General features: G+C 36.4%; 1 protein-coding gene across 3 annotated transcripts; it reads left to right on the forward strand.

Annotated features, from left to right (window-relative positions):
- Positions 1-7,098: 7,098 nt before the first annotated feature.
- Positions 7,099-116,413, forward strand: LOC306879444 (neuronal growth regulator 1-like). 3 transcript variants are annotated; one of them, XM_079432395.1, is made up of 9 exons: positions 7,204-7,507; positions 27,030-27,268; positions 37,391-37,516; positions 44,119-44,250; positions 71,096-71,216; positions 76,809-76,957; positions 87,844-87,885; positions 90,246-90,287; positions 114,522-116,413. In XM_079432395.1, the coding sequence occupies exons 1-9, from the start codon at positions 7,338-7,340 to the stop codon at positions 114,620-114,622; spliced, it is 1,122 nt and encodes a 373-aa protein (XP_079288521.1). In that variant the 5' UTR covers positions 7,204-7,337; the 3' UTR covers positions 114,623-116,413. The 3 variants fall into 3 exon arrangements, with proteins under 3 accessions (XP_079288519.1, XP_079288520.1, XP_079288521.1); XM_079432393.1 differs by lacking the exon at positions 90,246-90,287 and having other exon boundaries at positions 7,099-7,507; XM_079432394.1 differs by lacking the exons at positions 87,844-87,885; positions 90,246-90,287 and having other exon boundaries at positions 7,099-7,507.
- Positions 116,414-144,179: the final 27,766 nt, after the last annotated feature.

A 144,179-nucleotide genomic window follows, 5' to 3' on the forward strand; every position in this document is an offset into this window, starting at 1 on the left:
TCCACAGCACTATCTGCAGGGGAAACTCAGTCTCTCTGATCACTGGCTTTAAATGAGATGTAAAATTAACTTCCAGTCTGGCATATGAAGGTCAGACTCTTGAAGTGGATCTTTCAGCGAAACACTGTCTATTTTCATTGGAAAAAATCCCCTGGGTATGTGCTGTAATTTAGAAAAGGGAACTGACAGTGTAGTTTTCGGTATTTTTCACAATACATATTGTAGCTTTTATTGTATTAAAAAACGTTGAGCTACAGATAGGCTAATTCATCAAAAAATAATAAATAAATAAAATACTAATGATAAAAAAATAACATTCTCTCTTTTTACTTTTAAAAATGAAAAGTCTTCCAAGTTTTTACTTTGCAGGCACTATGTTCCAGTGTATTTTGAAAGTTTTTTATGTTAAAATCAAAGAACTGCAAGGACTCCAACTGTGACCAACTGTGTTTGTACTGGTGGGCAATATCCTGTTGGCATCCACTGTCACTCTCTTTGATGATGCCAATTGAGCATAACGCAGGATAACATTTTCTTTTTCATTTTGGCAGAACAATAACTGTCAGTGTGGTGGATCTTTTGCATGCATAAGTAAATTCATCCCGTGATCTTCCTCCTGTAGACCATCTCTGTTTACAGAAATGAAACCTTTTGATGAACATATTAGCGTTCTGAATACATCTTTAAACTACTCTCATTATGCATTAATTACATCTTGCTTGCCGTGACTCCAGCTACTAATCAAAATTGAAAATGTCATCCAAATGCCACCTTGATAATCAAAAATAGTAATATCATTCTTGTTTATCTCAGCAGTATTTGTGCATTATTTACTCAAGACAGAATCCTTATAAGTCTCTGAAACTAATATAATTTGACTTCAGCTTCAATCTTTCTTCACTTGGACTTTTACATTTGAAAATTTGATTATGACTCTTTTTATTTGCCAAACAGCATAGCTACAACAAATAATGTCTGAAATGTATTTCTCCAACCACATCAACCAGTCAAAATGCAATGTTTAAGAGAAGGTTATCTCTAATGACCCCATTTGTCACTGTTTGATACATCTTAAAGGTCATTCTTGGATCTTGAGATTAATTGAAGATATAAATCAAATACTTCAAAACTAGCTGGTCTTGATGTCCACCATGAAAATAATTATACTTTTTGTTAAGATAATAATAAAATAATAAAATCCTGTCACTATGATCACATTAGAAATATAGTAACACTTTATAATAAGGTTCATTTTGTAAACACCTGTATTAGTTTAGATGAACAATAACAAATACTTCTAACGCCTTTATTAATATTAGTTAATATTAATTTCATAACATAGTTAACAAATGTTAGTTAATGCATCTAATGTGACCTTGTTGTAAAGTGTTACCAGATTGCGCTCCTGCAATGATTCAGCGTTTTGAATGAATCGGTTGAAATGAAATGTTCATATATCACAATTCTGACTTTTTTCCGCTGAATTTTGAGTTTACATCTCACACTCTTCTCTTTTTTATGAATTCTGAGCTTTTGTTTCTGCCACAGAAAAAAAGAAAAGAAAAAAAAGGTAACTTTTTATTTCACATTTCTGACTTTCATTCTCACAAAGTTTAGATCTTGCAGTTCTCGCAGTTATACTGTAGGCCAATCTCACAATTTGTTTTCTCAGAATTGCAGGAAATCATAATCAGAAGAAACATGATTCCCTGTCTTGTTGGCCTGTATCATCACTTTGGGAACATTGTTCAAACAATCAAATTCAAGGACGATTACAGTATTAGCTGAATAGTTGCACTGTACACGGATGCCCTCTGACTGCATAACATCACTTTTATTGTTGAGTGCACTGCTCTTCTAGTTGCTCTGCCCATACCAGTAAAGTTACTGCAGGGTGCACAAATCATTCCTGGACTGCTCATGTCAAGCATGTAACCGATGTCATGCAAGTGTGAGGAAAAATATATTCTGTGATTTAAGCCTCCAGCCAGGCTTACGTTTCAAGCTAGTTCATGAAGAGATGAAACTTTCCCCCGACTAACGCTATACTTTATTCTTTTTAACTTTGAATCATTGGCATTCTTTTAGGGATACAGCTTGCTTAATACTCTGTGGTATAAAATAATAAGGACTAAGGAATCTAAACGTGTTTCTCTCTTATGAAGGTTTTGGCAAGACAGCACAAAACAAAAGATCCTGCCACTGTGGTAGAATCCTGAGCGTCATTTTTCTTGTCTATTTTTTCAGGAGCTGCATTGTGCAAAAGTGTGAAAGCTCCCATTTCCCTCACATCTTCAAAGAACTGTGTTGAGGATGGGGAGTAATAATAATCACAGCTTTCATGCATGAGCAGGTAGACTCAGTTCTGTGTGCTTGAGAGAATTTCAAAAGTCATTTCAGTTATTAAGGGAATGGTTTTGCTGTATTGTTTTGTCTTAGGTTACTTTCGTATGGGTGAATGGACTCCTTTGATCAAGCCTTAAACTTGTTCCCTCAACAGGGAAGACTGCGAGCAATTGTAATACTGGGGTAATTGTGACACACTAAATTTCTTCAATCACAAGATAAGCCAGAGTGAAGACACTTTGTTGGTAAAGTTCTCTCTCTGTCTGAGAAAAAGGAGTGATTCATTGATTTTGAGGTATGATTTCATTATCATTTTATATTATATTATTCTATATTATTGTTATTTATACATATAAATTGAGTATTTTTAATATGGCTAACATTTTAATGCAGTTGAATTCAAAATATTCTTTTTAATTTCTCAGTTGTTGGTTATAAGTTAACACCAATCACAGTTGCAAATACTATTGTATCATTATTTGTCACATAAAAGTCACAGAATCAAAAAACTCAAAAATATAATGAAGATTATTTCATCCAAGTCATTAAGTAATTAAAAACAAAATTAGTCCCTAAAAGGGACTCTATAGAAATATTAATAAAGGTGACAATTATTCAGAATATGAATAATATTAAAGCATTGATTTAATTTTGAGTTGCTGTTATTTTAGATACAGCGGATTAATATCATGTATGTTTCATATTTTCATGATGTAATAACCTCATTATAACGCTAGTTATTTTGGCACATATAAATATTTTTATGCTAAAAGATGGTAAGCATGTTGAGTTATGATGGAAAGTGAAAAAATTATAATTGGCACCAGTCACTCACAGCAGCTGACAAAACATAATTATGACTACGTTTAGATTCTTTTTAACCTGTGAATTAGATTTTTTCTGTCCCCATTATTCTCAATAACTCCTAAACCAATATCTCATTGTCAATTGTTCTCAATATAGTTGTTACTTTCAAAAAAAAAAAAAAAATTGTTTAATATGCATGTATTCTTATCCTATTCACACAGGCATGGTGCTAGAATTACCTAGTAATGAGTGTTTGGCTTTTGGCAGTGTAAATGATTAGCACAGACCAACTATGCCAGTCCAATTTAGATACAGATTGGAATGAAGGGACTTTGGTTGCCATTAACGCTAATGACATTCAGGCAATTATATCCAAACCATGTCTTTCCCAATTAAAACGAAAATACTCAACAGGAGCAGGTTCAAAATGCTTTTATCAGAGCCATTTTACAAATGGCCCAACCATGTCAGTGAGTCAACAGTAAATATATTCCTTATTAGACAAATTCATTAGTTTCAGCATGCACAATCTATAAAACTAAAGCCAATGTGTATGAAGCCGGTCTAGGTGCAGACATGTAACTTAGATCCTCATCTAAAAAAACTTTGTTTCCACCGACACTAAATGTTGTGCAATTGTACAGTACGCTGAATGTATTATTTAGAATAAAGAAGGCAATACCACAGACTGCAGAGAGAAATGTAACAAAGAAAATAGATCTTTTGAAAGGAAACAAACTGTACAGAATACCCAGCAAGATGACGGGAAAGGAAATCAAAGGAATGGTCATCATGAGGAGAAAATGAAAACATTCACTGAGCACATGAAGACTACAAGCACAATAAAGAAAAACCTATATCCCTTATCAAAGCACGTCTGTACACCTTGTGGATTCTTCAACCTCACTATCAAAGAGAGGTGAATGTGAGCAGCAAACAAGTAGTTGCTGCTGTGGAAAGTGCAGTGTTTCAGATGGCGCCAAATAAAAAAAGGAAAAACTTGCGATGAGTGTGAGAAATTCCCCTAGCTTATTAGTGAAAATGCTGATCTGGTCCTCACTTTATGTTTTCAACTATACTAGCTATATTGTAATCTACCGTGACTCCTAAAAGCATACTGCTTTTCGTCTTAAAGAGGCTATAGAGTGAACACACTAACGATTATAGCCTTGTGCAGTGAGGAGAACAAATAAAAATGTAGGTTACTTTAATGAAAGATTTCGGTGTAGCCTATAGCTGCTATTGTGGGATGTGTCAACCATTATTTTAGCTGTGAATGATTTTTCCTTCAAGCACTTCCTTTGTTCTAAAGCAATGGCTTTCAACTGGTGTGCCGCAAGACTGTAATGATTGGGTCATGGACATCAGAGGAAAATCATTTTCAGTGCAGATAATAAAATGGAAGTATCTAATTGTGTATAGTATTGATCGCAAAAATAAATTGGCTTACCAACATTTAAAAGGTAGAAAATACTTCCCATATCTTTTGTTGTTAACGTCATGGCCTGTCATAAATCGGTTTACCAACATATAAAAGGCAGTAAATAATTTAGTTGTTGACATCCACGTTATGACGCAGACCTACTATGAATTCATTAATTAGTATTAGTGCTATTAATCGCGATTAATCACATCCAAAATAAAAGTTTTTGTTTTCATAATATATGTATGTGTACTGTGTTTATTTCTTATGTATATATAAATACACACACATACAGTGTATATTGTATATATATATTATTATATATTGTATATAAAATATATTGTAAAAATTGTAAATATTTATATTATTATATTTGATATTATATATAAATATAGCATATTTTTCTTAAATATAAACATGCAAGTGTTTGTATTTATATATACACAATAAATATACACAGTACACATACATATATTATGTAAACAAACACTTTTATTTTGGATGCGATTAATCGCAATTAATCTTTTGACATCACTGATTAGTATATATGTTTTTAGTGTGTTTTGTACAGGGAATTATTGGCTAGTTAATAATAGAGCTTCACTATTATTTAATCTTCGCTATTATTTAGCTTTGCTTATTTAAATTTTGACATGAATGAAAATGAGGCTGGGGATAAAAGTACAGTGTATTCAATGGATTCTACTGTTGTTTAATAACATACTGATTGTTCAACTGACAAAACATTTTTCCAAAACAACAACCTCTATTATACAGTGTGTGTAAAACAATAAAACAGTCTATCCCTCACAGCCTTAAATTCAATATGGCGCCTAACCTGACCATTGGTATGGCTTGCTTATTACATGGCTTGCTGGAATACTTGATTCTTATTGGTCAATTGACACTTTGCAGGGAGTTTGATTGACAGCCGATCTGACCAATCATAATGCAGAATCTGCCATTTTTGTCCAACAAACAAACCAGATGGGAGAGTAGAGTATTGTCGGTGGACTTGAACTTGAAAAATAGTGTGTATTGAGATCTTTCTTCAGTTGAAACAAGATACCTTCTGATGTTCATTCATGTTTATTTTGTGCTTTAATTACTAGTAAAGAGGAAGAGATAATGTGCCACTGAAGCTGAGGTGCTACAGTGATCTGTCACGACACATTAAAGAGTCCATATAATGGTATTTATTGTTTGAATTTCTTAAAAAAATTACAAAATGTAAAAGTTGATACTTTGTTTCAAAGTAACCTGCTCTGTCTTGTCTGTTGGCGTGTTGTCAGTTTTCCCTTTGCTCTGCGATGTATTTTTCATTAACATGATGGCTTATTGGACAGCAACAGTATCGAAGGAGGGCAGGATGGTTTTTGCGAAGGGTCAATTGTAAATTTCAGCACTCATTCAGGACACTGAGACCAAAACTTTTTATTATGCATAGTCGTAAGCAATTATAGAAATATGTTAAACATACTCTCATGGCAATTTTTACCTATTTTATGATTTGGATGAATTGGTGTATGATCTAATTTGTAAAAATGAATCGGTAAACTGATTCATGTCAAAATTGTAAAGTAATTAAAATTAAGATCAATATTTCATGTCCACAACATTGTATGTATTTGTTTGATGAGTCACATATTAAGCCTTATATGTGACCCTGGACTACAAAACCAGTCATAAATCACATTTGTAGCAATAGCCAACAATGTATGGGTCAAAATGATCAATTTTTCTTTTTTGCCAAAAATCATTAGTATATTAAGTAAAGATCGTGTTCCATGAAGATATTTTGTAAATTTCCAACCGTAAATATATCAAAACTTAATTTTTGATTAGTAATATGCATTACTAAAGACTTCATTTGGACAACTTTAAAGGCGATTTTCTCAGTATTTAGATTTTATTTTTGCACCCTCAGATTCCAGATTTCCAAATAGTTGTATCTCAGCCAAATATTGTCCTATTCTAACAAACCATACATCAATGGGAAGCTTATTTATTCAATTTTCAGATGTATAAATCTCAATTTAAAAAAAAAGAAAAAAAGAATGAGTGGTTTTTGTGGTCCAGGGTCACAAATGTTTATTTTTAAGGACATTTTTTGTTTACTTTGATATGATAAACAACACACACTTGGTCTGAGAAAACTATGAAATCTTTAAAGCTACGGAGTCTAAAAATGGATGAGAACATCCAACAGTAACTTCTCAGAACAAATAGCAGCCCACTGCAGGGCTGCATGGGCCACCGATGACACAAACGAGACCTGACCTGTGTCATTTTACATCTTGCCCTTTTCATCGACTCGTTTTTGGAGACGCCGCACGCAATAGGCTAAAACAAAACAAAGTGCGTGTTTGCAGGAGGACGTCTCGAGGTTGCAGGGCGTTAAACCCCGGGTGGTCAAAACTCACTCATTTAAATAGTATTGCCGTATCAAGAATAACCACCCGCTTAACTGCCTCCATCACGAGCTACAGGGAACAGGTTGCCTGGGAAACGGCTGCATGGCAACAGGATCAGAGCCGGGGGGTTGTCTGCTGCTAGCTCTGCTCCCGTTTCCCATTTCCTCACTAGATGGTGTGCAAGCCACTGGAGAGTCGACTTCCTCCCGCGGTCAGGTTCCGATCAAAACAAATCTGGGAAACTACACGGAACGCCGTTTCTCGGGGTTTTCGCGGAGGATTATTGTATTTTCATCCAGATATTTTTATTTTTGATAACGACGTGGATCGTGATCCATTCGGCGGTGATGGACATAATGATTGCAGTGCAGGATGCGTGCGTCTCCGGTCAGTGGCTCACCGCTATAATTCTTAGTCTTTGCTGCTTTTTACCGTCGTGTTTGCCCGCTGGACAAACTGTGGACTATGCGTCCAGCGAGAGTGTGGTCAGCAGACAGGGAGACACCGCGCTGCTCAGGTAGGAGACTCAAGTCGCTGTAGAAGTGTTCAAACTTAACTTGGCTGGCACCTGCCTCAGTCTCTATGCTCTGCTCTCAGTTTTGTAAACAACACTCGGCAGATCCCCCAGTGCCGCTCCGTCACTTTTATTTGGGTCATAAACCCTGCTGATTCCCATATAGACCAGAACAGTTTGGGACCGTGATGATTTTTTGGTTGATGAACTGGCTCAGTTATATATTTTTAAAGTCTAGGGTCCAGAGTGTCTCTATGAGGGCTTGCATAAGGAGCTGGGGAAGGGGGTAGACTTTTGTAAACCCCGCCAAGCGGAACACTTTGCACAATTACAATGAAGTCATTCATGATTCCCACCGTCCGAAAGAGCCCCACATATGTTTGCGTCTTGGGAAAAAAAAACAATTATAGAGATAGAAAAGTTGCACACGATTGTTATGTGCGAGATTAAAGGGGGATTTCAGTCACGTCAAGATATGAGTAGTTTATGATGAACATGTAGCAAAATTCCAACCACTTCGCGTTTATTGAAAGCTTTTTTTCATGGGTGTGTCTGACGGTAACTGATGCAACTGTCTGATGCTAAGTTTAAATTTTTTTATTTTTTATTTCACAAGTCCGTTCTTGCCGTTTGCTGATGTATGTTGTACGCTAATTTAATTTTTTAATTTTTTATTTTTTTTATATAATATCAGATATTGAGTGAATTCAGCCCTGGGCAGCCTATGTATTTATCTTCTTAAGAATTGATCCAAACGTCGTTTATATATTGTCTTCCGTGAAATCTAACTTTCAGAATCATTTGAAACATTATATGAAATTTTGTATTTACGTTAGAATACATGCTTGACTCCTTGCAAATTTAGCTTGTCCCCCTTTTCATTTCTAAATATACACACAGGACCACTGTGATGGGAAGTTCGACTCATTTCATGGAGTCGGTTCTTTCGAACAGTTCGTTTCAATGAACCTGTTCAAAACCACATTTAGCAATTCTTTTGCGTAAGTGCGTCATCACGTAGTCCGATACACTCTGGCGTTGCACGTTGCACGCTCGAAAAGTTTTATTTTTTTAAGTAATATATGTTGCTCTTTATTATAGTTTTTCGATTTTGTTAGATGCTTATTGTAGTGTCACGAGTACAGTGCAGTATGCTGTAGCTAAAATAAGTGATTTAGAATCTAAATCATATTTGTGTTTTATTAATTTCAATTAGGATACATCTCTCCGCATGTTTTAAAATAAAATATTGTTTATGAAAACAAACTCTCAGCTGACTCCTTGGGTGTCAGCTTGTTACAAATCGGACATGACAGAGTCGGTTCTCTGTTTAAAGAGTCGGTGACTCGAGAAATGCTTAGACTGATTCAGTCCGATTCGTGAACAAGGCCAGTTTATTGAATCAGTCAGCCGATTCATTGAAAAGATCAGACTCAAAATAACCATTCGTTCAGGAATCAGTTTGCAGTTTATAAACTCTTTGTTTTTTGTAATTCTAATCTACTCAGTGTATAAAATATATTTTGCTTAAGTAAGGTTTTCATGTTATCTGTTTGTTTAGAGTTTTGGGGAAAATGATGGACCATCACCCTTTGTTCACCCCTTGACAGTCAATTGCTACCATTGGTTATGTTTAGCGGGCTATTCAAACATCAGTTTTACACCTTGCTGAGACCCCCCCCCCCCCCAGAAAATCTTGATTGTTATCTTAGTTTTTTCTTATACTCGCTTTGACTAAAATACACCCTGTAATGTTTCTTGTATTGTTGTTGCATTTTCAGAAGTGAAGGCACTTATGGCAAGTAATTTCAATGTGACAACATTATTGTATCTCAGAATTGGGTAAAAAAATTGTAATGGGAGGCCATTGTGTACTGTGAATAGGGCTGTCATGACTGTACCAGATGACCAGAGAATGTCGTTTGGTGGTCTGTGAATGCTTGTGCTTTATGTCCCTCACCCACGTCAGTGTTACATGGAGACGTGAGTGGGAACCTGCTCCCTTTCTCCTCAGGCCACACCTCTTACTGTCAGTGCTGAGTAATCGGAAGGATGTTACTGTGAGATTTTCTCCTCTGTTTTATCTCTTCTGTTGTATTATTAACTTCAACACCAACACTTTAACTATAATGTTGTGCTCTCTGAAATATTTAATGGATGTGTTCGAATTATTGATGTTTTGCTTATCCAGTTATTACAGAGGGATTGTATCAGTTGTGTCAGTGTGTATATGTGGATATATTGATGAAATATATACAATCAGCTTCTCTTGAAGTTTGCTTTATTTGTGGAATCATGCTGTTTTCAACACAACATGATCACAAATTTAAACATGTACACTGTAGGTATTGAAGAGAATATTTAGGATTTAAAATGTTAATGACTTCTTAGAGTGTATCTAATCTGTCTTTATCCTTGGCATTTTTGGTCTCTTGAGCTGAAGAGCATAAATTATGACTATAAATTACGAGCATATTATTATGGTTCTTGACTTTGTGCCAGTAAACCCACGTTTAATATTTGCAATTTGGCTGCAATATATCAACATACTGTATACTACAGATATGATGCCAGTGGTACAGCTTAACATTATAATGTTCACATTATCATGTTTTTCTTAAATTTTGTTCAAGAATAACTCACGATCAGAGATTATCAGTTTCAGCTTCAATATTTAGTGTGCCACCGAGGAGTCTAGATTGTGTGTGGCATTCCACACTGCTCTTGTAAATATAGAGAGAGCCCTGGATATTAAAGGTGATACAGAAAGCTATAGAAAGCCAGGCAGGAAGTTAACATTATCTGACATTCACCAGCCATGAATACCAATATATATATATATATATATATATTGTGCCGGGTGGTAACCAATTATGTCTGGATTACATGATCAGATTACAGAAAAAATACTTGTAGTTAGATTTAAAAAAGTTACTTTTTTATTTATAACATGATATTATACACACAATGGCAGTAACTATTTGTAGTTTAGCGATTATACCTAATTTTTCGTTTTTATCTTTTTAGTTTTCCTTTATAAAAAGCCTATAAATTATATAAATTCAGAAAGTCTTGTAGTGACGTGTAGTTTTTTTATTTATTTTTTTTATTTAATTAATTATAAGCTTTTCATGAACTTACGAACATAAAGAATAGAATACAGCTATACTCTTTTTCTTTTCCAGTTCTTTTCTGTGGCAGTATAATTGTATCATTACAATATTGTAATGGAATATTCCTAAAGAAGCCCCCTTTCCCAGTTGTGGGGGAGGTCACGAGTCTCAGGATAAAATATGCAGAAAAAAATAATCATTGCCACCAGATAATGGTTATCTTCAAAGCAATTATACCTGAAGCACTTCTGAAAAAACAGTAGTGCCTTTCAAGTAGATTTAACCTCCCTTCTCCTCAACCTGTCACTGATTTTCATGGCTTTTGATGAAGCAGGCTCACTAGATACCAGATAAGCTTCTTTGTCCCTCAGGTGCTAGACACCCACTCTACTCTCAAACTGGAGAGCACACAGGCCTGCACCATTCACCTTAACAGTAATCCTATCATCAGTCCTCACCATATTCAGTGTTAATACTGAAGACTCGTTTGTCATCGGCTCAGTACTATATGGTATTGAGTTTCATTTGAGTACAATAAAGTCCTCACTGAGATCATTAGAAACATTTGAACCATTTGTTAATATTTGGCTTAAATGTTTCCAGTATTCTCTCTGCAGCATTAAAAGGAAACCGTGTCTCAATTCATTTGTGCAGTGCATTGCCATGGCTGCAGGTTTTTAAATGGAGTCATGTAAGCAAGCCTTAAATTAGTCCCTGTCATTTGCATAATGAATCAATGTGTGCGGATTGCACGTGGCTGTAAATGTTAAGTAGAGCCGAGTAATTGGAGGGACTGCATTGGTAATTATTAGTGAATGGAATACAAAGCAGAGAATCAGATCAATAGCATTTAGGCTTTCTTTCCCCCTCTGAGAGCTTAATGTGACGTATCACTATGTTGGCCAACAAAGAAATCAAAAATTGCTTGATGTAAAGGCAATGTTGATTGCAGTTTCCCTTGTAGAATGGAAAAAAGTAATATTCTGGATGATTGGGCTCTTTTATGAGGATTATTTATTTAACATAGTTTCCTATTTCAGCTACCAAATTGTGTAATGATATGTTTATTTTGATTTTGTTCTGTTATTGGAACCATATAATTCTCAGATGTAACAACTAGCTTGTTAGTCCAGTGCAATTTTCCAAGAATTAATTGCGTTTATTTGGCTTTGCTTACTTCCCGTTTATTCATGGTAAGCTTTTCTTCAACGTGTGTTTCCTTCAAACTAAACCCATAACTATATAGGCCTAGTTTTTAGCACCATGCTTTTAACAATTGATTCTATAAAGCTCCTTGGAGTTCCTGTAGAGTTCAAATGTCTTAAACAGTTTAAAAGGTCAGGCATTCAAATATTTTAAATATCTGATTGTGTGCTGCTAGGCTTCTGCTAAGACATTTGGCAAGGCTTCACACTGAGTCACTGGTAGTTTTCAGATTTTTGAATGGCCATTGACCACATTTGGGTTACATAACAGACCCAGATTTCCGGCTGGATGGTGGTTGCAGTTTTACTTTGTTAGTGTCTGTGAAAAACACAGGGCAGTATCATGTTGACAACACTAGATCTTCCAGAAGCTATTTTTAAATCTGAACGGAGAATATATATGTATAGAATATATAGCATAATTTGCATAGTTTGTCTTTTTGATTTATGACAACTTATAACAAAATGATGTTCATCCAGCAAACTAGATTGAGGTAGAGAAACTTATTTTGTAGATTAAGCACAAATCTTTGTGCACAAATTGATTGCTCAAAAAATTCTTCTTACTTAAGAGTTAAGAGTTCTTACTTAACATGCAAATTTGATTAAAAAAAGAGATATTACTTTGTTCATTAAATTGATATTATCCAGTCTTATGCAAAGCATGCTGGGAACTAGAAATCCACAGCCCGATTTTCAAAATTAGACAATTTCATTTACTGCAACCTAATAATATTACACTCAATATTAAGTTGTCGTAATGATCAACATTATAATGTCAATACAACTAAGCAACTTAAAATGTCTAATTAAATCAATAAATTCAAAATTTTAACTTAGCTGTGGTGTAATAGGTCCCCTGGACTTTCTTTTTAGAGTGTGGATCTTCTCAGATGAAAACATAATTAGCACGTGATTCAGACTAATCAAACAAGCAAAAGTAGCTCATGTTATGCCCCATTTATGGCTGCAGTGTGATTTTTGTCCTTCGGGACTCATTATGTACAAAAACATCTATTTCCCGATTTCAGGCAAAGTTCTACCTAACTAGACTTTAAATGAACTGTCACCCGCAAGCTTGATCAAAACATTAAAATGGAAAACTGATGAGAAATAAACTTGTCTGGAAAATTGCACGCCTGGCAGGTTTATTTAACAGCCTCTACCATATGAGTGACACCTTACCAGCACAACAGTTCTGGACATTCATAAATTGAACCAATTCTGGGCAGTTATCAGTGGCTAATTTAGTGGACCACAGTCTCAGAGAAGGAATTTGCAAGGTTGTCCAATTAGCGGTGAAAAGTGTTGGGTTGTGAGTGCATGTCAGCAGGGAAGAGAGGGCCAGTGGAGGCGTGTCATCAATCATCTCAACAGCTTTGCCTCTGCATTCTTGGCAGACTGGAGGCACTACTCAGACTGGGAATGCCACACCATCATCACAGACTGTCAGCTGCGAAGATGCCCGCCATTTCTTCCTTCATGCTTCGCATATCTCGCTTTGTTTTCACGTTGCTTAATAGGTCGCGTAATGTCGCATTTTCCATTTGTCAGAACCAGAGAGGATTGGCGTTATGACACAATATTGGCCGATAGGAAGTGAGCTTATTTATGAAATGAAAGCAGTTGCCTCTTGAGAGATGGCAGCACCTGGTTTCCTTCAAGAACATGAGACTTTTAATTGCAACTGTCAAAACCCAACCAGCATGAACAATGGCATTTAATTTGTACCAGCTCACTACTTTTAACTTTTAGATCACCCAACTTTTCTTACCTGATGCTTTAAAGAAATTTGGTAGTTCTGAAAACAGCCTGAGACTCTTTAAAAGGCCATTAATGAAATTGTGGTAAAAGCAGAGTACTCGAACTGCAATTATGTAAGTGCTATGCTGAGCTGAGAATATGTTTTAGTCAAAGGAACAAACCCCACAATGCTTGCCATTGTTCACACATTGTGGATAGTGCAAAAGGCTTGTATTATTGTGGCATTTGGATAGCACTCGTGCGCTACACAAATTTATCAGATAATAGGATGGTTCACCCAAAAATGAAAATTCTGTTATCGTTTACTCATCCTCATGTCGTTCCAAACTGTAAACCTTTAGCCCCGTTTCCACCGCAGGAACTTCCCAGGAGCTAGGGACTTTGGGCCGGTACTCGGTGCGTTTCCAACGCAGGAACCAGGATCTAAATAATAGGTGTGAAGCGGCGCTTCAAGTCGAACACACCTAAAGTTCTGGGTAAAAATTTGCCCCTCAGAAAGTCCTTGCTCACAAGGTAGTACTTTTTTAAAGGTCCAGAACTTTCGGGGGCGGGACTTGGGCGCTGAGCATGCTGATTGGTTGAGTTCACGCAGCATTGTATTTCAACCAGGGTTTCCGTTGTCCGGTAATTGCCGGACATTGGCCGGAAAAAAAATGAAATGTCCGACTAAATTAAATCTCTCCGTTCAAATTGTCAGATTAAAATGGCCTAATAATCCCGCCCCACTAACACAATCTGAATTTGAGAATAAGCCTAAAATGTATAAAGCAAAAATACACCGACCTTTGGCTATGTTATAAAGGAACAGGCTCTACCGTTTGAAAGTTATTAAACAACATCGCATGCCGCATCGAGATAAAAACATCTCAACTTTTCAGAATGCCGCAAGCGCACCGCAGGTCATGTGACAAGAACCAACCAATCACCTTCCTCACCTTTTCCGTTACTTTGAAACCTCAGCAGCGTTTTTGAAGTATGGGGTGCACCCAAACACTGCGGCGTTTTTTACTTTTCTTAGTAAATAAATCTTGTAACAGAGTTACAGTAAGTGTTTTTCGGTGTTGGAAATCCATTGCTGAAATGTCCTTGTTGTAACGGAGAGCGCAGCTGATGGTTGTTTAGCAACGACAGACGCCTCCGGAGCGCAACCGCCCGAGCGCTTTGGAAAAAAAGAGAAAACGGCGCGCCTAGCGTTTTCCACGCGTTTTTAGGCGCGATATGTGAATGGCCCCTGAGACGTCTATTTATAATAAGCGCAGCATTCTTTTGTAGGCCTATAATTCTAATATCGTTCTCACCTATATTATATTATCTTATGCTCTTCAATAATATGCAGAACCAGCGATCAGAAGGATTATTTGCCATTTTACAAGCATTGAGTCTGCGGACACCGCTCCTCTTATCGATGCCATAAGCCTGCGACGTGATGCCCTCGCTGTCATGACAGAGCTCCGTGGCTATGGAGGATTGCATTTCTCCACAGCCTGCGAAGTCCTCGTATGTGATTTCAACTAAATGTATCCAGAGTGGACCAAGCTCGCCAAGATAGCCTGTGTAATCCCTGTCTCGAGTGTTCCTGCAGAGAGGGGGTTCTCGCTGCAGAATCGGATCAAGACGAAGCAGCGAAGTCGCCTTGCGGAGAACAAGGTTACGCGCCTTATGCGCATTGCAAGTTGTGGAGAGACTCTGGGAAGTTTTGATTTTAAGTCGGCAGCTGCACAATTCAGCACTGCAAAACAGCGTAAAAAGTAGCCTAAAATGACAGTGTTATAGGCCTAGTCATTTGTTTGTTCCAGTTAATTTGACAAGGAGTCATTTCACGGTGGCCAATTTAAATGTTACCAGTTAAATGAGACATATTGAGAGTGTATAATTAAGTTCGCTTGAGTAAAAACAATAGGCTACTATTCAGATATTTTATGTGGGGAAGGGGGATTGGTTTGTTAAACTATGAATGTGAAACCATAGTAAAAACAATGGACGTTCATGTTTTTTTCCGTCTATTTGAAAGTTAGGCTAATAAACGTTGCATTCTATACGGCCTGATTATGTAATTTTTTAAGTTACATAGCCTGCCTCCAGTTTTCCTCAACTTGACTAATTAAGAGGCGATATTTGACCGGCACATCACCAAAATGTCCGGAAAATAAAACCTCTGCCGGTCACTTTGACCGGCACCATTTTTTTCTAGCGGAAACTCTGATTTCAACCACAGTTTATTCGCATAATTTTCAAAATATTACTGTTATTGTGTGAGGAAATGTAGTTTTAAAAGTATTTCAAGCCAGAATGTGGTTGCTTAAAACTCAAATCTGCATTATAAATACATTCTTATTGTAAATACAGTGAGGAAAATTGTAGCAGCCAAGGCGAGCTGACTGATGTTATCAAGTACGCTGCTTTTTGCAGAATTACCGAACTTGCATCGTCCCGTCCGCGGGAGTTCACACTCCCGAGTCGAACTCGCAAAGTCCGAAATTTGCATACTTTTTATTTGCAATGCGTGCTGCAGACCAACGTCACCAGACTATTTGCCTATTCTTCATGGTACTTTAGGCTAGATGGAAACGCAGACAGCAACAGGTCTGGGGGGGGGGGGTTCTGGGACAAATTGTTGCAGGTAATTTCGGTGGAAACGTGGCTTTTCTTTCGTCTTCTGTGGAACTCAGAGGAAGGTAATATTTCAGTTGTTTTTGTCCAAACAATGGAAGTCAGTTGGGTCCAAAAAACATTTGACCCCATTGACTTGCATTGTATGTAAAAGAACATTCAGACACTTTTCAAAACATCTATTTTTGTGTGTTATGCAGAAGAAAAATAGTCATACAGGTTTGGCTTATCATGAGGGTGAGTAAATAATGACCGATTTTTATTTTTGGGCGAACTGTCCCTTGTTATTTAAATGCCTACCAAGGTGTTTGAACTAGTGTTAGATAGCAGAGGGTATCTAGTGCATGTCCATAGGGTGTGTTGCCATGGTTACCATGGCCGGGTGTCATTTTCTGTTTCGGGATCACAAGCACTATGAAGAAACCAGTGAGAGTCTCTAATATACATCACGTTGCTTGCTGTTTTTTAAAGACGTCTTAGCATGGACCTATTTTTAACGGATCTTCCATTGATTCAGCCTCCCTTCTCTGCAGCATTTCAATTTTCCCCTATTGCAGCATCACAGCACCTATCATAGTCCCTTTAAAGAAAATGGTCCCCCCTGTTGACTCTCATCTAGTATTGAAATGCTCTGCAATTGTTTCTCTATTTGACTGTCAGCATGGTGGAATATTTTCCACTCTTCTTTGGCACTATGCTGTTACAGCGTAGCCGGATTGTTGCTGAAATCCTTTTGTATGTGAACACATTTATGTTTTAATCACACTGATTACATTTTAGTGTTGCTAATCGCTTTGATCTGTAGCTGTATCTGATTAAAGCATTCTCACATGCACTAGTTACTCCATGAATGTACGTGTGCTTTCAAATCTCAGTTATGAATCAAAGACCTTTGTGGGATGGACGTTAAGCTGGGCGTAATCTCTGCCAAATGGTCTCACAGAAAGCTTACCCAAGGAGGTTCAGTCCCTGCCAAAAACGCAAAGAATGAGAGGGAAGAATGCTCATTAGATTTCCTTATTCATCCAGTCAAATTAAGGGGTCTAAAATGCACGTCTTCATGTTACACGTCTTCCTCTTGCTATAAACGACAACCTGGTACATATCTTCTGTTTGTAGTTTATGTCATGATCCATCAGCGAGGCTGATTTTTTCTGACAGTTAGCACCTTCAATACTTGCATGAAAACCACAAAGAACGAGTTTCCTTCACTTGCTGCGTTTTCTTTTGAAGCGCTGAGATGATATCTCTTAGCGCAAAGAAAGCATCAGCTGAATGATCGAGTTTTTCTATAGCCTAGTTCTTCCACTACATTAGGTGGCAAAGGGTGTGCTGGCTTGCAAGAAATATGTCACTTAAGGAAGGCAGTGAGCAGAATTAGGTCATGCAAAATATGGCAGGGTCCCAGTGGGCCCTCACACATATAATTTATCCAGTATTTGTTGTAGGAATTAGAATTAAAGTTGTGAGACACTTGCCGGTCTCTGTTGTTTTATTCACATACCGTTCGTTTAGTACAGTGCTGAAAGCTTCTTGTTCACATATGCTGTTTGTCATGTTCAATTCAATTCAGTAATATTTGTATGTCGCTTGTCATAATTCAAATCATTCCAAAGCAGCTTTACAAGGAATTCAAATCATCCTGGATGGAACCACTTGTGTATAATTATTGTAATGATAGCTTTTATAATAGCTTTTTGGGGTATAATTATAAGGCCTAATAGAGTGGCGTCACTGTATTTAGCTGCATATATGGAACAAACGGATGCATCTCTACCACTTTCACAGTGGTGACACTCTGACAGTTTTAACCCAGTATCAGAGAGATTGTCACAAAAGATTACAGAAAAGCTGCACCTTCTAAAAGCTGAAAATACTGCCTTGAACACACTTGAAACCTGACGTTAGACTGGAGCTACAAGAAAATGGCAAAAAAAGGACATAGGCTACACATATATTTAAATAATGGCGCTAGGCGCTTGTATTATCTCTGTATTTTTAATCCTTTGAGTGTACATAACATTATTATTTGCTCTGGAATGGCTTTACCCTCTAGTAAATCACACTTATATGCGAAAAAAATTGTGCAATGTGATTAAATAATGTTTATCTTTAGGCTAATAAAATGTTAGATTTCAGTCGCCACTGATTTATTGGCTAATAATTAGTTTAGCACATACATATTTTCGCTGCTTGTTGTGCCCTACGACTGCTTTACAGTAGAACATTCTGACAGAGTGTTAGACAGGAAAGAAGCTCATTAATGAGGGTTTGAAAAGAGCTGTGGAATATTTAAATAAAGTGAAAGTACATCACATTAGACTGTAGTCGCAGACAGTTGTATTTTCATCTTTACAGGTACATGCTTTTTTAGGGTGTCAAATAAAGGTGCAAATACCAGTAAATTATTGACTGCCTCAAACCTTAGTAAATCACCTTGTGTTATTTATTTAAATACTCTGCTCCTATAAATGTTGCGTCTGAACAGAAAACTCCTACAAATACATATGCAATAAGGTTAAAAATAACTGTGTCCACGCCTTTTCATCGCTCATGTATCACTGCTTTTAGTATTAGCATTAGACAAGCCTGGCGAGTAAACAAAAATATAGGTTAAGACAATTTTATTGCCAATTTGTGGCTGGGGAATTGCTTAAAATGACCAAATAGATTTTGCTGCCAAATAAATTCAAAATGTTTAGGAGCAAGTGAACACAAGGAATAATTATGATTATTTCATATGCACCAATAGTAATTAATTATTATAAATTTTTTTTTTTTCTAAATGATTATGCTAACACATCATTGAATTTCAGTCTTGCAGTAATGCAGGTTAAAAGTGCGTTTAAATCATTGCAATATTCACAACTGGTTGGATGGGTTAACAGTACTATGCAGCATGTCCCCGTCATATAGGCCTGTGTCTTAATATAATTTAAAAAATATTTTTATATATAAAAAGTTTATTAAGAAATAATTTCTCATTTCATTTGTCTAGCTGCAGTGGATTTAATCAATTCTTTTTTATGAAGTTATTTCCATCCTTTTATGCATCCTGTTAATTGTCTTTAATTTTCTGTTAATCAAGAGACACAGTAGTTAATTTAGTTTAAGTGGCTGAACTATTTATGAAAGTCTGGGATGCAATTTTAAAGAAATACTCCATTAAATTGTCACACAAGCCAATCTTCTGTTTTTTTTTTTGCAACACTTTAGTATAGTGTTAAAATAACTCTTCTCAATTGTTAAAAATAACAATTCTCACTAACTAGTTTTCTTATGAGCATGCCTATTATAAACATATTGGTTGTTTATTAGTTTTTAGCTTAACTTAACAACTACCTTACTAATTATTAATAAGCAGCAAATTAAGAGTTAATTGAGGCAAAAGTCATAGTTAATGGTTTGTTAATAGTGTCAAATAAAGTGTGACCTTTTAAAAAAAAAGAGTTTAAAAAGTACTGCAAAATAATGACCTGCATTATTTTATATTTGCAACAAATTTAGCACAAATATATAAAGTACTCCACCCTAATTATTAGAGCGAATAGAATCTCACCATGAAATTAACACTAATAGGAATTATACATTTGTCTGTCATAAAACAGGCAAATAGCAACAATCATGATTTATTGAGAAATTGTGACATATAATTGATGACTGATGATGAATAATTTTGCTTTTCGATTTTATATTTAATGAAAATATGTCTCACCATGATGCTCTGCTTCCTGACTTACATATAAAATGAATAAAACACAGAATAAACAATTAGCATCAAGTCCAAGTTAAGACCTATTCAGAACAGTCACGTTGACAGGAAAGTATAGTTATTATACTACAAAAGCCTTAGGTGAGTGGAATCCGAATATGATGGAAATCCAAATGAAAACTTTAAATTTGTCCTTTGAGAGGTAACACTGTAATAACCATAACTATTAGCTGTCTGATGGTTTGGACTGGAGCACAGATGGCTAGGGGAGGCTGAGATCCCTAGTGAATTTTTTGATGTATTTTTGCCGGTTTCGAATGGGTAATTTTGACACAGGAGATACAGTGTTCATTTGAAATAGCAGATGTTGAGATAATATTGTGCATGCATGTGAGAGTATGTGTATGTGTGTGTGAGAGCTAGAGGTAAATCGTAGTTAGCTGCAACATTTTGCTTCATTTATTAAAACTTAAGAAAAAAAAAAACCCACTGTCCTTTAGAAATCACGACCTATGTGCACTAAAGCAGCATTTTAATAGCTTCAGTCATCTTTATTAGTTTTGGCCATTGTTTGGCATTTGGCAGCCAATAGCTTTAGTTTCCATGTCCACGTACATCCAGATGTAATTATCATAATTTCTCATTGCTAAAGGCGCTTATGGGAATGTCGCCAGTTGGTTTTCAACACATTAGAGACAATATTATAGCTTGGCTTTTACATTTAATCTGGTGTTGAGAACTTGTGGCACATTGTGAGACAAGATTTGTTGGCTGGGATCGACTTAATCTTATTTTAATCCTTGGACTTGACAAAAGAATAGCTTTCTTTGGCACACGTAAAATGAACAGCGGGGTCAACGTCAGACAGGCACATATGTCTTATGAAAGAAAAAACAAGAGATAAAAAAAATAGTGGGGAAAAAAATGCTCCTTTGGGGTTTGAGGAGGATGCTGCAATCCCAGTGACATTCTGTCTCTGATCTCTCTGATGTTCAGTTTAAATGTCTTTTGTAAAATGATTCACTCTAGTAATGCAATTTTCATGTGGAAGTATTTTGCTGACGTTGAAGTCAACATGAAATCAAAATTGACCCTATTTACTTGTTCCTGCTCTTATTTTGAGCGATTCATCTTTGCATGCTATTGTCTTTCTAATCTTTAATCAAAATGTAATAACTTGCTCCATCTCTGAAACGACTTCTCATTTTGCCTGACATTGTGCTGATCAGTGAGGGAAAAAAGCCAAACATGTTTCAAATACTGTCTGCTGCTTGCTGCAGCCACTGTATGAAACTAGCGTAGCGAACAGAGAGAAGTTTGGAAGGTGCATTTTCAGCTGTTTCCTTTCCAAAACCTTGTTCCCTATTCCCATTCCCAAACTACCCTGGTTGTGTGCCTGCTGGCTTGAATTGTTCCGCTTTGAAGGAAGAATATCTGTGAGGTTGCGGTTCCGTTTGAGGCATTTCACTCCTGAATGCTTCCCCAATTTGATCATAAAATGGGGTTTGCAGGCATTTTTTCCAAGCATTAAAAGGTTTTAGTAATAAAAGCAAAAACAAATATAGATAAATACTGCTTTTTACTGATACATTCCTATTGTGTGTTGTATATGTGCTATCACTCTAGGTTTTGGTCGGTAAGATGTTGTAATATTAAAAAAAAAAAAAAAGTTTTAAGCATTTATGTAAATATTGTGAAATATCATTACAATTTAAAATAACTGTTTTCTATTTTAATATATTCAAATGTAATTTATTCCTGTGATGGCAAAGCTGAATTAACAGCAGATTTGGTCCTCAAGGAACATTTCCTATTATCAATGTTTTTGTGGAAACGGTTAGCCTATACATTTTTCACAGGATTCTTTGATTAAAGAAAGTTCAAAAGATTTATTTGAAATAGAAACATTGTAAATGTCTTTGCTGTGAAATTTGATTAGTTGAATGCATGCTTGGTGAATAAAAGTATTAATTTCTGTCAAAAAAACAAAGCAAAAAAAAAAACATTTCAACAGGAAAAAACCCTCAAAGCTTAATAATGATAAAACGGAGATGATGATCGTTGCCCCTGATAATATTACACCTAAGATTAAGCAGGTTATGGGGGGGGGGGTTAGCATCGTCTGACTGCAGTGACATAAGAAACCTGGGTGCCATCCTTGACAGAGCTATATGTTTTAACAGTCATGTAAAGTCTGTAGTTCGCTCATGTTTTTTCCATCTCAGGAACATTGCTCAGATTAGATCTTTGGTCTCAAAAAAAGATTATTGCAATGTTCTGTTTACTTGTTTGAACAAATCGTCTTTGGAGCGACTACAAGTTGAACAGAATGCAGCTTCAAGACTAGTTCCAGCAAGAGGTCCCACATTACACCTGTTCTTAAGGACCTACATTGGCTGCCTATTGCTTTTAGAGTGCAGTTTAAAATTTTTGTAATTACTTATGGTCAGGCACCTTCCTATATTCAGGATCTATTATATGCACATTCTCCTGGTCGGTCTTTAAGGTCTTCTGACCTGGACCTTCTAACTATTCCTAGAACACATCTTAAGACAAAAGGTGATCGTGCTTTCTGTGCTGTGGCTCCAAGGCTCTGGAACTCTCTCCCTTTAACACTGAGAACAATGGGCTCTGTAGAATCTTTTAAAAGACACCCAAAGACGCACCTCTTTGGACAAGCTTTTTATTAACGGTACAGTTTGTTTGTTATTAAATTTCTGAGATATTTTGTCTCAAATTGGTTTTGTTTTTATATTTTTATTTTATATTTGATTGTATGTTCGATTTGTTTTACTGATAGTGTTTTAAAGCACTTTGTGACTCCTTGTCTGTGAAAGGTGCTATATAAATACATTTTACTTACTTTTTATAAAAAATAAATACAAAAATGAAAATCTTTCTCAAATAAACACAGTGTATGTTCAGAATTGTTTAAACTTTAAGTGGAATCCATCCCAAAGGCCCTGCCAGAAAACATACCTTTAGAGAATCATTCAGCTGGAAGGAGTGATCAGAAGAACAAAAGAAATCTGGGTCAATCCGAAATGAAAAGAAAATCCAGTTTAGATTACAGAAAACACCCAGTACATCTGTAGAACAACAACTGTAATTGGTGGAGCTCAGCGTGTTTTAAGGATATAGTACAGATTCGGTGTGTTTAACTTATCTTTGGCACGGTTCTTTAGATGCCTCAAATCCAAAAACTTGCAGTTCAAGCCAAAACAAAACAAAGGCCTCGTGAATCTGCTTTGCAGAAATCATGTTTTGAATCAGAAAATACCAGATGAAGACCTAATCAATGTTCCACAAAGTGGAAAGCCTCGATGGATTCTGAAGAGATCATGAGATGAAAAATCCCACCATGAGTGTGAAGAGATTTGCCCTCATGAGCTTCACAGAGCAGTGCTTTGAAGGGATGAATAAAGATGATTAAGGGAAATTTCGGGGAAAGAGAAAGAACAAACATGACTTGATTACGGTCTCTTCTCTCTGCTGTTTTGAGACTTTGAGAGCAGATGCTTATTTAAAATGGTAACAATGCGCATTGGCCTGAAAATACATATTTGGATGTAAAATACATAGGGCTGCAGTGGGGACAGCGGGGTAAGATGTGTCAGTAAGCAAGCTGACGTTTCTACTATATACCGCTGCCTGCGATATGAAAGATGCTCATGAGAAACGTGATATTTTAATAAAAATCTGTTTTTTTCATGATAAATATCTACTTTGCATGTCAAAGTACTTTTTTGCATGGTAGGAAAGATGTCAAAACAAATATATGTCTAAAAATATATATCATACATATTACAAATGTAAAACCAGGCTAAAAATTTGCCGTGAATTAGAAAGTATTAAGTCAGGTTGTTACTGCTATATAAATAACAGTAAAATAAATAGTCCACCCAAAAATGAAAATTGTCATCGTTTGCTCTCTCTCTCTCAAGTTGTTCTAAACCTATGAGTTACTTTCTTCTGCTGAACACAAAATGCTATATTTTGAAGATATTTTGAGGTAAACGAACAGTTGATGGTCCTCATTGACTTCCTTACTATGGAGAAGAAATGGAAGTCAAAGGTACCATCAAGTGTTTTGTAGAAAGTCATGGGTCTAGCTAGCCACTAGTGAATGATCTCTGAAAACACACTTAGTGAATGATCTCTGCACACACACACTCACACACAAGTCCTTCAGTCCAAGGGTTCAAAGACTAGCACATGCTAGTAGGCACATAAAATCAGCTTTGAACATTTCCACCTGTTCCTTCCAGGCGGTACAAAGGAAATATAGCACACATGGAGGTCCATACTCTTTCTTACACAGTAGCCTACACCTCAGTAGGAAGCACTTATGCCTTTGTGGGGAGTTATTGTGAGGTATGTCCGAGTATATCTCTGTGGTGCTTTGACACCAGCCATCCTGCTGTTTCAGGGGTTAGAAATGGTGATGAAACCTTCAGTGTCAGTGATGTAGAGCAGTCTGCCTGAGGAGCTTTTACAGGAAAATAAAAAGAGTTTAGCTTGTAGCACATAATTTAGAATTGATCAGTTTGTATTACGTAATTTATTAGTGGTCTATTGAGTTTTTGCCTTTATAAATGTTAATATCATTTAACTGTGTAGTGCTAGTAGCACTTTGGAAAATATTTGTTCTATTTGTAATCAATAATTTCTTTCTTTGCTCAAAACTCTGATTTTATAACATTAATTAGGCTAGATTATAAATCTTAGTGTTGCAAGGTATGCTTTTAAAGAGATAATCCATTCTAAACTAAAAATTGTCATAATTTACTCACCCTCAAGTAATTCCAAACCTACATATGTGACTGTCAGTCATGGTTACCAATGACTTCTATTGTATGCACACAAAAAAAAAAGAAGAAAAAATACATTTCTCCAAATGTCTTTATTTTTAATGTTCCATAGAGAAAAAAAACTTTAGTTTGGGGACCAATTCTCATTATTAACTACAACTTTTGCCTCAACTCCTAATTTGCACAAGGAATATGGAAATGACATGAGATGTTTAAAAGCATTAAACATTTCAAAAGAATAACTTTGGGTTTTATAAGACAGAGTTGAGCATTAACATTTGCAAAATCCTTAGTTCTGCAGTTGTAGTTGTGCATGTTTGGTTGAACACTTAATCTGAAGTCATGGTTATATATCTGTGCTATTTAGCACAAGTATTTATTTATTTAGATAATTATTTATTTAAGTGTAAAAACTGTTGCACCGTCTCATATCTCTTGTGCCATTAATGTTAATGTGAAGAATATATCATCTCTATTGCTGTTCATTTTGTATGTATGTGAATGTAGGCCTACATAAGTTATACTCTATTATCTGTCATTGAAATTCAGGGATGTGGCATGCATAAAATGGACAAATTATGACATATCACTAATATTTCAGATAGTTTGTCATACATTTCAGATTGAATATACTAATGGTACTAATAATAACAATAATGAATGTTTTAATAGTTTCTTTTATTGGGTTTACAAAGATGTACATGGCATGCAATTTGACATTATGAAATGTTTTTAATTTAAAAGGTTGTATTCTAGAAGCATCAATACATTTTTAATAAGGTCTGCTCTAAATCACATTCCCAAGTGGGCTTTTCTCATGCATAATGGTAACTCAACTGTATCGTTTTAAAACTTGTCTCATCATTCTGTGTACACTTTTTAACAAGCCCTTGTGAAACAAAGTTAAATCCTGTTTCACAACATCGTTTTTTTTTTTGGTTGCTGTTGAGTGGCATGAGAACATATCCTGCACATTTCCAAAAGATCCAGTCAACTTTGAGACAGTGAGATGAGACCTGCAGTGTACTGACGGATATGTTGACTCCCATTTCACCTCTAACCTCAAGAGTATCCGGTGTGAATAACTCACAGAAGACGCTCACACCGCTGCTGACAAACACCAAGATGCCAAATAGAAGTCTTTTGTTTATCGGTCAGAACTGTCAATTTGAACATGTCATGTTTAAATGAATTCATTTGCACCAAAATACTGTGGAGTTTAATTGGGCTGCATAACTTTTGACGTCAACAACACAAGAAATGGAAAGCATTTTCTCCTTTCTCCTTAAGCGTTTTCTTGAAATGTTGATAAGCCTGTTTAATTTGCTGTCCTAAATGCATGATTATACAGTTAGTTGCATTTTATTATTTGCATTTAACCTTGTTTTTTCTGTGCTGTGGACCTACGGCCCATTTTTGGGTCACGACCCACCAGCTGGGAACCACTGCTTTAAATATTAAATAGTTATTTTTTTGTTGTTGTTGCTTTTTTGCATACCAGGGACTGATGTAGTTTGTATGATTTGCAAGTCGTGTTTATTAAACATTTTAGTATAACTTTCCTCAATATCTAACATAAAAAGATCTGAACCATTTTTGCTTTGTTTCTTTCTTTCTATTTGCTTCCACTAGTCAGTTTGGAGTGTTATACGTAGAAAGATGAGTTGTTTCTTAATTTTTTGCAGTCTGTAAATCATATTCTTGGTGTATATGTACTTGACCTGTATATATCTGAAATTACATACCGTTGTCCCAGTTTTATCCCTTGAACTCATCTTTGATAATCGAAATGACATAAACATTTTGCCCATGAAAAACTTTTTTCATGCCTGAAAATTGCTTGAATAAAACTCTACATCCTCACCTCATTTAGTATACGTGGAATCATGAATATGCAAATTAATCTCTGCTGAAACTGCAAGTTATGCAGTGTCATCTACAAATCGATGTATCAGAATGGTAATGCATTTTATGTATTTCTCTATACAATGTCAGCTAACAATGTGTCCCTAATGGTACAAAAAACATCTCGAACAGCTAATGATATGAAAAGCCCCACCTTGCAAATTGACAGGATTGGTGGCATGTTTATGATTGTAATAACATCCTGTATCAAACCACATTTTTGAGAATGTCTTTGGTACACTGGAGTTTTAGCGAAAAAATGCTCAGCAATGATGTTGACTGATGAATTTGGACATGGTTTGTCTCGAAGCATTTTAAAAACACCAGATAGACATGTAAACAATGCTAAAAGCTTGATTTTCACCACAGGGTGTCTTTAATTATCTGCTTTCTTTCTGTTTTCAGATGCTACCTGTTGGATGGGATCTCAAAAGGAGCATGGTTGAATCGTTCCAGTATCATTTACGCAGGGAATGACAAGTGGTCAGGGGATCCTCGCGTGTCCATCGTATCAAATGTGGGGGATAAACATGAATACAGCTTACAGATACAGAAAGTGGATGTAACGGACGAGGGCTTGTACACCTGCTCGATACAAAGTGAACGTAATCTACGCCCAAAACTCATTCAGTTAATTGTAAAAGGTGAGTGTTTCATCAACAACTGCTTATTTCATCACGATTTGCCATGTTTTTTTATTGATTATAAACTAATTTAGCATTATATTTGCACCTAGTTTGGTTTTTAGTTTTGAAGAGGGACTTGAAGCTCTGAAGTATTGCATTTGTCCTCTTTGCTGATAATATTTATTAATACTGGTGATATGAATTTGTGTTTACATTCATATTCATAACACTATATTTTGACTTCAAAAGGCCCAACCGCTCTGTCAAAATATCAAAAATGTTTTGAATCTTTAGGCCGCTGCATGCAATTTTACACCATTGCTAAAAGCTTAGATCACTTTTTCCATGTTTGCAATCATACTGAAAATATGGATTGAATGTGTTACTAATGACTATGAAATCATCAAACGTTAGTAAAAACCTTTTTAATGTTTCATTATGTAAATAGGGATTCTAACTCTACATGTGTGTGTCCCCCTTTTAAGGAATTAGAGTAAAGTCTGTGAATTAGCCTATAGGCTATAGATAGAAGTTGGAGTGCAGGATCGAGAGAGAGATTTGATGTTATGTAACATAATGATTAAAATGTACATTTTTATGGAGTTGGATTGTTCCTTTCATATGTTTTGTTGAATTTTCTTCTTCACGGTGGGCAAATAAGTCAAAAGTAACTGTAAACTGCAAAAATTAGAGTGTCTTCAGAGGAGTGACTCATTTGTGGTCTAAATTTATGGAGGAAATTTATTATTATTTTTTTTCCATCCTGCTCAGCAGCATAATTACTGATAATGTCCATGTGGAATAACATTTTACATCATAGTAGTTCATGCAAATGGCCACTCTGCAAGCCTCATTTTTTATTGTGTTAAATGGGCATTGGTTAATATGGTATATTATTTTTTTTTAGTGAGGAAAACATTAATTCTGTTGTTAGCGTTGCATATTATCTTTGGCCGTCTATTCTAATCAATACTTTTTAACTCCCTGACTGAATGGTCATTATGAGAAGAATTCCACCAATGCTGTTCTTTGAACAAACCTACAATTGCCAGCTACAAATATTGGCATAAAGATGTACATGTCTGCCTGATAATACCCTCTTCTCAGTGAATATGCATAACCTTGAGGTCTGCTCTCAGAACTTGTGTACATAAGCTTTATGTGTATGAAAAAAATAATCAGATTTCGCTATAAACAGTCAATTAAAATAAATAACAGCAAAGGTCAGGTATGCTATTTGTGTCTTGTTTTTGTGGAGACGTTTTTTTTTTTTTTTTTAATAAAAACTAGTTAGAGTTCTGCAATTTAGCTAGGAAAATAAATGTGTTTGTATGTATGTGTTCACATATATGTGTGTATGTACTGTGTAGTTTCCAAATATATTGTTTTTATGTATTCTTCACGGATAACAGAATGTACTTTTATGCATTTATATATTACAATGTATATTTACATATGGAATATGCTTTTACATATGTGATCATGGACCACAAAACCAGTCTTAAGTGTCAAAATTCAAAATTGAAAAGCTGAATAAATGAGCTTTCCATTGATGTATGGTTTGTTAGGATCGGACAATATTTGGCCGAGATACAACTATTTGAAAATCTGGAATCTGAGGGTGCAAAAAAATCTAAATATTGAGAAAATCGCTTTTAAAGTTGTCCAAATGAAGTTCTTAGCAATGCATATTACTAATCAAAAATGAAGTTTAGATATATTTACAGTAAGGAATGGAACATGGTCTTTACTTAATATCCTAATGATTTTTGGCATAAAAGAAAAATCGATAATTTTGACCCACACAATGCATTTTTGGCTATTGCTACAAATATACCCCAGCGACTTAAGACTGGTATTGTGGTCCAGGGTCACATATTACTAATTATTTATTGACGTTTTTATGACTTCATATCTATTTTACTAGCTATTCAATTTAGCCACCTATTAACTTGATAATAGCTCTGCACAATCTGGGCATTCTCTCAAGCAGTTTCATGAGTTGCCACTTGGGATGCTTTTTAAATTATATTGAAGGAGTTCCCATGTATCCCAGTTCCCTTGTTGGCTGCTTTTCCTTTACCATCTGTTCCAACTCTTTTAAAATTATTAGCTCATTTAAATTGGTTGCAATTTTAGTTTTATAGAGAAATTCATATTTAGGCACTATATCTGTTTGCTGCAAAACTGATGATTTTAATGAATATTTCATAGCTGTTATGTAGATATTTGGTCGCTGGCTTCATCAAACATCCTAGTCATTACAAGATATTTTAAGGATGTATATTTATCCAAATTCTCTGGTGGGCTCGTATTGTGTTTCTTTTATAGGTTGACACCTCAGTAGAAGGTGCTGACTCTCAGCAGTGGCAAAATTGCTATTTTTTATCCGCATAAATCCACTGTCTGTAATTAACTAGAGAAAGATCACTGCAAGCACCCTAACCCTCCTTGAGATAAAGCCGACTAATACAGGCCAATCATATCTGAAGAAGTGTAGTTTTAGAGGCCGTAACCTGTAGCCCATCGCTGAGTCTCTTCTATGTAATTATAATCAACAAAATGAATGTCCTCCTTTTTCACTCTCTTAGCCGAAGGCTGTTTCATGATCATGATGGATCTTTTGTCCTTAATAGAATCCATTACTTGCATGTATCTCTACATGATCTGGGGTAATTAATAAGCACTGGTAAGAAAATATACACGCACTGTTGGGGTAATGACAACAACTAAAGAGACAGAACAAAAGCGACAGGAAACACATGATGAACAGCGGTCTTGTAATAGGAATCGGTGAGTGGTAAACTTAATCTCCTGCAGAATTGTATCAAAAATGAAATTGCTAGATTGACTCTTACAGTGGCACAAATCCTGGAACACCAAATCGTATGTAATACGATTAAAACGTCTTGTTTGTCCTTTGTGAAATTTGAACAGACTGTACTTGTGGTCTCTTCGAGCTCTCTTGATGCATCCTGCACATTTTCGTGGACGAAACAGTCTTGCTAGGTCATTCTTTCTAGCCGACGGGTCAATACTGGGCATCATCAGAGAATGAGTGTGCTTGTTTGTTTTGTAGGGATCGAATGAGGATAGCCCACACACATTTTTTGGAGAATAATCACCTATCTTCTCCACCACTTAAATCTTAGCCTTGTTTACCAGACAGTACCATTTGTCATAGTCCACAGTGAGTCACCATTAAATAGAGCAGTTTGAGACCATCATATTATTATTTTATAGATGTGCTCAGTTAGTGAATGACAGATCAAATGTATTGCTATTCTGCACATAGCAATACATACATCTAACTTAGCTAAATATCAGGAGTGATGGCCTGTTTGTCATCAGCAACCACCATTTTGTTTATTGTGAAAGATGAACCAAAAAAATAAGGCAGCATGGCACTGCGTGCGTTCCAGTATTGCGGTAACAATGAAACGGAGCACAAAAAGACTTTTCTGTTGTGGCGTGTTTTGAAGAGAATGACTTCTGTGGAAGAAACATTGATTATCATGGTATATAGTGAGATATAGCTCTACATTTCAAGGATTTCTTTAACGTTGAACTTCTAGGTCTTTTGAAGTCACAGTAGCTTTTTTGATGAACACACTGAAATCTTAAGTCATTTTTCACAGGATATCACCTCTCCTTGACTCGCTCTCAAATGCTGCTATGCTAGTAACTCATGCTAATGCTGTCTGCTGTTGTTGGGAGTATAAAATAAAATGTTCTTGAAATTACTGAATTATCATTTTGCTACTAGCCTTGTATTTTATTTTATGTTTTCTGATATACTTCTGTACTGTTGTCCTTCTTTCCTTCTATATAAATTTAAAATTAAATTAGAAACATTTTATTACAATGCAACAAATGTATTTACTGTCACTTTTGGGCAATTAAATCAATATGTAGTAATTTTATTTAATTAATAGGAAATCTTAATTAATAATAATATTGATTATAGTGTGTTAGGGTCATATATACAGTATATAATATTCAATTAATCAAAAGTGACAGTCAACATTAATATACTGTACATGTACATATACATACACATACATGTACATATATATATATATATATATATAATATACACACACACACATGCATATGTATATATCAAGCAAAAACAACTGGTATCACTAGTTAAAGTTCTCCAATCCAGCCTGCTGACGTTTTTTTTTTTGGAACATCATTAAGCTAGGTTAAGATGTTTTGAACTTCATCTAAAATGTCATGAAATATTAAGCCTCATTTTAGATTCTGTACCAGTGAGTCTGCACCTCACAGCAACTCTGCAAAGTCTTTAATGTGAAAGTTGATCCTTTCATGAATGCCCAATATTCCTCTCACTGATATCTCTGTTCATACTGTAAGCACTCCTGCTTATAGATTGAACTAATACAGTCAGTGTGCTGGAGAACAAAGCAACGCGTCTACAGCAGAATGTTTCTTGTGTACCTTTTATATTGTATTAATATCTGAAATAAGAGATGTATACATGACGGAACCGATATTCACAAAGAGCACCAGAATGTTATAAATGGTATTCCTTTTAATCATGCACAGATTCAACGTGCTACAGTTTCAATTAACTCTTCAAATGGACACGTTGTACCAAGAGAGCTCATGTACTGGGTCGTGCACATTCTCACTGTCTCACGTTCCGTGGCAATACCAACTGAAGAAATCCCAGTGGGTAGAGCAGCCTGTCAGGGTTTGTGTTTTGTTTCTGTCTATGACACCTAATTAGGGATCTAAGTTGGTTGGTTTTAGCAGCCTTCAGGTTGTATGGGGAATTGGGAACCACTATGAATGAATCTGGAATCTGGCAGTTTTGCAAGTGTAGCATATTTCCACTTCCAGCCACGAGTATATTTAAAATGCATGTGCATATTTGTATCCCAGTTTAGTCACTGGATCAAAATATTCAGTATTCCCTTGTAACGGTGTGCATGGATGAATCATAAGGAGTATTCCCAGCATGTACTCTGTTTAAAAACCTGTTAAGCTGTCTATTAAAGAAATAATTCACCCAAAAATTAAAATTTGCGGAAAATGTACTCTCCCTCAGGCCATACTAGATGAATATGTTTCATCACTGGAAAAGATTTGGAGAAATTGAACATGGCATCACTTGCTCAGCAATGGATCCTCTGCAGTGAATGGGTGCCATCAGAATGAAAGTTTGAACAGCTGATATTATGTTAAACATAATACACTTCAAACTGTTACTTTGGCTAAATTATAAGTCCTCTATCTATATGTTGTTGGATTTTGATATATGAAGACAACATGGGATGGTCTTTTTCACAAATATTGAGATATTTTTATCAGCTGTTTGGACTCATTCTGATGGCATCCATTCACTGCAGAGGATCCACTGGTGAGCAAGTGATGCAATAATAATCTGCTCCAAATCTTTTATGATGACAAATTTGGGTAAACTAATTCTTTAGGGCATCATATTAACTGATTTGAAACACATTACCAACACAAGGCTAATTTGGTATTAGCATGTTGCTAGGCTAACAAAATAATACTCTAATAAGCATAAAAATGTATACACTAGCACACACAAATATTGAGTATAATTGCCATTTTTTAATTAGACTTGATTCTTTTTTATCAATGTTTTCAGTATTGCATAAATTATATTTTAAATTATATACATCATCTTACAACACCTTCTTTTATTAAAGAATACATGTGATGTATTTTTATTTCATTTTCTTTGGTTTAGAAAAAAGAATGCTTCTTAGAAGGCAGCTGTCAGTCCTCTGTTGTGTGTGTCTTGTGTTTCCACATGTGCCCTGTGTTTCTATGCCCATATTTGGTTTGTTTCCTGTCCTCGTTATGTCATTAGTAGTTTATTCGTTTCCAGGTGTGTTTGAGTTAATTAGCCTAGTTTTTAAGTCCTGTCTGTGTAATGCCATTTCGTCTGGTCTACTCGTTACTCCCCGGTGTTTGATGTCTGCCTTGCCTTGTCCTGCCCTGTCTCCAGTAAAGTATGTTATTTGAGTTACGACGCGTTCCTTGTTCCTCCCTCGTGGGTACACCGTGACAGCAGCATAATCATGCTTCCTACCTTTTCAAACAGCCGTAGCATTGGGTTTGTGCTTGTGATTTCTTCAAGTGCTGCCTATGTTGGCAGCTTGCTAGCGTTTGGAACAGAGCCGCATTGTAACTCACAAGGGTTGTTCAGGACACACAAGAGTTTATTATTATATTCAAAGTTGTTACTTACCTTCAGTGTCTTTCGGCTCAATTCAATGAATATAATGTCTATCCTAACAGCTTCTTAACTGGTATATGGTATAAGTAATTCATAACAGGATTATCAGACTGAAGGCTTTTCACAAAAGTGCAGTAGATTTGCATCATCGGTATGATACCAGCAGCTGTTTACAACTAGCTACATAATGCTGTATCTCTTGAGAAGGCAAAAGAAATGGAAACTTTTTTTTTTTTTTTAACTCCCTTTGGTTTTACTACCATAAAGAAAAACGCACGAACAGCACTTATGTTTATGATTTGTAAGACAAATGAAAAATGTGAGTTGCTAAAATGCAATTTTCTGTGGAGAATAGTAGCAATTAGAAATACATTATTGTATAATAAACATTTATACGTCATCAACATTGGTTCTCTTCCACAAATTAGACCCAACTGCATTCAAACCAACTGCGTATTGTGCAACTTGTGCACACCAAAGTTCACACAAAAAAAGACCAAACGAACTAAAAGCTCTAGTGTGAAAACTCATAAACTATGCTGATTTCAACGGTAATATAGTAATGTTTTACTCTGTCATTTAAAGATAAGTCAGCAGTTCTTGTGGAAAGGAGAGGGAAAATTAATTTACAGTGGTCTCTGTGTATTTTTGGCATGGCATGCAAGAGATATTAAAGGTTAATGAAGGGCTCAGCTGTGCAATAGTGCATATTTTATTGTACTGCCTATTCCACTGGTAATTTACTATGCAGAGGCCTCATATATAAAATCAGAATTCACCTCATTTATGCTATAAATATTTAGATGATGCTGTAACATACAAGTCCATTTATTGAACATCAGCCTTAACTTTTTTTGTTTTGTTTTTTTCATTCCTTTTCAGCCGGAAGACAACAAATAGATAAGACTGCATCTGATTTCTTTGCCTGTCTCTGCTCAGCTCTGTACTAGTCGGCATTATGACAGGAGCCCACTTTTCCCTCAACTCTGTAATTGGAATGTGGGCTGGTAGTAGGTGTGAAGCAATGGGGTCTTGGAATTGGGTGGCAGCAGTCAGCCCTGGAGAACCTGTCAGAATTTATAGAAAGGCAAGCCATGTACTCCACTTTATTCAGAGGAAACTCTGCATTTTAATAGCTGTAAGCGTTTCAGTAATTCAAGGTGGCATCATTAGAGGCTTATTTATTCACTCTGGGGCTGAGAGGCTGATAATGCCTCCACCGTCAGCTGTGGCAGCTCCATCTCAGCGCCTCCCGCCGAGGAGAGAAGGGAGAATTAGAGTGGAATGGGCAAACATGACAATCGTGCAGCAGTTAATGAATTAAATGGAAAACAAAGCATCAGGTTGTCTTGAATAGGGCCTTGGGGTAGGGCTTTAGCATTGTCTTGTTTTTCTCTTGTCATCATTACCCTACCAATTGAACAGGCTGAGTGGAAATAAACAGGTTAAAAATAACTATGGCCAAAAGCGTTGAGGTTGACGCTCAGAAAGGATTCACAGAAGTCAAATCGCGGTCAGACTTTGAACTTGAGATTAAATAACGCGTGTTTTCATTATGAACTTAGTGATAGTTAAAAGAGCATACCGGGATAGTTTGTTGAACTCTGCATCTGTTTATGCTGCCGTTTTCAGTGGAGTGTCAATGCATACTGGTCCTTTTGGCTTTTCAGCTACTTGAAAATACAGAGAGGGTTTCATTTCATCTGATAATATACTCTGTATTCACAGGTGGTACACACAAGACCAGTAATGAAAGTCAAAACTGTCTTGGGCTGTAATGAGAGATATTCCTTCAATGCACCAAATCCTCTGGACTTTTTTTCCTGCCAATTTATAAGCTCAAAAAGCTCAATTGTTTCGAGACAATTTTACCATTATTGCATTGTAGAAGTAAAGAAGTGTCTGGAAAAAAAAAAACAGCAATAAAAGACTTCAAATCTCAAGGTGAGCATTTACTGAGAAAGTTCTAGAATATATGGCATGATGATGAAACTGATGTTTCTTCGAACATGTTCAGTTTAAAGATCTGCAGAGGCCCCACATCTCATTTAAAAGGCCGGTACTCCTCAGGCGTTGATTAATAGGGTCTTGATCCTGTTGAAGGCAGATATGATCAGTCGACGAATGCAACATTTTCCATTTGTGCTATCAGTGATTGTGGACATTTGTCAACAGTGGGAGGAAGTTCAAGTAAACCTGCAGTGGAGAGCATGACAGTCAGAGCAGCGCTTTCAAACAATGAAAGGGTTCATTAGAATTTCAACTCAACCATTTAGTGCCAGCAGATTACAAAAACCAAGATAAGAAAGACCTAAACTGGAGATCAAATAGTGTAGGAGTAAATAACGTTGCTGTTTCATTGCAAGGTGACAAATGGCTGAATGTTTGGTGTCCTTTTACTCGGAAAGAAGAAATAGCCCAATTTCTTTGAAGACTTGAATGCCCTCTTCAGCATGCTTTAAAGGATTTAATTTTAATTCAGTCAGTGTCTTGTTTTCTTCTAACTGATTTTCCCCAGATGAGTATTGCTTATTCTATAATAGCGATCATTCATGATAATATATATTGTGTCTGGTTATGCATGGATGCAGTAGGGAGTCTGCCTGTTAGGAGAACTATTAATTGACATTTAAATAAAATAAAAGTTAATTACAACTCCATTAACTGTTTGAGAAGAACATACATAAATAGCTCTTGAGAAAGTTTGGTCATTATACATGAATCTTCAGTATTGCATGGTGTTTGTTTAGAATATTATATTGGGAGGAGGGAGTCAAAGAATCAGAACCGGTCTAGTTAAATACAATCCACTTCAAACAACCTAGCACAGAATCACAGCCGGACCTCAAAAAATGAACAAAGGGAATAGCTGATTTTGCAGACTCCTGACAATTTATTGCCTTTTTATGTAGGAAAGCAAAACCAGGAGGTCAGACATTTATTCATAAACCCCTTGACAACTGACATGGTGGTTTTGAGAAAGAGTGGAGGCTCTGTGTGATGAAAGGTGGGATAAAGATAGATTTACATCTCTTTTTCGTTTGTAGTTGAGTGTGAGGTGCACCATCACACATAATATCATGTGACAGTGTCTAGTTACCCTCTATATATCTATCAGAAAACCATCACTGTAGTTTTATCACCAAAATGTTTACAAAAATGAATTGAAGCGTTCTAAATCAGACTAGAAAATGTTTGTGAATACCAATTAATTTCTTCTTTCTTATATTTTTTTAGAGGTCCAAACAGGAAATGCTGGGAATCATATTATTTTGTCAGCATTAGTATGTTATGGAAAATGCCCTTATGATGTAGTTATAGTTTTTGGTTATACTTCATGAAACATTTTATATCACCACGCTCCTTGGTTTATGGACTATGCATATCATTTATTAAATCATATTACACTTAGACTTTATAATTTGTGAACTAATCCTAGAATTTTCATCCTGTCAGAATGAAACCAGTGAAAAAAGATTTTCATGTAAATTGCTGTAATTCCTTAATAAAATGACTGATTTTCATGAGATTTGGTACGCATGCTTAGAACGTCATTCTAAAGACAAATTACAGATGTTTGTGGGGTTCAGTCCTGCTGTAACGACGAAAATGATTTTACCTTGGGAAGATCTGAAACTATATGGCTGCTTTTAGCCAATTAGCAATAATTAGACAATGTGAACAATGCCCAACAAAAGAAAACACTTTTTCTTTCAAAATATGAGTGACAGACCTGTGACCTTATTGGGATAATGTGGTATTGCGTTGGGACCCCAATAATTGCTGCTTGCAGCTACATACTTTGTGAACTGCATGTTCACATACTTGACTTTCTAGATCCAGGCTTTTGGCATTGAGCTCATTTGTAGCTTGTGTATCTAACTGTTTGTTTTGTTCCACAGTTCCTCCCAAAATCTATGACATTTCATCGGACATTACGGTAAACGAAGGCAGCAATGTTTCACTCATCTGCTCAGCCAGTGGGAAACCAGAGCCCAAAATCTCTTGGAGACACATCTCCCCATCAGGTGAGTTCAAATCAGTTACAATACGTCACAATAAGTGAGACAGAATTTGACATTGACTTTAAAACACAGCAGGAATGTCTGTCCAAGTTCAGTGTGCTCAGAAGATTATAATGATTAAACTAAGATGTTTCTTTTTTAAACCTTCTATAATGAATTGAGTTTAGGAAAAGACTTTTAATCAATTATCGCTTCAATTTGCTGTTGTTCTCAAAAAGACTTCTTAGTTTAAGTTATCACTCTGCTGCAGGGAAAATAACATGTGAGGATACATCAACCTCATTTTTACCTTTCATAGTTTATATTCAGCTGTTAAAGCAAAAAATTTGACACATTTTCAAAGCGAATTGAAAATTCAGTGCACAGCAGTATTTTCGAGTGCTTGTGAATTTTTATTGAAGTCAGCTGCACTTATCTTTGGACTGCCATATTTATTTCATTCTCCAGTGTATTTTGTGATCGAGTTGCTTTTTGAGATTCTCATCAAAAGACTTTGAAGTGTCATGAAACCACTACTTACCAAAGGTAGGATACTTCAAATTATACAACGATAAGTGCATCAGTAATTAAAAAAAAAAAAAAAAAAGTCCTCAGACAACTGTCCTGCAAATGGTGAACTTTCACTTTTGGTCAGCATATTCAGTCTGGCCCAGATGTGACTAAAAGCCATTTGTCTGAACTATTCTTCTTCAGGCTAATTAACTTCTGTGTGGGCAGAGAGGATGACAATGAGTAAGAGCCAGTGACAATAGAACATTTTTTAAGATACTGCTGCTTCTGCCACTGAAGTTTGTGATGCACTGAAAAGATTCATTTACAGTATTTAAATAGTCGCTGTGATATTGTCAAGGACTCACGTGATGACAGAGAGCAAAGTCAAAACGGCACAAAAAATGTGTTAAACTTTTGAATGATTTGTATGAGGCTACAATATTTTTTCCTTTTGGACGAGTCAATATGTTCAGACTGAATACATTATTGCGCACCATCACGTATAACAGTATTTGGTGCACATATGGCAGCACTGTGTCAATTGTCAGAGCTATAATCACAGCAGCTCCTGGGCTGTGATTTCCAGTAGTTCTTGAATGACCCTGCAGGAGGCTGAACCTGCAGCCTAGCACCACTAGATTTAATTGCCGAAACTCTCTAAGTGTAGTTGAATGTTTCTTGTGTGTGTGTGTGTGTGTGTGTGTGTGTGTGTGTAATCAGACCTTTGACTTCTGTGCCTCTCACTATTGCTTAGATAGAATATAGACTTTCCATCAATACAAATGGAGTAATTAATCTTAAAGACCATTTAAAGACATTATGCATTGAAGAACTCTCAAAGACCTCTGACTTGTAATGATGAACAGATTTCAATCTGACTCAAAGGTTCGGCCCCCAAGAAGCATTTGTTATAAATGGTAGTTGACTGAGCTGCTTGATTGCATTAGTATGCTCAAAAGGATAGTTCACCACCAAAACCAATATTTCGCAATATTTGAATATTTCGTAAAATGCACTTCATTTCTCTAGCAAATAACAAGCTGTAGACACTGATGAATTTCTTGAGGTAAGTGAAATGCTATGTGCAATTTTGTTTACAAGCTGTTTCAATGATGTCTTTCCATGGTTGAAACACTAATTGAGCGATTACGCGAAGGGTGAGATGTTCATTCATGTATATTAAAACTAATAATAAAGAGGAAAAGGTGATCACGCTCACTCATGCTCCATCCTGCCGTTAGAAAGGAGGCGTTAGTATGCGGCGTTATGTCGCGCCACATCAAAGAGCATCGAAATGGAATTTATTGTCTGATTTTCCTGAAAAAAATTTAACGATTTCTTCGGTAAACATGTGTACTTAACCGAACCGACAGACCCCTACCAAAAAGTTTCGGTACGAATGTGTACCGTTACACCTCTAAACATGGAATAAAAAGCCAAAATTAAATTTGTTCATCATATAAAGCAATCATATGTCTTCACAAGACTTCAGAAAAAGTACTGGCAGCTCATTATGCATTAATTTTACAGACATTTCCGTTAACCCTAAAACACAAGTTGAAGCAATGAAGTGCAAAATAAAAAAAACAGGTAAAACACCTGTAAAAATAAATAGGTAAAATTCCTTCAAATAAATACAGTACATTGTGCCCTATTTTTGCTGATTTTTTAGAGTCTTAGATTAAGCACTCGATTCTTATGCATTTATTTTACAATGCCTTTATAACCTCTTTATATCATTTTTTACGATTTGATTACCTGGACTTTCCATGAACAGACAGAAACCGCTCAGATTACATTAAAAATAGCAAAAATTGTGTTTGGAAGATTAACTAAAGTTTTGTGGGTTTGGAAGAATATAAGGGTGAGTAAATGATTACAGAATTTTCCTTTTTGGGAAAACTATCCCAATGTTTACATACAGATTTTAGTGTACAACATACAATATGGATGTACTGACATAATCTGAATTGAAAATGTATTTACATATGCACAACTTTAGAAACAAGAATTTTTAAAGTGTGAATATATATTTGTAAAGTCACATTTTACTATGATACACAGTACTGAATGCTTCAGATTGCTTAAATGCATCAAGTAAACGTGATGCTGTTGAGCATATTTAATGTCATTGATTAAATACAATAAAGTCAACCTATCAATTCCATTAATTCAATAATTAATGATACACTACTATAGCTGATCATGAGAAAGGTGCTTGTTTTAGACACTGTCAATAATGTGCGCTTCAGTTTCTAACACACACTTGCGCTAGAACCACACATTGGACTGACTCGCGAGTATACAGCACACTCTCTCACCGCTGTAGATTTTAAATGAGAACTAAAGAACTCTAAATGAGCAATTCCTTGTCTAAGCTTTAAATCACACTCTTTTAATACTTTCAGTGCTCAGGGCATTTAAAATTGCTTTACAGTCATGATTTAAAATGCTGTAGACTGGATGAAGATAGATCCTAAAGCGAGCCCTATATAGAGATGTATTGAGGCTACAGGGCGGCCTCACACTCTCTGTACAGCCTGGTCCAGCACGCTTGATCCCAAACATGCTTTCATAAGCTTTTTCCATTGTGATTTAAGGCTTCGGGATATAAGGAACTCTGACCTTTCAAATAGCTGACTTTAACACTTCAGATTTGATTTTTTTTTCTCTTATGATAAGGCTAAAGTGAAACGTTCAATTGTCCTTTGTCAATCCTTTGTTCATGCCTCTGCCTCCCAAAATTGTCTTTACTCTGGTTTATTGTTTCCTGAACAATAGCTCCGTACTCGGCACTGACAGTCTGTCTAAACATCGCCAAATGGTTTCAATACAATGACCATCTCTTAAAGAGTGCTCGGCCAGATATTCAGCAATTGTTTTGGGGCACTTTGGGACAATGAGGAGGCTATCAGGGTTAAGGTGAGGTACGGGGAATGGAAAAGTGGAGGCGGCTCAGGTGCGTGTGCGAGATCGAGCAAGTATGTGTGGCGGTTGAATGATGGTTGATGGTTCATTGCTGACAACTCAATGAATACCTGGGGGAAGCCTCTCATAATGCAACATTTGGGTTGCCGCAGTATTCTCTCACGGGTTAACGGACGCGATGTACAGAGAACTGCCACCTTAGCCCATAATGTATTCTTCACCAGCGCTCATCATATCAGCTGCAGGCAGACCTCAAGGAAATGTACCTTGTGCTCTTCACACAATGTGGGGAAAGTGCTTACTGTGACTGCACTTAACACAGAGCAATGTGGAATCCTAGATTAACCTTGCTGTGATTTGGCTAATTTGGTTGGAGTGACATTTCCCAGAGGCTACGACAAGTCTCTCTTGAGCTTTCAAATAACTCTTAACACGCACAATTCGGGAGGCAGTTGAGATTGCGGGTGATAAGGGGCAAGTTTACATTTGAATATATTTCTAGCATGTAATCGGTGTCCATTAAGCCTTTAAAATGGCCGGTTTGTGTTTTTTTGGTTTATTGAAAACAAGTTGGTTGATATAACAAAGGTTGATTTTTACAAAGGGATCCATTCTTTATTAAATGTCACTAAACCTTAGTAATTTCCTCTTTTGGTGTAATCAGTTAGATAAATGATGGCTCATTGTGAAGTCTCTGTTAGGAAAAAGAAAATAAATGACTGAAGTAAGGGAGTTATGGAGTGAGTTAATCACTGATAAAGATCCCTCGGGTTTTTAGCTGGAGGAAGAAATATGGTAAATTGTAGTCAATGTTTGTTAATTTTGTAAGTTTGCCTTTTACCTGGGAACAGTTGTTTTGTTAATGTGACGACTGTCATTGCTGTGAATTAAAACAGTTTGCCCTGAAAAAGTATTCATAATTAAGTGTGTGGTTTTCATTTCATTACGTACAAAAGATCAAACAAAGTGATAACTGTAAATAAATATCTTTACACAGAAACAACACTTTTCTTGGCTGTTTTTGCAATATTGTTTGACTAACTGGACTCAAGGTCATTTTTGAAGATGGTTGAAGTCATATTTCTCACAGGTGTTTTAGCACCTTTTTAAAATGATGTATTAAAAAAAAAAAAATTTGAAAAATATTTTGCTTAAAGTATGCACATGCCATTTTTTTAAATAAATGCCACTTGGTTTGGCATTCTGCAATCAAATGCAATTATTTTACAGTGTTATACATTTTTAAATAGTGGCTTAAATTTCCAAATACATTTTGCCGCTGTATATCAGAACAGTATTTTATCTGTTTTACAGTATTGTTTTATATACTATTAAAATGTTTATTCATATTATGCATTATTTTTAGATTTTATTTTTCATTGTAGTTTTAGTCATTTTATGTGCTTTTACCAATTTTACTTTTATATATTTTTGTATTTGGCTTTATTTTTATTTTAGTTGAAGTAAAATATAGCAATTCAGCTTTAACTTATTTTCATTCTGTTCAACTGTTCTGATTTATTTTTATTTTTTTTACTTAATCTGATTTTCAAATTAAAAAATGAAAATCAGATTTATTTTTAGATTTATTTAAATGAACAGAAACTAGTTTTAGTTAACAATAACAACAATTCAGTTTAGTTAACTACATTTTACATACCAAGTACTAAGAAAAGCATGCAATATACTGTTTAATATACTATAATATACATATATATATATATAATATACTATATACTTAAATCTTATATCTGTGCTTTGTCAAAGGCCGTTATGTCATGCTAAATACCATGTAGTTTTAATGATGAAAAAAAAAACACTCTTTATGTTATGGGTGAATAATCTCATACTATGATGTTAACTTCTTTTGCTCTGATGTCCTACTCTCCTTTTCATCTGTGTATAGCCAAATATGGGTTGTTTTGCATGAATATGTTTGATACAATTTATCCTATTTTACAGTCTTTGCCTCTATTCATTTATAAAGCATTGGGAGCCAAATAGCACCTTGTCAGCTCAGATACACATCTTAGTTAGTTCCTTGATAACCCCAAAGAAAACTATTTTGTTCAATTGTTCAGTTTGTTACCTGCTATACAGATGTAATTGTTTTCATGCAAAACACAAATATTTATGCAAATTACGAAAGGATGGAATAATTTGGATTTGGGGCTCTTGTGTTGTAGCAGCTAGTCAGAATGATATTTGTGCAAGGAACAGATCAAAATGTCAGATTATGAGAGAAGTAGTGATTAGTGAAAGAATCAATCTTTTAAGTCAGATACTTTCAGTAAATCAGTTGATCCAGTTTACAAAAACGATCTGAATGATTCTTTCTTTACTCAGATTGATCTGGTTCTCAAGATTAACTGACTCAGTAATCTGATCTCAGATGTTAACAGCTGACTGGACAGCGATATCATTTAATAAAAATATAAATATCCATCTGTTTGTCATACAAAGCTCCCATATGGCTTCAGAAGAGTTGCAATAAAACACTACAATCCCTATTCATTGTAATGCATAAGGGTGAGTAAATGATGTTTTTAGGGGAACTTGAAGCTCTATGATGCTTTACAAAAGACTTGGTAAAAACACACCCCTCCTAAAGCCTCTCCATCCTCCTTTTTTTGCCATGCTTTTTTATTCTGTGGAGGTTTTGCTGAGTCAGAGGCTTCTCATCCGTATGCCAGTGCAGGATTTACCTCTCTGTACCATGAGAAAGATTCACCTCACTGTAAAGTGGGATATAAATAGGTTTCACTGAGGAATATTACAATAAGGTTGGATCCTGGTCTGGGGAACCTGGGGAGGTTTTTAGTCCAATAGAAGCGTGGCGGCCCCACGCTGTGCTATGTTGCCTCTCATTACTCAAGGACCTCAAGTCATATTTGTCATATTGGCACAGTTCTGATTTCCTCACAGTATTTGACTCCAATAATATTCCTCCCTGTGTGAATCAGGCTCACAGGGGAGATGCTTCCCACTGGATGTCTAGCCAACAAAGCAATTATGTGCCTTAATAAAGCTTTTTTTCAGTTTTCTGGGTGCACTTGGGCATATTTTACTGGCTGTTGAGAGTCAATGGTGTTTGTACCTTTTTAAGCATTTAACCATTAATTAATACATGCCTGCAAAAGAACATTTCTGAAGGATTGTGCTTGTTTATTTTCTTGCATTCACAGCTAGGAAGTACGAAAGCGGGGAGTATTTAAATATCACAGGCATCACTCGGGATCAAGCAGGGGACTATGAGTGCGGCGCCGAAAATGACATCGCTTCTCCCGACACCAAGACCGTGAGAGTAACAGTCAACTGTGAGTACCATATACTACTTCTTTTGTTTCTGTTTGTTTACTGTCAGACAGTGTAGAATCACATGCACAATGACATTGAGTCTTTTTTCCCTCTTACTGGAGATACCAGCTCTGTTCCATAACCTAGTGAGGCTGTCAACTGTCTACTGCATCCTAACTGAAATGGGACTTTGTAAGTGACCGATTTGGAAAGCTCTACATAGGCAGCAACTCCATGCATCATATAAATAGCAGTCCTCTTGGAAAGCACACAGAAAACTTAGCTAATGGCTAAGCTAATGGCACAGTACATGTGTTCAAATAATCGATACTGACTGAACTAGAAAGACTTTGTAATTATATATTATATCATTCAAATGAATAATGTAATGCTATATATTATCATATAGTCACACTATAGTTTAGTGACCAATTCACACTACTAACTAACAGTTAATTATGACTTTGGCTTCAACAAACTCCTAATTTGCTGCTTATTAAGTTTGCGTATGGGGTAAGATTAAGGGATCTAAAATATGGTAATGCAGAATAAGGCATTAATATGTGCTAATAAACAGCCAATATGCTAGCTAATTAGCCAATAAATTAATAGTGAGAATCTATCCTTAAAATAAAGTGCTACCATTGTATTTACATTAATATAAATATAGTAATTATAGTTAACTAAAACTGAAACTAAAACCATAAAAAATGTGTTACTTTTTTTAGCTAGTTGACAACATTTATCATTTTTATTTAGTTTAACTTGATGTACTAAAATAACTAAAACTGAAATAAAATGAATAAAGACTATATGGACATATAAATAATAAAGACTACTCAAAATACTCCAAAAATTACTAAAAAGAAACACAACAAAATTACTAATTTTATTAATAAAACCTTTTATAGTATCTTAAGTACTTATCAAGGATAAGTATATAATTATGTATAATTATATTTTATATATAATTATGTAACATATTACAATTTATAATCCAGATTTTCATCCATTTTGAACAGTTTCAGTTCATCGCAGTACATTCTGGAATTGTTGTCTTCACAAAGAATACATGCAGTGCTGCTTTCGAATTTGGCTTTCGTAGGCTGCTCACTAGAATTTGAAACAGAATTACAGTCTTCCTTCTGTATCTCTAAGGTAAGCTGGGGTGGAAATTAGAATAGAATTCATGGTACTGGAGATTCTTAATATTTAACGAGAGAATTCCCTTTTTTGTCTGGGATGGGATGATTAATTTTCAGTGAGGAATGGTCTCAGTGTTATACGGAGTCTTCTATTATGCAGGTAATGAGTCTCTCAAAGTGTGAAAAGACAGTAATGAGCACTCCAAGCATTAATGAATTATACTGACTTTACCCATCATGCTCATAGTGAGGATCTGCTTGCTACCAAATACAAGGGGAAGGACACTTGACAGTTTCTCTTCCTCCTCTTTTCTCTTTTAAGTCATTTTGTCTCATCTGCGGTCACAGGGATCATTAATCTCTTTGTCTCCGTATACCATATGCTGAATCACGGCACAGCGAGAGCACATAAATCAGATAGGCTGACACTCACACCAGAATAAATGTGGCGTTCAGACCATCAAAAGCCAGCTCCCTTTACTATCATGCAAACACAGACTAATGGGCAGATAACCACTTGGAAATGTCATGATTTGAGCGGGAATGGCTGGATGACAAGGATGAAGTCATAAGTCATATCACATCTCCTCCCCGTCGATTGTATTGACACTCTCTAATGAGTGAAGCTGAGAAGATAGAGGAATGGCTCGGTGCTGAGTCTGCTGGGCCGCAATTCTGCAGCTTAATGACCATTTTCAATGAGCAATCCATTTATTTTATAGCCACTACTTTTGCTCTGTTCTGCATATGTTTGAGTTTATCGGCTTGGATGGAGGCAAGGGGTCAGGGTTTGTTTGGTTAGCATGGCCCAGTTAGCTCATGCGGGTAGATGCCATATCTACACCATCTGGGGGCATCTTTCTCCAATGGCAGGCATTCAGATCCAAGGCTACATTTATTTGATGAAATATAATTTGATGAATACATAAAAACAGCAATATTGTGAAGTACTATTATTATCTATTTTAATATGTTCTAAAATGTAATTTATTCCTGTAATGACAAAGCTAAATTTTACTCCAGTCTTCAGTGTCACATGATCCTTCAGAAATCACCTAATTTGATGATTGGCTGTTTGGTTATTATCAGTTATTATTGGTGCTCAATTATTAATTATGATGGTTATTATCAATGTTGAACACCGTTTGTGCTGCTTAATATTTTTGTGGAAACCATGGTGAATTTTTTCAGGATTTTATAATAAATGAACAGCATTTATTTGAAATGAAAAATAAAATCTTTTGTAACAGTATAAATGTCTTTTCTGTCACTTTTGATCAATTTAATGCATCCTTGCTGAATAAAAGTACTAATATATATATGCTTTATATATATATATATATATATATATATATATATGACTTATTTTACAGCATAAGTCATAACTGACTTTCTTGGAAAAAAATTAAAATTATTCTTCTAACCAAAAGTCTAATATACGTATATACAGTCGTGGTCAGAATTGGTAAATATGATCAAAGAAGGCTCTGAAAATAAACCTGCATTAGTAATCCTTTTGATCTTTTATTTTTTAAAAATCACAAAAATCTAACCTTTCATTGAACTAAAACAATTGAAAATGGGGGAAAATGTCATGAAATAAATGTTTCTCTCAAATACATGTTGGACACAATTATTGGTACCCCTAGAAATTCTTAAGAGTAAAATATCTCTAAAGTATATTCCCATTCATATTTACAATTTTGAGCACTCCAGGGTGATTATGAACATGACATTATCCAGCCATGACTTCCTGTTTCAAAGAAATATAAATAGGAGGGAAAACAAAGTCCAAATTCCCTTAATCATCCATCACAATGAGAAAAGCCAAAGAATATATTTCTGATGTTCAGCAAAAGATAATTGAGCTTCACAAATTAGTGCGGTGGCTTTAAGAAAAGAGCTAGATCAGTTAAAATTCCCACTTCCACCATCAGGGCAATAATTAAGAATTTCCAATCATCAGAAAATGTTATGAATCTGCCTGGAAGAGGACGTGTGTCTATATCGTCCTAATGCACCTAATGCACGGTGAGGAGGAGAATTTGAGTGACCAAAGACTCTTCAAGGACCACAGCTGGAGAATTGTAGAGAAAGGTTGAGTTTCAGGGTCAGAAAAAAAATGGTCAAACAGCCCCTACATCACCATATGTTGTTCGGGAGGGTTTCAAGAAAAATTCTCCTCACTCATCTAAAAACAATCTCCAGTTGTCAGACACGACTAGAACTTCAAATGGGACTGGCTTCTATGGTCAGATGAAACTTAAAAATTAGCTTTTTAGCAGCAAACACTCAAGATGGGTTTGGTGCACACAGGAATAAAAAAGTACCCCATGTGTACAATGAAATATACTGCTGTGTTTTTAATGTTGTGGGCCTATATTTCTGCTGGAGGTCCTGGACATCGTGTTTAGACGGATGGCATCATGGATTCTATCAAATACCAATGGAAAAAAATGTCAACAAGTGACTGACTCTGTTAGAAATCTTATAATGGGCCATGTTTGGATCTTCCAACCATACAATAATCCAAACACAAACCTAAAAAACAACACAAAAATGGGTCACTGGGCACAAAACCAAGCTTCTGCTATGGCCATTCCAGTCCTCTGACATGAACCCTATAGAAAATGAGTGAAGTGAACTGAAGAGAAGAAGCACCTTCATGGAGCTGTGAATCTTAATGTCAGGTGTTCTCTAACCTCATCAGGCATTATAGGAGAAAATTTAGAGCTGTTAAACTGGCAAATGGAGGTTTCATAAAGTATTTAATAAAAGGGTGCCATTAATTGTGGCCAATGTGTATTAGAGAGAAACATTTATTTCATAATGATATTTCCTCCCATTTTAAATTCTTATTATCCAATGAAAGGTTAGATTTTTGTTAATTTTAATAAAATATCAAAAGGATTAACAATGCAGATTAATTTTCACAGCCTTCTTTGATCATATATACCAAGGATGCCAATAATTCTGACCACGACTGTGTTATTTTATTTAATTTTTTTTTTTGGGACTGTGTTTTGTGGTGCCATCAGCCAATCAGCATTGTCGTGACATTTTTCCTGCGGCTCTGAAGTGATTAGTCACATGGCATTTATACTAGAGGATGGCTTTCTCCTGGTATTATAGACCACCCTAGAACCAGGAGGTGGAGGTTCCGGTTGATTCACAGTGATTTACAGTGACAGCTAATGGAAGCAATAATAGCAGATCCTGTTCCCTTTGCAACATTCTGTTTCAGAGCAGGAAAAGGGATAGACATAATCCCAATGTATCAATCAAAGCACTTTTACCCACTACAGCTGGTTGAAAAATTAGCTGGAATGGAGGTGCCCATGCTGGATTTAGAAGAGAAGTGTTATCTCACCATTATGTCCCAAAATAAAAGTGAGAAGGACGCGAGAGGACTACTCTGCCAGTGCCCATTGCCTTGTGCAAAGAAATCCTCGATGTGAAATGTGCAGAGCTAATAGGATTTTATTCAACCACTCAACAGTCCAAAAAAAAAAAAAAATCTCTGCATCATAGTGTAGTAATATATGCTGCACTGTATTTCAGGATATTACCAGTGTAATGTGATAGATATGGTTTCAATTTATTTTTCAAGTTATTATTCTGAGTTTGGGATGCTAATTAATTTCAAACAAGCTAGTTGCAAATAAAGTCTTACATGAAATCTTGTAAGAAATCATGTAAAATGTAACTATTTCTGATGTGACATCCTTGACACTTTCTTTGTATGTGTCGTTTTATTAGCCTTACACGAATGCAGATAGTGTGACTCGACTCTGACATTTCAAGGGTAATCAGCGTAATTAAATACACGCTAAAATAATCCGGTTTGAAAATAATTACTGCTTTTAGGTATGTGTGGAACTGACCTTCAGGTTAATTGCAGATTATGACCACTAATTGAAACTGAAAATAAGCTAATTTATTTGATGAAAACTAATTCTGCGCATGTGTTTTAATGCATTTAGCGCATGTATAAGTCATAACTTTATTAAGGCACAAGGAATTGCGCCAGTTACTGCAATCCTTTTTGCAGTGGTATCTATCTCAGAAATAAATTGTAGAAAATTGTGAATGGGCCTTATTTTGCTTTTCAGGGATTTACACCATAATGATTTCTAAATGAAGACCTACAGGTCAATGCCAGAATTTTGTAGGTATTATAACTGTAGACTTGCAGTAAATAATAGCCTAACGGACCCATGTGTGACAAACACCTTGAATCATTTACTGTTATTGTTGCTACTCGTTCCCTAGTGAGTGCTAAGATAGTCTTCTGTCAGCATTCTGTGAAAGTCATGTAGATCACTCAGCTAACTGAAATAGTTTTAACACTTTAAATGCTCATTATCTCCTTCAGTTTATAACCTTCATATGTAACTTCCATTCTTGGAAAAAAAAACATGTTGTTATTGTTCCGGTTGGTGTGCAGCAATTGTATCTTTGGGTAAGCATGCTAATTCCTATAACATGCTGAAATTTGGCCTCTCGTAAACATTAGCCAGACCTGGTACTCAATTCCAGCCAAATCAAATATTTACAAAAAATAAAATGAAAAAAGCATTTGGCACACCAGGGTTGTGTTGAATTGAGAATCCCTTTTAAATTCCAGAATTAGAACTGAATTAATTAGGTGAGGAACTGGGATTGTTACTTGTATATTTTTAAGGTATATTTATATATATTCATAATGTAATTGTTTATATATAAAATATTTAAAAAATGTAAATGTCTCCATGCGTGGCTTTTTAAACAGTGCATTTTAACAGAAAATGTACTTGTTATTTTCTGCCAGGACATTATTCGTTAATTCTACAACACACAATGTAGTGCAAAATGTAAAATACAGAAGAAGAAAAAAGATACAAAAAAGTATATTATTTATTAATACAGTGCATATATATATATATATATATATATATATATATATATATATGTATATATATATATATGTGACGAGTCGGCTGCCTCCCCCCTTATTATCATCACCACCCCGTCCCGTATTCACCGCCCTTCACCAGGCTCCCGACGGGAGTGGGTGTGTGAGAGAGGAGGGGCGCTAAAACAGCCAGGGCTGGCGGCGCACACCTGATCTGAATAGAGCCTCATCACCGTTTAAATGCCGAGCGCCTCTCCTCGAGAGACCGGTCTCTTCCCCGTGCATGCACGCTGGTGTCCTCGTGGGTCCAGGAAGGGAGCGTCGAGAATGGGTCGAGTTCCGCACCCGCGTGACGGCTGACGGGCCAGGATGCTGGGCCGTATTATCCCCCTGGAAGCGCCGCGGGCCGAAGAAGGACGAAGCCGCTAGAAGAAGCCACTGCCCCTCGCGCCCCGGTCCCGAGAGGGAAGCGTGTGGCCGCCGGACTCCACCCCTTACCTGGACCCTTCCTTCCAGAACACTGCCCTCCTTCACAAACCCCGCAGCACGATGAGGACACCAGACCCCCCTGTTTATTTTTGGACACTTTTACCCCCTTTGGACACTTTATTTTATTATTCTGTTTAATAAAAGCCTCTCCGAGGCCTGACGCCACACCCACTGTGTCTGTCGTTTGCTCCTCCTGCCACTATATATAGTATATATATATATATATATATATATATATATATATGTATATATGTATATATATACACACACATACACACACACATACTGTATGTATTTATATGTTTCAACTCATAAATTGAAAAGTAATTTAATTTTGCTCAATTCTGCATACAATTAAACAATTTACTATGGCTTTGCTTCTGCAACAGATCTTGCATTTTAAATCTGCACTGTTCTGATGTGAAATTAGTTGTCATAAAGCTCAATTTATCCTGTCTGTTATGACTATATGCCACAGCGTTCTTATTTTCCTGTTGAAATTCGCACCAGATGTTTAGTTTTAAGTTCCACATTCATACAGGCGTTGCCTCTAAAGACATCAAGGAAAAGAAATATATAAATAAGACAGATTAGGTGGTGTCACGTAGTAATTGGTAGAGCTTCGGAGAGGCAATGTAATGCCTTTGCTTCATATGTCATTTTGTCAAGACACATTTTGAGCTAATATGTCCTGGAACAACCACTTTGTTCTGCAAATTACATAGAAAGACATAGGCTGTTTACATTCAGATTTCACCTTCCTTTAAACCTCCCAGTGGTTTTTAAAGGAATTAGTAGTCAGGGAGGGATTGGTGTTATTGTGTTGCATAAGAGGTTGATTTAAGCTCTATAGCTGCATGAATGATTAGTAAAATACTAATTTTTAATGGATGTTCTGGATCTGGAATCTTGAGCTGGATAAGGTCATGTATTTTTATGCATACATTTGTTTTGTACATTTTAAACATGATGCTATGCATTAAACATTCTCTGTGTGTGTGTGTGTGTGTGTGTGTGTGTATATATATATATATATATATATATATATATATATATATATATATATATATATATATATATATATATATATATATATATATATATATAGTATCTCACAGAAGTGAGTACACCCCTCACATTTTTGTAAATATTTTATTATATCTTTTCATGTGACAACACTGAAGAAATGACACTTTGCTACAATGTAAAGTAGTGAGTGTACAGCTTGTATAACAGTGTAAATTTGCTGTCCCCTCAAAATAACTCAACACAGCCATTAATGTCTAAACCGCTGGCCACTACAGTGAGTACACCTCTAAGTGAAAATCTCCAAATTGGGCCCAAAGTGTCAATATTTTGTGTGGCCACCATTATTTTTTCAGCACTGCCTTAACCCTCTTGGGCATGGAGTTCACCAGAGCTTCACAGGTTGCCACTGGAGACCTCTTCCACTCCTCCATGATGACATCACAGAGCTGGTGGATGTTAGAGACCTTGCGCTCCTCCACCTTCCGTTTGAGGATGCCCCACAGATGCTCAATAGGGTTTAGGTCTGCAGATATGCTTGGCCAGTCCATCACCTTTACCCTCAGCTTCTTTAGCAAGGCAGTGGTCGTCTTGGAGGTGTGTTTGGGGTCGTTATCATGTTGGAATATGCGGCCCAGTCTCTGCTTCAGTATGTCACAGTACATGTTGGCATTCATGGTTCCCTCAATGAACTGTAGCTCCCCAGTGCCGGCAACACTCATGCAGCCCCAGACCATGACACTCCTACCACCATGCTTGATTGTAGGCAAGACATACTTGTCTTTGTACTCCTCACCTGGTTGCGCCACACACGCTTGACACCATCTGAACCAAATAAGTTTATCTTGGTCTCATCAGACCACAGGACATGGTTCCAGTAATCCATGTCCTTAGTCTGCTTGTCTTCAGCAAACTGTTTGCAGGCTTTCTTGTGCATCATCTTTAGAAGAGGCTTCCTTCTGGGATGACAGATATGAAGACCAGTTTGATGCAGTGTGCGGCGTATGGTCTGAGCACTGACAGGCTGACCCCCTGCCCCTTCAACCTCTGTAGCAATGCTGGCAGCACTCATACGTCTATTTCCCAAACACAACCTCTGGATATGACGCTGAGCACGTGCACTCAACTTCTTTGGTCAACCATGGCGATGCCTGTTCTGAGTGGAACCTGTCCTGTTAAACCGCTGTATGGTCTTGGCCACCGTGCTGCAGCTCAGTTTCAGGGTCTTGGCAATCTTCTTATAGCCTACGCCATCTTTATGTAGAGCAACAATTATTTTTTTCAGATCCTCAGAGAGTTCTTTGCGATGAGGTGCCATGTTGAACTTCCAGTGACCAGTATGAGAGAGTGAGAGCGATAACATCAAATTTAACACATCTGCTCCCCATTCACACCTGAGACCTTGTAACACTAACGAGTCGCATGACACCGGGGAGAGAAAATGGATAATTGGGCCCAAGTTGGACATTTTCACTTAGTGGTTAAACTCACTTTTAGAGGTGTACTCACTTTTGTGGCCAGCGGTTTAGACATCAATGGCTGTGAGTTATTTTGAGGGGACAGCAAATTTACACTGTTATACAAGCTGTACACTCACTACTTTACATTGTAGCAAAGTGTCATTTCTTCAGTGTTGTCACATGAAAAGATATAATAAAATATTTACAAAAATGTGAGGGGTGTACTGTGAGATACTGTATATATATTTTATTAAGGACCACTCTGTTCGATGTCAGAATATTGTAGATGTCCTGAACTTTATGTTTGGTGGCAGGCTTCTCTCTGAAGGGTTTAGTTCTGAGCTATCCATAGGCAAACCTCACTGAGGTTTGAACCCCCCCAACACAAAAACGTAGTAAGTTCAGTTCTAAGATCATTCAGGGAGTGCACTCTCTGGATGGTTAGGAGAGGTGGTATGCCTTAATATTTAAACAGAGTAACTTCTTACTCTGCAGAAATTTCACCATTATCAGATCAGGTTACGTGTTGGCACGATGGGCAACAAGACATTCCATGGCCATATTATCCACATCTTCCCACTGGATGCCAATGTCTTCCAGGTCTTCTTGGAAAGCCTCTATGTCTCCATTAATATTCTTTATTTGGCTGTTGATTCAGCCTATGTCCCTCCATCATTGCCCAATATGCTCACAAGGTTGATGAACTACTGTGCTTCCTCAATAGGGATGGGAATTGATAAGAATTTAACGATTCCGATTCCATTATCGATATTGCTTATCGATCCGATTCCTTATCGATTCTCTTATAGATTCTCATTGGGTGAGGGAATAAGAACAAATTTGTTTGTTTGTATTAACTCACTTTAATATCTGATAAGAACACAGCACATACTCAGAGTATACACAAATTATGTGTAGCAACCTCAGAACATTCGTTTATCCTCGCCTCTGTCATTTTATTCTTCCCTGCCTCTGTAAACGGAGTATCTAGAGGTGCATGACGAGAGATACTTGCTGCAGCCTCTGAGCCAGTCAGACTCTGATGGCCGTCATCATCATCATCTAAATTTGATGGACAATGACAATGGAGATTATTATCCGTATAGTAAAAGTTTACACAATGAAATGGCGCTCACATTAACTAAATAGACAAGTTACCTTCGGCATTAATAGCAGATGGTGTCTCGTTAGCTCCGCTGCTGCTTGACTCTGCTGCTTGACTCACTTGTTGTTGCTGTGTCGCTAAGTAGTAGTGTATCAAACACGCGACAGTCCTGCAAATGAATTGCGTGCTGTGTGGCCAAATGTTTCTGCATATTGGAGGTAGTTCCCCCCTTTGCCGAAATTAAACTTTTACAACTTTTGCAAATGACCGCATTGGTGTCTTTTCGAGTGAAATATAACCACACTTTAGATCACTTCTGCCTCGATGACATGTTTGCTGCGTAACCAAAACAACGCAGCGCGTGTGTGATGTCATGACACATTTGCAACGAGCGGAACCGATAAGCGGAATCGTTACGCAGGTACGCTAACGGTTCCAAGGAATCGATTCACTGGGCACCGGTTCTAAAGAAGAACCGGTTCTCGGTTCCCTTCCCTATTCCTCAATCAGATGTCCTCGAACCATCAGTGGACTTTGGTCTGTGTACCTCCTACTCTCATCGATTGGTCTTCTCTGTTCAACTTCCCACACTCTGCATTCAGGCTGATTGTCTCTTAGCGAATACTCTCGTCTCAGCTGGTGAAGATAGTGTATTTCAGTTATGATCAGGAAGCTGATCTCTGATAAGACAACTGTTGAGGATAAACTAGAATTGATGTATATCAAACATAATGTTGAATAAATCCATGAGAGGAAGAAAAAATGCTTGAGTAATATTCCCCCAAACAAAATGAAGTACAAAGTTAGCTGCTTGAAGTTAGGCAACATTGTCTCCTTAACGTAGGTATAGAGGGACTGAAGATGATGTTGTGCTAGCATGAATAGCATTATCACACTATTGTTAAATGAGCGATTTTAGAATAATTTCAGTGTAGCTACGCCAACCTGCGGCCCTAGAGAAATGGTGTGAAGAATGAAAGGCTAAATATCTGTCTTAATGTGGACCCTCTTAATAAGTTGAAATTAGACTACAGCACAGTTGAAATGAAGTCACATGTAGCCAGTGGAATGTCCGTGTCATCAAAGTCCCTTCTAGGCGAGTCAATTCACTCGAATCAGTCTTTAAATGCCTCTCAGTTAGGCAGTGCAGCTCCTCTATCCTTGACCAGGGAAACACCACTCCATCAAAGGTTATCACCAAGTCTCTGGCTAAAAATCATCATTAAAATCGCCAGTGAAATCGTGACAATGACTGTCTCATAATGTTCTAAACACACGAATCCCGAATTGTGTTTTCTCAGGCTGACCAGTCAATGCTTAAGTTATGCGCTGTAGAATATCAGAGACTGAATCAGACAAATTTAAGATGCATCAGAACATTGAAACCTGAGGAGCTGGAATTCAGAGAGGCCCCAAGGAAACAGGACAATGTAATAAATTAGATTCTGGCACCACTAGTCTGAAGCAAGCAAACTAACCAACTTTTTCACAGAACAGCTTACAACCTTGAGACAAAAGAACACTTATTGATAATTCCAATTCAGGAAGGAGACTGTCAAATTTGTTGCAAGTAATCAAGACTGATGGTCACATGTAAACCTGTGATAGAAAATCACGAGCTACAGACTCTTTTGGGCTGGTCTTCCCCCATACAAGACAAAGACTTGAATTCCTTAGGAGACCTTTTAACCTCTCTCTGGTCGTCACAGAACATGCCTCTTATTATCCATAGAACTACACACTAGAGGCAATCTGTTCATATGTACTAAAAACATCTTAAAAGGGCCTTTGAGTTATTTCTCTGCATAGAAATAACCTATATTATGTTTGTAACCTACACATTAGATTATCATGTTTTAATCAAATATTATGTATGTTTTTTTTAATCACTATTGAATAGCTGAAGGATTCAGATGTGTGTTTGATATGTATGTATTTGTGTGAAAATCATGCTTTAAATGTTTCTTCCAATCAATTCTTTGTCAAATGCATCATAGTCTTGTTATAGAAATCATGTCCAAAAGTATACTTTGCAAGAGCCTGTAAAATTTGGACCATGTGACTGATAACATGCTGATTTATGATGGAAGGAACACCCCTAGCTAAGATAATAGCCTATCTAATTGGTCAAGACACCAGAGGGGATGTGTCCAGAAGCCAAGTTTAAAAACTCAGGACACCATCAAAATCTCTCTTCTTCTTAAAAATGCTCTCTTACAACCTCTTGGTCCTCTTCTTCTTAAAAATGCTCTCTTGGTCCTCTTAGTCACTCTCTCTCCTCTTTTTCTCTTTTGCCACCGCGTTTTGACGCTGCTCTGGCCCACGTGCCAGCTGCTACCACAATGAGAAGAAAACCACCTAGTCTCATTACCTCCTTTTATTTTTATTCTTTTACTTTAGTTTCTTTTCTTTCCGTGGAGTTTCGTGTTCTAATGTAAGTTTGCTGCAAAGTTCAGCTCCAACTGCACTCGCTTCAAACTTCAACCAGACCAACTCTGCATTTTCAGCCAACGCCCAAGACCTCACTTCAAAGACTATTGAACTTCCAGCCAATCAGCAACTTTGGGGAACCCCCTGTCTACAACGACGAGACACAAAGGAAACCCCTTAACACAGGCAATGCAAGCAAGTTCTAACTGAATTGGTGTATTTAATATAAATTTTAGCCTCATTGAGAAACTCAAAGCGAGGGCTAAATAAGTGATTGATGGTTGTTCAGGTCTATGCAATTGAACATATTGCTGTAAACTTGGGATTTCACCTTTTCATTCTCTTAAACTCGGCCTTTCCTTACTTTCTCTCTTGCTGCAACGTGTGAATGTGTGAATGCTTGTGTTCATGTGTTAGATTAGTTTATGTCTTAGGTTTATATAAATAAAATCTTATTTATATTGAAAAGAGAAGTATCTTGTGTTTTGTGCTCCGCCATTGTGTCAACTCCGGTGAAGGGGGTGTTCTGTTGTTGGATGTAATAATGAATATAGCAGTCGTCATTTAGTCCCTGAGCCGCTGAAGATGCAGAGGATTACACTTGTTTTTGAAGGGAATGCGCCCCCGATCTACCTAAATGCTTCTATGTTCACGTGAATCATTTGAGATCCAGCTTCACCTACAGAAGTGAGTATAAGGGTTTTTAATGAATCTTTGCAAATCGCCTTTCCTAATAGTGTGCTAATTAGCAAGTTTCACAATGAATGCGTCTAAAGTAAACAGGCTCGGAAGAGAGGGGCGGGGTCAGCAGAGCTCATTAACATTTAAAGGAAAATGCTACAAAATGGCTTGCTCTAACAAGAGATGTTTTTGACAGGTTTAAAAATGTGTTTTTTTACACTACCATTGAGAAATTTTAACCAAACTGTGTTACAGACTTTTCATTAAGACCCTAAAGAATCATATCAACTTGTGGAAAATGGGCATCCGACGACCCATTTAACCATTGACTATAGCCATTCAACATTACATTATAATTATAACATTTATTAGACTTTAGACATAACTTCTAATTTAAGTGAATGTAAAACAATCTTCACATAAACCCATTATAATAAATGTCATATTAGCTACCTGTGCCCCTCAGCAGAAATATACAGAAATTGAATAAAGTTATCAAACACTAAATTCTAAACTAAATTGATGATTTCCTCTTTTTTTCTTTTGTTCTTGATGAACAGACATCACAGCTGCTGGTTTTTAGGTTGTTTTGGCTTCTACTTCTTTAAGAGCTGCCGCTACTGAATGTGACGCGGATCTGACACGCATCGTATTTTCTCTCAACTCTGTCTTTTCTGACCCATTTCAGGTCGGACCCATTTCAGTTTCTTTTAACGAGCTGACGAGTTGAATTGAGTGTGTTAGATGAGGCAGACAGTAGGATGCTCCAGGACAGTTTTGAAAATCATTTCAGAGACATATTTTTAATGTAACTCATATTTAACATATTACATGCATGCACAGTTTTATGGCAGCTTAATCGCCTTTTTGGTAACTTCATGGCTAAAGCCTGGAATACACTACGCGATTTTTGCCCCGATTTCCCCCCAATTTTACAGTCTGAACAAGTTGACGCTAGTTGAGGAAAGTCAGAGCCAGTCTGTAGATTACAGCTGACAAATTCCACAGAAAATCGCGTAGTGTATGATGTCACAGACTACGATTTTTTTAGCTTCAGACTTTGATTCTACCCAGTCGGAGGATATCAAGCATGTTTGATATTTTCAGCCGATTTTAGAAAGCATTGTTTTCATTTGTCATGCATCTCCTAGCAACAAGGTGCATGTTTCTGAGTGAGTTTGTTGTGATCGGAACAACTTTAAAGTCTGGTAGTGTATGATCATCAGTCGCGTAGTGTATGATGCCCAGTTTTCCTTTGTCACTATTTACAAAGTCGGTTAGTGTATGATGCCTAGTGTTTTAAAAAGCTGTTCAGATTTTAAAAGTTCTGTAGTGTATTCCAGCCTTTAGCTGATCACGACATTGCTCGTAGTTTCTTTCGTGATTTGATATGAAATGATACAGGCTATGCACGCACCGACGCCTTTGTGTGTGTAATTGAAGAGCACACGCTGCGAGCACAGTACAGTTTCCGCGCATGTTTGACTCGCGCCTGGCGCTGAAGTGAGGTTGGAGCGCGCGTCTTAGGCCCTGTCCCAAATGGCATTCCAAACCCTTGCAGTCCGCACTATCGTGACGTAATGCAGCTTTGACTGTCAGGTAGAAGTTTGCTGCGGAGCTCGCACCAGTGCGGGTTCTGCAGAAGTACGTATCGAGGGCGCATAACGGCCGCAAAGGGGGCGCTCGTGAGCACCCTTCTGAATGCTAAAATGATGAATGGGACACCCTACGGTCTCGTGGACAATATATTAGTGACAGCACTAATATATATATACATATTAGGGCTGGTAAGCGATTAAAATTTTTAATCATTTTAATTACATGATGTGGCAATTAATTAATCTAATTAATCGCAAATTAATCGCACATAAAATTTCGCTGAAAAATTGCTTCCAAAAGATCATATAAAGTCATTGTTGTGTAAAGCATCAAACAGACATTACAAAAAGTAGCTTCAGCAAGAAATATTTAGTTTGATCAAATTTATTCTCTTTTGGACCATGAAGCTGATTAAATTATGACTCGATTGTCATTTTTGGGTGGGTGAACTATACCTTTAATAATTTATTTTATTAATTTTATCATTATTTCTGTGGAAATATGAAATTATTTCTTTAATGAATAATAAACTAAAACTTCCAGTAGGTGGTGGTAAATGTCTTAAAGGGGACCTATTATGCAATAATGGTAAAAATCCACCCACTCATTTTTTTATAATCTAAAAAAATAATAACAAACAAGCCGTTTCAGATTCTCCCTCTGTTCACGTCACCGAGGGAAAAAGTCCCACCCATTTGTTATGCTGCCCTATAAGCATAGACACAGCCCTGAGTGAGAAGCTGTGGTCAGCCTCCGCCATTAATGATTACTTGCTGTAGCTTCTGCAGATATACAATGTCAGCGCCAAAGAGGCATTTCAAGTGTTGTGTTTTGGGATGCACTAACGAACATAGGAGTCTCCATAGACTCCCTCCATCTGAGCCGCTGAGGACTCTGTGGTTCAGTTTCATTGTCTAAGGAAATGTCCCGTTGACCACCCCCCACTGACCATCGACTGCTCGACTGTAGAGAGAGTCGGCAGCACTAAATTCCTGGGGGTGCACATCACAAAGGATCTCACCTGGACCACCAACACCATGTCACTCTCCAAAAAGGCACAACACTTTCTCCTCCGGCTGAAAAGAGCAAGTCTTCCTCCACCCATCCTCACCAGATTCTACAGAGGCACAATTGAGAGTGTGCTGACCAGCTGCATCACTACGGGAACTGCAGTGCTGCTGACCGCAAGACCCTCCAGCAGACAGTGAACACAGCTGCAAAGATCATCAATGCCCCTCTCTCCTCCATCCTGAACATTTTCCTTACACAATGCTCCAGTAAAACCAACAGCATCGTGAAGGACTCCACCCATCCCTCCACAGTCTCTTCCAGCTCCTACCATCAGGAAGACGGTACCGGAGCATCAGAGCCCGCTCCGCCAGACTGCTCAACAGCTTTTTCCCCCAGGCTGTGAGAGCCCTGAACTCAAACCACCCTCTGAAACCCCATGCAAACCCCTACCTCCTGAAAACATGGACCACCCCCCACCCCCTCTGAAACCCCATGCAAACCCCTACCTCCTTGCACATGTACAGTATTTGTGAAGCATTCGTATAGTTTGTATTTTTTATCTTTTATTTTTTAGTTTGTATAGGGTAAATATTTATGGGAAGCATTTGTATAGTTTGTATTTTTTTATCTTTAATTTTTAGTTTGTATAGGGTAAATATTTATGTGAAGCATTCGTATAGTTTGTATTTTTTATCCTTTATTCTTTTAGTTTGTATAGGGTAAATACTTATATATATATATATATATATATATATATATATATATATATATATATATATATATATATATAGTATACTTATAGTTAAAATCTGTCAGTAGGTTAGTTGTGTATAGGTTTATAGTGTTTTTTACTTCATTGTTGTATGTCTGTATTTATGTAGCACCGTGGTCCTGCGAGGCACGACATTTCGTTCCACTGTATGTCCCCACATGTAGCGGAATGACAATAAAGCTCAACTTGAACTTGGACTTGGAAAAAATCGGTAAAGTCCCCAATACGTGTAGGGATCAATACCAACACTTCGCGCGCGAAAGTCAGCTCCAGACAAAGTAAGTACCACACGTTTGTTTTCCAAATTGCCTTTCTGAAAGAGCTTCTTGGCACTCTGTAAGGCTAATGATGCTAAACCTACCATTGTCTCTGTCTGTTTTCACTGGTGCTGTTGTCATGAATGATCGTGAATAGGAATGTGGTAGTTAAAAGTTGCATATGAAAGCAATGTGAGTCGATCGCTTGAGTTTATTGAGCTCATAATCATGAGTGGTTCTTATAAAGTTTGTGATAGCATGTCATGCACTATGAGACCAGCTATGTTGTTATTTTTATCCCGCCGTGCTCCCCGTCTGTGTAATTCATAAACTTAAATTTATTATGCACAGTATAATCAGATGACTGACTTTGAAACCGAGCATGTTTTCTGTAAAGATAACAGGCTTGTACTAATTGTGGAATGTTTATTTGCAAAGGCTAGCACTGCTAATGCGGAGCTGGAGCTCTTGAAGCTCCGCCCTCTTCTCCGGGAGCACCAGCTCATTTGCATTAAAGCAACATACTCAAATACAGAGCGTTTTGGCTCATACCCTAAAAGTGGCAATTTTAACAAGTGGGGTATTTTGAGCTAAAACTTCACATACTCTGGGGATATCAGAGACTTATTTTACATCTTGTAAAAAGGAGCATAATAGGTCCTCTTTAATGATTAAGTCATCGAGTCATTTATTCATTCATTTGATTCGTTCAAATGGCTGATTCATTTAGGAGTAAAGTAAATGGTTCTTTATGAATGGTCCAATGAATCATTAGGCTTGTTCGACTTGAAGCGGATCATCGGTGTATGACATCAAAGTACAGAGAGCGATGAAAAAGCGTAAGGAACCGTCTGCTCTCTATAGCTCTTGCGGTACTTTGATGTCACACACGGTCTGATGATGATGATCCGCTTCAAATCCTATGTTTCACCAATTCGTTCAAAACGCGCATTAAGAAATGAAATGCCGCTGTGTGTTGCTCGGAGATGAACAGTTCTGCTTTGTCTTTATATTTTTGTTGGCAAAATTGAGCAAAACAGGCAACATTGTGTCTAAAATAACACATTATTACCTACTGAACTGTTGTATACGATCAGTATCACATTTACACTCGTGTGATATTGCACTTAGCCTATTGAATTAAAACTCAAACAGAGGCATTTTTGCCCCATGTCTTGAATTTTAGGGACATTAATTATGTTCTCTAGGCTCCATCATGCAGTGAGTTGTTGCCCTGCCTCATATTTGTCATCAGTCAACTGTATAAAATGTCAGATGACCCACGTAGGTCTTGTGACATTTTATACAGTTGACTGATTTTAACGTGTTATTTTTCACCATAATTAATTAATCTAATTAACGTCCTAATATACAGTGCCCTCCAAAAGTATTGGAACAGTAAAGACAAAATTGCTCTGTTGGCTGTGGAGTCAAGATTTACAAATATGATTAAAAGATAAATATGAGACAAAACTGAAGCTAGGCAGCTATAGTAATAGTGAAACTTTAAGTAAATTTTCTTCACGAACAGTGCCGTCGTTGTTACCTCGCTTGTGAGAAGTCATGTAGTTTTGAAGTTGTTAAACTACTGATAAAACCGTCAGAGTAGTGCTAACAACATTACCGCTTATGGTAACGTGTGTGCAAACTGTAGGCATATGTGTGTGCGTCTATGAGGGAGAGAGAGCGGGAGAGATAAGAGTATGTGCTTTCCGTACATAATAAAACACAATTTTGTGGTAAAAACATGGATATGATCTGTCATTTTTATCCTGTTGTTTACTATATTTATTTGTTTGGTCAGTGTCATTGTGAGTTTTAGTTCTTTTGCTGTTTTAGGCTGTAAGGACCTTTTGAAATAACTCAAATCACTTGGCGAAGTGGTATGGATATGTAATGCGGTCAAGAGCTGCCTGGAATCACGTTCTCGCCGTGCGTTTCCCTGAAAATAATTGCACACCGAACGTTCTTCAGCCAATCATATTCAAGCATTCAACGGCCCGTAGTATAAATATATATTATATTATTACTGCTTTTTTCTACATTTTTCTATATGTTCTAAATTCTAAAATAATTTTCTAAAATAATTTTTTTTTTTTAAGATTTATTTTGGCGTCTTTTGCCTCTAATATGATAGGACAGTTAGGCTATCAGTACCGACACTAAAATAATTATTGAAGCAAATTGGAATTGTGTTATTTGTGTGGCATTAGCGGCAGTAAACTAAATTGCAAAAATAATGACAAGCTCCTGAACACTCCCCCTGTCTGCTATTGGTTGACCAAACAGATAGCCCCGCCCCCAAACTCACACGATTAGTTGAAGTAATGTTGCAGTGTTCGGAATGTGCAAACAAACAGTCTCCACTCATTGCAGCTGAATTGAAAACAGCAGTCTATATGCAATATATTTTCGGTAATGTGGCAAAACTTGTAATTATCCATGTCTCAAATAGATGTGTTTACATGGTGGTTTCCTGTTATTGTCCTAATGAGGCCAAGAGTCCACTTCTGCACACTGTGTAAACATAGTCATTGAGTAAGAGGTTATAGTGCAGCTTAAACTTCAGCTTTAATTTGAGGTTATTTAAACAATCTGTGAACAATGTCGCAATTACTGTCCCTTTTTCATGCATTCTTTCCATTTTAAATTGGCTGTTCAGCCAGTTGTTTTTGGACAGGTGTGTGTTATTGCATTTTTCATGCATAAGAAAGCTGTCAGAAAGTCGTGAGTTAATTTTAGGCATTTGCATTTCGAGTCTTTTGCTGGAGTTTCTCAACATGAGGACCAAAGACATGTCAGTTCTGATAAAGCATGTTGTCATTAAGCTGAGCAGCAGGATAAACTGATCAGAGGCAAAGGTATGTTCAAATCACCTGTTTGAAAAACACAGAACACAGAAAAAGAAGTGCTTGTGATCCAAGGCATACCACCCTATTTGTGAGATATGGCTGTGTGCTATGCCCCAGGCATGTACGGCTAATTCTGTCTCCCTTGACTTTAGTGATGTGATTTCTTATTAATGTAATGTGAGCTGTAATGAAGATGAATGCTGCTAATGCAACCAAGGAGTTTTTCAGAGCCCAGTAGACGAATAGTCTTGACCATGCAAGTCATTCCCTTGCTTAATCCGATTGAGCCTGCTTTTCACTCACTGAAGACAATTGAACATGCCTTTCAAATGCCCAAAACAAATTGCTGTCACTCTCTGAATGCTTGGGGATTTACTACTAAGTATGTAATAAGGTGACTTCACTTAGGGGATTTAGTAATTGTAGTTAACTAAAACCATAAAATACGTTACTTAAAATAAATTAAATGTTAAATGAAATAAATAAATAAAAAAAATAAAAAAAGTTTTATTTCAGCTAGTTGCCAAGGCAGCATTTGTCCTTTTTATTTATATCCAATTTATTTACTAAAATAAATAAAACTAAACCTAAAAAAAAAAAAAAAAAAATACGTATAAAAACGAATAAAAATGACAAAATTAAAAATAGTAAAGCTTTAACTAAAATCAAAAGGTAAATGTAAAAATGAAAATTGTAATAGTATCTCAATGTCACTAAAATAACACTGCACTTACGATTTTAATTTATTCTTTCTTTTGGTTCCCTAAATGGACAGCTTGTGTATATTAAGGTTTGTAATTTCTACAAGGTTGAGCTTTTATGGAAATAATTACTCTCAAATTAAAGCTGGCTGTTTCTCTTTAGTCTCATGGTGATTGTTGACATGTTATAAAAACAGTCAATAGTTTCATTTGCTGCAGTGATAAACCAATATCAAAATGGCCCTATTTGTCCCTAAATGGACATAATTTGGAGCTGCAATGTAACAATCAACATTTTTTTGTGTTTTTCAACATCTCCATATGCATTTTCTAATTTTAGCATAATGCATACATTACATTGTAATTTCTATTCACTGTGCATTTTTTCACTTTCATAGCTATTATTGCCTGAACATTGCATATTTAAAAAGTGAAGGCTTCATCAGGGTTGTCCTGATTTCTATTCACCTTATTTGTGGTATTTGTAAATGCAGTTAAAGACTTTATGCTGTTACTGGCTTGAGATTTTACTCTAATAATTATATCCATGCACGGACACATGCATTTATGATTTGACATATTCGTATCACTGAAAGAATTTTCAACTTGTACAGCTGTATTCGTTGGTTTATGCATTACATTGCAGCCAACCAAGCATATGTTGAAAGCACGGCCCGATTTTATGGAAATCGATTTTATGGAACATTGCGATTTATCAGAGAAGAAATGCACTGTTACTTGGCACAGTCCGATAGTGACCCATCATTTCTGTATGATTTGAAGTGTGACTGAAATTGTGGAAGTTTCCTAGGAAACGGCAAATGTAGATTTGTGAAAATTCCTGAACGTTGTAAAGCAATGAAAGAGCGTATTTGTCTGCAAGACTGGATTAGAAGGATATGGCGAGGCCTCTGGATGGCATTCAGTATAATTTTTTCTTCAGTAGAAACCTAGCATTAAAAAAAGTAGCCAGAAGAAGTCAATCTTAACAGTTGTCCAAGGCTTACAATAGGCTTTTGAAATCAATGAATGTCAGTACCTTTTGTTCCAAAACCTACTAAACTGCCTTACTGCCTGGTGCCTACATAGGCAGCAATTGATTCCAATAGAGTTGCTGTTAAGATGTTGCTATTTATTTATTTATTTATTTTAGTTAAGAGGTTAATTCAGTGTGTTAATTGCTGTTCCTTTGTAATAGTGTTTTGTATATTTTGTAAATTACCTTTTGTTTTCTGTTTAGTTCTCAATAGGTACAAACTAAAGGTCTGTGTAGTTCTGGCATGCACTGGACACACATATTGCTTTGTCCTTCACCATTTGCTGTGACGTGAATGTCGGTTTTGAAACCAGAAAATAAAAGTAATGAAAGGCCTCACTGATTGAACCACTCACCCCCCAAAACTGCAAACTATGTACCTCTGACGCACATAACAGAAGACAGTAATGCATTTCCATAAATGACTCTATGAATTATGCCCCTTTGATATTATAAGGCTTCACAGACAAATAACAGCTTGTCTGGAGTGCCCATCTTCACCGAACAGTGCAATATGGCTCCTATTCTTCAGCATGATAGGCTAAAAGCCAATTTGTCTATTTACATAGATTTGTGACGCTGTGGTTAATGATTTCATTCAACTCAATACTTTTCTTCACAGTGCATATTCTCTGTGGGACATACAAAGCCTGTGTTCCCTTAGCATGAGTGTTATTTATAAGGATTGGATGTGTTAGAGAAAGAACATGATGTTATTCTTGAATTTTAAATGGAAAACTTAATGAATTAATAAATCTTGGCTGCTAAACCCAGTGCTGGCGAACAGAATAGGACAATGAGGTGGAGACAGCAATTGAAGCAGTGTCTCTGTTTATAAGCTGATAAGTCATGGACTGATGAGTCCATTCCTTAATTGTGAACAAAACTCATTTTAGCCTCTGGCTGAAGAGGTGGGTTATTAATTGATCTTGTAATTAAAATAACATGTTATACTTGTTGGGAGGATAAAGGTGCAAGACTGTATAAATCATCCCTTCCTCCAAAGCATCATGTGATAAATTAATTATTGTTGGTTGGGAGATGTGCCAGTTAGTCATTCTGTACATCCAACCGACACCAATATCAGCGAACTTTAAATTAGACATGCTGTGATGTTATGAAACTTATTAAGAGGAAAACAAATAAACTGGATTAGCATGCAGTTTCAGTTCAACCCACTAACCTCTGGCTTCAGTGTGATAATAGAAAATCCTATTTAGCTTGATTGAACTGGGGCTCCTATTCAATTTTTTCCCTTGAAATATCAGGTTATAACCATGCCTAGATTTATCCCAACAATAAAAATATAATTCAATAGCAGTCTATTTTGAATTAGTCAACCTACGTTTTTGTACGTGTCAAATCTGTGCATGAAAGACGAATCACAAAGGCGCCGAACCCTAGGGAACCTTGTTTGACATATATTGACGTATTCACCGATTTGCGAGGTGCTGTGTTCACAGGTATTCTAAAACATAATCTCTGCCTTGTCATTTTAATTTGCGTTTGTGATCAAGCCGCAACTGGCAAATTTGTCAAACAGTAAGCCCCGCAGCATCCATTTTTCATGCCAACTTTGCTATTTTCAGACCCTCCCATCTGGTACGAGCTTAGAAACTCACCAATGATTTACAGTTGCACTCTTTTGTTATGAAGCCTGTAAATGACTGGGATTGTAGGGCTTTCGTGGTTTTTACACCATGATTCTGCATTAGCCTGTGCTGATGTGTGATTGCTATAATGAGAACTCCTTAAAAGACTAGTGTAATTGAATCTTAGACGCCGTGCATATTGGTTTAATAGGGATTTTTTTCTTCATGATTCATTGTGTGGATTATTACATTAGGACTTGTGCTCGCTTAACACAAATATTTAATAGTATAGTTCACCTAAAAAGAAATATTGATAGTTGAAACATTCCGCATCAAAAAATATTCTTTTGTGATCTGCAAAAGAAAGAGTCATTTGATGTGAATGATGACAGAATTTTCATTTTTGCGTGAACGTCTCTTTAATTCTTGATAAATAATCTGCTTTATTTACAGTATTATAAACTGCACTTTGTAGAAGGTTTTCGTTGTGTATGCTCTGCTGATTCTTATGAAAACTCCAAATTAGTCAGGTGAGAATTTTGTGGTTTGGCACATCAGTTCTGAAGCTTTATTTATTTAATCAGATTTTTTTAAAAGATCTAGACTTTGAGTTGATACATTCATTTCCATTCTGCTTTAAAATATATTTTGATGTTTAAAATTGGATGACTTGCATGAATTCTGCCCCTCAGGACCCTTTATCACTGCAGTATATGTGCTCAAACGATTTTAATTAATGTGAAAAGTTGCGGTTGCAGTTGTGGCTAATGCTTTGTTTTCCTCCCTGGGTAGTTCTTGCTAAAGCAGCTTTATAATGAACTGGATCATCCCTCAGTGAGGACAGATGCAGTGGTTTGTTAGATAGGAGAAGTTAGCTGTGTGGATATATATCAGAGCCAGCTTCTCTTGTGCTATTAGGCAGCCTGCCAAGGCATGCCAATAGCTTACAATACAGCACAAATCTCAGTGATGAATGACACAGACAGATACATACCATATCTCACCCTCAGCAGATTTCAGCCGCCCTCAAATCTCTTGTTTTTATGTGCAAAACACATAAGCTGAATTAACTTGAAATCCACTTGTGTAACCTCCAATATGGAGGTGTTTTTGCAGATTTGAAGCATGAACGCACATACAACAGACGCATAGATGTTTCTAGTAAATGCACCCTTGGATTCTCTCACATTGGCTCTATATGCAAAGAATTTTCTGGTTCTGCCTCTCAATGTCATATTATAGCATCCAAATCCATTTAAAGTGAGCTCACACTGATTAAGGGGCGAGAGAAGGTGTTTGAAATATTTTGTGAAATATTTTGACTGCATCCAAACTGAAATGTCAGGTAGTGTGGCAAATGTTTGAAGTGAACGGGGCTAGATATTCAGTTTTCTGTTAAAGGCTGAACTTGGCATCACAAATCCAGACGCTTTCATATCACCTGACACCTGATTTGAATTGCTAGAATCTTTTTCACTGCAGAAACCGATGGTTCTAAATATGCGTTCACATGTATTTTAAATTGCTTTTGACACCCGATGTCAAGTTATAAAGCATGATTGTAACTGAAGAATATATCGATTTATTTGAATCATCAGCGTGGAGATCTGTGTATGATTGAATTCTATTTTCATCTCGATGCATTTTCATCTCGATCTTATTTTCGTTCTTTTATTTATTATACATACATTATATTCACTTTATTATATCTTGTGTCTTGTAATTCAATACGGTTCTCATTATGTTTTATACATACTGTACGTACTCTACTGATCAAAAGTTTGGAATAATTTAAGTAATTTTATTCAGCAAAGGATGCATTAAATTGATCAGAAGTAAAAATTAAGACATTTATAATGCTACTTATATAAAATAAGAAACCTAAAAAAAGGGTTTCCACAAAAAATGTGAAGCAGCATAACGTTACAAATAAGAATTTGTAATTATTTATATAATACGCCCATTTTCACAATCTAACCCCATTTTTTTTTTATTTTCTCATGTTTCACTCACTGACATACATCAGATTACTGGAGTAAAATGGGTTGCAAATGGCAGTTGTCCTTTCTGCACCCATATATTATAGGCTCAGCAGTCATTTGTCCTCGCCTTTGTCATCAGCAATGTGTTCCTTTAATGTCTTATTTTATGTTATCCTTAAATCTTATGCTAGCCTGCTTCTGTGATGCTCAGGTTATGTAATGCTCCCTAGGCATTTTCATGGGTTGATGCCTGTACTGTAAATGCATGATCCAGCCAAAGATTCATCCGTTGCCACTTTTTTAGATCAGACAGAATTCTCTTCCAACATATGCCAAAACTCTGCATTCAAGCTGCGTTGATGTGTCACACTGCTATTCTCATACCTTCCCAGGAGATTGTGCAGTGAAGAAATGATGAGCAGCACAATATCACAGAACTAAATTTCTCAACATAGTGATTACAATGATGGATATCCATTTTCTTTATGCACGGTTCTCACATCCGTGGAAAACATTGTAACGTTTTGATTTCTAGGAGTAAAAAGAGTCATGGAAATTTCTTTAGTGAAGATAATTATTATTTCATTCAAGTGATTAGTACCTGACATGCAGATGGTTATCCATCTAGCAATCTAGGACATACTGTATACGTTTTTTTTCTGATCTCAGTGAATGTTTCTGCTTCACATTCAGAAAAACTGATTTTTTTCTCTCACACTTACTGTTAGATGCTTTGAATTTCAAATGCTACAAATTAGGTTTCCTGTACAATGTGGGGAAGCGCATGCCTTTACATTTGGTAATGCTGTAACATATCTACGTGACATAACTATGGAGCCCAAAGTCTGAGAACATCATTCTTAAAAATCCCTGTAACTGTTCTCACCACAATGGTGGAAATTTCTTTTCAGCCCTCAGATAACATGAAATGTATTACATTGAAGGCCTGAAGAACTTCATACCTTCAACAGTGGGGTTATAGAGAAGAATGTCAAAAATTCAATCAGGAAAAAATAGTCTGAACACAGACCTCAATAACTTGCAGGTGATTTTCAAAGAACGAGTTGCCTGGAATATAAATGTCCCCCACTCAAATTCAGACATAGCAAGTAATTTAACGCTAGCTAGAAAGACATAAGTGGATCACCTGCTTGAAGGGAGTTATTTTTTTTATATATATCATGTTCAACTTAGTATTCTGTACATGCCTGCTTTATTTGTGTGTATATTAAGTACGGTGTTATTTCTTTCATAGCCTTTTTCTGTATATGTCATTTTGTATTTGAAAGCACGCCATTCTAGTAGCTTACTCTGTTTACTCCTGCTATAAGAAATAATACACAATGAAGATTTATGTATGATAAACATTTATTTTTTTCCCATTGAGAGAGGATTGTTGCTTCTTGACGAGCTGAAAAATAAAAATTCAGCCTGTAGTTAAAGCTCTCTCACTGACACCGCTAGAGAGATTTACACTGCATTTGTGAACATGAAAGGGCCCTCATTTTACATGCACATATTCAGAAAGAACCTTCCTCAGCTCCCCAGCCTTTGAACAGCCATTAAACAATTTATCACTGAGCAGTTCATTTCATTTCTCCAACCCTTGGGACGAATGGTATTTCTCAGCATTGCACCCATAAGATTTGCACGTTGACCACTCTGAATCTAGTTGCTAATTAATTTCTGCCTTATTCAAACGACTGTAAATGAAAACGTTGTGTTTTAGAAGGATTTAACCTCTCTGGCTCAGAGGGTTAGTTTATTTGCGTTAGCTTGTTATGTGTGTTCACTCTTTCCTAAATCACGTTGGTTTTTATTTTCTTTTTGTAGTTCCTCCAGCAATCCATGAGATGAGAAGTCACGGGGTCCGACCCGGTCAGATTGCCCTGCTGAGATGTGAGGCAGCAGCTGTCCCCTCTCCAGTCTTTGAGTGGTACAAGGGAGAGAAAAGGTAAAACCAAGAGTGATAAATGATAAAAGCCTTCATTTCATTAGCTTAGCTGTACAGTGATCATTTATCATACATTATGCATTTTAAGTGAGTTTATATGCGATTCAGAATGCTCACCACAGAGAAGGTTAATGTCGGCCTGTGTAAAGAAATGCTATATTTTGATCAGTATTCATTTGCAGTCACTGCCTTTGTTGAATCCACTGAATAATTACAGTACAATCAAACTGTACAGCAGTTTTTGAGAATTTCGCCTAAGGTTTAATCGCTGAACGTTGATCTAAAGCTGTATTACAGTCTTTAGTAGTATTAGTTTAATAGCTATGGATCTGCAGCTTATCAAATATTACAAAGTGTCTTATTAAAGAGTCTTAATTTCAAAAGATAGCGACTCTTGGCACAGCGTAAGCTCATGAAAATCACTTTTGCAACTTAACCGTAATTTTTAACTTTTAATTAAAGTCATTCACTTCTGGCAAAAATACTCTTAACTTTCTAAAAGAGCTCTGAAGCAAACTGTACCATTTGTGTCATTGGAGCAACACAAAAACATGTCCTAATTGATCAGTCGGCATTATGTATTATTTTAAGCATTAGTTGAAACACATTGTGTTTTTCAGGGAGGGGCGAAATTCATTTTTAGTGCCCAAAAAGTGTTAAAATGGTGAATTTCTAGAAGGAAAGACTAATTTTTGCAAGACAAGGAATAGTTTTAGGGCTGCTTCGGTTGTGTGGAAATGCAATGTCAAATCAGATCCATCTTTAACTCAGTACGCTTCTAGTTTTCTGTCAGCTGTGTACAAGTATCAGCGCATAATGTGGCTTTCACTCTTTGCAGTGTAAAGTAGATGTAAGGGAGATAAGACCAATCACAATTCAATATGCAAATGAATGCAAGAAAGAATGCCAATATGCAAATTCATCACTGTCAACACAATAAAAACACACTGGCTCACTGCTAGCTGTTCCAATTTTTTTGACAATGTTTCGACCTCTTTCTGGGGATGTCAGTGGTTTTTGGGTTTTTAGGATTTTTTGTTATTTTCTTTGAACATTCATTTGTGGCTGTGCACCAGATTTTTTTAGATGTGTATATATTATTTTTAGGTTTCTCCATTTCCAATACCAAACCTTTTTTCACTATGTCAGTGGGAGATTTTCAGAATTTAATAAAAAAATCCATGAAGTATTTGTAAAATTTAATAAAGTTTTATAAAAACTAAAAATAGAGAGCACACTTAAGGCTGACATTACCTACTGACATATTTCTAGCTCTACACTGTAAAAAAATAAGTGTAATTTTAACTCTAAAATTTTGTAAAAACGCTACAGAAAAAACTGTTAATAGGTTAACAGTAAGTTCCCGTACTATATACAGGGAAAAACTGTAAAAGATCTAACCAGACATTTCATGTAATTTTACAGTAAAATTCTGTTAATTGTACAGTTTTTAAAAGTACAAAATAACAAATCAATGTATAATTTACAGTCAAAAACTGTAAACTGATATTCCCAGAATTCCCTGTGTGACACTCCACATTTGAAAGCATTTTGTTTAAAGCTGCAGTCCGTAACTTTTTTGGGTTAAAAATGATCCAAAATCAATATTTGAGCAAGTACATAACCAGCAGTGTTGGGAAGGTTACTTTGGAAATGTAATATGTTACAGATTACAAGTTACCCTATTTAAAATGTAATAAGTAGTGTAACTTTTCAATTACATTACATTTAAATTCTCAGTAACTGTAACTGATTACATTTACATTTATTTTGTAATTAAATTACGTAATTCCATTACATGTAACTAGTTACTCCCCAACACTGATAACCAGCCAGTGTTCAAAACTATCGCCTTACTTTAGCCCGATTCACAACGGTTAGCTTATAATAATGTTTTCTAATTTGAGTGGTACGGGTAGTTTTTCGTGGGAAATTCGAGCATGGCACTGCATCATTACGTCACGTCTGTAAACATGAAGAAGTTTTCCCGGCTAGTAGGCTATGTTATGTGAGGATCCTGCAGGTGGTGGATCATTAGCCTTTTCTCACATCAACTGGAATAATTAAATGTATCATTTTGATGGTGGATTGTAATCCAGAAAGGATAATGTGTTTATGAAACACGTGTGAATGGAATTAAATGAAATTATATTCCAGTGCTTCTGATTACAGATAGCCTGGGATTACACAAGATTTGTATTCTAAAGAAAACCATTTCGAAGGGAGCATAGTTTGCTTTTTGGGTTAAAAGAATGTCTTAATATGAAATTTGAATGGAATGACAATTAGATTAGACTGTACAGAAATTTAAATCTACACGTTAATACACACTATACTCATAGTCACGCAACGCTGATGTTGTTAACATTAATAATTTGAGAAGTATAACAATAAAAATAATTTGCACAGTTTGATGTGATATGAGCTAGCCGATCGTTAAGATTTAATCACCATTGGTAGCGCGATTTATTGCAATGCTTTCTTCCTCAGTTGGTCAGAACAAACCTGGCAGACTTGTTACTTACTTGTTCAGATGGCAATATATGGTGAAAATTCTGATTTGGGTCATATATTCCAAGACGTAGGCTAGAATCTGTGATCACTAAGTGTTTGATTCACACCGGTGTGGTGACTGACAGCTACACATTCACCTCAAAACATTAGATTCATCCGCGCTGAAGCCGTGCCGGAGTACAACCCACGTAATAAAGATAATTCCGCACCTGGCTGCAATACCAGGCTTTCAACAGAGACAAATAGGCAAAATTTACGGACTGCAGCTTTAAATAATCATGTTTTTTAATAGTTTTTGTTATCAGTTATGTGCATTTGGGCTTTGTTACATCATCTGTTGTTTAATGAAAGTTTATTGCATTATTTAAGTATCGTGTGTTACCATGATGGTGTTTTGTGTTTGCATGAATGACTCTGTGCACCTTCTGTATATTAGTATACTTCTGCTTGTGGTGAAGCTACTTGTGATGAGCTTTGATTCTTCATGTGGCTTTCTCTCACCGGTATTATTATGGTGGTTGTCAGTATGTTAAAGGTACAAAACAGATTTTAGTAGCAGTGTGTGTTGTTGAATTTACTTGTTTACATTCAAATTTCCTTGTTCGCAAATTACAGTTTTATACTGTAAATTTTACAGTTTGTTCTGTAAATAATAATAAAAAAACAAATTCTGTATTTTTTACAAAATTATTCTGGCAACCACAGCTGCCAAAATTCTTTTGTAAAAACTACAGATTTTTTTTTTTTTTTTTTTTACAGTGTAGAATAAATCACTGTGTAGGTTTAAAAACTGTTAACAACATTTGATTGTTTAAAAACAGCCAAATTAATGAAATGTTAAGAAAATAAATCAGAGGTATACTCAAGTCTATTTCTAAATGCATCATTTTTATACAGTTACATTAAAGTTGAAATACTTACAAACCTGTGTATGTTAGTTGGATCTGTCTTACTATCTTAACCCTGCATTTTAATTGTATGTTTGCATAACCTCATCACTAGTAAAGAGCATTCCAAGTCTTCGCACCAATCAGCGTTGACTCAAGTGGTGGTTCTTGAATTTAAATACCAAATTACCCCATTACCCGTCATTTACCCACTCTTGCTGAGTACGATCTGAATCAGCAGTTCACACTGTGCTAATTGTAATTATAGGCTTCACTCAATTTATTCAAATTGCAAAGGAGGCTTATTGGCATTGGGTCTGTACTCTGCTTAATCTAAGGCTTTACATTGATCATTGTTGCTAAACTGTCTGTTTAACTGTATTTATCTGAATGTACCAACTCAATGCTGAGCTAACAGCAGGAAACAATAGTGAAAGAGAAACCAACAGGAATTATGCAAAATCATGTACCTAGTTTTGTTTTTAAAATATAAAATAATCATGGAAAAAAATTATAATAATGTATCTCTTGAGCTAAATTTATGTACATTTTTTGTAAATCTAAAGATAGTTGGGTCTCCAAATTAGATACTTTTGCAATGGAAAGCACTTCTTAATTTGCTGCTCCCAAAAACATTATGCTTTCCAGTTGCTTGCTAATAACAGAGACTGAACAGACTGTTCTAATGTATAAGCAAGGTGATTCTGAATAGATTATTTAAATATTTTTGTGTATAATGGCCTATAACACTAAGATACAGTAGTAGCAGTGGTCTTTTGTTTTAAGAAAAGTTTTTGTTCTTATTTAAGCAAGTGTCAGCAGGAGACAAGCTACTTGAGAGTTAGGGGACAAAAGGTCAGCACATCGCTTTACCTGTGAGAGTAACACGGATGACCCAAAGTCAGGACTCTCGAGCAACTGCAGCTGAACTTTAAACCTTGACAAAGCTACAAGCCATGTGCAAATTTTTCTGCCTCTGATTTTCCCTTTGGCTATTCCCTCAGGACCAGGGACAATTGTAAAAAAAAATCACATTTTCCTTCATAACTCGCATACTACCATATATCTACCTGCCATCTTTTGGTGCAAGAAACATTAATATGTGTCCAAAACATTAGTGCGTTATCATCCTCCAAAACAGTGTGACACCTCAGAGAAACAATATTACTATTATAATATTTATCCATATCTTTGAATAATTTTCACATTTATTTGGTGGTAATTCCTTTACTTGGAAGGGAATTATTCATGTTTAACCCTTATGTTTATTGTATTTATGTTTGGGGTTCCAGACTGGGAGAAAATTGTCATTAGTCAACTTATAAGTTATTTACTTAATGTAGGCAGATGTTATTGAAACATTGTTGATCAATTCTATTATAAAGTAGGCATGTATCTTTCAAAAAAAAAACTGTTATCCAGAATAATAATAGTTTAGTCAATTGGTAAAATAGTTTTAACCACCACAAAAAGCAGTAAAAAAAAAAAAAAGTATAACACCAAAAAATATGGAAAAAAAAGTAGAAAATATAAAATTAAACAAATAAGAGTATGGTTTATATCTTGGCATATATAATTCAAAAATTTAAATTTGTTAAATTCATAATTTTATATATAAAATATACACTACTGTTCTTTTTTTGTTTGTTTGTTTGTTTTGTTGTTGTTTTTTGCTTGCACAGGCTGCATTTATCAGTAATACAATAAAAACAGTAGAAATTTAAAACATTATTACAATTCAAAATAACTGTTTTCTATTTTAATGTTTTTTAAAATGCTATTTATTATTCCTTCTGTAAATGCAAATCTGACTTTTCAGCAGCCATTACTCCAGTCTTGATCCTTCAAAAATCATACAAATTTGTTTATTTGGTGCTCAAGAAACATTTATTTTTATTTTTATCAATGTTGAAAAGTTTGTGGAAACTTTGATACATTTTCTTCCCAAATCTTTCATAAATCTTTTGTAACTATGTAAAAGTCTTTGCTGTAATTTTTGTACTTGCTGAATAAAAGTAGTGAAAAATATTCTAACATTTGAAAAATATTCTGTGTTTTGCACCTTTCAATCTGCATGTATAAATGAGAAGTGCTGCTAAGAATACCTTTTGATGGATGGATTTATAGCATGCCACACTGCAGCAGGTGTCATTGCTTGACGTGTCATGTCAACTCATGGTCCTATTTTCAGGATTAACATGGGCCAAGGAATAGACATCAAGAACCTCAGCTCCAGATCAGTTCTCACAGTGAAGAACATGACACAGGATCGCTATGGCAACTACACCTGTGTGGCCGTCAACAGGTTGGGAACAGCCAACGCCAGTGTGCCTCTGATTCGTAAGTAACAAGCATTACTCTCCCCTGGCTAACTCGTGTTGTGCTGGTACAGTAGTTGCTTTTTCACATATGCTGTTAAAGTCGTCACAGAGCTCCTCTGAGAAAATGCAGTGTTTTCCCCCATCTTCAATGCATATGTTGCAGAGGAAATGAGAGAAGACGCTATTCAAATAGGGCATTGTTTTGGAGCCTGAAGTTTTATGTGAAGCATTTTCAAAGAGCTCTTAAAATGAGATGCAATTTCTTTGAGCAGTCTGTTTGAAGTGCTTAGTGTTTTTCTGATTCACTGGCCGCAGAGTCAATAATAAAAGTAAGTGGGCTAACAAGATAAACAAATGAAAACAAAAAATCAACAACAACAACAAAAAAGTGATCGTATTAAAAGTGGCAGATGGAAAAGTTGAGTCCCCTGCTTTTAAATGAAGCATATCAAAGGCCCAGCTGAGATGAAAAATTCCAGTATCTTTCACGTTCTACTGAAGACCGACAATCTGTGATGCGAGAAACCCAGAATAGACCAGAAAGCTGCATCTTCTCCTCCCACCAGAGTTACTCACTACCTCTTATTTTCCTCATCGCTAATGAAAAGGAAACCTACACTACTGTGCTCCTAATGAGAAATGGCAAGCAATTCCTCCACAACACACACATTTCCACATCTGTAGAGATTGCAAATGAAAGAGCTGGTCATTGTTGCCTGGGTCTAAATTGCTGTTATAATATTGGTCAATAAGTATTGATGAAGCAAAGGTGGATTCAGGGACACATTAATATTTAATGGAGGACTTCAACCTCAGAGACAAGGTGTGGAGTACTAATCAAAGTGCAGTGTTTGATTTTCTGCTCAGCATGGAGAAACCTATCATTTCGCTCTATTTTTAACCCGGCGTATGATTTCCGCCCTCATATTTTATACCTTGTATTGATTGAAAGTGTTTCTTAGATTATTCCCACACATTTGTTTTGTTGATTCTTCATCCCAGACATACAGTATCCCCAGCCGAAAGCTGTAGATGCAGATTTAAGTACTTTCCCCCATGGATCCAACCTGGGTCATTTATTGTACTGTACGTCTGCCAACATCAAGGTGATTGAGTGCTTTTGGCATCTACAAAGGGTATTTAGCATAATGAAATGCTCTTTAATGGCACGAGCTTCCATTAAAGGTGTTCTGTGACAAGGTGAATGTAAAGGGGGTAAAGGCCATTATTCTTTACTTTTTTACACCCATATTTGGTCATCATTTATTCACCTCGTGTCATTTCAAACCTGTATGCATTTCTTTATTCTGTGGAACACAAGACGATATTTTAAAAAAGTAGAAAATGTCCTACTCCAGTGTTGGATCCAATGTTGTCTTGGACCCCACTAACTTTCTTTGTATGTACAAAACACTTAAACATGCTTCAGAATATCTTTTGTATTCTACTGATGAAAAATGTTTGGAACAATATAAGGATGGGTAAATATTGACAGAATTGCTACAGTGGGGCAAATAAGTATTTGATACACTGCCGATTTTTCAAGTTTTCCCACTTACAAAGAATGGAGAGATCTGTAATTTTCATCGTAGGTACACCTCAACTGTGAGAGAAAGAATCTAAAAAAAAAAAATCCAGAAAAATCACATTGTATGATTTTTGAATAATTAATTTCCATTTTATTGCATGAAATAAGTATTTGATACAATAGAAAAATAGAACTTAATATTTGGTACAGAAACCGGTTTACAATTACAGAGGTCAGACGTTTCCTGTAGTTCTTGACCAGGTTTGCACACACTGCAGCAGGGATTTTGGCCCACTCCTCCATAAAGGTCTTCTCCAGATCTTTCAGGTTTTGGGGCTGTCGCTGGGCAACACGGAGTTTCAGCTCCCTCCATAGATTTTCTATTGGGTTCAGGTCTGGAGACTGGCTAGGCCACTCCAGGACCTTGAAATGCTTCTTACGGAGCCACTGCTTAGTTGCCCTTGCTGTGTGTTTGGGGTCATTATCATGCTGGAAGACCCAGCCACGACCCATCTTCGATGCTCTTACTGAGGGAAGGAGGTTGTTGCCCAAAATCTTGCGATACATGGCCCCATCCATCCTCCCCTCAATACGGTGCAGTTGTCCTGTCCCCTTTGCAGAAAAGCACCCCCAAAGCATGATGTTTCCACCCCCTTGCTTCACGGTTGGGATGGTATTCTTGGGATTGTACTCATCCTTCTTCCTCCAAACACGGCGAGTGGAGTTTATACCAAAAAGTTCTATTTTGGTCTCATCTGACCACATGACCTTCTCCTATGCCTCCTCTGGATCATCCAGATGGTCTTTGGCAAACTTCAGACGGGCCTGGACATGTGCTGGCTTGAGCAGGGGGACCTTGCACACGCTGCAGGATTTTAATCCATGACGGTGTAGTGTGTTACTAATGGTAACCGTTGAGACTGTAGTCCCAGCTCTCTTCAGGTCATTGACCAGGTCCTCCCGTGTAGTTCTAGGCTCCCTCGCCTGTCTCAGGATCATTGATACTCCACGAGGCGAGATCTTGCATGGAGTCCCAGTCCTTATTGTCCTGTAGACCATCCCAGCCTTGTGCAGGTCTACAGTTTTGTCCCTAGTGTCCTTAGACAGCTCTTTGGTCTTGCCCATAGTGGAGAGGTTGGAGTCTGATTGATTGAGTGTGTGAACAGGTGTATTTTATACAGGTAACGAGTTCAAACAGGTGCAATCAGGTAATGAGTGGAGGATAGGAGGGCTTCTTAAACACAAACTAACAGGTCTGTGAGAGCCAGAATTCTTGCTGGTTGGTAGGTGATCAAATACTTATTTCATGCAATAAAATGGAAGTTAATTATTTAAAAATCATACAATGTGATTTTCTGGATTTTTTATTTTTTTTTGAATCTGTCTCTCACAGTTGAGGTGTACCTACGATGAAAATTACAGATGTCTCCATTCTTTGTAAGTGGGAAAACTTGAAAAATCAGTATGTCCACTGTATGTCCAAAATGTACCCTCAAAACAGGCGTTTTTAGTGTTGTTATCTACACTGGTCCAGTATTACTGCTAAAAGAGAGCTGGTGCCTGAGTCTAAACTCCATTAGGTCCTCATTGGCCTGAATATTTTATTCCTCATTGTTTTATGCTTCAAATAAAGTACATTTTTGAATGTAATTCTTAACAGCAGAATTAGAATGTTAACTGACATTATGCTTAAGAGATTAAATTTTCATTAAGAAAAAGTGCACTTTTATGAAGCGTTGGCGTGGACTCTGCTAATGGCGTTACAGTCAGATACACTCAGAGATCGAACCATATGTTTAAAAGTGCATTATTTAAGCCTTACCAATTGCCAAATGACCTCAATATAGCTAATGGCCTTGGTTGCAATAGTCAAAGACAGATTCAGATAAAAAATGCATGTCAAAGCAACACACTCAGTCAATCTTTGTTTTCCTCAACGTCCCAATGGGAATTCATTAGTGTGAAAGATATTAACTCTCAGGAATGAGTTTAGCACTTCTAGTCATTGACTATAATGAAAATAATCTCACAGAATGCTGATTTTTAATGCATACTGTATTGCTATGGCAAATAATTGCGTAAATTGACAAACAACCACAAATTTCTCAGCATCATACAATGCTGTCACAATATTGTATTTCATATTTTATTTTTTTTCTGCAGCGAGCACACATTCCCAAATGTGACAAATGGTTTTGTGAGGAAACAAATGTCTGGCAGTTAGTGTGTCTCTTTTGTTTCATTTCTAAAACCTTCCTGACCATTGTCTGTGAACACTAGTTCACTGAACAGGCTCTTTTTGAAGACGAAAATCTGCAGGCATTGGGCAAAGGTGATGAATTTAACAAATGGATGTTTTTTAAAGTCCTTTTAATGTTGTATTGAGAAAAATGGGTGATGTGTTGGACATGTGGTACGAATTAGAGTGACTTGACATTTACGTGGCTCTTTCTCCATTACTCACTGTCATTACATTTGATTGGACTTTTGGCCCTTTTTGCACCTGGCATTAAAGTGCATTTTCGGTGATCGGATCACAATCGGATAGCATTTAACCACAGGGCACATTGTGATCGGATCACTGAAACCATATTCAAGTAGGTTCAGGGACTGTTGTCTGAGGTTGTTTTTAATATAACAATACTTTATTTAAAGAACTTCTGTGGCAAAAGCTCTTTTTTGGCTTACCCAGGCACCTGTGTTGTGGTTTGCTGTCTTTTTTTATTCTGTTTTACACTGTGGTTTTAGGATCTGGTCACCCAATTTAATGAACAATATCCCATGAATTGTTCCACTGCACTACACTTGAAATCTCTAATTTCTCTCCTCAAATCCTCACTCTCGTCTCTCTCCCGGTCTGTTTTCGCGTGGGCGGTTTAAAACTTTATTTTCCACCCTTTTCTTCACTTCTAATCCTTATTAGCATCCTTTACTGTGGGAATGTTTCTAAAGCAGCCAAACGCAATAGACCAAATGGCTTATTTTAATCTGCGAGCGTTTTGAATTATCCGTGTTTTACAAATTCGGTGAACGATGGAAATTTTTGGGTTAACGCAACCTCTGATGTAAGCTCCAAGTGTAAAGGGGGCCAACATGTCCTTTAATTTTCATTCATGAGGGTTCATCTAGATAAACAACTGATACTTATCTTTGAATTTGCTGTTTGCTTTGCTTTGTTTTCAGATCATTGATCTAAAAAGTGTGCATGTGAGGATTTTGACGTTATGCACATTGCTAATTGCAGCATATTAAAAAAAAAAAAAGTGAAATGTAAAAGTGTTAACACCCCAGCTTTCTATTTTTATGTCTTGCATAGCATAAGTTTGTATGTGTGAGGAGTTAAATGTGTCTCGCACGTTGTAGCAAGGTACATCTCGAACCTGTTTTCCGTATCTGGCGTGTTTTCCTGTCTGAGTTTTTCTGCAACTCTTTCTTCTACGTTTTGCTGTCCTGGCTGTGAGGCGCAACGCTGAGGAGCAAAGATTTTGTTGTCCTTAATTGGCAGATTTTGTCTGCTCTGTAATCCAAGCTATCTTTCCCCCCTCATTTTTGCTTCTAGCACAGTGTAGGCTTTGCCGAATAATCTCCTCTAACCTGTCATTGGAGTATGACTAAAACAGACTAGAAACACTCATAGCCCGAAGAAGCTTTCAGCCTCCCTTGATAAAGCCTCCACATCTTCTGCAGGCACCAGCTAATGGAAGCCTTGTTCATTTGCCATGCCTATCAATCATAACCTCAGTGTCATCTTTTCATATCTTGCCGTTTCTTCTTGTCCTGGTTTTTCTTTACCGCTCTTACTGAGTTGTGCTGGATGTTGTTGTCGTGGTTACCATACTGTGACCCTGTCTGAGTCACGGGGTGGAGGCATAAAAGAAGGGATGAAATGGAAGTTGAACTAGAACAAGATATGATGTCAATTTATTCTCATGAATATCGTTTTTCTCCAGGCTGGGAAACTCATGCATTCATCTTGCTGTTCAGCCAGCCCTCCTGATCCTATTCTTATTTCCCCATCAATCATATATCAGGTTACCTCCCCCCGCAAGCACCTCTACTTGCACTGTAAAGAACTACCAAATACAGACTGTGCACAATTTATGCTGATACATTTAAGTGCTGTGTTAAGTGCCCATGGATTATGAATCTGATTGGCTGGTATATGCGCTATGGTTTTCCAGTTCTTCCAAACGCAATTCAAACAAAGTTCCAGATAAAATAATGTAGTTTTGCATAGCCTTGTAAAATCTGGTCTACATTGCAACTCTTCTGAAGAACCACCAATATACATGTATGACTGGCATTTAAAGAGACTAACCACGTTCTGTTTCTTTCAGGGTTCACCATTGTTCGCGTCAGTCTTCGTAATAGCTAAAAAAAAATTCAACAAAAAAACTAAAAATGGATGTAAATAATGCGATCAGCCTGCCCAAATATAATAAGCAATGATTATTTCACAGACATAGTTATATTTATGGATATCAAGTTTACTTGCTTCTGAGTGCCTCAAACAAAACTCTGGAATATCTTTCAAATTTGATGCCAGTGACTTGGCAAACTTCTGCAAATCCGGTGATTTGATCTTATTGAAAAGCGCTTATTGTATCAGCCGTGTAAACTCAACTTTGTGCCCTTAGTCCCAAACGCTGCATAAAAGCAGCCAATCAGATTAGAGCTTGCCAGACTGAGAAAGTGCTCTCCAGCGTTTTGTGCTTATGCATCAGACAGTCGGCGAACGAAGTGATCTGTGGACGTGCCGTCTATGGCTGAGATTGTGAATGCTATTACATTAACCCATTTCGTTGCTGTTCTTTTGATGCGCATACTATATGAGAGATTGGTATTATACTGCATTTTCTTGTTGAGGTTGCATTTTGTTGTCTTCATTTGCAGTGGTTTTGAAGCTCTAATCAAATTCAGTCCAGGGCTGAAAAGGACAGCTGAACAGATGGGCTGACATTTATCTTTCTCATTGACTTTTATCTTGTATTACAACAGTCATCATTTTGACATCTTAAAGGGTGCTGGCTTGTCGTTTGCACGCTGAATGTGCAGCGAGCAGGTCCTTGAAAAATAAGGTGTTTGTGATGCAGAGAGTCTGTTTTGGCTATAAAACACCTCCTGTCCAATCATTAACGGAGACGGTGGTTAAAACCGCCTGGAGAAATAGGCTATCCTTGCGATGCGTCTGACCATGCATGAAAGATAGAAGGTTTAGCCGTTCAAGGATGCAGCAAAAGTTTTTCTTCATCAGGACTGTGCATTGTGCTTCTGAAGATTAGAGAAAATTAGCCCCTTCAAATAATTCATTTTGACCTTCAAGTTTTAAAATCCATCGTTAAGGGGCTGGCGTAAAATAAATGAATTCAAGCACAGCTCGTAGTCTCATTTTTAATTCTCATTCTCACAGTATCAGAGTGGTCTAACAATGCACATCAGATTGCACTCCACTCGTATCTTGGCAATTTACATTTCTGTGAACTGTATAGAAGCTGGACGTTAATTTCTTTGTAAAGAGAAAAGGGAAAAAATTAGATGTTGTTATTATAGAATGAAATGCAATTCCTCCCACCATGATGTTTTTTTTTTCCTTGCAAGTGAGAACAGAGGTCATCCAGTATACACATCTATCTGCTTTTACGTGGATGCAGTGAAGGCTACTCCATTTCTCTATACAGTACCTGAATATTACACGTCATGCAATACTGTAATATAAAGGCTGAAAAAATTTCACAAATCACACTGTGGTGTTCATCTGATATTAACAGAGGGAGAAGAAACCTTCTTAGAGCTGCGTGAAGATCGTCAAAAACTATGACTATGATGAGTAACATGATCTTTGTTTTAGAAGAACCATAGTTTTAGCAGAATTTACATTCTCAACTAAAATTGCAATGTAGGCCAAATTTGGTAAGAATGAAAATCATTAATATTTATAATTAAAAGGATTTGTACCCATCCTAAAGTATCACTACTAAAGATTTATGAATTTTAAGGAAGAAATTAATTTCTTGATTTTAATTATTTATCTTTGCCTGAACATATCGATCTTTCTCCAGTTATAGGTTGCATCGTTTTTTTTTTTTTTTACCAGTAGTTGATTTTTATTATAGCTAGCAGATTTTTGCAGAGCTTTTCTTATCCTTATATGAAGGTCACAATTAAACCATCTTGGAAACATATTTTTGTCGCCTTTCATGTGTTAGTTTATGTATAGAGTCAATGAAACCATGAAAAAATGAAATATTCAACATAAATAGAACAATGATATTCTAACCAAAATGTAATCATAAACCATTTAAATGTGTTAAATTGATTTATTTGAATTTTCACAAAATTAAAGTTAATGTGCTTGTTTACTGTACCAAGGAGACAACAGTGGTGTGCTTAAATTATGCATAAAATAACTGTAATTGTCTGTATGTAGGAAACATAAAATGCTAGCTATGAAATTAACCTTAGCAAAAATATCCATCCATCCATTTTCTTGCTTAAATAGCAAAAACATTTCAAATGCAATTTCCAATACATAATAAATATTTGATAATGCTTGAGGTATGCTTAAATTATGCATAAAATAATTGTAGTTGTTTGAACAGTAGAAAACACAAAATGCTAGCCATGAAGCCTAGACAACCATTTTATAGCAAAAGTATCCATCCATCCATTTTCTTGTCTAAATGGCAAAAATATTTCAAATGCAATTTCCAATACAGAATAAATTGTAATTTGAGATGTGGTGGAAATGACATTTATGGATGGGGGAAAAATTAAAATGACTGAATTTTCCTGTCATATGTATATACAATGTTGAACAATAAGCAAAGTAGATATACTAGTAAAAGTTTATCCACAGTCCACAGGCCAAAAGTTGAACAAACAAACCAAGAATATATGTATGTGCATATGAATAAATATAAGAATGTTGTTATTGTTGTTATTATTATTATTATTATTAAATCTGTACAAAATCTTTCACTTCTGCTTTTGCCTCCTTCACTAAATTAGCTTTTATACCCTTTCTCTGATTTACAGAGAAATGTCAGTTTATTCCCAAAGCGTGCGGTGCTGTCAGTGGTGATGATGGCTCCAGGTTGCATGCCTGTGCGCTTGGCATGAGCGGCAGCTGAAAGCTGCAACACACATCGTCTGTGTTTTGGCTTCACACACACACTGTCTCAACCCTGCCCCTGAACCTGCGAACAGTAATGATGTGAACTGCCTCTAGGCGCTGTGATTTCAACTCCAGGGCTCTCAATTTAGCAAAGGGCTCACCAGAGAGAAGCCTCTGTTGAGGTCATTACACCCCTTAATCACAAAGTCGCTCTTACTGTACGGAGTCACTGTAATGTTGATTTGAACAATAAAAGAGAAAGCACAGATCCTGACTTATTTTTTTTGTGCAGTTCATCTCTACTGTCACAACAGATTTTGAAAGGGAAGGATAATACTTTTGACAAATGTCCAGATGGTTTGATTGTGGCCTGAGTCCTTTTTTTTCTTTAAAAAAAAAATGAGTCTGTCACGCAACCATTTGTATGTTTTCATATGTTGTTCATGTGATTTTATTGATACAGGTTCATGAAATTTGATGAAGCTGGGCAGAAGTACATCTACATTCTATTTAAAGAAAATAGTGGAAGGACCTTTTTGAATAAAGCATTTCACAAAAGGAAGTTTACTTAGTTTTAAATTATGGATATAGATAGACTGTTCAAAATTAAGATACAGTAGGACATTTCCTGGTTATATAAAGGGATACTTCTTTCAAAAATGCAACTTTTGTCATCAGTTATTCATTGTTCCAAAACGTTTATGCATTCCTTTCCTCTGTACAACACAAAATAATAGAATTTGAAGAACATAACATTGGACCCCAATGAATTTCATTATATTCATGAAAAATGAGAGCGAGAAATATCTTTTTGTGTTCCAAAAAATGAAAATTCTGTCATTTATTTACCCTCATGTCATTACAAACCTGTATGACTTTCTTTACAGCTTAAAAGGAGATTGACATTTTGAGAAATGCTATTTGTTTCCTTTCTCTATATAATTTCAATTGGTCAAAACTCAAAACTGTTTGGTTACCAACATTCTTCTTTTGTATTGTGCATTAGAAAGAAGAAAGAAAGTCATACAACAACATGAGTATGAGTAAGCGAAGACCGAATTTTCATGCTAGAGTTCCACTCTTCCATGTAAACGTGGGAGACTGGAAACAGAAATGAGCAGAGTTTCACCTTTCGATGTGAACTCTGATCTACAAGTTCACATAACGGAAAGATGTTTAGCCAGTAGAGCATATAAACAGATTTTCTGACCTCTTGGTTCAATAGAAAACATGAATTTTAAAGCTGCATGTTGTGCATTGTTGCGGGAAAGTGAAGTAAATGGCATATTTTAACAATAGAATTTATTATTATTTGAGGTGTATTATTTATGCTTACAACCTTGTGTGACCTTTAGTGTGTTTCTACACCTGTGGTTACTGTACAAGGGCACTTTATATGAACTTATGGGGAAATAAATTCATACATCTACTAAAAATTAACAGAAATGGCTAGGAAAAAATGAAGTTAGCCACTTTTGTTTGCAGATGCCACTTGGTTTAGTATTTTGTATCTAATGCAATGACAGTCTGACCTTTTTAACTGGCCAAATACTTTTGCTTTGGCTGATGGATTCATTTTCCATTTTTTTATATTTTACTCTATGTATATGTATCAGCAGATGGAGGACATTCATGTTTCAGTTTATCTCCCCCAGATCTAGACGTATCCCCCCCCCAGTTAAGTTTTAATTACCATCAGTTAAGTAACTCACTGGAAAATATTGAGCCTATATGGGATTAAAAATGGATTGACATTAAAGTCCTGCTTTTAACATTTCCCAAAAAGGGAGCTGGGGCAATTGAGAGAGTATGATATCTATTAATAATATGAAAACTATATTACATCGTCATGATTAAATGACTGTCTGCTAGGTGCAAATTTAATTTCATGTGTTAATTGAGCTGAGCTTCATTCCGGTCTGTTGAATTTGAGTGATGCTCAGAAGCGTCTAATTTGGAGTATCAAAGATCAGCGATCATATGATTGGAAACCGACTCCGTTGAAAACCCTCTGAACATAAAAACCGAACAAAACCCGACTGAACATTACATTTTGATCAAGACGATCAAGCTCAGCAGGGACTTGTTTTGTCTTGCAGTGAAAAGGGCCCTTTTGTTGCCCGTTGACCACAGAAGCAAAATTTTCACACCCTTTTTTTTCCAGTCTTTACATGTTTTTGTTCTCTTTTCCCTTCTTTTGGGTCTTCGTTATATTAATAATATATAAATGTCCTCTTTTCCCTCTCCCCTTCTTTTCCTGTAGCAATTATTGAACCCACATCAACTAGTGCTGTCTCAAGTCCAGGTCAGTATATGTCACATGCTGTACGCAGCTCAGTAAGGGATCCGAAATGCTGCACTAACCAAAAATGACCTCTTCTTCATTGCAATTCCTCTTTCTCTCGATTGGCCAGGATGCCTGCTGGCGTTCAGCTTTGTGTGTCGTCACTTTATTTATTTGATTTTTTCTAGGGCTGTCAATCAGTTATTTTAAAATCACATATATTACATTATACATCAATTAATTCATCCCTTATCAAAGTTTGCTGAGAAAGTAGTTGTAGCCATGACTCAGCTCCTAAAAAAAATTCAATTAGGACCTAAATATAAATTTGCATTTACAATACAAATTACAATAATTTATTTACATAAAATGTTTTTGTATATTTTAATACGTTATTCATTAAAACAAACTCTTTTTGGTACGTGTGTTGATAAAACGAATAATATTTCCAGTATGTGTTATTTGTTAGCAATAGTGTCAGTCAAATCCTTGGTTCATTCTAAATGCTCTTACTCTCAACTCGCTCATCGGTTCTTTCATTACGAGTCGGTGAGTGGTTTACATTTTGAGTCTGACATTTCCAAAAAAAGATGGTTCTCGGTTCAGTTAGTCATTGAGTTGTAGTCTCAAGAACCATCTAGACTGATTCAGTCCAGTTCTTAAACGAATCAATTGAATCAATTAGACATCAGTAAAAACCAGAGATCCACAGTAGGGCATTATTTTTGTTTCTTTAATTGCGTTATTTAAATTGACAGCCCTAATTTTTTCACTTGATTTCTTTGTGTTTCTTTGTGTTTTATTTTTTAACTTGTGGCATTGCACAGTACAGCACTGACACCCCTCTGAGCGAGCACTGTGGCGTTATGGTGGGCACTGTCATGTGTAGCGCTGGGGCGAGTGGCTTTCCTAAACGCTGACTGCTTCTCTCTGGCTTCCTCATTCTCTGCTTTAGTGCGGGCTGCATGAAGGGCGGGATATTGATAATACGCCTCCTCGACTTCTCTCTTTTATTTGTTGTCTGCCATTTTCTCTCCTCCTGAGCAGCAACTGACTCCGCCGTCTCTGAACGTCTCTCACTATCTATGGCGTCGCTGTTGTGCTCCTTACTGAAATCACAGACCATGATATTCTCTTTCTGGGGGAGCGGGGAGAATGTGTGTGTGTGTGTGTGTGTGTGTGTGTGGGGCCTGTGTGTATTAAAGGGATAGTTCACCCAAAAATTCAAATTCTGTCATTATTTACACACCTTCATGTTGTTTCAAACACATATGACTTTTTTTTATTATTATTATTCTTGTAACACAAAAAGACTATGATTATGGAATTGTATTGGTCGTTGTTGGATATATATCACCCGGTTTTGGATATTTAATGGTGCATTCTCATTTCTTCTATTTTTACATTTAGATTACCTTTGCCATCATCCAATGTTCACTTAATTATCTTTAACTTGTGCGCTATATTGCGCTATTATAGTCTTCTGAAGCTTACTGTAGCTTTGTGTGTGGAGCAGTCCAAAGTAAATGAATCAGCTGATCCAGTTCACAAAAACTGGCTGAATTAAAGATCTTTTTGTGTCCAGAATAACCAGTAGATTCTTCAGAATTTCTCCTTTTGTGTTCTATAAAATAGAGTAATTCAGATTTGGACCAATATGATTGTGCAGTAAGGTACGTAAAACGGTGTCACACAGAAAGTGCACAGAGGTACGTATTTTTATGAGAACAGGTTTCAATAAACAAAGTTGTTGTTTTTTTGTTTGTTTTTTTTTTTTGGTTGAACTATTCTTTTAAGACATGCCTTTTAAAAGCCAGTGTGAAGATGTAATCCCTCAAATGGGATACATTATTTCCCCTAATGCTTTCTCTTTAGCACATATATAGACACAATGCACACACTAACAATGTGTGTGATGTGTTGTATTGCATGACTGCTCTTAGTAACCACAATGAGTATCATTCAGTGTTACAGATCTTAATGCATTTTCATACTCCATTTTACAGATATACTACTGTATTAGTAGGTATACCATTTGTATGGAATGGATATAGTTAGCCATGGGGTCTTCTCCCTGCCAGAGTTTAGACCTTTGCTAGTGTGTAGCCCTTAACTTTCATTTGATGCAACGCTTGCAGAACAAATGACAATTTCATGGTCCACTGCAGTATCAATCGCTGAGATAAACTGTCTCGACGTCCTACAGTTCTTGTTTTGTTCCAAGTTCCAAATTGTATTTCTAGTTAATTTTGTGCTGTCCTAGTTGAGTGACTTGGCTGAGAGAGGATAGTTTGAATTCCTTGCAACAGGTGCACTACTTATTTGACAAAGAATATAAATGAATTAATAAATGCTAATTATGTTTTGACATCTCTTCACAGGAGGGTTGGATTATGTGTATTCAGAAAGAAGCAATACATACGGTATGCAAACGCATTGATGTAAATGTATATGAGCATGTATAAGGGGAGACTGAGGCTAGTTGTCACACAGGGAATTGAATTGGATTTCGAGACAAGGGTATTTTCTTGTAAATGTCAGGTGTCACATGACTTTTGTACTGTATGTTGTATTTTTTAATTACAGTTTTTAACGACCATTTTGTTTCTCATAATTGTTTTATTGATTGAATTAAGCTTTTAAAAACTATGTTGGAATAGCAGGTTCTATTGTGACAACTTATTGCCTCTGCCTTTTATCCTGAACAATAACAGTGGAATTAAATTTAGATTTCACAGCTTTTTTGTAGTGAAGACTGACTATTAGCCCCAGTCTCTCCTATATATATGAATAAAATCAAAACATTGCACAACAGCTATTAAATCCATTCTTTACTCCTGTATGTGTAACACATTTCATATTTGCTAGAATGGAAACAGGAGGGGATGTTAGATCTTTACAGAACAGATGCTTGTCAATACCTACTCATAGTGTTTTTGCGTGATTTTGAAACATTTTGGCCTTCCTTTACAACTGTGCTAAAAATGGCTATAATTGACTGTGAAAATCAATCCCTACTTCACACGCAGTGTGCGCTTTTCTTCAAATACCCTGCCAATACTTTTGTGTTTCTTTGCATGTTGGCTGGAATAGCAGCTACATTCAGACATGCTTTTGATTCCACTGAAAACCAACCTGTCTCTTATCGGTAGTCCTTCTGACAAATAGTTCAGACGGCTTCCACACAAAGTGAGATTTATGAAGCATTTGTGCTATTGGGATTCATACAAGATTTATTCGGTGAAACAGAGCGTATTTCATTAAAAAAAAAGAGAGCTCAGGCCACAACACTGAAGTTATGATTTATGTTTCCCTTGATGTTTTGTCACATGAAGTTGTATTTTAGAGAAAGTGCAACCATAAGTGATTGGATTTCCTGTTTCTGTACCCTATAGGTAGATTACTTGAAAATTGTAGTCCGTTACTGATTACAAATTACATGACAAATTGTAGTTAGTAACGGAATTTAATAATTAATTTAAATATTTTAATAATTCATGAGTAGTTTTTGATTACTTTTAAATTATTGTGTACCATATTGATATAAAAATAAAAGAAAATATATTTCATTCTTTATCAACAACATGAAATGTGACCCGTGCTGGCAAAATGAGTCAGAATGCGCACAGGCTAATTTTGAGCTACAGGCAAAAAAAGTGAAAAATGTCTATTTTAGTCGAATTTGACGTTTTCATAGAAATGAGTTGATTAAGCCCTCCTCTAGCGATCAAAATAGCATTTAATCATCTAATATGATCTTTATTTGTAAGTTTTCTGAGGAGTACCTTTACCCACATAAAGATGCTTCAGATGGCATGCAATCCCGATAGATACACACATACACAGAATTACAGTTTTTAAGTATTCACGCAAAAATATCTTTTAATGGAGAATGTGAAAACATTTTTGAAAATTTGCTCATTGTGACTCATTTTGCCAGCACAGGTCACAAATGTATTAAGCAGTACATTACACCAGGGGTTCCCAAAATGGGGTTAATGAAGGAACTGCAGAGGGTTTTTGAGTTGATGAAAAGCTATGATTAATGAAATCATAAAAATGTAAATTTAAAATGAATAAATTATTTGAAAATCAAAACAAAACAATTAAACACTAAAAATAGAAATATTTGTGACTGATAAAGTGATAGTGTGAATGTTTTGTTAAGACACTGAAAAATTGACTTAATATCTCAGGGGTCTCCAAGTAAATATTTTAGGTCAAAAGGGATTTGCTGACAAAAAAAAAATCAGGAATCCCTGCATTACACGAACAAACATGAAAGCAGCAATGACATTACATGTTTAAACTTTTCCAAGTTTTAAATATTTTTGTCCAGATCAGCAATTAGTGAAGATCACTGGATGTAGAAACATTTCACAGCTGTATATCAGCTGTGTTTAGTAATAATTATTATTCCTCTCATACAAGGTCTAATTGACTGAGAGGTGCTTTTGTCTCCTAATTTATTTACATAGATAAATGCTAGGCTAAATGGTGTGACACCCATTAGGATTTTTAGAAAAAGAATTCAAAAGAGAAAAAAAAATGAAGGAGAATCAATACATTATGAATAATTTAATACCATTAATTAAAATAGGATGTATTCATGTATTCCTTAAAAACTAATCTGATTAGGAAATAGCATTTTAAAGCATTTATAGCAATAGCATTTTAAAACATAATTTAGTTACAATCCTTATTTTTTGGAATCTGACTATGTAGTCCAGATTACTTACATCTAATCAGTTACTGCCCAGCACAGACCGTATATACCAATCATAACCTTATTCCTGGTTGTTCGATTTACTGTAGTGCTTCTTTGTTAAGAGAAATTATTCAAGGAAATATCCAAAGTGAAATATTTTAAAATGAATCTTTTCACAGGGAGCTTTTTGAGGATCTCAATTTGACACTTTGTCCACATTCAATTGTCTTCTCTTGATCCCATTCTTCATACCTCCAAATGAGCTTAGTTACAGAGCTTAATCATGTTTAAGAGCATAACTATAGCTCTGATATCCTGCCCAACTGTGTCTCATTCACCATATCAACAAACGAGGTTATTAGTTGGATGTCATTAGTTTGACATTGCTTTTTCTTCTTCCTCTGAGACTCACATCTCTAATTTTTCGTGTCTACAAAACAAAGCAATTACCGCTGTCAGCTGATCAAGATACTCACCCTTTTTGTTCTTTCAGCATCACAAATGAAACTTTCACTTTTTATCTCCAGTGTGAACTAATCTGGCAAACTTGATGGAATAGTGTTGTCAGTTTTTTTCTTGTGAACTGTTACAACGCTGTGTACCGAATCCTTGGATTCCAAGCATATGGGAGAACATATGCCACGCATGCATGGTGCATGAATACTGATTATTATTGCAAACACAGGGCCTTTTTGACCAAAATGAGCATCAGCGTGAGAGAGAGTTATTGCCCATGGACATGTGCTTGCTTAGAATGGAGATGTGGTTATAATTATGTTGTTTGCCTCGGATATGGTCTACAGTGGAATAGTGAAGATTTAATACTTTTCTAATCTATATTTAGTTATTGTTCATTTCTAGTTCATTATTTAATAAAAATGTGGTTGTGCTATTATAGGCTAAGATGTCAAAGATTCTTAGCATGAGATACTGGTGTTCTGGTGTCCTCAGAATGTTTCTTAACCTGCTTGACCAGCTAATCATCCAGTCAATCAACAAAGAAATATTGTCCTATTTTTACAAATAAATAAATAAATAAAAAATAGTTTAATAATAAATAAATAATTGAATTAATTAATGACAAAAAATGGAAAAGCTGAAGGTTCAAAAACAGTAAAGGATGGTACACACTATCATTCAAAAGCCTGGGGTCAATAAAAATATATGAATGTTTTTAAAGAAATATTTTATTCTAACCAAGGCTGCTTTCATTTGTTTAAAAATACAGCAATAACTGTAATATTGTGAAATATTATTACAATTTCAAATAGTTTTATATATTTTAAAATGCAGTTTATTCTTGTGATAGAAAAACTGAATTTTCATCAGCCATAACTCCAGTCTTCAGTGTCATATGATACATAATATATATATATATATATTATTATCAATGTTGAACAGACTTGTGCTGCCTGATATTTTTTTAAAAGCTAATAATTTTTTATTTTCTGCTATTTTTGATGAATGGAAAGTTCCAAAGCACAGCCTTTATTAGAAATCTTTTGTAACACTGTAAATGTCTTTGCTGTCAATTTAACATGTCCTTGCTGAATAAAAGTATCAATTCCTTTAAAAAATAAATAACTAAATATTACTGCCTTTTTAGAAGGTAGTGTGTTATATTTATGCATCTAGGGCTCTTGAGCTCAAATTAAAACGTCCTTAAACTTCCTTAAGAGTTTTTCTTAACTTAAAAAACCCAAGTCATTTATCCTCCCATTTTATCTCTGCCTTGCAGAAATGTGCTATTTTTGTGAAGAGGTCCCACACATGTGGAATCTCCTCTTGTATTGTTTAATAGTGGACCGGATTTGAATAGAACACTTCATATGAGACTTTTACTGACAGCCATTAAAACATTTTGAAATCACTCACCTTTCTCTTCATGTTGCATATATGATGGAATACAAAAGGAGTTATTGAATAAGTTGCTTTTTCCCGTAGACCTTTTCCATACAAAAGTGGACTACACAAAACTATCATATATCAGCAGCACACGAGTAACATGAGTGTGAGTAGATGAGTGAGTAGAAGACCATTTTAATTTTTGAATAATCTGTCCCTTTAGAATGTTTTAATTACTTTGGTAAATGGTTGAAAATATTGAATTGATAATGTGCTCATAAAAGACGACATGTTGAGGCAACTCCTTCTTTCAAAACTAATTGTCCAGCATCACGTCATTTATTCCCATGTGTCAATTATTTTGAATAAAGTGAATAATTATCATTGTCACTCTGATATAACGCTTTAATGAGAATAAAGTCTAGAATGTACAATATTCATGTCAGCTCTGGTTTGTCAATATGGACAGTCATTTCAGTCTAGAAATGTTATCATTGGTCTCTTTAATATAGGATCAGGATTCGGTTTTTAAACTTGATTATATTTATTTATTTATTTACACTTTCTTTCAGCTAGGACATATTTAATTGATTAAAATGAACAGACATTGTTCATGCAGCCTTGGTGAGCATAAGAGACTTCTTAAAAACATAGTTTTTTGAAAATTGTACTGCCCTCAAACTTTAAACAGTAATGTGAGTGTATAAGTATTCTAGTTCTAAATCAAGTCCCACATGAAGGGCACAGTATGCTTCAGGCTTGCTGTGGAATTTGGCATTATATTTGGTATTAAAATTCACTTTGTCACTCCAAAGTTCAATATTGAGTTCAGAATTTTTCGCTTACCTGGCTGTCGTTTGGCCACTATCCACATATCCGTCTTTTTTATTTGTTTAATTCTTCAGGCTTGTGGTCTCCAGGCACTGAACTCTCTCAGAATGGACCACATGGGGCATAGTGGCCTATCAGGGAATAATCCTGTTTAGCGATTCTTTCAGGTGCGCTTATCAGATTTATGCTGCATCAGGAAGGACGAGATCAACGGAGGGAGAGACCCCTTGTAAAGACATGATGTGGTGCTACCTGACCTTCATTTTGCTTCGTGTTATAAAAAAAACACCACCATATCTGGTTGTGGATGATAAGCGCATGGCATGTCATAAATCTTTCTTGACCTCTAGATTCTAAACAGGCATGGTTAGAGCAATGATGCTTGCAATGAATATGGTTCAACTGGAGTCTCATGTGTGCTTTTGTGGAAGACATCCCCGGTCTAAATGATCCTGTGTTTACATGAGCCCTCGGAATAGCTCAAAAATCAATACTATGCCCTGCTCTGCATACTGATGTGCTTTGCTTTGATCTCACATTCAGGGGCATACAGTGAATCGGTTTAATTGTACATCACAGAAAAGCTTTCTGCTGTGTTTCACTATGTTGCTTTCTTTTTAATGCTTGTGCACCAATGGATGAACTCCCCGATCAGATTTTGTAGCAGTAATACTCTGAGGTATCTGTAAAATCGATGACTCTCAGCCTTAATTATTTTAGTTTCAATGGATATATGCTTTGTTTAGAATCTGCATGAGATTTGTTTGAGGTTCACCCACAAGAAATTTGAATTGGAAACAAAGCTTGCGCTACAGATATAAAACAGCTGGATTACAGAAGAAAAATATATTTACAGGGTAATGCGAACAGGATTATACAAATACAAGTGGTAGAGAGTGGCTATGTATAGATATGTGAAGCAGAAAATGAATATGTGCAGGGCAGATGGATCTGTACAGCTAGTATGAATATGAAGAAATAGAAATGTCAAACAAATGTCAAAAAATATTGAATTTGCATATTGCACAGATGGGTTTGTACAGGTATCATGTATAAATATGAATTTACATATTGCACATTAATTTTACCATTCACTAGAGATGTGCCAGAGTATTCAGTTTTGCGCAGGTTTCCAAATTAACACTCAGTAAACGCCAATTGCAAGTAAAAACTGGCTTTGTAGGCAAAGGAAAACAAACTTGTACAATACGCCAGTTGGCCGGGTTTTTTTTTTTCTTCCGTTCTCCATGTGGCAACACATATGTGAAATACTCCTCATATTAGACCACCAAAACAAAAAATGAGAAACAAAATGTTGTACATAGAGATGGAGAGTTGATCCGTCTGTGCTTCCTTGCACTAAATTGTCTAGAGAAATTATATATCACGTAAAATTATACTTGTTATACTAGACAAAAAAAGAAACAAACTACTGAAAATAATACTTGCAATTAAGTGAGTCACATGGTGAATCTGAACAATTTGATTCAGTAAGTATACGTCAAACCAATAACTCCATTTGAACTATTCATCCAAAGAACGAGTCATTAGCTCAAGAAATTGGACTACATTGGTCAGATGCATTCTATGTTTATTTTTGTTTGCAGCCCACAAGGACAACTCAATATAAAGATGTTTCCTGCTATTATTTCACGGTACACAGATTTTATTGCATCACATTCAATAAAATATTATTTATTTTGCTGTTGCGCTGATGATTTAGTTATGTTTGTCATAGATATGCAAAGAAAAAACTGCTAAAAAACTTTATCAAGAGCAAAAATAGGCCTGTATAATAAGACAATAATGCAAATTACAGTATCGTGACCGGTAAGCAATATTTATGAGCATAAATTTTCTTTCATTGCCAGGTGTGACAAAAAAATTCATATTTTTGGACCCTGTTTCTGCATATGTGCGTGTTGTTTTGCCACTAATGTTGCTTTCATCATTTTCCACATGCATAAATTAGCATCTAAGCACACATAAACACACCGGAACTGTCCTCTCCAAAGTATTCAAAGTTCTGTGAGCCAGAGCTGTGTCTCTTTTTTCTATCTACACTAAACACAAACGAAACCATTCATTTTTCATGGCCTAAAATCTTCTACCAGGGGCAAAAATGCACTCTTCCTCTTGTGAAGATTAATCTTTAGCCTTGAGCTATGTACCCTCTCTGAGATGTCATGTTCTGCCACAAATGGGCAATATCATCCAGTCCATTCTCCTATTCTGAATCACCCCCACCTTTCCTTCCCATCTCTCTCTCTCTCTCCCTCTCCTACGCTCAATTATCTGTGCTTCTCCTACGTGCACTCTCAGCCTGATTATCTCACCCACTCTGGGGCTCCTTCACTGGGCTGTCCATTAAATGGTATCCGTAGCTTCTCTCTCCCTTCCCCCCACACATACCAGCACCAGCTCTGCACAAAAGCGTCACGGCCCAAACAAGTGCCTGGGTGCAAAGGATGAGCAGGTTAATGTGCAGGTATAAATGCAAAAGCTTTGCAAAAAAAGTCAGCAGAGAGGATTTTTCAGTGAAATCTCACATGCATTTAGTTTGTAATGCAATGCAGGCAGAGCTGAAAACATTGCTTTTTGGGGGGAAAATGTATATGCGAGCACCTGCTCAGGATTGACGAGATGTTGCATGGACCTTTGTTTTGACTGGGTCCCATCTCCTCTCTGTCTTATCGGTTAATTCTCCTTCCTCCTCTCTTTTCTGCTCTTGATCTCAAAGAAAAGCTTTTATCTTGTCAGTCCCATTTCAGTCCCATCTTGAATATTACCTAATTATGTGTAAATTAGTAATGGATGAACTGAATTTTTGTGCCCAAATTTTAATGTGATCTTCAGAAAAAAAACTGAAATCTGTTTGTTTTACCAAAACAAATCAAAAACTCTTACACAAAATGTGCCAGAAGTTGAAGAAAGACTCATTATTATACTGCATGCCTACAGCAAAAGGCCATGGTCTGTGTTCCTTCCTTCTCGACATTTGAACGTTATTCAAATTTATACTAACGATGGCCAACTAATTTAAAATGCACATGGGATTGTATTTAAATGATAATGTCATAGGGAGCGTCATTACGAAGTTGGTTTTCAGTGCTCTTTCATGTGGCTAAGCTGAAGGGGGAAATAATGTTCTTTCAGCGTGTTTTCATGCCGCAAACTAATGGATCTCACTTGGAGAGTGTTTTACATTTTTCTTTCTCTTTTTTTTCCAGAGTGCAAAAACCCCTGATGAGTCAATAACTCTCAATCTGTTTCTCACTGACACAGTTTACAATATGTGTGGAATGGTTTTTATGACATGAGAATGATAGTGTCAGTGGATAGCTCTTTGTTGATGATACAGTAGTTACACTGTGAAGATGTATAATCGCACCTGTCATTCATGCCAGAAAGCATTTTTTGTCCCGCCATCTAAACGCAGCCCAGATTTACTGGGCGTTAGCTGAGAACAAACTTTGTTTTTATGCAAAAGATTATTCCTTTAGCCACTAATGGTGATGGTGTTCTCAGAGAACAAATGCTTGTAGCTATTTTAAGGTTTTGTGGATGAACAATTCACAGTTCTCATGTTGGTGAGGTTGGCGGAGACAACTTGTAGCCGAGAGATTAATTCAGACTTTCAAGTTGTCACGCCAACAGGGCTCTTGTTATCTTGCTTTGTCTAAAATGGCCTCTGAACCTCAGGACTTGTATTTATAAGAATATATTTCCTACCTTATTTACATGTTTGAGGGATTGAAATTCTTTGCCTCAGAATGATGAAATGGGAAAGTTGCATCATAAAGCTATTGTCCTCCTTACTACAATCACGGCTGCTTCTCACAGGGGCTCATTAAATGACCGTTTCACTGCTTGGAAAATGGCAGCTAAAGCACTGAAAAGCATTTCATTGAAAGGAAATTCTAAACTGTCCTCAGTGAAATGGCATGAATAAGTTGCTTTGTTTGAGGAAATACAAATTAAAAAAAAAAAAAAAAAGCTGTTTTAGATGCAGAAGCAAAACAAAACTCTACAATATTCACAAGCCAATTTCTGAGAATTAAGAGAAATGATGTGAAAGTAAAATTCAATATTATTGGAAATAAGCTGCTGTTCAGCCACACTGTGACATTTGTTTCTAATGTTACTAATGAGCTATTTTGGTAAAACAAAGATTATTTATCACAAAGAAGTGATATATGTAATATACTAGCTAGATCTAGATCATTCTTCACTGACGTGACTTGCATTCAAACGGTGTATACTTTCATTACGCTGACTTTTACAGTCTTATTAAAGTCAAACTTCTTTCCAGTCATTATAGTTTGAGAATCTCACTCTCCTCTAGAATAATCTCTGACTAGATTTTTTTCTTATTCTGTCATCCAATTATCTCTGAAGCCTGGTGAGGCAGGTTGTGCTCTCTCCTGAACGTGGCAAAACCTCTGTCACTCTTCACCTTTTCCGCATCTCTCTCGCTGTCTTTCATTTCGTCTCTCTACCAGCTGCTCCACCCTTCCCCAGCCTTTCCTGCTCACTCACCATTGCAGAACTGAAATCCTGCTCACTTTACCTGAACCATAAACAAGCCTTATTAAGACATGCTTTACAGCCATGCTGTGCCAAGGATAGATTCAGTTAAAGCGATATTTCATTATTTTCTCACCCTCATTGTTGCTCCAAACCTGTTCTGTCTTTGTTGAAAAATGTCAATGGGGTCTAAACAACACTGAACTTGACTAACTTTCTATCACAGGCATTCTCTCAGGAAAAAAAGGCTAAATACATTTTTTTGCCTTAGATATTCCTTGAAATTTGGATCTGTTCCTCATACAATCCATCAGAGGACAGGTTTTTGGTTCAACTGTTTATTTTGAAACTCAAACTATATATTAATGCATGCGCGAAGGTATGTGTACAGTGCAAAGCATAGTATGGACACTAGATTTATTTTGCATTAATCAATTAGTCACTTGGTGACAACACTGTGCCGGCACAATGTTTCACAGTCAAGAAAGAAGCAAAGGAGACTGAACCACAATAAAACTATCAATGGACAATCGCATTGAAAGTGAAGATGAAGGGGTTAAAAGATAGACAAAGACATTTTAATCAGACATCACCTCTGGAGAGACGTTGCAGACACCGTTCACGGATGAAACTTTCTAGTGTGCATACATTGAGAACCTGTTTTGAAAGGCTATGCAATTGGCTGTGCACATACTAAGCATTTGTCTTACTTTGTATACTGCTGTATACTTTGGGCTTGAGATTGTATCATGGTGATGACAAATGCAATATTATTCATTTCAGATATGTATATTTTTTCCATAAAGTCAAGACATTTACAGACACCCTTTATTTTTATTCCTTTCTTTGCTTTTAGCATGGAGAACGACAGAAAAATGTATAGCGAGAGCTGGAATGACATTTGTACATATTTTGCAGGCAAGATTCGAACCTGCATTTCTGTGAGCACAGCTGTTTTTAAATGTCATAAGCACAGCCAGGCACAAATGCTTTTTTTCACATGATTATGAAAGTGAATGTAATTTTACAGACAGCTGTTCCCATTTAAAAGGTGATGTGTGTAATTGTTTTGGTGTTAAAATATTTTCCCCTATCCCAGCTTAATATGCAGAGACGACTATAAGTAAGCCATTTATCAGCTTATTTCCTTGAAAAGTGTAAACACTTTGGCATTATCAAAACATTGCTCTGTTTGTTTGAGCATCCTAACAACAGCAACACTGGCTCAACCAATGGCGTGAGTTTGGGGCGTGGCTACCTTTTTGACTGACCAATGGCATACGGGGATTGTTTGGGTAAGCAGTATGTTTTTTTGCAGCTCAACGAATGAGGATCTTCAAAATGCAGATGAAATTAGTGCTATAATATGCTTGAGTAACACATATTGGAAGATGTTTTTTATTGTAAGCTTTATCACTGTAGTTACTGATCTAATTCCTTCATCAAACCAATCACCTCTCGCTCTTTCTCTCTCGCCTTCCCTCGGCTGGAATGGGTGCTTCTTTAATCAGATCTCTTTAATCATAGATATCGTGCGCTCCATCATCATAAGCTCTAAACATTTTTTTTTTTACTTCAAATTAAGAAATATGCCTTGAGGCCTTAGCTCTCCCAAGGGCTCAACATTTTCATTTTCTAAACACCTCAGATAACATCAAGACTACACACAGGCATGCAAAAATCTCCTTGGGACGTGTCATTTTCTCTTTCTGCGCTGTGCGAACGATTAAGGTCAGTAAGCAGTATGATCTCTTTGACGAGAGATCTTAAGATGTGATTCCCAAGACCTTGTTGCCGCCAAAGTTTCAAATGCTTTTTGGAGGATCCTGCCAGAATGAGACTAGTCAAACAGTCAACATTAATAAGTCCAGTCTTACATCCTGTCCACACTGACAACGCTAATTTGTATGCGAAGGATTGGCAGACACTTTTGTCTGAGCTGCTTTGAGAAAAGAGGATTAGCGAGTTTGCTTTGCTTTAATTTTCATAGTGTTTTACTGTCACAGAACCTTTTGAGTGTTACAGCGTTACCCCGGTTATTCTTTATCTCATGCGCCATCGTCAAAGTGAAACGGAGGAGTATTAAAACCTTGGCTTCCCTCACCCAAGTGTTCTTGAAGGGGGGCTTTTTTATTATTATTCCCAGAGATATGTTTGCTACCTTGGGTTGTTTATTTCTAACGGCTGTACATGTTTTCCATGAGATTAGTTTTTGATAGTGTGTCCTTTTCTTTGTTGACATTTGGATGATTGAAGTGGGTTTATTCTTTAGATGAGTAGCAGGTCTTTTGGAGCGCTGAGACAGAGGTGTCTCTCACTGTCTGGGGAAAGAAGAGGGAAAACCGTTTCACTTAAGAGACTTTATTTTACAAGCAGATGTCAGATATTGTTTGGTGCTAGTATAAACGTGCAATCTATTGATACACAGAGCGTGGCATTTGGCTCCTTTTGGCTCCTCCAAGGGTTAATCTCAATCACAGTTATTCAAATAACTATAATTGGATTTTTCGATCATCCTGAAAGAAGAGCATAATTTGTTTTTGTCTTGTATTGGTTTCTTTCGATGTCTTTAATGAAGGACCCAGTGGGTGGCGGGTTTGTTTGGATGCCACATTCATCTACTCTTTCTCAAAGGCAAAGCAAGATATGAAACTATTAGCTGAGTTTTGCTTCATGGCCATGCCACAAATAAGACCAACAAGCAGCCCAAATGTCTCACAATTAGCTAAATTTCTCTTGACCAAAAAAAAAACAAATACTGATAAAAAAAATTCCTGTCTGTAGAGAACGTGTGATTTGAAGTATTATGCAGGTCAAATGATTAGATATTTAGTCAATGTTATTGTTATTCAGCGCAAGAAAATGTTTTAATCATAAAGTAAGATCTATGAAAGTATACCTCACTTTTTAATTCAGATTTTCTTTTTGTAGACAATAAGTAATTTATTTAATACTTAGTTTGCATTGAATAAATCAACATTAATTTTTATGGAAATGTGTTGTATATGTACAGTATTTGTGGCATCTTAGTATTGTTATGATATATATATATATATATATATATATATATATATATGCATACATGCATTCATATAGCACTTAAAGCATTGCCCTCTTATCGTTTTTATGTCAAGAATGCAATTTTCATGCAAATTTTCTTTGAATTGTATGTAGAATATTAAACTCATTCAAGGGTTGGCTAAAGATTATTTATGCTACTTTTTGACTTGTATATTTAATTAGTCTTAAATAGTATTCAAAGCACTTAGTGGTTTGACTCGTACTATTTACTTTTCTAATTATTTATGCTTTTACCACCAACAATGTAGACTTCATCTCAAATACGAAAAAGTAAATTAGAAAGTAAATTTTGAAGTAGCTGTATAAATATTACTGAAATGAAAATAAACCAAATTCTTCTTTCTAATCCCTTCTTAAGAACAGCCAGGATGACTGATTTTTTTCAATTGTACAAAATAGTCTGAGGTGCAAGAGAAAGGTACTGTAGAATTCCTAAGGTTTACCTCTCTCTGTTTTGAAAGAGCGTATTAATTGACAGTGAACCACCACAAAATTGGATTTTCATTATGATGGGAGAACTGACACTTTCAAAAATGCTTGTGAACATTTTATCATTAGCTTCCTGGCAGAAGGTAATTTGGCTGCTCCCTAGAGATTAACAATACCTCAAACACCACAAATCTTATTCATGAACATAACTTATTTGAAGGGCTTTGTCAGCTCCATAATGTGGAGAGGAGTGGTAGAATCAGATGAATACTGGAAACACTGAATTTCGTGATTTTACTCGTAACAGAATCTGTTGTCATGCACAAGAAGTGCCCTAAAGGTAGTTGTCGCTGTGATCAAGGGGTCAGGCATTGTCTGGTTAGCATGGCCCTCTTAGCCCCTGCTGATAGATGCCACAACCGTCTGGCAGTGAAAAGCATTCCAAAATAGCTGTGTATTCTGACTGAATAAAAACAGATAGAGTATAACACATTATGTTGTTGTTATGTTTTTTTTTTATGTAAGATCTGAAATTAACATTTCTATTTGGCGGCAATATTTGCCCCCTGTAACTGATTTCATATGGCATTTTTTCCCTGTGTATTTTTAGAATTACATTAATGTATCTCTGTTGTTTTTATGTCAAATATTAACATGTAATCAATTCATTAATTAAATCAGAATACTTTAGTCCTCTGATCAATAAAACATGTTGTAATTAATGTAACTTAAAATAAAATATATAAATCAAATTTAAAATCAGGAGCTCATTACAGGGTGGAGCTGCAGTTTGACCAAAAAAATATTATTGTTGATTATTGTAATAATGATTATTAATGTCGATTTACGGAATACATTATACACATTTTTGTGTGAGGAGAAAAGGTACATGTTCTTGTAGTGGGCTACACAGGCAAAACAAATTAGTTTATTGCTTTTTACTTCATTTTATTTTATTAATTTTCACATTTCATTTCAAGGAATAGTTCATCCAAAAATTACATTTGTCATCATTTACTCGCGTTCAAATTGTTCCAAACCTCTATGAGCATCTTTCTTCTGTTGAATATAATAGATATTTTGAGGTATGTGAATAACACTTTCTAGTCATTTTCATTTTTTTTTTATTCTCATACTATTAAGAGATCCTTCACTAGTGCAAAAGCTTTTTTTTATTTAAGTATTCTTAACACACATTTGTGTTCTTTCCAAGCATTCATGCAATGTTTATGTACAACTTTTGAGCTTAAATGTTACTTTCAACCACAGAATACCTACATTAAAGGGTCTCTGTGTTGTTTCTCCAGCTCTAGTCTGGATTTTTCCCCACGGTGGATGTATTTCTAACAGGGCTGCCATGTAATTTGCACCACGGCTGCCAGAGGGGGTCGTAGAAAGGGTCAATATCCCAGCCTAATTTGTCAGGAATCATCAAGTAAGGCTGATCAATAATTTTTGACCCCTTCCAGAAAGGCTCAAACACAAAGGTATAAAGCACTTCCTGGCCTGAAGCGATGAGAGTTTGACAGCATCCATATCAAGCTAAAGTGCATGTGTCACTGTGGGGAGTTTGGTATTTTTGCAGTGCTGTAAGTCCCACAGATAGTGTCAGAGTGCCTGAAAGGATAGAGCAACGGAAGAAAGGATAGACTGGATTTGATGGTGATCACATTTGATGGTTTGTGTGCGTGGAAGTGCTTGTTTGCAAGATTCCTTGTATTTGTTGTAGAGACTGTCTGGTGCTAGCAGTCCTGTCAATCGGTATGGCTTATAGGCCCGGCTACATGAATTTTGAATTAAAACAAACAGCAACAGAAATGGATAACTCTGAGGTACCATGTTTCATATTTCATGAGATACAGCGTCTGACCCAAAAGCTTCCAGAGTCCAAAGACTCTAATGGTACGATATCAGATAAAAACGTGAGAAAACCACTAGCGAATAATGTAACTTCGAGCTTATCTTGAGAATACACTTTGTTTGCCTGTGGTAATGGTTTGTTGCATTGCGTGGCTAAAAGCACCATTTCCCCCTGTCCTTGCAGCAGTGTGAATTGTTTACAAAAAAACATCCTGAGAGGAGAAGAAGAATAGAAAGGAATAGTACATATATTAAATTGATTTTTAGTATTCAGCAGGTGATCTTTGCATTCTTAGAAGTGCATAACATAAATAGTGCGCTGAATGAATATAGCTCACTCGTAGACACTATGGCTTTCATCCGTGTTTTTCCTCAGTCCCGAGTTTCATCCTCATGTAATTGACTCATATTTAATGCGTTGGAGTTTGAAGTATCTGATGATCTCAGATAAAAGCTTAAAGTGGCTGTTGCTGTTTAAAACATGTAGATTTTGTACATATGCTAATTAGTGAATCCCCGCCCAACACAGCATATTTTAACTTCATTCTCCATAAAACATAACTACACTTATTATCTGGGCTTAGTGCATGACTGTGCTTAGGGAAATTTGATATTGCATATTAAATTCTTCACAGTTGGTGGTATTATATGTTGCATTACATGCTGCGTTTAATGTTATGCTTCTTTTACTTTTATATAAAACAATAAATTCTTTATGTAAATGGGTAGTTGAAATGTCAAGCAGTGACACGAATGTCCTGTATGGTGATATGCTGTCAAATGTTAATAAATATTTACACCGTGTAAAAGTTTGATGTTGGTAGGACTTTGTAATGTTTTTCAAAAGAATTCTCTTACTCTGACCAAGGCTAAAACAGATATAGAGAAATATTAAATACAATAATAATAATATGTACACCCCCTGTCTTTTAATGCCTTGTGTTGCCTTCTTGAGCATCAGTACATGTTTTCACCTTTTGTAATAGTTGTGCATGAGTCCCTCAATTGTCCTCAGTATTTCTAAATCACAGTCAATGTTGGAAAGGGTTCAAATATGCAGAAGACGCTGGAAAACCAAAGAATGTGGAGGAGCTGGAGGATTTTTCTGAAGAAAAGCAAGCACTTGAACTGCTCAGGACAAACAAGGGACTCATGAACAACTATCACAAAATATAAAAACAGTCGAAATGACACATAGTATTAAGATTCATATTGAATGGGGTAATTTTTATAAATTCTGTTATTATTTTGTCTTGTGGAGTATATGTAAACATCTGTTATGTGAAATAATTTATTCAGGACAGTACTAAATAGGCAAGGCAAGACAATAAAAATAACATGCAATTTTCATGATCCCTCTTATTTTTTTTCAATTATTAACATTTTGCACATTCTGCAAGGGGTATGTAAACTTATGAGCACAACTGTATAATAAATGTAAGATTACAGATATAAAATTAAAGGTGGTTACAACTGGGGATAAGCTAATAGACATGTTATGCCATTTATCCCCCAAAAAGCATATCTATACCAATGTCAACATGTTTGAAGAGTGAAGATGCAGTACAGGGAATCTCAAACAGTTGCATTTCAGTTTTTCATTAGTCGTCTCACATAAGGAGGGGCAAGAATGGACAAATGGCCAGATTATACCAGCACTGGCTGATTCAGCAATGAAGCCTTGCATTACTGCTCCAATTCATGGTACTCATTATTTACGCCACCCATGGGACGCTTGTTGATGAAGGAGGCATAGACACCGAATCTCCCATGTTTACTCCACAGCAGATGTGTTTCCTTTTTGTTTTTCCAGAGGATTCTCAAAGAGTTCGGTGACGTCTTTAGCTCACTGCGATCTAATCAAAACCCAGTAGGCATAATTATGTGCTGGAAATAGTATGCAGTGCAATGATCAATCGATACATTGGGTCAATTACAGGCAATAACTTCACGCTTCCTCGCTCTGAACAGACAAGCCTGAGGATGAGCTGTGCTTTGAGGGGGAAGAATGTTTGGTTAAATTTAAAAAGTGACTAGGCAGCAGATGGTTATCACACAAAATATGTCTCTTTTTAAGGAAGTCCAGTACGTGAGTGCCACCTGTGCTGAAAAGTGCATATAATAAGGGAAGTGAAATGAAATGTCTTTTTGTTGTTTTTATATTGTCTGCCGCAGTCTCGTATCAAAAAGAGTTCCTGCTGTGTTTGGTGTTCAGGTGAAGCTCAAGGCCAGGCAGAGACGCAGTCGAGTCTTATTCAATACCAGCATGTCAGGTGAACTCCTTCTGTGTACAATATTGAAATGAGCTTTTACTCAGCGCTGAATCAGAAATTAGCTCATTTTTATTTCATCAGACCATCACACATAGTGTTAGGCTCTATTTATGATAATGCATTCCTGGGATTTCAAACCCATTATCATTATCGCAGCAGAAACATCATAAACATTTGTGTCAAAAATAACAACCTCTTTCAGTATCCCAAGTTGTAGAAAGGTGGTTAACTCAAAACTGATCAGACAGTTACACAGACACTTGACTTTCTCCAAGTGCTATTCAATTTTGACTCATAGTGGTGGCTTGTTCACCATGTGTTTGTTCTGTCAATTGCTGTTCAGATTGTAATGGCAGGCGTTTAGTTTTGTTTTATGTACTGAATAATTTATTCTCATTGTTAGAAAGTCTTTGTGCAGTTTTTATTGTTTCTTTGTTTCACATTCTTTCAAAAAAATACTAAAAGTGCCTGTTTTATGGACATGGAATTCTTTCATACCACATTCATTTCAGCATATAAATATTAGAGAGTTTACAAGTGGATTACATGATATTCTGACTATTTGTTTAAATGATATAACAATATAATACATGAATCAGTGTTTGCTGAGAAAAGCCTATAAATAAAGGTAATTCGGTTACATTACATTGCTTTAGAAGTGATTATATTGATTGGGTTTTTTTCTGTATGATTCAACATCAGCCTATCACAGGCCTACAGTTCACAGCAATCCATTTTTGCATGTTCCCGCTGTGCTATTTTTTAATTGTAGATCTACATAAATCATTCAGACTGGCATCTTTTTCCATCATGCCATGTCTTGTTGTTCATGCTGACGTCTTTGGTTGTGTTAAGTTTGAGGTAATTCAATATAGAAAAACATCTCAAACCCCTGCGTTCTGTTCCATTTTGTTTGCGCTCCATCCAGCTGTTTTTGAATTCAATAACGGTGTGAACAACCCCTTACTCATTCTGTGCTGCTTAATTATACTAAATTAATGAGTTAAATTGACAGCCCTAATGCATAAAGGAAGAAATCGTTCTTTTCTTTGCAGCATTCAGATTTTACGGATAAGAAAAGAACTTAGTTATAGTTTTTCTATTTCTATTTCTTAAAATTACTCCACTATCATGTAAATAACAAGGAATATTAGAGCTGTCAGATAATTATTTTTTAAATTAATTGCATGATAATCAGATTAATTAATCAGATTATATGAAGACATATTGACATGATAAAATCACATTTATCAGTATTTGCTGAAAAAGCAAGAGCGGCGTGAACAGGGCCATACTTATAATGGTCTGCTTAATTGGGCTAAATGAATATGTTAAATTGACAACCCTTGAAAGCTTTCTTTCTGATACTATTCTTCAACAAGATGTGGTCTTGCGGTTAGGACTGTGACCGGGGTTCGATTCCCGCTTCAGATATTTTTTTTTTTGTGTGTGTTTAACCTTTGTTATATTTTGGGACAAGACAACCTCCGTTACAAAACCAACCGGCTGAATGTTTGTGCGACAGCAAGCTGAGGAAAACAACACGTTTTTCATGTTTGTTCTATTATGAGGCAGGGAATTAGGTAGTTTATCATATGGAGAGCAGAAATACTGAAAGAAGACTTAAAGGGAATATTTGTCAAATCCAAGATTGGAGATGTGGGATTTACGCCAGTTTGCCAAGGACTCGGCAGAAGCTTAGGCCCCTTTCTCTGGAGGCAGTAGAGGGAACAATAGGCCACTGATTGATGGTCAAGGACATTGAACCCTTCTCTCCAAGCCAGAGAAGACTAGCCTCCAGGGAGAAGGGCTGCAGCCAGCCGTCGTCTGTGCAGATTACATGGAGATACGGCCACCCTCACATAACCACTGAGATGATTGCTTTCATTTAATTATGTAAACTGCTGTTTCGTTTGCCACTGCTGTACTGCATGTGTTTTATAGACGAATGATTTTGAATTTCCACAACAGTACACATTTGAAACCGTTTACTTTATGTATATCAAATATGATTTATTTTATTGGATACTGAACCAACATTAATGATGCTAAGGGCCATCAGGGTTGTGCAAAATTCAGACTTAAAAGACTGCTTCCCTTTTAGTTCAGATTTGAAAGAAACTGACCATCTCACAGAGGAAGTTGAAGTGGAATTTCAATTGAAATGTCAGGAACTGGAATTTACTAAATGGCAAATTAAAGAAATTCAACATAATGGAATTTTGGGAAATTAAAGGTTTTTTCACCCAGTTAATAATTGAGGACCTATTGGGGTTATATGAATATATATTTAAATGTATCTGCACTAATGTTCAAAATGAAAAATACAGAGAAAACAGTAATATTGTGACATTATATATACAAAAAAAAAATGGCTGTTTTCGATTTTATCATTTCTAATCTGTTCCTGTGATGGCAAAGCTACATTTTCAGCAGCCATTACTGCAGTCTTCAGTATCACATGACATTCATAAATCATCCTAATGTGCTGATTTGGTTTTCAAGAAACATTTCTTATTATCAATTATGTTGTGCTGCATAATATTTTTGTCAAAACCATGATACTTGTTTTTTTTTCAAAATTCTTAGATGAATAGAAAGTTCAAAGAAACATTTATTTAAAATATAATTTTGTTTTACATTGTACATGAGTTCACTGTTACTTTGGTCCATTTTAATGTCCCCTTGCTGAGTAAAATTATTAATTTCTTTAAAAAATAAAATAAAATCTTACAGCCCTCAAACAGTAGTTTACTTTCAATAGTATTTCAATAGTATTTCCTCAAATTCAGTTCAGGAATTGATTAATCAGAACCAAAACTATCTATTTTAGAGTAATAAACTAAAAATTGGAAACTGTCTAAATAGTCTTATAACTGAAACTTGTTTTATCACAGCATAAGAGCAGCACAAAGAGAGAGAGCATTGAATGGAAGGATGAAATTCATTAAGCAGCTTAACGATGGGTCTTGTGTCAGTTAAAAGGAATGGTGGGACTCGAACTAACAGCTGATTATAGGATGGCAGCCCCTCTTTTTATTCTGCGCCATGTCACACCAACAACATTATGCCTAAAAAAAACTTAAGCTGTTAACTAAATCAACCAAAACAAATACACAAAGTAGAACAGAGGAAGAGCTCTCATTTGCTTTAATTGGAGTCTTGTACCTATATATAGGCAGTGCAGAAACTTCTGTCTGTGGCGATCATTATGCAGAATTATATTACGTGTCCTCTTCATAATCATACAAAGGGAAGGTTTCGCGTGCTTTAGATAGAGTGCAAAACCATGATTTAGACGCACATGACTGATTACTCCCTGATCCGAATTTAATGAGGAAATTGACGCTCTTGAATCTCAAGATGGTTAATCCGACAGTTTGTTTTTAAGTGCGAAATGTCATGCCGTTCCTAATACCTGTACTAACCTCGCTCTGTGGCACCGCCATGTTGTTGTAAAAGCTGGTGCAATAACCTCTTTTCTCACTGTATTTACACACTTTAGATTTAAAGCAGAGTAATCACAAGGCAGCCACTGTCTGGATGGGGAGGGGTTGAGTTAATTAAAATGGCAAGTGCAGTAACAACCTGCACCGTCACAACAACAGACTGATTTAGACGCAGTGGGACATTAAACAGCTCCCTAACTTGCACAACGCAGCCAGGCAGGTAATATTGGTGCTTTCCTTAATTGCTTCTATAGTGCCAGATGATAGGATGTTTCTGGCACGACCCTGAATCATCACTGACGTTCCAGTAGCTATTAGTCCGATGGGGCACTGGAAAGAAATATACTGTAGGGACAAAGCGTTTCGTCCTTTTACCTTTCACAGGCCATATGGCGTTGTTTGTTTTTTGACGAAGAGCGCTTATAGTTAGATACTGCAGCAGGTGCCTATAGCCTAAATGATTCTGTTCCATTGGTAGCGCTGTGCACACTCTGTGGCTCTGGCAAAGGGGCCAGCGCAGGATGTGAGCTGTTTCCATGGTTACCGGCTCCACTCTCTCTGCCTAGCAAAAACTGTGTCATTATCCGGTGCTTTGGATGGAGGCAGAATGAAGCCGCAGTGTACAGGGCAGTTTGCTCTCCTCGTTTCCTGACCATGCATCTCGCGCGCATCATCACAATTTGCATCATTTTCTATCTCATATACCCATTTCTGATATTCTGGGCTTCCCATTGCAGGTGGCTGTTTATTTTTTGGTATAAAGATTTTTAAGCAACACTGGTAATTTAAAGCCGTAAAAGCTGGAATGGAAGCGAAAATGGATGCACGGCTTTTCATCTCCCATTTTTTGCAATTCGTGAGAGGACTTGTCACAAAGCAATTATTTTATCAACCTTCCGTGCACAAACATACTTATTACTGTCAGATGTGCCATTTGATGCCGTGATTCAGCCTTATTGTGGCTTTCAGTGCGGGGAAAACAGTTCAAACAAATGAATCCATATCATATTGACTCCATTAATGATGACTGTCATTACATGTATTCGCAAATAACGTGCACAATGAAAATTTGCTGGATGGATGTAAAAGAAAGTCAGTGGTACCAGCCTGGACAGGTAATCTCCTGAGTGTGTGTGTGTGTGTGTGTGTGCGTGATTTACTAATCTCCTTAGGTAGGCCACTGTCATTAACAAAGCTGTGAAACAAAAACTCTCATGAAGATGAATGCCTGTACACTCTCACACCTGTTCTGAAGCACCTCTCCTGAGTACTACACTCAAGTTGGTTTGCTTCGGGGACAGACCTGAAGGCTTTCAGCCACCGAGATCTGTGTTGGCTGGGAAAATATGAACATACCCAGCGTCAGCAGTACAGGCTTATCAGTGGGTTTGTTAAGGCAGGCATCACTATTACTATTGCTCATGCTTGGAGATTAAACTTTGCCTCGTACCATGCTACGGATGTGAATAATACTTTTTGGACTATCAACCACCAAGCAACTGCACAGTAACATATTCATTTCATATAAACATATAAATAACATATAATTTCCTGTATAATTCCTTTTTTGCTTTTACATGCTTTCTCTATTCCCTTAGTAATCCATGGTTTGTCCTCATTTTTTTGCTTCTTTACAGTCCTTTTAAACAAACAATGTTTTTCATATTTTTTTATTAATATGGACAAAAAAGCAGGATCTTAGGATCTGTACTTGCATAAACCTCGCTCCAATTTTGATTCTTTAAGTCCTCACTGAGAGCTGGTGTTCTATACTGAATTAATTTAAAACTATTTATCCTTTTGTTTTATCAAATAATCTTTGAAAGATTGCAAAAACTGGAAAATGATCAGTCATGTCATTTATAAATAATCCTCCTACTATTTTTCCTTCAATTTTGTTTGTATATATATTATCTATTAATGTAGCAGTATTTTTAGTTATTCTACTAGGTTTTGTAATCACAGGAAATAGACCTTTACTATATAGTGTTTCAGTAAAATCTGTTATTCTCTTATTTCCATTTGGATTCAACAAATCAATATTGAAATCTCCAAATATAATTTGTACTTTGTTCTCATTCCATTTATCGAGCATACCAAATAATTTATTCTTAAAGGTATCCGTACAAGTTCCTGGTGACCTATACACACAACTGATAATTATATTTTTAGATCTTTCAATATCGATTTCTATAGTTATACATTCCACAAGATTTTCTATAGTCACTGACATACTTTTAATCAAATTAGATCTTAACGCTGTGTCAACATAAAAAGCAACTCCTCCTCCTTTCTTATTAACGCTGTTTACTGTAAACAAATTATAACCTTCCAATTCTACTATGTATTTTCTCATTATCAAGCCAAGTCTCTGACACAGCAATCACATTAAATTTATTAAACTGACGCAAATAATCCTTAATGTGTATGAAATTTTTATAAAGAATTCTACTGTTTAAATGAATTATTGATAATGCCCCCTCCATATTCACATTTCTATTAAATTTATCTTCTGTATAATACTCACAACAATTGTTATTTACATCATTAAAAAAGTGATTTTCCGGGTCAATATCATTTTCAATCTCGTACATTTTATGATCCGCTTGATTGAAGGATTTAAAATTCAAATTATCGTACTTACAGTGACATTGTAAGTGGTCAGACACACAGTCCATTTGAATATTGACCAACTCCCCATCATCAACATCTCTAAATGGGAACAAAAATTCCTTATCAATGTCCATCATATCGATAATCCTTTTGAGTCCATATGAATATTCCTTCACACAGTCATCACTTATCCATACTGATCAAGTTCTTTGAGTTCTCTTATTGCGTATACTTTAGCTTCTTCAAGACAACTTGTAAAAGTGAACTTTGCATAATAGAAGTCCTTTTAAAGTACCTTGGTGTTATCAAAAACACCCTTGCAAAGGACATAGCAGATCTTAACAGCTGCATAGCAACTCAGCAGATCTTAACAGCTGCATAGCAACTCATTGGCAACCACCCAGAACACCCTAGCAATTACATAGGAACACCCTTGCAACCACATATTGTAGCAGTGCATTAAGAATCATTCAGAGTTCCTCAGTTCCTCAGCAACTGCATAGCAGCAGCCCTGGTGACCATCCAGAACACCCTAGCAAAGGACAGAGCAATGAGCTCATAACATCTTAACAGCTGCATAGCAACTCCTTGGCAACCACCCAGAACACCCTAGCAATCGCACAGAAACGTGCCAATACTGGCAACCACCCAGAACAGCCTAGAAGCATGTAAGCAAGTTTTTGCATATATTTTAAAGTTTTATGCAAATATATTTTCATTAGGGATGAAATGGATTTGATGCGTTATAGCAGGTTCAAAGGTAAAAGCAGAGAAAGCAACATGATCACATCTTTGAGACGAATTGTTATACCCTCTTATTTTGAAGTGCTCAGCACGTGTTTAAAACAAGGCATCTTATTGAAGGACTCCTTCCGGCATGCGAGCCCGTCGTGAGTCTTGATTTGAGAGCGTGAAGGCAGGCAGCGTGAGCTCTGCTCATATGAAAAGGGAGGAGGTACTGCTTGACTGAGACTATGACTAGCTGCCAGGAGAGAGGGAGAATCTGCTAATCAGCGTGTGTCTCTGCTCTGTTGTTTACAGCACCCAACACCGCTCCGTATGGAAGTACAGGAGGCGCTGAAGTCCTGCTGGCCTGCTGGTACCTGATCCTGGCTCTCTCTTCTCTCGTCAGCGTTTACTAGCCCTGGGGACGGCCATACACAATGACTGTAAAGAACCCTTTTGAGCATTTACAGATCCTTTGACATTGCTGATGGCTGGATCCAATCTGGTACAGTGTGTTTGGAAAGCAGCGAGGGATTGTAATCAGCATTGCTTATGTTGGGATGGTAATTTTCTTCTGTGGTGTTTGTCATCATGTAAATACATATGGTTTTAGGGGGTTGGTTTTCTTTCTCTTGTCTTATTTTCTATTCTTTTCTTATTTTCTTTTCCTGATTTCCCACTTTGTGAATCAGCACACATTGTCCCCTTCGAACGCTCACAAATTAGCTGAAATCATGCTTTGGAAAAGTGAGGGGGTGTGTCTTTGTTATTGAAAAAGGAAAGACGCCCTAGTGTGCCACCTTGCTCTCCGTGCTGGTACATCATTCACATACCCACAAAGTGTTTAAATAGTACGGTTTTTGCCAAGCTCATTTAAATGCAGTGAACCAAGATACACTGTTTAAGATTTCACAAAGGGAGAGATATTGAAATTGATATCAAACGTAATACAGTCAAAGGCGAAGTGAACAATTGAAGGGCAGCTTTAGTTTAATACGCTAATGCGCATGGTTTTTCCATTGATGGTGAAATATGTTTATTAATTTTCTAGACCAAAACTACAGCCATACCTCAACGGTTTAGACCTCTGGCCTATAGACCCCAATTGCATTTAACTGAATTATGCAGTGTAAGATCATAAACCTTTCTAGTTATTCTAGAAATACATGAATTAGTTGTTTTACTGCAGGAAAAAAATCCTAGATTGCACTGGAGATTCAAATAGGTTAACGTATGAGATAAATTTGCCACAAAACTATTTGTGAGCCTAATTGTAAAATTAAAATGAGCCTCTTGCAGTGATCAAAAGGTTATAAAACAGCAAACGCAGAGTTACAGAGCTGTCCTTTCCACCCTGGGGGTCTTTAAAAGGAGAGATCTAATGTGAAAAAGGAATAGAGATAATGCCTGTGTTGCATTTGATGTTATATTAAATAAGATATCAAAGAACAATAGCACAGAAAAGACATTCTTTAGTTGGCAGCTTGCAAAATAATGTAACAGGCCAATCCAAAGTAAAAAGTGGAGGAAAAGTGGGTCATATTTGATGTGCACTTTGATTAAATGAGGAAATTACGAACAGTGTCTAATGTAACTTATCTGACCATCATTCAAATCATTATTGGCTTTTTTTTCTTTCATTTTATGGAGTATGTTTTATGGTTGTAATCATTTGAACAGGATTTTTATAATGTATTAACATATTACCTGCTTTGATTCTGTCAATGTGAAATAGTTTTGAATAGGGAAGCAGAAAAAAAAGAATATGCACTTCCCTTGTGGGGACAATATGAAACTTTCAAGTGTGGATCCAAACATGTGAAGGAATATTATTTCAAAATACGTATGCAGTATGGCATAGTTTACAATGTTGTCTTTCATTTTAGATGCCACAACTGTTGTTGATTCTTGTCAAACGAGTAGAAGTTGGAAAAAAGAACAGTTTGTAATCAAATAATCTACTTTTAACTCAGAGGGTGTGAACCAGTCATACGGTATAATAGAAAACGAGTCACGTGTGTGTATATTCGAAGAAAGTAGAATTAATTTTATCTTATTGGTAGAGCCAGTGTCTAGGTTTAGTTTAACCTCTACCCTAGTTCCCACACACTTGTTGTATACTAAGATGTGCAGAAATTATAAATGTGCTGCATGTCAAATTAATATGTATGTTAAGGTGGCCACTTACTATAAATCGATAATTTGAGAACAAAACCAGTTTGGAGGCTGCTTTGACTTAATGAAATGTGTTCCACACTACTGAACATCACTAGGCCTGTCTGTTGAGCTATGATGAAATGTTCTTTTCATGTGAAAGTCATCACAGAATCGTTTCCGCTCAGTGTGCAATACTAGGTCCTTTCCTATGGACTGTACTTAGGCTATTTGGTTAGCGCGTGACAAATTTACATTCTTTTTGTATATTGTTTCTTGCACAAGTACATTTTCAATGACAGGAATGTTCGGAATATTTAACTTACAACAGATATATTCTGACGAAGAATCAGTCACAGAATCAGATAGGTCTTATTATAGACCTGAAAGCCTCAAAGATCAAACCGAGTGATGTTTAAATATTCATCGCTGTGAAGGCCTGGCTCTCGCCATTGTGATGTAAAAAGTAACGTTGCACTTGCTTATCATTACCACAAACCTCCATAATCACAGATTAACACCAATAGCTTTGACAGTTAAATACGCTGCATTTCAACATTCTGAGTCCACTCTAGAAGCAAGTACTGTATAAAATGTGCCTTTAAAAGTATTAATTGATATGATCTGTTGCCATTCCATGTCAAATGCCATGTCTAAGCCTCATGCATTTGCCATTCATAGCTAGCATACCAGATGAATCAGTGTTGCGCAGTATTTCTGGCTTCTTTCAGTCCAAACTAATAGCTGATTAAAGAGGCATTTTTTTTAAACGTCTGCCAATTTTGCGTTTTGTAAAGATATAAAAGTAGCCCATGCTCTTTTAATAAATATTGTGAATGAATCCTAAACAAGGAGCTCATTAAACCATCATTAAAACTGCGTAAGTGAACATCAAGATAAAAAAAGCAGACAAGAGCATTCATGCATGCATAATTCTCCTGAAAGTTACAGCCTTTCAAAAGAGTCTGTAAATAACAGGCAAATGTGCTGCAAATTTTCACTCTGAGCATCTAATGACTTGATAATCACATTCCTGGACATGCATTAATATTCAATGACGAGTTTCGAAATTTCTCACATCAGCCAAGTGACAGTTATACAGAACTTGCGTGGTGCCGGTGGTCACGAAAACCCGAAAGGCCGGTGCTATTTTCGAATGGGTTCAAATTACTGCAAGCAGCACAGTATGTTGTGGCCTGAGGAAAACCCTTGGGTTCCAACACCTTCCCGGAGTCCTCGCCGCGTTGTAAGAGGTAGCAATTTCTGAACTTTTTTTCTCTAAATCCTATGAGCACATATCGGTACAAAAAAAGTCTTCGGTGGATGTGTAACCATACGTGTACGGTCTGAAAAACCCAAACATTTAAGATACTTAATCTCCTATCTCGAGCGAAGCTGCTGGCGAGACAGAATGAGGGTGGGAGGCGGTATTTCAATGATTAAAAACCTGTCAGCTCCATCTCTGTCTTGGCCAGACTCTTCTGTAAGTCGGTTTGAGAGTGCTGTGTGTGCGGCCAGGGGAGGTGATTCTTCTGACCTGGCAGTTAATAAAATTCTTCCTGTGCCTTTGTCAGTTTCTGGAGGATGATTTTGTGGAGTGCTGGAGGGTGCTGCATTAACCAGCTGTGAGCGCTCACTCTCCCAGCAGCACTATGGCAGGGCTGACAGTAATCTACATAAACCTCTGTCCTTTTCAAAACGCTTGCCAGTAATTGCAGTTTTGCAGCATTCCAATTGACTCCACGGAGCACCGTAAAGAACAAAAACCTGTAATCCTTCGCGAAGCCCATTTGGTTTGCGGCTATTGTGTTAAACCTTCGAATGATACGAAACTGATGACAAATGAAGCGGCTGCCATGACTGTACTTAGGCGGTAGAAACATTCATTGGCTATATATTTGTCTGGATAATAAAATAGCTGCCAAAACGAGAATTGAGTGAATTCTAAAGATTTTTTTGTTCCTCGCCATCAAGTGTTTGTCGGCCCCCTCGCTCATTATTTTCACTGAGCTGGAAAATAAGTTAGCCAAGCACCGATGCATTGGTTTTGATAATGCTAAGGTTTTAGCAGAGCCATCTTTTCACTGAGCTCTGTTTGAAACCGCCGATTGTGTCTCATCAGGAGAAGTGTTTTACATGAAAAGCAAGGGATCAATTTAGGTACGCAAGTCCAGGGTTTTAGAAAAACACACCGTTCTCTTTTATTCACCGTTATGTCTCATTAGATGTTGGTTGGCCTGGTAATTGTTGCTAGCTGTTTTGAATGGCATGGGCTATTTTTGTTGGCACTGTTCATATCTTAAGCAGTTATTTTGTGACGTGGAATAAGTCCACCAATGAAACCACCCATCTTATTGAGTAATTGAGCACAGAGGACACCCGCCAGAATGATCCAAATTTACACTAATGCTTTTGGGAGACATTTGGTGAGCTTTGGTTACTTTTGTATATACATGTTTATTTGATTTCGGTACCTTTTATTTTGTTTCGTTCAATTTGGTGACTAAGTAAAATGGACATTGTAACCATATTGGGATGGCTGTACTTTTATTTCCTCAACTCTTGAAGCTGAAATTTCTGTGATGAGAAATTTGAAATGGTCATCTTTACTTACGTGTGTATGGAGATACTTTAGCCACCAAGGATATAGTTGTATATTTTAGGCTCTAGATCACTGGAATGACATATATGGCTTTAAGTGGCATTGATATATATTGATATTGTCAAGAAAAAAAAAAAGAATCATATACTTTAATTACTTTAAAGCTTACATTGTGTATAGCACGTATGCAAGTTCATTTTCATCATGTTTGATGTAATTTTGTAGCAGTGGTTTGATACTAATAAAGTTGGAAGTTGGTGATGGAACTGTGAAATGTGCTTTACATGATACTTAATGAAATGTCATTATTTTAAAATACTGTACCTGCATATGATATAATTCAGCAAGAACACAAGATGGTGTGTTTTATTGCATTTAAAATAAATACGAATACATTTAAATTAATTTCCAGTAATTAAGACTACTGATACTTCCCACGTAAGTGAACAATGTTGCACTGTAATAATAAAATGAAAAGAACTCATTTGTTAGTTAATTTGTTTATTCTGTCTGTCCCTTTCAATCAAGTGCCATAGAAAGACCTGTTTAAAGTGCATTTACACCACAATGATGATCATGTAATTGACAGTAACATTTTCCGTCTTTCATGCTAACATTTCTCATTTGGTTTCTCATCAGGAACATAATGTACTGGTGGGTCTGTTGAAGTCTAAAGAGTTAATCCACATCTATTTGAATTTCCATGTCAGTGGTGCATGGCCTGCTGCACTAGGATCCAAGCAGCGCCTCATGGGAGACAACGTTTTATGTGTGCTGGAAACAAGCTGACCTCCTGGCACTAGATGAAAAACCTAAATTGCCAAAAAAGACCATTCCCCAGTGACTACATTTGGTTACATCTTGTGCAATTCATGTTTATAGAGTTCATTCTACACTTAAAACCTTTCACCTTTTGTGGTGAAAAACACGTTGTGTAAGCGCGGTCACAAAGTGAATCATATCCAGAGTTTAGTGTGGAAATGATTTAGTACTCTGAGTCTGTCAGCCTCCTCCCACATCCCCATGACAGATGTCCACACTGCAGCATATTTATCTTTCATTTGGAGATCAGACCAGGTCATTTTCAATGGCCCTCTTAAAGCCTCAGTTAATAGCCCACATCACAGTGTTCCTTGAGCTTCAAGAAGAGGCTGCACTGAATAAAGAACACCAGTTAGAGGAGGTGCAACTTCGCAGTGTTTTTTGATTTGTAGTTGTATATTTTTTGCAATATACATCTAAAATTTTGATATTTCTACATATTTCTGTGACATATTAAAATAGAACTATACTACTCAATATTTAGTGGATTCAAATGGATTACGTTTATACATCGAAAATTATTTAAAATAATTTAAATTAGCTAATTATAGTTATTTAACATCAAAATTAGTAAAGCATAACAAAAAAAAATCAAAACTGCAAATAAAATTGTCTCATTTTGTGTGATCTTTGTGAGTATGTGGAAACGCATTGGAAAGTATTGTTAACAAGTGAAAGTAGTAGTTCCCCATCTTGTGTAATATTGCAGTTTTTTTCTTAATTGTAATTATTACAATACATATGAAAAGCTCGGATGCTATAAATTAGAATGCTATTATGCTATTAAATTAGAAAAGCAGATGTAAGGATTTACTTCACAAACAGTCTTCTAACTGCTGCTCTCACCTCAGGAGGGTGGTGGTCATGTGTGATAGTGATTTCACCCCTGTAGCTCGATTCTAATTGGTTAAACTAATGGTGTTGCAAATCACTCAGTATGACAACACTCCCCAGTCTCCCCAACTAAGTACAGCTCCAAACCAACAGTAGTCATAGATCAGTGATCCTCCCTGCTGTATTTACAATCAATAATGGAATTATTTTTTTATGTCGAGTATGAAATTTGTGTTCAACTCATTGCTTGTATTAGGACAATGTGGAAATAGTTTTTATGGTTTAGTTTCCATTGATGAGATTGTTTTAAATTTGTTTGATCTAATGTATTGGCAAGTCCTTAATCAACCTGATTTTATGAGAAAAAGATATTGTTTGAAATGCTATTTTGGGATGTATATGGAAATATATGATTTTTAGAAAAAAGTTCCACCCCACTCCTAAACGTAACCTTCAGTTGTATGAAAATGTACAAATTAGATTGTACAAATTCGCCAGAAAGTAAAAAAAAAAAGTTTCAAATTGCCATGAAAGTGTGTTGCTTTAACTATACATTTACATAAAATGAATAACAAATGTATTGATTCTGCTAACATTTGACATTTATATTTAATTTGCATTTATTTAGTTAGTTTTTTATTTTTATTTAATATAACTTGCATTAATTTACATAAAATATATTGTAATTTTGGAAAATAAATATGCATTTTAAGTAGCATTGATTTGAAAATCAGATCATCTTGATTTAAAAAAAAAAAATCTGTTCACCCTATTTCATGCACGAGCAAACCTGACATTATCATAATATCAGCCTAATTTAGATTTTGGGTTGCACCTCAAATTTTAGTCCCATTATAAATAATGACAAAAAATATTACATGGAACTTGGAGAAAGTGTGCTGAAAACAAACCTTAAAAAGTCTCTCAGATACATCGTTCATTGGTCTAAAGATACCACATTTACACAAAAGTTCTCCCAGTCCGAACGATTTCCTCAATTCTTTGTGTTTCAGAGCTGTCCTCCACTGGAGGTTCTTTCAGGGATCATGTGATTTCTGCGGTGGACTAATAAGATTGAATTGGTGTGAGTTGGCTTCTCGTCGATCTTCTCCATGTGCAGACGGAGGGGGAGAGAGTGGCAGGAGAACACCTGCAAGCGGATTAATGAGGGAGAGACTGCTCTCCGAGCTGCCCATCCTACTCCCGCTAATTAATCCTGCTGGTCATTAGCAATAACGGTTAGCTTCATTCAAATAGCAGGCATTTGATGTTATCTCCATACTGAAACTTGCATAGTAACTGTGCCCTGATTAACATACAGGAGATAATGAGGGCAGAGGTTACATTCTGTTATTATTTAATTGCTCATTTTAACTGTTTCACTCTGCTTTTCTAAACTTGTATACTCCTATTTTTCCATTAAAAAATACATATAAATTCATAGTGACTATTTCAGCTAAGGCATTACATCACTTGCTCACCAATGGATCCTCAGCAGTGAATGGGTGCCGTCAAGTAATCCACATGATTAATATGAAGTTAACTTGTGAAGTATAGAATTGCGTGTTTGTAATAAACAAATCCATCAAGATGGTTTCAACTTCAAATTGTCACTTCAGCCTAAAATACGATAGCTTTGTGTGAGAAATAGACTAAATATAAGTCTTTATTCACTAATTAACTTCCAGTGAGCTGTGAACTCCAGAACCACCTCAAACTAATCATTGACTCAGTGAGTTGACTTAAGAACTGAATCAGCAAAAGAATCATTCTTTTGAGCATGAATGAACTGGTTGATATGGTTCACAAATTGGATGGAACAGTTCATCAATGAATCGCTGGACTGATTCATTAATCAATCAGCGTTTACTTACTCAGTTATCTGGCCTCAAGTTACCAACTCACTGCATAAAAAAAATCAGTTAAGAATACCTTAAGTTAATTAAATTCCAGAATATGGCGATATTTATTTTCTTGGAGTTTTTGGTTATTTTTGGAGTATGGAAATTTTGGTTTATATGGAAAAGATACTTAGATTCTTCAAAAAAAAAAAAAAAAATTTGTTCCAAAATAGAAAAAAAGTCATATGGGTTTAGAATAACACAACAGTGAGGAATGAACTATCTCCATAGTTTGAAAAGAGATTTGTGGGAGTCGTACGGATGTGAAATACATGGCTATTTCCGTTTGTGAGTATGTGTGTGTGTACGATGGGATTTAAATAGATCTCTTAACACCCCCCTACACACAGACACGTACACACTTTCTGTCTTTCTCTATATGCTTGCCTTATTGCTGTACTCATGGCAGATGAGAAGCAACTCCACACAGACAAGAGGAAGAATGAGAAAGGACATGTGAGGGAGAGACTGAAGCGATGAGGGAGGGAGCCGTCACACAGAGCGCTTCCTAAAATCATGTTACTGTGTCATTATCCCACCTCTGCTCTTTTCCCAGCAATCATATTTGGAGAACATCTTTCAGGAGCTCTCAGTGCCACAACAACTGGTAAGCATGGCTAATGGAAATTTAATCAGTGACAAGAGTGGAGAATCAGTCATAATGCATGTCAAACTGAATGCACCCCGATAAGGAATAACAGAGAGATGCAAATAGTGGGAAAGGGAGGCTTCGCTGACAGACTGATAATGCCCTCGTACTTCCTGCGGCAAGCGCTGAAGGCTGTTTTATGCTTGTGAGTGTTTTATTTAGAGCGTGGTTTATGAATGTGTTTTTGTTTTGTTTTTTTCATTGATTTTAATGCTGCAAATATGAGCACTCCAGCAAAACCAGAAGGCACAAGGATGCAAATAGCCCTCTTGTTTATGTTTTTTCATTAAAGCAATAAGAGCCAATCTAATTAGGACATCAAGATTTCAAGCAGTTGTTCCTTGGCTGCTTGTTTGTTTGGTTGGTTTTCATTTTTCATACTTTCTCCAGGCAGAACCTTGTAAGATTAAACCAATAAATTGCTCGCAAAACTTGGGGTTAAATTGACTACACATGACAAAACCTAAACAAATCCCTCTTATCCCATTTCAACTTCCCCACTGGTAAACAGAGCGCTATCTTGTTCCACCAAAGAATTGCCATGAGCAAGACGGCGCACAAAAACCCAATCTACAAAGGAACAAAACTGGGATGCTCCACCAGCACACCACGCATCCTCTGTGTCTCAACTTACCCATGAAGCAGGTTTCTTAAGGCTAGACTCGTGCAAGCGCTCAATGAGAGTTTCAAGTCAAGCTTGCATGAGCGTGAATGGTATTTAACCCTTTCTGATCCTGTGAGCTGTGGCATGTAACAGGTTTCATTTGAGCATTGCTAGAACATTGTAAAACAAGACTTCATATGTAATCATTTGTATTATTAATCGTCTAAATGTTGATATTCACTTGTAGTTTACATATGTTGTGTAATAGTACTGCATGAATACCAGATGAGTTTAGTTTCAAGTTTTGGGATATTTCTGGTTTACACAAGTATTGAGGGTTGACTTTCACTATTGTCAAAATTTATAGGCTCTACTTTTACATTTTTACCCATCTGTTACATTTCCACTGTAAACCACAAAAAAAATTATAGCTGGAAAGTAACGGTAGTAGTGAAATTTAATTTGCAAATGATTCATTGGAATTGTATCTATTGATGGATGTGTGTGTGCGTGGGTGTGTGTTAATGGATGTAAATTAATTTATGTTTGTAGCTTAAGAATTATGAACATTGCAAAATGCTGAAATCTCCCATGTTTTATAGAACTGTTTGTATTTTTTTTTAAATAGCACATTCATAAGTAAAATCTTAAAATGTCCTTACCATTTATGTTTAATCAGTGTCATGCATGAATCAGCAATGATCAGATGAAGGGCGACTAAACAAATCCTGCTGCTCGCATTATACTTGTGTGAAACATGTTGGAAATTAGCATGATTTGTTTTTCCGCTGAAGATTATGAAAAAATTAACTACATATACACAGCAAAAAGCAACACTGTTGCTATGAACACTTGAAAGGCCTACTGAAGAAAATTGATACAGCCTATTAAGTTGTAAATATATAGGTCTAAAACTCCACAACAAGAATAATATAGCCTACACTCTTAAAAATAAAGGTTCTTAATTGGTTTTGATGGTTCCTTGAACCTTTTAACATCCATGGAATCTTTTCATCATAGAAAAGATTATTTATAGTGAACAAAGGATACTTTAGATGCTCTTCACACTGAGAAGAACTGTAGGGTTCTTTGGGGAACCCAAAATTATTCTTCTATTGCATCACTGGATAAATCCCATTTTGTAACCTTTATTTTTAATCTAATTTTCAAAATGTAATTGTTCAAGCTCCACCCATCACAGCACTATCAATAATGCTCGAGTACCCTTAATCAACATCAAACTAGAAGTGTGTTCCTCTTAACTGATGTTATACTGAATATCATTCACCATAATTATTAAATCATAAAATATTCTTTGAGCAGCCATTATTACAATTATTCAACCTTTAAACTTAAAGCATGTCAAAACAGGGTGTGGGTTGATTCCTCTTCTTTTAATGAGACACCTGATCTTATATGTCTATCACAAGCTTTGTCAGTTCTGGGGCAACCACTTTCTTTAGAAAGACCTAACAACTTGCTTAAGGACTCTCTGGGGTACGTGTACCTCTGACTGGGAATCACAGCTTAAGCCCGAGTTTGCAGACTATACGCTTGATCTTCATTATAATTAGATGCTACCCCAACCCATAAGGATGGCAAACTGTGCTGTGTAAATTATCACACACAAATCATCTGCAGCAAACAGGAAAATGTGAAATGGAGAAAATGGGAGGAGGGTCTCCTCCTCCTGCACTGTGGCAGAAGAGATCCAGGAAGGTATATTCTGGTTTTAGCTCCTCCGAACAAAGCTCTATGATGCAGGGTGTGCGTGTGTGAGTTCCTATTTATTAATTGAGCATATGGCTGACTGTGTGAGTGTTATCTGCACTTCAGGAAATGATGTGATGTTGGTGGCAGTTCCACAAACTGAGGTGAGTGGCTGGCCAGCAAACAATACACAATGAGTGAATCATAACCTGCTATTGGCAGTATTATAATTGCATGGCCTTATTTTGTCATTAGGCTGACCTTGTATATTTTTCCAGCAATGTAAAAAGCAATGAAGATTTAATTGCTATACCAATATGGTTTTATTGAACTTTAAGTGTAATGCTATACGATGATGGCACCTCTAACAGCTGCGCCAGTTGGGTTGTCAGGGGCTAATGGGATCAGCCAATGTCTGGATGTCAGATTAGTCAAAGACAAATGAGCTGTACATAGGCCTACCTCTACATTGAGACTGTAAGTGGCTGTAAATTTCTGTTGACATAGTCATCACTTATAGCCAGTGTATTAATCCACTTTACCAGGTATTTCCCACCTAACGTACTTTCAGATTGATTGAACTTACTTTTGAATCAATATATCATTGGGTCAAAAGCTTATGGGGCCAGTAAGATTGATTTAAAGAAGTCGATACTTTGATTTAGCAAGGATGCATTAAATTGACCAGAAATTACAGTCTTTTACATTGACATTTACATTGTTTCAGGAGATTTCTAATTCATTTAAATGCTGTTCTTTTAAACTTCATATTCATCAAAGAATCAAAAAATGTATCGCAGTCTCTCAAACATATAAAGCAACAAAGATGTTAAGAAGAAATGTTACTTGAGCACCAAATCAGTATATAGAGTGATTTTGGAAGGATCATGTGACATTAAAGACTGGAGTAATGGCTGGTGAAAATCAAGCTTTGCCATCACATACATAATAACTGACATTTTAAAATATATTACAATAAAATAATTTATTTTAAACTGTAATAATATTTCACAAAAGTTCTCATTTCACTGTATTTTCAATCAAGCAATATCATTAAAAAATCTTACCAACCCCAAACTTTTGAACAATAGCACACAATTATATATATATTTTTGGCAGAATTTATATTTTACATGTTTTGGAGTGAGACATTATTAGATGTGGCACAGTGCTTACCATTAAAACATATGCACTTTCATCACACTGAAAATCCAGGGCTGGCTCAAGCTAGACTCAAGCTTACACAGGTAGCCACTTAAACCTGCTTCGTGACAATGTGTTTGAATAGACACCAAAAGCATTTCACCCTGCACTCTAACCGAAATGAGCCTCTATTTCAGGTTGATTATGTCTCTTCTTTTGATATATGCAGAATCTTCCCATGCAGTCACCGTATGGCCATTGAGCAGGGATGCCCTCCACATTAGAAGTAATTCACACTTCAACTTCAGTCAAGCACCATCAGCGGCTAAAACCCTGGATTGCCTGTGAATAAAATCATAGTCATGACAACTGTGCAAAATGTCGCCTCAGTAACGTTAAGAGGTATTCATAATTCTTCCAACCAAGTGCACTGCTTACGGATTTAATGAATATGTTTAACACAGCTCTGTAAACTGTCAATGGCTGGATTGCAACAGATCCACAAAGTATAGTCGTTGTGTGTGGAAAGAGGACAGCATTAAACAACACAATATTATAATGTATTTAAAGGTTTTTATAATCAGGATTATGGAGTCTGGATCAAACCAAATGTGTCCTGTTTGATTTATCCATCTCCCACACTGTGACTTAATCTAGGTTGATTCATTAAAGGTAACATGGTATTTTCTAACATAATCTTCTGGCCTTTTGTTTAACCACAGTCTGTGGGGAGAAGGTCATAATGTAGGATAAATCTGATAGTTCCTTAGAGGCTCTGATCACTGCCATTTTTGTGCCAATAACCTGAGCTATAAAAGCCATGTGAATCATTCAAGAAAAGCAGGAAAATACGTAATATTATATATATAGGTGATATGAGTTCCACAATTTCATATCATAAAACTACCACCAGATACACAAAGGTCTTCACTACACCTCACCAAAATAAATTTTTGGTTTAATTTGAAGAGATCATAATAAAAAAGCTGTTGTACAGTATAATGTATTCTCAAAGTAATGATAAGAAATCTAATAATATAGTTGATTAAAACCATTTTTAAGAAATATGTCAAAATATCTCATCCACGTTTTAATTAGATCTCAAAAGTGTAGTTAAACTGTTAAATTGCATTCGTTTGATTACTACAGTTTTTGATAATGCATTTGTATTAAATCATAAAGCACAAAATCCAAAAACAAAAAAGCCATCAAAACAGAGTTTCAGGAAAAATAAAATACATTTTATTGGGAATTATTATTGTTAAAATTTTAGAAGATTATTACATTTTTCAACACAAAGGCCCCAAATATAGTATTACATAGCATATTTCAATATTATATTATATTATATTTTATATTATTATATCATATTATGTTATATATTATATTATATTATATTATATTATATTATATTATATTATATTATATAGAAAGACACTTTTTAGTCCTGATGGTGTTGCTAACTGGGTCATGCTAACCAGACAAACCTTGAATCCTTGGTTTCCACATCACAAAAGAGCATATTGCAGGAAATTATATGTTGCATCATGTAAAACTGCTCTTAACAAGTGAGATAAAGCAACTAGAAGTATACCTATTCAGAATCAAATGCTCTCTTCAGATGCAGCTGTTGATGTTATTTCCCAGGTATAGTTGTTTCAGGGAGTATCACACACTGTCATTAACACTAATGGAGCTGTCACACTGACTGCAAAAGTGGCCCTGGAGTCAGTAGGATGCTCAATGCATACCTCTAAGGCCTGTCTGACTTTTATTGTCTGTTTTGTTGCTGACGTACAATTACTTACTGACTTCCCTTAAAGTGATGTGTGCATGTTTACAGAATTGCATCTGTGGTGTCACAATGGCATCAATAATCTATAGAGTTGCTTTCTTCCCCCCAAGATCTACAATAGCTTGGTTGCTCTTATGTTGAATTTGCCAACCTTTCCTTTAACACACACAGACACACTTTTTTTTTTTTTCCTACCTTCTGGCACTAAACAAATTTCAACCTCAATGCAGACCAAATTGATTTATGTCAACAATATGGATGGGGATTCTCTAGTCATAATCCTGCCCTCTTTCTGAGGAAAACTCAAAAGTTTTCCTCATTCCAGGAAGTCTTGTAACAGATTTGATTCATAACTTTTCTCATCTGGTTTGCCAATATGCACTCGTTTATCTCCCTTTATTAATATAAGGACAGAGATACGGCCACTGTGACATGGAAAGATTTAAATAAGATGAATATCCCAGCAACCTAGTGATTTGAACATTATTCAGATAGAAACAATATCACTCCCATATGGAGTCCTGCTGAAATTAGCTAAAATGAATGTTTGTAATGTTTTCTCATACCGACATATGTTTTTCTGTTTTCTATAAAATAACCCTGTTACTAATCACATGAAGCTCTTCTAGAAACAAATGCTAGTGATATAAGTATTGTGTTGGGTTCAAAACTATTTAATGATGTTTTAAAGCCATCCTTTTATATTATATATAATTATATAGTTTTAATGTTTTTTATTTACATATTATTTAATTATATATTTATATCATTGTTACATATTTTTAGTTAATGTTAGAAATTTATTAAGTACATTTTTTGTTGGTTAAAAATATTTTTTATGTCTTTGCTTGTTGCCTTTTACATTTTCATGGTTTCATTGTTTTAATCTTTAAATTACCTGAAAAGCTTTTAATATGCTGTTTAATAGCAGTCTCTGTTGTAACAACATACCCCATAAGGTGTCAACAAAAGGTCAAAATGTGTTCAATGAACTCTATCTCTTTTTGTCTGGGTAGAAATTAATAGTTCAATACATTGTGAGCTTTTTTGTAGCCTAGACTTTAAAGTATGGACCTGTTCAGAAATTGATTTTCACAGAGAAATATTCACCTGAGTAAAAAGTGTGACAATTAGCCCCGGTCTCCTCTAATTTATCAGGTAAAGATGTGTAAAAGCATAAATTCTCAACGCTTTAAATCATTGTAAGGATGTAGAGAATTTAAATTAGCCAGCATAATAAATATACCTGATAAAATGTGCTCAGTTTTGCAGTCTCGAGACACAATTATTATAATGATATTTAAAAAAAATTGACAGAATTTTTCAATCATGCCTTTAGGGACATCTACCATCCATTTCAGCAACAGTGCAAAAAAACATTTTTGCTAATTTATTTATTTATTTTGCTAATTTATTCAGGAATGTCTCCAGGGAGATTTGAAAATGACTACATTTCCTCTTTGCTACCAAAGGCTCTGTGTATTGGAAAGTCATCCATTTCAATGGCTTTATTTTCCCAGTGTTAACTCAGGCCATCCATATGCAGAAAAACACTCTGTGAAATAAATGTCACACTTTAATGAAAGATAAAGGCTTAAAGTAGTGAAACAATAAGATCCATCATTGTGACGGATGAGAGACAGAGAGATTAACATTCTTCGCCAAGAGATTACATCACAATGAATGAACCCACAATGGTTTTTTTTGTTTTTTTTCCCAGCCGCACAATAAAAAAAAATGCTAAAGTAGTGACTAGTGCATAGAGAAAAGAGTTTAGGCCAGGCTCCGTCACATAGCAGACATTGATTTGTGGTGAGTGCGTTTTATTGTTATCATTTTGCTCTGTTTAATCTCAGTCTGAAGTGGCCGATAGCCATCAGAAACACTTTCAAACAAATCCGAATGCATTCTCTCACCGCTATGGATATTTTCCAAGGTCATCGTTCCTCAGACGCCACCCGGCATTTCAGAAAACACCTGGTGTTGAAAATATTAATGCAGCCACACTATAATAAAAGTAAATTCAAATCTGCTGGCTGTCCATTCTTATTCAACGGTAATGGGGTTGACTTGTTATCTTTGTGAAACCGCGCCACCTGATCCAATTACTCGGAGAGACCCTGCTTTTCCTTTTTATCCATTTCGGAAAACCGCATTGTCAAAGACTAACCCCAACATTTAAAAAAATAAAATAAAACTACATCAGTCTAAGAGCAAGATCGAGCATGGACGACAGCGACAACAACAATCCTAATATTCACACTGCATCATCTGCACTATAAATGGTACGTATGGGAATAAATTGGATTTCAGTTTTGCTAGCACAAACAAGAAGTAATTTATTGCCATTGCACATAGTTTTCGCAATTTACGCAGTTTGTGCAGACATTACATAAGATACATAATGGCTGTCTCGGCTTAGAGAAAGGGGGATAAAGTCTTGTATAAACAGGCCAAATACACACTGGAAAAGGAGATCAGAGTGGCAAAGCTGGCAAGCTAAGGAACTAATTATCTTCCAGTGATTCTGCTTCAGTGTGGAAAGGTATGAAATACATCACCAGTTACAAGACACCATCCCCCAGCACTCTGGAGAATCAACAACTGGCAGACGACCTGAATGAGTTCTACTGCAGGTTTGAAAACACACCCCACACCCGCCATGAACACCTCTCCACACAACCATTCACACCTCCAGCAACCCCCCTCTCCCCCACACCTACAATTCAGATCAGTGAAGATGACGTGTGCCAGGTCTTCAGAAAGAACAAAAGAAGGAAAGCACCAGGCCCAGACGGTGTGTCATCAGCCTGCCTAAAAATCTATGCTGACCAGCTGGCCCCCATCTTCACACAGATCTTCAACGGATCACTGGAGATGTGCAAAGTCCCCTCATGCTTCAAACGCTCCACCATCATCCCCATCCCAAAGAAACCCAAAATTACTGGACTTAATGACTACAAGCATGTGGCTCTAATATTTGTGGCCATGAAATAATTTGAAAGACTGGTTTTGGCTTATCTGAAGGCCTCCACTGGACCCTTACTGGACCCCCTGCAGTTTGCCTACAGAGCAAACAGGTCTGTGGATGATGCAGTCAACATGGGACTGCACTTCATCCTGCAGTATCTGGACAGACCAGGGACTTATGTGAGGATCCTGTTTGTAGACTTCAGCTCGCTTTTAACACCATCATCCCGGACACTCTTCAGAATAAACTGACACAGCTCCTCATCCCCACCTCCATCTGTCAGTGGATCACCAGCTTCCTGACAGACAGGCAGCAGCTAGTGAGGCTGGGAAAATTCTAATCCAGCACCCGTACCATCAGCACTGGAGCTCCTCAGGGCTGCGTTCTCTCCCCACTGCTCTTCTCCCTCTACATCAACGACTGCACATCTAAAGACCCCTCTGTCAAGCTCCTTAAGTTTGCAGACAACACCACACTGATTGTCCTCATCCAGGACGGTGACGAGTCTGCTTACAGACAAGAGGTTAAGGAGCTGGCTGTCTGGTGCAGTCTTAACAACCTGGAGCTGAACACACTCAAAACTGCGGAGATGATCGTGGACTTCAGGAGAAACCCCCCTGCTCTCCCCTCACTCACCATCATGAACAGCACTGTGACTGCAGTGGAGTCATTCAGATACCTGGGCACCACAATTTCTCATGACCTGAAGTGGGACAATCACATTGAGTCCATTGTGAAAAAGGCCCAGCAGAGGTTGTACTTCCTTCGCCAGCTGAGGAGGTTCAACCTGCCACAGTACTTGCTGAAACAGTTCTACTCCGCCATCATTGAATCCATCCTCTGCACTTCAATAAATGTCTGGTTCAGCTCAGCTACCAAATCTGACCTCAGAAGACTACGGAGGGTAGTCCAGACTGCTGAGCGAATCATTGGTACAACCCTCCCCACTCTCCAAGAACTGTACTTATCCAGAGTGAGCAAAAGGGCTGGCAAAATCACTCTGGCTGGACCCCTCACATCCAGCACACTCCCTCTTTGAACTGGTACCGTCTGGTCGATGCTACAGAGCTCTGAGAACCAGAACGACCAGACACAGGAACAGTTTCTTCCCTCAAGCAATCCATCTCATGGATTGTTGTGGCCTAATGGTTAGAGAGTTGGACTCGTGATCCAAAGGTTGCGGGTTCGAGTCTCCGGCTGGCAGGAATTGTAGGTGGGGGGAGTGAATGTCCAGCGCTCTCTCCACCCTCAATACCACGACTGAGGTGCCCTTGAGCAAGGCACCGAACCCCCAACTGCTCCCCGGGCGCCGCAGCATAAATGGCTGCCCACTGCTCCGGGTGTGTGTTCACGGTGTGTGTGTTCACTGCTGTGTGTGTGCACGTTGGATGGGTTAAATGCAGAGCACGAATTCCGAGTATGGGTCACCATACTTGGCTGAATGTCACTTCACTTCACTTCACTTCACATCTCATGAACACTTGACAATAAACGTGGAACACACAACTCTATTATACGTTATTTATTCACCACACATACTTATTTTTTCATTTCAAATTTGCACATAGCAGACCTGTACACACATAATTGTCTATATTATATATTGTGTTTTTGCTATTTTGTACATTGCCTATTTGTATATTATTCTTTTATTATCTGTGTCCTGTCCTGTTGCTGTCTTTTTGTTGTACTGTAGAGCTTCTGTCGCTTTAAAAAATTCTTTGTATGTGTAAACATTCCTGGCCAATGAAGCGCATTCTGATTCTGATTCTGATAAATCTGTGCACTGGTGATCAAACATATAACACTTCCTGAAATTGTCTATCTAAGCCAGCTTCTGCTGCCCTCATAAGGAAAGCTTGGCGTTTAAGTCATCAGATATAGGCCCATATGCATGTTGTTATGTAACTGATGTTATGGTCTCAAAATTCACTTTATCCTGTGACCCTAACCGCAAAAGCCCATGTGCTTACTCAGCACGGATGAGTCATGATTCTTCAACCTCCATTATCATGTTAAGAGGATTTGCTGTTGCATGCGTAGAATGTGTATTTCTTCTCAGGCACTGCTAGGCACTTTTAAACAAGAACAGCAGAAAATGGCTTAATTTTTTAACTTTAAAAAAATCGTCAACTTCAGGAGTTCAAATTAAATATCATATATGATTTTCTATGTTTTATTTCTTTTTAAATTAGGGTTGCTGTATTGGCAGCACTGTTATCAAAAATTAGGACTAAATGCTGTCTAAATGCAAATTAGAAACTTAATTTGTGTGATTGTATGTAAACATCTCTCATTCAAACAGGTATATGTTATGTCTCAAAAATAAAGTTAAATGCGAATTTGTGGACTAATGGATAGAGAGTTGGACTTATAACCCGAAGGTCGTGGGTTCGAGTCTCAGGTCCGGCAGGGATTGTAGGTGGGGGGAGTGAATAACCAACACTCTCTCCACCCTCAATACCATGACTAAGGTGAGACCCTTGAGCAAGGCACCAAAACCCACAACTGCTCCCTGGGCTGCCCACTGCTCCGGGTGTATATTCACTACTGTGTGTACACTTGGATGGGTTAAATGCAGAGCACAAATTCTGAGTATGGGTTACCATACTTGACCACACACCACTTCCCCTTCCTTAAAGATAAATAAAAACAATAGTTTGATCATTTGCAGTTATTTAAATCTTATAAATGATTCATGGATGATTATAATTGGTAATTTTATCTTCAAAATTTAAGATACAAAATATCAAATGTTATAGAAAAAATTGTCATTAAACAAGTACTATGTGAAATATACTTGCTTATGTTGATCCTACATTCATTTAGAGATTCAGTGTGTAATTACTGTACAGTATATTTATGATTAGGTGTTATGGTCACACTTTATTTTTAGATACATTTCTCACTATTACCAAACCATTAACTACGACTTTTGCCTCAATAAAATCTTAATTTGCTGCTTATCAATAGTTAGTAAGGTAGTTGTTAAGTTTAGGTATGAGAAGGATTAGGGATGTAGAATATGGTCATGCAGAATATGTTCTTTATAAGTTAAAAACCGCCAATATGTTAATAATAGGCATGCTAATAAGCAACTAGTTAATAGTGAGAATTGATCCCTATACTAAAGTGTTAAATGTGATTATTCACAGAAACCGATGTGAATAAATTAGTTTGTTAAACCTCTTCACAGCCTTAGTTTAAAACTAGTTGAAAACTACATAATACACATTTTATAATCCTCACAAAACAATTAAAAAAAACCAAAATAAAACATGGTATTTGTGCCTCAAATGCTTTTTATAAAGGTCCAGTGGCACCAAAGTGTACCATATCTGTGGAAAGTGCTTCCAGCTGCGACTTAGATCTAGTGAAATGTATTAAAAATGGCTGAAACAAGGATCTTGAAAATATACAATTGTATACAGTGTGTGCATCTTTTCTGATGGCGTTTCATCATGTATTCAGAGCGGATAAGCAGAGCCGCACTACCCCTACAAATTAGCTCTATCTAGATGTATAAAAATGCCCCTTGAGGAAATAAACATGCTAAACAGGATTGCATTTCAAGTGCAGTTGGTGCTATTGTTTTGGCCTCTCTTGACTGAAATTATCTAGACAGTGCAGTGCACCTTTCAAGACATCGCCAGTCTAAAATTTAGTGACAGAGAGGTAAGCCCTAAGGTTAACACACGATCACTAAACAAGCCAAACCTTCAGTCCACTTTTCGGCTGACTCTTGTCCTTTCTTCCATTTTCCCCAGCTGTGTCATCTCGACATCACAGGATTTGACATTTGCACAGGTAATATAATGAGACCTGTTCCTGTTATTGGGAAACTAATGCATTTTGAGCTTGGGCTATTTTTCACTTGACATTTACATACATTAATACCTCATTAGCTCTCGTTTTCAATGCCAGCTTGCATTTTGAGCCCGTATGGAAATAGCATTTTATTTCTTCTGACGTTTTTACACTTTTTTTTAATTACTCCAGCACTAAATCTAATGCAAAGTGATTACGGCATGAGTATTTAGAAGGCTTTTGCAGGGGGAGATTAGCTTTGCCGAATTATCTGAACCCTGATCTCTGTTTATGAGCTAGCAGCGCTGTACGTCTGACGTTTTTTTAAGATGGAGTGGCCGATAGAGATCAGATTCTTCCTCTGTCAAGCCAGCTCTTAAGAACATCAAGGCCATATCAGCTATCATATCACTTCATATTTTTAAAACCAATTTCATTTCAAAAGAAGTGCGTCAGCGCTGCATTTTTGTCAGATCTGTGCCAAATTCCTTCATTTTCATACGGTATAATAAGGTCATGTTTGCCAAATGGTTTAAGAGCAAGCATCTTCTATTGAAATCTGTCAAAGCCAGTTAAATGTCAGGCTCTTCAGTGATGTTTCCGTTTTTCACATTTCTTCAGTAACACTTTGCAAATATTTTCCCATTTGGAATCAATTAGCCGTCAAACCCTGCGTGCACCTTCATTGATAGTTGAATACATTTTCAATAATCTCTCAGGCAACTAATCCTATCAAATGTATTAATTTGCTCCTCGTACGAGCCCAATGTGCTGATCTTTTTTAATTTGTGAGTAATTGGTGCTTAATGTGATGTAGTAAGAGAGCCATTGAATGTGGCGCCGTGAGGGGACGGCAGCATAGATTCCATTGTGCATGAATGAATAACGCCATTGATCCGTCAGGCTTGTGACAGGCAGTCAGCTCGGGCAAGGGAGTCAAAAGCATGTTTGTATGCCAGTCGTCTGTACATAAGCGTGGCTTGTAATCAGGTGGAATCTAATTAACCTTTTCTCCACAATGATTGTTAAAGTGACTCTCACGACAAAGGATACTCGCTGACGACAGCGTGGCCACTTTTGAACTGTGAAGGTCCCAGTGAAGTACAGTATCTGAGGGTTGCGAAACGTATATGAGCCAGTGACTGTGAAATCTCTCGGCACTTGGAAACAGTGGTGAGTGAAAATCATTGACTTAAATGCTAATTTACTGCTTCAAATGATTCATTCGGCTCACAATCACAGCGTAGAGACACTCTGCGGTCATCAGTCATGCTTAGCTCTTTCAGTCAGTCTGAGTTTATCTACACAAACAACTTGTAATGACATCTAATGGAATAGAATAACACCGGGGTAAGAGGAGTATTATTGATCCAATTTCACTGATTCATTTCATAAGTATAGATTATTGCTTGTAAACTCCTACTTTGTGATATCCCCTTATTCATATTCTCAATAACTGGGGCAAATTCTCAAAGCCTGCGATAATGATTTGGACATGAGAAGAGGATAATGAAGGCCTGTGGCACATGATCTGACTATCTTAGAGTGATTTCCTTTAATAAGAAGCAAATCTGTGTGTCTCACTTCCACTCTCTCTTGGATGAACATGACCTGGCGAATCGCTCAGCACCCGCAGTCTGACAATATAATTTATACCTTGGAACGGTAATTTCTTCGATGCAGTCACGAGTCTGAAATACAAATTAGGAGCAGGCGTGCGATTAACTCCAATCACAAACACTTGTGGTAGGCCATCTGAAGTGAAAATCCCTCCCTCGGTAATCAAACCAAATAATCCACACGGCACAATAGCCAGCTTCCTGCTTTCGTTAACCCTAAACAGCAACGAAATGACAGGTGAAATCGGAAAGCGCTAACTAGTCATTAGCATACGCCGAGGGTGCATTTGCAAAGCCTCTCTTGTGTGCTGTTGGTTCGCCTGCTCCATCTGCCCGCTTCCGTCTCGGCTGCTTTAATGGCTGTATAAAAGTATGAAAAGGAGCACAGTGACAGTTCCAAAGTAGATCCCCCACCCTCCTTTCCCCCTCAGAGCGATTAAAGAGCCAATGTGAGATGGTGACAGTTCTGGCTTTTGATCATGTTGCCTGTCAGAGGAGTGTTGACTGGTAGGGAGTCTGGCCAGGTAGTAGTCTTATAAAGGGGCACATCATGAGGCAAGGAGAAAGAAAGACTATGGCAAATCAATGCTTGCAGCTCTAAAGTAAAGACAATGGGTACTCTCTGAGTTTTGGTTTACGTTCAGCTGGATTGTGTTCGTTTTTAACTAATATTCAGCACATTTTAACATCCGGGTTTAAAAGCAGCGTAATGTAATATATAATTATATATATTGTTTGGGGTATGGTTTTGGAATACCTAGTAGTTGTGTTCGGTTTCATGAATTGGAAGACATAAATCATACCTAATCCTTTCATAATATGTGACACTAAGCTGAGAAAGTAAATACAAATGAGAGGATGTAGCTAGCATGGGTGGCTGCTGGATTCAGGTACTCATTATAATATCAATGTGAAAGGAAATCCAATGTGGTAATAAAAAGTAGACAGAGAAAAATAATAGTATTCCGGAATGAATAATTGATGTGGGCTATACGAAGATGCTGTAATGTGTTTGCTTATTTCAACACCAGGTCTGCACTATGGGCGAGACTGCAGTGAGAGAAATATCTGATGTGGCAATGTGGCTATTAATTGTCTTGTTTCTAATAACATTGACATCTGCATGTAAACAATTTGTGTGAATAAAAACTGTGAGCTATGTGAAGTGTGCATGAAACGCTAGTGTCTCTGAACGTATGAAGATATATATTTTTTTATATTCTTTCTTCTTTTAAGTTTATAGAAAACATCAGGTGGAAGACCTTTTGTGCTTTCGCCATTTAAAAAAAGAAAAACCTTTCTCGTAGAATCTCATCTCTTTTTATATTGAAGAAAGCACCCAAACAAAATTACATCTCACATAAAAGCACAGATATAAAATGCTGGCGTCCTATTCTGACTGCTTTTTCCTCCCATTCATCAGGGGTTTTAATGTAATCTGCAGAAATCAGCTACGGTGTGTCTGGAATTCACACTTTCTTTCATAGAGGTCGAGAAAACCTCCACAAAAATGGGGAGAAAGAGAGCCTTGTCATGTCTAAACGAGCTAAAAGCATGTATTTAATTTCCTTCTGAAATGAAAGAAAGTGGGAAGTAAAAGACTTTCTCCAAAGGTCACACTTGTTTTAGTCATTTTCAGAGAGATTAAAACTATGTCACTTATTGTACTAAAACTCCATTATATTATGCCATCATTGCAACTCCCCATTAATCTCAAGCATTAGGCACCCTATAAATGCAAGATGTTGTGCTGTTAGTCTGAGAGCGTCTTCACCACAGCACAAGTTACTTTACAGCTCTTGTCTGAACATGTTCCCTCATAACTATCAAAGCATGAAAGAGACTATAAACCTGAACATCACAAGTTGAATGAAGTTGAAAATGCCACTGATTAGCGTGATGGGATTTAAAAATTGCATTCTGACACAAACCCCTTTGTGCTCCGGTGGGTAATTAGAAAGTGTGCACTACAGTCGCGCAAATTAAAAAATAAATAAATTAGTGGAGGGTAGAAGCTTGGCATAGTTCCCCAGGGTATCCATTAAAGGATGTTTTCTTGAATTGAGGTTAGGTGCATTGATCTCTGTCGAGACTGACGAAGCTGGGAGTTAACGTTCCTGGCTGCAAGCATGACTCATTTCATACATTATTCCAATTAAATCGCTGTGAATCATGGCCTCTTGGGCTGGGAATGTACCGAACTCATCACGATGGCCCCTGTCACTTTCCGGCCATATTTCTCACATTCGACATAAAAGACAGTCGAGTATATTAAAATGAACAGAAAGAATAATGCTTTCCCTATTCTTTTTATAAAACATCTTTGTTGTCTTATATCTCACCACCAGAAAATGTCTGCTTGGATTTCATACAAGCATCAGTTTTGTCTTGATGGATGGTATTCGGTGTAAAGCAGACATGTAATTTGTAATGTGTGATGCAACAAGGTTATTTAGCTTGTAATACTATGTGCTGTGTTGCTGGAAGAACTCGGTCGGTTATTAGGTGAAGGACATTCAAGACACGTTCTCAGGCTATTCATGGAGATATCAGTCATCTTTTTTCAGTTACGCAGCTACATATTATATCATCTGAGGCAATTGTATATAAATGTCTCTTAAACAACAATCTGATTGCCTTCTGGAGGCCTCAACCTGGTTAAAATCAATTGCTTTATGGTATATTTTCAGTGCTATGCCAAACATGTGCCAATTTCACAGAAAACTGCCTTGGGTAGCATTTATTTACTGCAAACCTGAGCACCTGTCCTCTGGAGATAAGTGCCAATATGTATTTTTTAAAAATCCTTAAGCATTTGTAAAACATGTCAGACCAGATTTTTATATTTTCTTCAGTGTATTTGAACAAACTATTTGCCCTTTCGCCCCATAGTTTTTCTTATCTTTAAGTGAAATATGATGTCTCAATATGGGCACTTCGTTCTCAGAGGGTTTTTCCACTTATAAATTCACGATCATTTGTTTAACCTGAACACTTGTGCAGCTGCTGATGCTTAGCATATTCTGGTCTGACAACAAGCATCAATTTGATAATTGATTTAGTTTAAATTATTAAAGAATCTAAATAAGACTGGTAAACAACATAAAGATTGCTGCAGTGGATGTAAAATAAAATATATAATCATTTGACACTAAGCAACTTTTCACTTAGCCAATTTACTTTCATATTTAAATATACATAATTTTATTATTTTCAATAAAAACGAATGTTTTTAAAAATATATTTTATTTATTTTCAATATTTTACATATGTATAAAATGTGTGATTTGCTTTTTGGGATTGAACACAGTCTTAAATTGTCTAGGGTCTAAAAGATACATATTTTATTTTAATTTATTTATTCATTTCAAATATTTAGACATACTTCCAATATCATTTGTTTGAGGAGAAATACATTAGGTATAGATATTCTGTGCGGAGATAAATCTGTCAAGCATCGTGTCAATGCTCTACAAGATCTGCATTTTCATTCAGTTCACTTAATCAGGTCATTTTCTGAACACAAGTCCTCAGCAAAACTGAATCTTTAGAGGAGAATTTTTATTATGTTAGCTTGTAATGTAACATTCAGAAGTACTGTGCATGCCTGACTTTTTATAGATGCTTAAGTCATCAAACTTGCTCTCTTGAAAGCTGCCAATTTTGTCTTCCTCTTAAGAAGTGCTAATCAGACAGCCACAGTAGTATGTGCAGAAAAATCAATGACATTTAAAATGCTAGTTTTAGTGCTGAGGTGCTGTAATTTTGTCATCCAGACCACTCTGACACTGATTACACTAACAGTGAACAGAAACCTGAAAATCACATTGTAATTCTCTTTCTTTAGCGTGGTTAAAATATGGAACACATTATATTTTAGCATTTCCATTCAGTTTTATTTGCCTTCAGGATTCTGCGACATTAAAACCCAATGTATCATTACTCACAAAAAGGCTTTACAAATGTTTACACCAAGAGCATTTACAAAGTAATCCAATCAATCCTTCTAATGTGCAAATAATGCCCTGTAATTAGTGAACTTTTATCAAATAGTTTCCAGTTTATTTCTACCAAAACAAAGACAAGTTGTTACTCCAGTGACTATATCTCTGGCTAATTTTATTTTTGAAGATCAGTTTTCTATCGTTACATACATTGACTTTAAAAAACTATTGAACATTTCCACTGTTCTTGCTCAGGAATACAGATAGAGTTCATTGAACATTTTATGAAAACATTCCTCAATAGAAGAGAATGCTGTCACAATGTATGGGGTAAGTCGTCACAGCGGAACCTGCTATTAAACTGTCAATTATAAGCGTTTCGGCTAAATTTAAACAGTAAAACAATTATGAAACACTAAATAATTAATGTGGTAGCATACAGAAATGTCAAGCCATTGTTAAGACCAACAAAAATTGAGATTAATAAACTGTAAAACTTTTCTGAGGAGTTTCTCTCTTTATAAACCTATAATATATATATATATATATATATATATATATATATATACCTTATAGTTACTTATAATCCTTGTGACCTCCCTATTTGAATGAACTAATGATCTCTTAATCCCTTTATCATTTCAAATGTGTTAATATTATGAATGAAAATGTTACCAATTTCAATCATCTCAGAATGATTAGAATTTTAAGCCTATAGATGATTCAATTTGTCTTGGGTTAGAAGGGTCACTGCATTTTGCATGGGAAATTGGAGAGCCTTCTACAAAGCATCATCTGAGAAAATCTCACGGGTATATTTATGCATTCCAAAATGCAAATGGCCTCTGCTAATTTAGTAGAGCTGAAGATTATTCGACATGGCTGTAATTTTAAAATTAATTTTGTGAGCTCATCTCATCAGATAAAACTCTCTTTTTATGTAGCAGAGGGCGAAATGTGTTTTACTAACCAGCTGTTTTAAATGCTCTTTGCCAGGTCTCTGTGGTGGCAAGAGTTCCTTACAGTTCCTCAGATCTATCGATTATCTGGCTGACGAAGACATCAAGATCAGGGTGTATGAGGAGGCCGTCCTGTTTTCTGTCAGCATAAGCAGGTCTTTGCATTCTCAGCCAGCGCTCATGTGTGTGCAAGTTCCCTAATGATGCCCCGCTCCTGTCACACAAACATTTAAAACAAACCACTCCGAGCAAGGGAGTGCAACTCAACACAGCTGCTCTCCTCATCTCTGATTGGTCCTGTTGCTGTTACTTGGGGAGAAACTAAATGTCATGGCCGAAAGGTGGATAATAAATGATACAAAAGAACCTTCAAACTGCCCACGGGGATACCAAAGATTGATTCGCCAAGGCATATTTCACCACATTTTCTTTTTTCATTCCACATTTATTTTTATTAATAAGAAGATAACAGCTCCCATATGATGCCCTAGGACTGTTTAACCATTTGAATAATTTCAATAGCAGAATGTTTAAATTCATCACCTAAACTGCCTTTCTGTTTTAATTATCCACTCAAGGACCTTGCAACCAGGCTGTCTAATAAAATTCACAATGGATCTCTTAAGGACGACAATTCATTTTAATCCTACATATAATTAAGACAAGGGGTTATGGGGTCAGAGCTGTTGTTGACAGGCAGACAGAAAGCTATTTCAGTACAGCTGCCTAAGCAAAGCTTCCGTGTCATACCTTCAAACTAACAAAAAAATAAATAAACCTAATATAAATTAGCATATTTTTGCATAGACAGTTTCACTTATGAAAACTTAAGATCTATAAAATATCTTGATAAGATAGGTTGATAAAGACCTTCTGAAGTGAAACCACATGAAGAAGTGAGTTGTTTTAGTTATATTGTACATTTTATTAGTCTTACAGGGGGCCTATTATGCAAAAATCACTTTTATAAGATGTTTGTACACAGTTGTGTGGCCGCAAAACCGGCCTATAATGTTAAAAATCCACCAACTAATTTTTTTATAAAACCAATAAATCATAAACAGTCTCTGCAAACAAGCTGTTTCAGATTCTCCCTCTGTTCACGTCACCGAGGGGAAAAAGTCCCGCCCATTTGTGACGCTCTCTGCCCTATTAGCATAAACACAGCCCTGAGTGAGGAGATGCGGTCCTCCATTACTGGAGTTATATACAATGTCAGCGCCAAAGAGGCTTTACAAGTGTTGCGTTTTGGGATGCACTAATGAACACAGGAGTCGCCATAATCTACCCCAATCTGAGCCGAGGACACTGTGGTTAAATTTCATTTTGGAAGGAAATATCCCGGAAAAAATCAGTAACGTCCCCTAAATGTTTAGGAATCAATACCAACGCAGCTCCAGACAAAGTAAGTATCACGCGTTTGTTTTCCAAATTGCCTTTCTGAAAGAGCTTCTTGGCACTCTGTAAGGCTTATTGCTAAAGCTATCATTGTCTCCTTTGTGTTCAACTTTTCACTGATGCTGCCTTCAAGTGCTATCAGAATGATCATGAATAGGAATGTGGTAGTTAAAAGTTGCATATGAAAGCAATGTGAGTCGATCGCTTGAAGTTGTCAAGCTCATAATCAGAAGTGGGACTTATAAGTTTAAAGTTTAGATTGAGATTAAAGTTTTATAAAGTTTTAAATATGGACATTTTCTTATGGAAATGCAGCGTTTAGCTTCAGAAGGCCTTTATTAACTCCCCGGAGCCATGTGGAGTACTTTTATGATGGATGGATGCACTTTTTTGGGCTTCAAAATCTCAGTCACCATTCACTGCTATTACAAAGCTTGGAAGAGCCAGGACATGTTTTTAATATAACTCTGATTGTATTCGTTTGAAAGAAGAAAGTCATATACACCTAGGATCACTTGAGGGTGAGTAAATCATGGTGTAATTTTAAATTTTGGGTGAACTGTCCCTTTAATATACATGTTTGTTGATGGAAGCACACACACTGTATATCAGACCGCTGATCTCGGTAACTGAAACAGGCACTGCTTTCATGTCTCTCGTATATCACAATCCTTACAAATCTCATTTATGTTGTGTCTCTGTTATTGATTTTATTAAGAGACATCTTAGAGGATGTATTTATTAATATTACTTTAATACTGTTGAGGTGTTCGTCTTGTCAGTAAGCTGCAGAAGTGTTTTTTCCTTGCTTGATTCTTGATTTATTTTGTGTTCATCTTCGTGGTTGTGTTCTACTCTTAGAAGAAGCTTTAGGATTCAGATCATTTCAGTCCAAATCCATAGGTAATGTCCACATAATTATTAATCTGCCGAGTAGCCGCCAGTATCCTGATCAATCTATCATGGTTTATTTCGCAGCACTGTACATTATTCCTTACATATAATATAACTTTGGTGTTTAAAGCAGACAAAAGAAGTAGTTTCTGTGTATAGTGTTTGTT

The sequence above is a fragment of the Barbus barbus genome, assembly GCF_936440315.1.
Source record: "Barbus barbus genome assembly, chromosome: 13".
Taxonomy (NCBI): domain Eukaryota; kingdom Metazoa; phylum Chordata; class Actinopteri; order Cypriniformes; family Cyprinidae; genus Barbus; species Barbus barbus.

Coding starts and splice junctions, on each gene's coding strand:
- LOC306879444 (XM_079432395.1), top strand. CDS start 7,338: ATGGACATAATGATTGCAGTGCAGGATGCGTGCGTCTCCGGTCAGTGG. Junction 7,508..27,029: donor GGAGACACCGCGCTGCTCAG/GTAGGAGACTCA, acceptor TTCTGTTTTCAG/ATGCTACCTGTTGGATGGGA. Junction 87,886..90,245: donor TAGTGCTGTCTCAAGTCCAG/GTCAGTATATGT, acceptor ATCTCTTCACAG/GAGGGTTGGATTATGTGTAT.